Source organism: Penicillium cosmopolitanum (assembly GCF_028827165.1).
Source record: "Penicillium cosmopolitanum strain IBT 29677 chromosome Unknown utg000001l:1.0-706529.0:1.0-706990.0, whole genome shotgun sequence".
Lineage (NCBI taxonomy): Eukaryota > Fungi > Ascomycota > Eurotiomycetes > Eurotiales > Aspergillaceae > Penicillium > Penicillium cosmopolitanum.
The window spans coordinates 554,023-696,681 of record NW_026622671.1 but is presented as its reverse complement, the minus strand read 5'-3'; the positions used below and the strand labels follow the sequence as shown (position 1 = coordinate 696,681).

General features: G+C 47.6%; 21 protein-coding genes across 21 annotated transcripts; 10 read left to right on the top strand and 11 right to left on the bottom strand.

The window, feature by feature from the left end:
* Positions 1-3,910: 3,910 nt before the first annotated feature.
* Positions 3,911-5,107, top strand: N7509_000147 (SANT/Myb-like DNA-binding domain-containing protein; the record flags this gene model as incomplete). The annotated part of the gene is made up of 1 exon (XM_056624794.1): positions 3,911-5,107. The coding sequence occupies one exon, from the start codon at positions 3,911-3,913 to the stop codon at positions 5,105-5,107; it is 1,197 nt and encodes a 398-aa protein (XP_056494895.1).
* Positions 5,108-6,136: 1,029 nt separating this feature from the next.
* On the bottom strand, positions 6,137-7,900 carry N7509_000146 (ankyrin repeat domain-containing protein; the record flags this gene model as incomplete). The annotated part of the gene is made up of 1 exon (XM_056624793.1): positions 6,137-7,900. One exon carries the CDS (start codon positions 7,898-7,900, stop codon positions 6,137-6,139), a length of 1,764 nt encoding a protein of 587 aa, XP_056494894.1.
* A 1,766-nt stretch (positions 7,901-9,666) lies between these two features.
* On the bottom strand, positions 9,667-11,061 carry N7509_000145 (uncharacterized protein; the record flags this gene model as incomplete). Its single annotated transcript, XM_056624792.1, has 1 exon — positions 9,667-11,061. The coding sequence occupies one exon, from the start codon at positions 11,059-11,061 to the stop codon at positions 9,667-9,669; it is 1,395 nt and encodes a 464-aa protein (XP_056494893.1).
* A 1,431-nt stretch (positions 11,062-12,492) lies between these two features.
* N7509_000144 (uncharacterized protein) lies at positions 12,493-12,916 on the bottom strand (the record flags this gene model as incomplete). Its single annotated transcript, XM_056624791.1, has 2 exons — positions 12,493-12,663; positions 12,728-12,916. 2 exons carry the CDS (start codon positions 12,914-12,916, stop codon positions 12,493-12,495), a joined length of 360 nt encoding a protein of 119 aa, XP_056494892.1.
* Positions 12,917-39,356: 26,440 nt separating this feature from the next.
* Positions 39,357-41,039, bottom strand: N7509_000143 (uncharacterized protein; the record flags this gene model as incomplete). Its single annotated transcript, XM_056624790.1, has 1 exon — positions 39,357-41,039. The coding sequence occupies one exon, from the start codon at positions 41,037-41,039 to the stop codon at positions 39,357-39,359; it is 1,683 nt and encodes a 560-aa protein (XP_056494891.1).
* A 29-nt stretch (positions 41,040-41,068) lies between these two features.
* On the bottom strand, positions 41,069-41,392 carry N7509_000142 (uncharacterized protein; the record flags this gene model as incomplete). The annotated part of the gene is made up of 1 exon (XM_056624789.1): positions 41,069-41,392. One exon carries the CDS (start codon positions 41,390-41,392, stop codon positions 41,069-41,071), a length of 324 nt encoding a protein of 107 aa, XP_056494890.1.
* A 21,840-nt stretch (positions 41,393-63,232) lies between these two features.
* Positions 63,233-64,269, bottom strand: N7509_000141 (uncharacterized protein; the record flags this gene model as incomplete). The annotated part of the gene is made up of 2 exons (XM_056624788.1): positions 63,233-63,616; positions 63,655-64,269. The coding sequence occupies 2 exons, from the start codon at positions 64,267-64,269 to the stop codon at positions 63,233-63,235; spliced, it is 999 nt and encodes a 332-aa protein (XP_056494889.1).
* A 68-nt stretch (positions 64,270-64,337) lies between these two features.
* N7509_000140 (uncharacterized protein) lies at positions 64,338-65,441 on the bottom strand (the record flags this gene model as incomplete). The annotated part of the gene is made up of 1 exon (XM_056624787.1): positions 64,338-65,441. The coding sequence occupies one exon, from the start codon at positions 65,439-65,441 to the stop codon at positions 64,338-64,340; it is 1,104 nt and encodes a 367-aa protein (XP_056494888.1).
* Positions 65,442-72,581: 7,140 nt separating this feature from the next.
* Positions 72,582-73,842, top strand: N7509_000139 (lipid droplet-associated hydrolase family protein; the record flags this gene model as incomplete). Its single annotated transcript, XM_056624786.1, has 4 exons — positions 72,582-73,184; positions 73,244-73,428; positions 73,492-73,727; positions 73,781-73,842. Coding segments are annotated over 4 exons (1,086 nt in total), but the record flags the coding sequence as incomplete, so codon positions are not given.
* Positions 73,843-83,449: 9,607 nt separating this feature from the next.
* N7509_000138 (alpha/beta hydrolase family protein) lies at positions 83,450-84,574 on the bottom strand (the record flags this gene model as incomplete). Its single annotated transcript, XM_056624785.1, has 1 exon — positions 83,450-84,574. The coding sequence occupies one exon, from the start codon at positions 84,572-84,574 to the stop codon at positions 83,450-83,452; it is 1,125 nt and encodes a 374-aa protein (XP_056494886.1).
* Positions 84,575-85,116: 542 nt separating this feature from the next.
* N7509_000137 (uncharacterized protein) lies at positions 85,117-85,339 on the top strand (the record flags this gene model as incomplete). Its single annotated transcript, XM_056624784.1, has 2 exons — positions 85,117-85,164; positions 85,187-85,339. The coding sequence occupies 2 exons, from the start codon at positions 85,117-85,119 to the stop codon at positions 85,337-85,339; spliced, it is 201 nt and encodes a 66-aa protein (XP_056494885.1).
* A 48-nt stretch (positions 85,340-85,387) lies between these two features.
* N7509_000136 (uncharacterized protein) lies at positions 85,388-86,820 on the top strand (the record flags this gene model as incomplete). The annotated part of the gene is given in 4 exon segments (XM_056624783.1): positions 85,388-85,687; positions 85,701-85,874; positions 85,949-86,238; positions 86,295-86,820. 4 exon segments carry the CDS (start codon positions 85,388-85,390, stop codon positions 86,818-86,820), a joined length of 1,290 nt encoding a protein of 429 aa, XP_056494884.1.
* A 902-nt stretch (positions 86,821-87,722) lies between these two features.
* On the bottom strand, positions 87,723-92,929 carry N7509_000135 (uncharacterized protein; the record flags this gene model as incomplete). The annotated part of the gene is made up of 3 exons (XM_056624782.1): positions 87,723-89,054; positions 89,107-91,693; positions 91,743-92,929. 3 exons carry the CDS (start codon positions 92,927-92,929, stop codon positions 87,723-87,725), a joined length of 5,106 nt encoding a protein of 1,701 aa, XP_056494883.1.
* A 1,174-nt stretch (positions 92,930-94,103) lies between these two features.
* N7509_000134 (uncharacterized protein) lies at positions 94,104-94,836 on the top strand (the record flags this gene model as incomplete). The annotated part of the gene is made up of 2 exons (XM_056624781.1): positions 94,104-94,256; positions 94,297-94,836. The coding sequence occupies 2 exons, from the start codon at positions 94,104-94,106 to the stop codon at positions 94,834-94,836; spliced, it is 693 nt and encodes a 230-aa protein (XP_056494882.1).
* Positions 94,837-96,257: 1,421 nt separating this feature from the next.
* N7509_000133 (uncharacterized protein) lies at positions 96,258-96,663 on the top strand (the record flags this gene model as incomplete). The annotated part of the gene is given in 3 exon segments (XM_056624780.1): positions 96,258-96,491; positions 96,506-96,568; positions 96,625-96,663. 3 exon segments carry the CDS (start codon positions 96,258-96,260, stop codon positions 96,661-96,663), a joined length of 336 nt encoding a protein of 111 aa, XP_056494881.1.
* A 923-nt stretch (positions 96,664-97,586) lies between these two features.
* Positions 97,587-98,990, top strand: N7509_000132 (TBCC domain-containing protein; the record flags this gene model as incomplete). Its single annotated transcript, XM_056624779.1, has 4 exons — positions 97,587-97,704; positions 97,792-97,952; positions 98,006-98,728; positions 98,784-98,990. 4 exons carry the CDS (start codon positions 97,587-97,589, stop codon positions 98,988-98,990), a joined length of 1,209 nt encoding a protein of 402 aa, XP_056494880.1.
* Positions 98,991-113,933: 14,943 nt separating this feature from the next.
* On the bottom strand, positions 113,934-115,649 carry N7509_000131 (transposase; the record flags this gene model as incomplete). Its single annotated transcript, XM_056624778.1, has 1 exon — positions 113,934-115,649. One exon carries the CDS (start codon positions 115,647-115,649, stop codon positions 113,934-113,936), a length of 1,716 nt encoding a protein of 571 aa, XP_056494879.1.
* Positions 115,650-116,630: 981 nt separating this feature from the next.
* On the top strand, positions 116,631-117,197 carry N7509_000130 (uncharacterized protein; the record flags this gene model as incomplete). Its single annotated transcript, XM_056624777.1, has 1 exon — positions 116,631-117,197. One exon carries the CDS (start codon positions 116,631-116,633, stop codon positions 117,195-117,197), a length of 567 nt encoding a protein of 188 aa, XP_056494878.1.
* Positions 117,198-117,399: 202 nt separating this feature from the next.
* On the bottom strand, positions 117,400-119,165 carry N7509_000129 (uncharacterized protein; the record flags this gene model as incomplete). The annotated part of the gene is made up of 3 exons (XM_056624776.1): positions 117,400-117,789; positions 117,870-118,812; positions 118,909-119,165. The coding sequence occupies 3 exons, from the start codon at positions 119,163-119,165 to the stop codon at positions 117,400-117,402; spliced, it is 1,590 nt and encodes a 529-aa protein (XP_056494877.1).
* Positions 119,166-125,884: 6,719 nt separating this feature from the next.
* On the top strand, positions 125,885-127,519 carry N7509_000128 (uncharacterized protein; the record flags this gene model as incomplete). Its single annotated transcript, XM_056624775.1, has 1 exon — positions 125,885-127,519. One exon carries the CDS (start codon positions 125,885-125,887, stop codon positions 127,517-127,519), a length of 1,635 nt encoding a protein of 544 aa, XP_056494876.1.
* A 5,401-nt stretch (positions 127,520-132,920) lies between these two features.
* Positions 132,921-133,514, top strand: N7509_000127 (uncharacterized protein; the record flags this gene model as incomplete). The annotated part of the gene is made up of 1 exon (XM_056624774.1): positions 132,921-133,514. The coding sequence occupies one exon, from the start codon at positions 132,921-132,923 to the stop codon at positions 133,512-133,514; it is 594 nt and encodes a 197-aa protein (XP_056494875.1).
* Between the last annotated feature and the right edge of the window lie 9,145 nt (positions 133,515-142,659).

Below are 142,659 nucleotides of genomic sequence, written 5' to 3'. Positions count from 1 at the left end.
CCATTGACTATAACATCAACTACAAACGGTGGTTCTTCGCTCTTATCCAGTTTCTCGATTCCCTTTCGCTCCTGCTCGCGGCTGAGAGTAGGAGCTATTTCTTTTCCCGACTCACTATCACTAGCAGATATGAATTCGTCGTTGCTAGTATCGCTTTCGATGACCGGCTTTGCTTTCTTAACGCGGGTATTTCGTTCTGTCTTCTTTTCAGATTCGATGGTGCTTCGACCTTCTTTCTTAGTCGATCCTGCTGCGATACGATGGTTTTCCGGCCGGAAAGCTGGGAGATAGGGACATTCGGCGACACGGCAACCGTGTCTTCCGCATCGGAAGCATCTTCCACTCTGTCGTCGGTCTTGTATTTCTTCCTCATTGACCCATCGGGCCCTTTTTGGCTGCTTTTCGGCACTGTTTCGTCGGCGCGTCGTACGTGTCTCAGTTCGGTTGACAGAGACAGTTGGGGTCCAATCCATTTCATCCGTATTACTTGCTCTGGCAGTTCGGTAGGGTTTTGTTTCATGGAGCCCTAAGGTATCCTTATCGGTGCTGATCTCGTGTAGGCGATTGATCAGGCCTAGGAAGTCATTTGGGATGCCACGACTGAACAATGCCGTCTTCATAGTCGTATTTAGCGAGCTTAGCAATATCTGTTGCTTCACCTGATCTGGCCATTCTATAGCACCAGCGTCTGCGAATTCCTTTTCTAGTCGTGGTAGAAACTTGGCGAATGATGTTCCTTCCCCTTGTTTCAACTGTTGTAATCGTCTTCCTGCTCTAGCCTGAGCGTTTGGGTCACCATACAGTGTCGCTAGGTGATTCAAAAGGTCCTCTGGACCTGCTGTCTCTCGTCGGTGTTCCATATAGGTAACAGTGTTCTTTGAAGCCATCTTTTCCAGCCGGGAAAATACATATAGAAACTGTTCTTTCCTTGATCCGATAGCTTCGCCATCAACTGTCAACTTATTTACCATTGCTGCCTTCCAGGTTGGCCATTCTGATGTACCTCCAGCGTACATTGGGGGGTCAGGAAATCGCGTACGTGGTCGGCGAGGGGGCTCAGCCTGGATCGGTAGTGCTGGCGGGGATGATCTCTCGGCTGAAAGATCGGGTCCTTTCTCCAGATCTTCAGGCTCTTTTCGTATATTCCCCTTAGTAGCTTTTGCCAAGGCTGCCTCAAGTCGTTCCATACGCTCTTCCTGCTGTGTAATGGCTTGGTGATGTGACGTTTGCATGTGTATTAGTTGCTGCATGATCGCATCCAGTGGGTTTTGTTGTTGCGGTTCCTCCCGAGGGGGATCCATGTCTATCCTGGTATTCATCATTGAATTGATAATATAGTCTGTACGGATAATTCTTTCGCTTATTGTGCCTAGGAATGTTCTCTTCTAGGACTTTCGCTTCGTGTTTGAATCGGTATCGAATAGATGGTGATTCAGGGGTACGTTCTTCGTATGCCTAAGACTTTTTAGGACTTTCGCTTTCGTGGTTGAATCGGTATCGAATAGAGAGTGATTCAGGGGTACGTTCTTCGTGTGCCTAAGACTTTTAGGGCTTTCGCTTTCGTGGTTGAATCGGTATCAAATAGATGGTGATTCAGGGGTACGTTCTTCGTGTGCTTCGTGTGCCTAGGACCTCTAGGACTTCGCGGGTGATTTTACGATTACCGATCGAATCGGAAGATTATTGTATGTGAAGGGCTGTAGCGACAACTGTTCAATTGGGGCTAGGCCTGCATGCTGTTTACAATAATCTTGAAGAAGAGTATCTATGTGAGCCTCTACCTGGTTTTCCTGCAGGAAAAGGTCACGTGACACAACGTGATATCTCCACGGGCCTGGGCCCGTTACAGTTATTATATGTTTTTGGTGTTATAGGACCACCTATATCACTATGTAGTCTTTCTCCTCTTCTATAGAGTGTAGTATTATTAGACCTTTTATTTATATATCTTTTTGCCTTAGATCTTAGGCATATATCACAGTTTTTAACTATTTTATATAAGTATTTGTCTGATATTTTTATATTTATAATATTACTTAGTATATATTTAAGAGCTTTAGGGCCAATATGGCCTAATCTTCTATGCCAGTTATTTATCTCTATATCTTTATCTTCTAGATATAGTAGCTTATTTTGATATTTTATATTATGTATCTTATTAGGATATAGTATATTAGTATTGGTTTTATAAGACTGCAAAGGTCTTACTAGGCTTAGGGGAATATAGATAAAGGAGGAATTATTATAGATAGTTGATTACTGAGTAATCAATAAGATTAAGGACTTAGTTGCTTGATTATAGAGGATTCTGATTGATGTATATTATTATTTCTAAAGGAAAGAAGGCCCTATTTAACCTTAGAATAGTTATACCGGATAGCTAGTATTCCAGCTATCCGGCCGGTTATCTAGCTATCCGGCCGGTTATCTAGTATACCGAATATCCGGTCGGATACTAAGTATACCGAAGATCTGGCCGGCTACCTAGTATACCGAAGATCCGGTGTTTTTTAGGGTTACTAAGCCTTTTAACTAAATCTTAGTTATATCTTTAACTAGATCTTAGTTATATCTTCAACTAGATCCTAGTTATATCTTTAACTGGATCTTAGTTATATCTGTATAATATTCATATCCCCCCTTAATCTTTATATATATATATATATATAAGGATTAGCTTTGAATATTAGTATTAGTTGACACGGTGAGCGGGGGGCCAGAAACGGCCGCCATTCGCTCCCCGTTCTGCCCTTAGTGACCGCCTGCCCTAACCCGCAGCGGCCCTGCCCTTTCCGGTATCGCGTCCATTGTTGTCGCCCTGTTTAGTTTAGCGTTGCAGTGGCCGCTTTTACCGACCCAACTCTGCACCCGTTTTCTATAAAAGGCCGCTCGTCCTCATCTGCACTTCTCCCACGCACCTTCATTTCTTCCAGCCCTCCCGACATGACTGAACCCCCTTCCTTCGCGCCCCACTAGGGTCAAACGAGTTGGGTCTGGTTGCCTGATCCCTTTAATTGATCGGAGATATCGCATAACCAGGAATCCAGCTCGTTTCGGCCAGCTTTCGCCGTGGCTCAAATTCACGCTTCACGCTTCACGATCTTTGCGGGATGGATATGAATTTTCAATCGGTGGATTTTTTGCTTTATTCTCCCTTGACCTTACTATGAAGTTTTGGCTTCAGAAAGAGCTTCATCTCTAGACTGCTGTCTCGCCCTTCGGGCTGCAGGCGTCGATGTCGCGATATCCTCGCCTCATCGGTGTACAATGGATTCGGAATCTTGTCGGACATGCCGCTGGACACTGCACCGCTCTCGCCACCTCGAGGTTGCATTGCACTGCCTCTCCCCACTGTCTTTCGTGAATGCCGTGAGACCCGGTGGGCCTACAATTTCCGCGGCCCTTCGTCCGGCTAATGTGCGCCGCCAATCATTTCATCTTGCTGGCCGTCTTCACATGAAATGATGGCAAAAATTGCCGCATTTGTATCCAGTGGTGAATTTCAGGGTTGAAGGGCGGGGCGGTTGCCTTGATTCAGGCAAGGCTACGACAAAAGCATGTTTTGGGAAACGGGGGCGGACATAGCGGACATCTGGCTGCAATGCTCATGCTTCTGAGTGGTATTTGAGCTGGCCTACGACATTTGGTGGATCAAATTTATCAAGACAATGACCTCTTGAGCTGGTGTATAAAAGGAGCGCAGCACCACCACTTTGGCACTCCAGGAAGCCCAAACCCTTCTGCCCAAATCCCCATCCCCCCCTCCCCCCTACGCCAGAATATCCTTTCCCACCCTCAGTCCCCATTCCAAAACCTCAGTGCAGTTTGCTTTCCTTTGCTCCCGCTCTTTTTCCGTTTGAGATATCCTTTGAGCCACCCACTTTGAATGCTCTTTTGTGCCTGACTGAAAATGTCTAATGAATTGTTTCGTTTGGAATCTTTCCGGCCTTGGAATCCCAATGAGAAGGCATTCTCTCGGCAAGGCCCTCTGGATGTTCCTCGCTACCCAAGTCCTGTCTCTCTCAACGTCACGCCATCTCCAAACAATCCAAAGGACTCGACACTCCATTCCCGGATCCCTTGCACCCCGCAGCCTGAGCGACATCCCCTTCCGGTCCGCCCACCCCTTGAGGCTTGCGTCAATGGGGCTTCACAATCTGTCGACCAGAATCACCAGAAGCCGGATTTGAGTAGCCAGATATCGCCTGGCAATCAAGAATCGGAAAACTTCGAATTTGAGGAAATTTTGCATTTAGAGAATCTACCAGGCCCCGAAGACATGGATGGTCTAATTTTTGATTCCGTCGATGAGCATATCGAACAGCAAGCCCGCATTGGATCATGTGAATTCGACCCTTTCTTCACGCCCGATCAGCTTTCTCGGTCTATGGCATTCCAAAAGTCAACCCCATCAGAGATGGAAGATTCCGCAAGTGATTTGACCATAGATCCGGCGATGTTGGAGGACCAACATTACCGAGCTGGAGAACATCAGAACACCATAGAATCTGCACCTACTTGCACAATCCGCCAGGCAGGCTTCACCGCGGACAATCATTCCTCGCATACAGATAATGGCAGTTCTCGTGGCAGACGGTGTCACTTGCCGAAGGTGACCGATCCTGGACGGCGGTCTTCCAAAATTCAGAAAGTCTCGGTCGTCATCAGCAATCGTCCAAAAGAAAAGCACGGAAAATCGACTCAACGCCCCGGTCATCAGGAAGCTTCATTGTCCACAATTCTTGCGCAATTTTCCGCACTTAAAGCGGAGGATCGACTACAATTCTTGTCTTGGCTGTTTGAGAGTGCATTGTCTCGCTGTGTGCCTCGCCCAGAGAAAGTCAACACGAATTCACGATCCATGCCAAGTGACAAGGTGACTTCATCCCGGAATCAAAATGCCTCAGCTAACTCATGCTCATCGCGAAAACGCCTGCGTTACTCTGCGGAGGAAGATTGCCTATTAGTAAAACTCAAAAAAGAGCAAGGCCTCCCATGGGAAGAAGTAATTCGGCATTTTGACGAAAAGTACCCTGGGAGGAGTCCGCAGTCTATCAAGGTGCATTGGAGTACAAAACTATCCAGGAAAAAGTCGTCTGGACTGTGACTTTGTGATTGAAGGCCTTTGACATGAACTTCAAGCTGGCCTTATTTCTCAGTCGCTAGAGAAAAGCTGAAAATGCTTCGTTCGGTGTCAAACTTTTTATGAAGCTGCATTTGCAGTATCATAATACATAGGTGAACTTACAAACCAGTGGGATTACCCAAATTTGCCCTTGAATGATGTATGATAACCTTGCGTTCGCGATAAAATTGACATTCCAGAAATAGTAAAGCCATGATTGATCTAGACCCTTCTTGAATGTGGATTCTGACGGCGAAGATCGATTCAATACTACAGTCCGGTATGCCACTACAATTTGGTGGATTTGGTGGATTTGGTTAGTTTTTGCATCTCAGTTAAAGGGAAGATCACGTAAACTGGGAGCAATTGTATGGCTATATCTCTGTGATTGTAAACTCATTTCTGTCCCTCATACTAAGATCGATAACAACCATATCAGCAAGTATTATAATATTTAATCAATATGAAAGCATCATGTATAACTCATATATCCCAAGCGGATTCAGGGCCTACTCAGGGGGTGCTTGGATCGTTGGCCAGGTTTCAGATCCTCAAGTCTCGAAGCCGCAAATCTCTGTCCCTTATATTTTGATTTCTATCGTCCACATTTTTTTCTCATCGGGCTGGGGTCACCCCATCTCGACTTCAGCCTAGGCGAAATCTGAGTAGATCCAGACCTAAATGACGGAATGTGTTCTAGTCAAGCGATTTCTACGAAAATATGGCATTAAATACGTATATGAGGCTAAATAGGTCCGTTCACTTGCATTATGCGACGTAATAGAGTCAATCGCATCGAGATAAACTCCAACAAACCTACCAGAATCTACCGTCAATTACAAAGGCTTTTCTACGGGCATGAGAATTGAAAGTAGCTTTCAATTGATAGAATCACAAAAACTAAAGCGGCAGCCCTCTGAATATTATTTGAGCCTGATATGGGATGTCATGCTCAAACGCATTACACTCACTACTAAAATATGAAAATCAACGGTAACACAGCAGCTCTTTTCATGTGCTGCTTTCTCGGACCCAAATTTCTTCCATTTCTTGAAGAAAGTATGTCAATCTGATGTTTGAAGAGTACCTGATCGCTTTCTTCAAGCTTGGAAGGTCTCTGGCACGTTTATCACGGCAAAGAGCTCGCACGATTGCTTCATTTCCTTCTTGTGCTGCCAGTTGAAGCGCTGTTTCTCCAAAACTGTTTTCGGCCTTGCAGTTCAGCCTTTCATCTTGGAGCAGAATTTCCACGATTTCTAGATTCCCGCTTGACGCTGCCACTGACAATGCAGTGCTTCCAAGCAATGTAGGCGAGTTGACATCGATACCACCACACCGGCCAATCAACAACTTCGCGATCTCAGTATGACCATTTTCGATTGCGATGAAAAGAGGAGATTTGTTCCAGACCGATTTGTCGAAATCGACATCATTGTGGTCAAGAAGCCGACGTACGATCTCCATATGGCCCTTCTCACAGGCATAGAAAATCGGCGAGGCATTTCGAACATTCAGCGCAATATCTTGTCTCGTGAGAAGTACCTCCAGCAATCGTAGACTGCCACTTAATGCAGCATAGGTGATGGGAGTCCAGCCGCATCCGTCCCGAATATTCGGATCTAGGCTCTCAATTTCGAGGAGAACACACACGAGCAGAATATTGCCATTTTGTACGGCATAATGAAGGGCCGTTTGCCCGTGTCGGCAGGTCGCGTTGATCTCAGCTGACTCCTCGGATAAAATTTGCATGGCCGCAGACTGTTGATCCTCACGAATAGCAATACAGAGAGGTGTGACTTCGTCCGCGTCACGGGAATTGATTTCGATGTTGGGAAAAGCTAATAAAATCTTCACGGTCGATTTGTGCCCATGCTTTGCGGCTAAATGAAGCGCTGTTGCTCCCCTTGTATCGGTAGCATTAATAGGTATCATGTTGTAATCGAGAAAAGTTTGCAAAATATCACTGTGTCCTTTTATGGCTGCTTGATGAAGCAAACTCTGACCCTTTCGGTTCCTGATGTTGAGATTTGCTCCGTAGGAAATCAACATTTGGACCATTTCCTTTGACCCTTTGCGCGTGGCAATAAATAGCGGATGCTCACGGCTGCTTGGGCCATCCAGGGTTGCCGCTGAAGGCTTCGTTTTGACGTGGTCAAGCAGTATGGTAAGAATGGTACTGTTCTGATTCAAGATAGCTAGGTTAATGGGGTCGATTCCTTTGCAGTCGGCTGTAAAAGTGTCAACCCCACTTTCCAGGAAGGCCCGAACCAAATCCTTATCCTGATGGGCCGTAGCATACCAGATCGCATTGCGGCCCTTGCTATCCCGAGCAGTCACGTCTGTACCAGAGCACCCCAAAAGATCTCTGACTACAGGCAAGAACTTCCTTTGGAGGGAGTACAGTAATGGCGTTTGCTGATGATCATCTCTCCAATTGAGATCTGCCCCGCTCTTGATCAAAGAACGAATCATTTGATACCTTTCTGTTCGAATACCTCGAATATAGAACAGCGGTGTCCGAAATCTATCATCCGTCGTGTTTGGGTTTGCTCGATACTCTTCGAGTAGGGTTTTCGCGAGTTTCGATTGGTTGTGCTGGATGGCCCAGATCAGAGCAGAGCTATCCTGGCAGCGGACATTGAAGGCGTAGAGAAGCGGTAGGAATAGAAGACTTGATCGTTTATTCAATTTTGCCATTGAAAGCAAATCCGGTGAGAAATCTAAAAAGTCTGCTAGACAGAAAAGTAGCTCTAGGGGAAGAGAAAGGAGCTTCATCTTGTTTGTTTAATGATAAAGCTTGTTGGATATGCGGAATACGCCACGTCGTTCGCTGGAAGCGGCGTAAGAATGAACATATAGTGAACAGTTTATCGAGTGTCGTAGCTAGGCCTGACAACTGCGACTCTGAATAAGTAGGGCGGTACGTGTATTTATTATATGTCATTGGAAATTGCAATGCAGTAGAAGCATCTAGACTTCCGTTACTCCTGGGAGCAGGGTTAGCTCCTAGGAACTATGCGTGCATTTTTGGGAAATTTAAATGAAAAATGAGACGTAGGTGGTGTTGAATTATAATATAAGTTGCTAGTAAGCTACCATTTTTTGGAACCCGCTATTGAAATCTAGTCTTGTTTATTTCATGCTGCCATTCGTACCTGGAAATATTCATGCTTATTTCAAAAAGTGGCGATTGTGATTCAAGAATTACCTCAATACTGATTCTTGTAGCCTAGGCCAAAGAAACAGAAGCCTCTTCAGCGCCGGCAATCACCCGATCATCATCTTCGATAAATAGCTCCAGCCAGAAAAAGGGCACAAAATGTTAGCCACATGGAGGCAGTGAAAGAGGGAGCAGAACCATTGGATATATTTGTAGGCAAAGCCGGGCCAATCGGTATGAATGTCCGTAAGCCAGGTGTGGTGATGACTGTCAGCGGCACGGTCGGGAGCGGGAATGTTGGAAGGATCAATGTTAAAGGAAGGTTTGTATTCTCCAGGTATTCGGTTTGCCCAGCATGAGATCCTTCGTGAGAAGAATCTGTTCGTGCATGATGAGCATTCGGAAGTTGTTCATGCTGGGCATCGTTTTGTACCAAACTTCTCACATCTCTACTTTTCGTCCATTAGTGACGTTTCAAATTTGTTTCCACATGCAACTTACTCGTCTTGCGTTGGTTCCTGCGTCTTGAAGCCTGACATGGAGAAGCAATATCGTAGCACAAATGGGAACTCAGGCGGGCGATAAATTTGTGTGAATCTATCAAATTAAGGAAGTTTGACCACGAAGAGGAGGACGGAGGATCCTGATGATACAAGAACTACTTATTTTTATAACTCAGTCAATTGAAATTGAAATTGAGTGCCTCTCAAAAAGAAGGGATCTCACCATATTCGGCTTTCGAAATCAAGTGTGACGAATTCACAAAGGTGCGGTCCCCTTTCCCATAACTCTGATCAACAATCTCCCTCTTAATAAACACGTTGAAAGAAATGTACAAATACCACCTACAGTCTCATTATACTGAAATGTATTCTTGATTAAAATGGTTACACACGCGATTTGATCTGAGACGGGATGATTTTGGCCTTGACTGCCAGGACGCTGTCTTGGACTTTTGGCTAAAAAGTGCAGATCAATCTTAGAGGACTTGACATAGTTGGAGAAGATATTCCAACATATTCTCCCAGGAGGTTATGTATATAGTTGAGTGGAGTAAATGCTTCGACTTTTTCCAAAAAATCAAAAAGAATATAAAACCAAATATTGATGATTCTTGGAAACCAAACACTAAGTCTAGTACGACAGCGCGACAAAGGTCAAAGACAGTGGGTGATGTGGTTACTCTACAATCAGGAAACTTAAATCAATTCATGTATGTATAGGTGGCTATGAGAGATCAATTGATACGGATTCTAATTTCAAGAAAGACTGCTATCTATCTAACTCACTAACTACTGTTGCCTCACTCATTCTTTGATGTTCAAACGACTTAACAAAACGACGCGGTAGATCAAAGTGTAAAACTACAATTACTTCGCAATTAACGGACAGGAATGGGGGTATTCTCTGACTTGTGGCTAGGGCCGTCTCCAGAGCTTCTCACGGTCTCCAGATAGACATCATAAAGCGCTTCAAGCTCTACTTTTCGCTTCTCTTTATCTAGATCGCTGAGCTTTTCCCATTCGTCACCCTTCATTTTCTGCTCCATGAATTCCTCTTTGGTTTTGATCGCACTTTTATCAGACTGCAGATTGTCTGCCTGCCGCCGGAAGCCGTTGGGAGTTTCGGTTTTGATTTTGGCAGCATCTCGGTCTTGCTTTTCTTTTCGATCTTGTCGGTATTGGTCTATCGTCATGTCGGGTGGACAGGGAGTCGGCGAACGTTCATAGACGCTACGTCCTTGAGAATCAAACTTCGGGGCAACTCCCTTCTGATAATCTGCAAAGCGTTTCTTTTGATTTTCCCAGATCTCGTTCGTCTTTTCCTCGCTTGCTTTCTTACCACCCCAGAAGCGGACAAGCTCGGTTTTCGGCTCCCAAGAGCACCCCCTCACCAAGTTCTCATCGTCGCCAGACCCGATATTCTTCCATTTAACTTTCATCCAGGTAGATTTTCTTTTCCCATTGCTACACACAATGCCATAAATTCCCACGAAATTCTCCCTTGTGTATCGAGGGATCGTTTTGCCTGAGGGTTCTTTGTCCTTCAGTCGAGAAATCCGCGCTGCTTTATCTGAAATGTAGACTTTGTCGGGATCGGAGTAGCCTCTTCTCCGTTCGAAGCGGTAAGAGGCGTATTTGAAAGGTCCATCTTGGATGATGACAAAAGACGAGCCATTCAGGGTTCCCCATCCATCTATAACGACATCTTCATCATACTCTTTGTCTCCGCTGCTCTTGCTACCCTTCGCTTTCTTTTCTTTTGGGGTGAGAACTGCCAAGCAGCCATCTTCCAATTGGTCTGGAGTAGATACCTCGTCCTGGAGAGCTTCTGTTTCGACAGATGAACCCTGATGAGCGGGGGTTTTTTGGAGTTGCTCTTCTGCCCCAGGAGAAATCCCATTTTTGACCGAGCGAGGATGATTTTGATCTGCAGTCTTAGGTTCCAAGTACTGCATGTCGACATCTTCTGTTTCATTTGGTTCCGATATAACAAAATGGGGTGGCTGATGGGGTGCGACTTCTTCTGTGGCATTGTTTTTGGATCGGGAAGACTGTTCACTGTTGATTGGTGCCTGGCCCGTATGATCTTTTATGACGGATTGTTGGAGGCCGGCGTTTATTTTTTCACGAGAGATAGTTCCATCGTTCATTCCTTGTTCCAATCTTTCTAAACTTTCGCCTTTGTCCTTCTTCCCGTCTTTTGCAGAAAAATATTTATTTATACCGTTATTTTTCTCTGCATCCTTAGGCTTTTTCTCCTTTTGCGGCGCCATTTTAGCTGATTGAATTGAACAATGGTGAACTTAAAATCGAAGATGGAATGAAGAGGAAAAACCAGGGCTATAAGTCAGACTATTTATCTTGTTCGCAGAATCTATTTATTCCAACTTGGGGGCATAATAACCCCTCAGATAAATTTTGAAGCTGCAGTTTGCTTTTAAATAACAGAAACATGACCCAAAATTTGACTTCATTCCATCTAATACTTGCGCATTTTACGACAATCTACTGCCGTGAATAGTTGACTGTTAAGCACGATATGACCCTAGTGTATTATTTGGAAAAGAATTCAAGAGCCATCAAGTTTTGTTTTGCAGCCAAGGATATTTTCAACATAGACATTCCTATTCAAATCTTGTTTGAAGAATCAAGTAATCAACAATGATAAATAAGAAGCGCACACTGGCAGCAAAAAGTTCACCTGGCCCGGAAAATTTAGTGATGCAAGATTTAAAATTTCTTCAGGTCTTAAATACCCATAGTCAATATCTTCTTGACATGGGAAATGACTTCCAACTTACATCACTCTTGAGGAAGTAAAAAGCTGAAATAATTCTTAGTTTCGAAAATGGAGAGGCTCACAATTACCAAGCGACCATCCGATCACGTTATATGGGAGGACTTTATTGAAGCAAATTTCAGATTTAGATAATGGTCACAAAGTCATACAATTAAACGGATTCTCGCTATACTGTATTAGATGTAAGATAACTGTGAATGATTGATTTTACTTTTTACAGGACATATTGATTTATGAAATTGTATCATGAAATTTTTCGACGGCGGAATCCCCTCGCGAGAGTTGAAATAGCCCTTTGGTATCATCTTAGTCACGAAAGTAAAAATTGTCTGGGGGAAGATTCATCGCACTTACTGCATTTCCTGAGCGGGCTATTTGGGTACTGAAGGTCTCCGCATAAATGGATAGCATACTATGTAACTTAAGAAATTTTATGGATATTATTTTCTTCTAACAATCCCAACCCCTGCAGCAAGAACTTTCAAAAGCACCTTCGCACCAAAGGGTCTTCAAAAATTCGCCACATGCTTTTCGGCTAACGAAGACCACTCCACGTGACAGTACAGACTACTTGCTGGCATCTGATTTTCTGTCCTTGATGCAGAAGCATTTGCCTTTTGTGGGATACTAGGAGTCAAGGATCGTAGAATAAATCGGGGGTACAAAATGATTTCCTTCCCAAGGTCTGTCTTAGCTATGAGAAGGGCCATACACGGCTTGATTACTTCATAGCTCGCACATGCTGCAAGCCATAGAAGTATTTAGATCGGGAATTCGTTCGACCATCTTTGATTTTAGATTATAGTAAATAATAATGGTCAATACCATTAGTTTCAGATAAGCTACATCCTTGGTAAACTGGTGACATCTTGAGGATCAAAAGAATAAGATTGATTCTGTTCAATCATGCGATTAGCCGACGATATTCGTCCAGGTAGTGAGCCAAATCCTCCCATATGCCGCTTTCTCGAGTTGGCTTATCGAAACAGCGGGCCATGCTATGTGTTGGCTGACCAAGATTTGTCGTTTCGTAATCGTGAGATGTTTTAACAATTGGGGGCTTGGAGCGGTTTCTCTTCTACGCATTAGCACTTCATGGAAAGTCATATTAAGATATTGAACTTTCTTTTCGCCCTTACCATGTCCTCCGCTGACGGTGGAGTGCTGTTTGGGTGAGAATGGTACGTAACGATTTGACCGTCTGGGAGCTCCATAACCAGCCAGCTTTTGATCCCATACAGAAGCCAAAATTCATTGTGACGGCGAAGCAGGTTGTTACGGCGTTTTCGTAGTTGCTCTTTCTTGACCCGAGTTAAAGCAGGAGCCATTTTTAGAATGTATAACTGAAAAAGTATCAAAAGTCCGGATAACAATTATATATATGTTTTCTGCACTAGTTCGACATCCGTCCTAGCACAGTTTTGAGCTATAATCACAAAACAGTTTTCAGAAGCAGTAAACGGTTATGAACTCCAAATTAGGCGCAGGCAGCTTTTCCAGAGCGAGCCAGAAACTGAGGATCAATGTTGCGGGCTCAGAATGTTTCTGCAGCCGCATAATTTAAAACAATTTTCACCTAGTCCAACAAAGTAGTCTGCGGAGATGGAATTTTGTAAATTTGGTTGCATCTTAACTTATAGAATGAAGTAAAGCCCACGAAGCTTGAAAGGATATTTGACGCTTTTTCCTTTAGACTTCAGCAATTCATATCATTACTGTCCTTTAGGTCAGGATGCCTCTAAATGGGCCATCCAAAACTTCTCTGGAGTAGGCGATCAATGAAAACTAGAATATGACAGAACGCTCACTGGGTTTGAAACTAGGAAATTCAAATATCCAGCATGTATTTCCTGTACATCGCTGTCCGCTCCCCAGGCCGTCTATACAAGTTGCGCAGCCTTGCTTCCAAACATACCCAGCAAGGAAATAACGCCTCCGTCGGAACATCGTCTCATGACAACTGTTCCTAGCCCAGCTGTTTCCGATATTTCTTTATCTGACTTTGATCCCACTTCTCAAGTTGACTCGGTATCCAATTTGACGCAACCGAGATACTCTACGACCGCCACTTCATCATATGAGAGTCAAGTACCCACAACTGCAGATCTACACGGTTTCACGCATTCAGCTCCTGGTCTCAAGCATTACGTACCTGAGACCGATGGGAAACATTTATTCTCGTTGACTCATTACGGCAACCAGGAGCAACAAGCTTTGGATACTGTTGAACCATCTACTTTGAAATCTTGGTCGGACCCTGAACCGGATTCGCTTCCTTTGCCGATACCCAAAACCTACAGTAAGATGACTGGAGATCCTATTGGCGTAGTGTTTTGGGGCAAAGAAGGCTCGAAAGGCAGCTTATCAGATACGGGGCTACCTCATACAGTTGGGTTGAATGACGGGGTCTGGGGGAGCGTATCTATAACCAAACAGCATGGAGGCCACTCCGCTCAGTCTTCAACATCGATTGATAAACCCACGCTAGTACAAACGAGCACGAAAGACGACACCTATACATCTGCCATCATGACATCAACCCGATGGATGCATGGTCCAGCGTCCAGTCGTATAAATTGGTCAATAAGAGTCTCCAAACAGGGTATGGAACTAATTCTCATAACTGTGGCTGGAGGGAGCCTTGCACTTGTAGGTATGGTGCTTCTACACCGTCTCGTCTCTCGCTCTTTCCAAAAGAAAAATGAGCGATCCAGATACCTTTCTCCCGTCTCGCTGGCGAATAGCTTTTCTAGAGAGGAGTCTAGCACACGTATTTCAGATTTAGCGGAAGTTTCGCATTTCTCAATTGAATCTTAAACGCATATTGATTGATTTTATGTCAAAGGTCATGTAAAATATACGTATGGGCATGATGGGTATCTCGCAACAAGGGCCTTACAATATATGTCGATACATTTTTTTTGGAAACACGAGTTGATGGCTTCGGGAAAACGGATATACAGTATCACAATTAAAAACAGCGCCCCGGAAATAAGTCGTAATGCAATTGAAATACCGGTAATGTATGTACCGTTACTGGGAAAGATACCGACAACGTCGGGAAGTTGCCTATTCCGGCGAATTGAAGTGGTGAGATATGAACCGGTGAGATGTGAACGGTGAAAAGTAGGTCATTTAAATCTGGATTATTAAGAAGCACTAGTGAAATTCGGACTGGTAAAGAGCGACTGGTGAAGAGTGACTGGTGAAGAGTGACTGGTGAAGAGTGACTGGTGAAGAGTGACTGGTGAAGAGTGACTGGTGAAGAGTAACTGGTGAAGAGTGACTGGCGAACTATAGGCTGGTGACAAGTAAACTGGTGAACCGTTGAAACTCTTAACTGTTGAGACCGAGGATCAACTGGTGAGGTTTGAACTGGTGAAAAGTCAAATGGTGAGGGGTAAACAGGTGAACAGTAATTGGTGAGGAGTAAACGGGGAAGATTAAACGGTGAATTGGAACTGATGAAGCTAAGATGTTCAAATGTAGGCGAGTGAAGTCGACTGTTGAAAAGTAAACCGGTGAGATGTGAACCGCCAAAGATTAAACCGATGGAGGATAGATGGTGAGAGAGGTGATCAAATAGATCAAAAGTTGGATTGAGAATGCGTTGATACAGAAAACAAGTAGATTTTTAGAGTAATTCCTGTAGCTGGTTTTACCGAAGGTGATCACCGACCTGAAAATCCGATGGTGAAGGCGGGAAGGGCATCGAAAGTGGTGAGAGTGGTGAGTCAACACCCTCATTTTGCCAGCCCGCCCCCCCAATTCCAAGAATCTGCCATTTTAGTCATGTGACTGATGACTCATCTCGATTCTCACCTCAATAAACTATCATGGCCGTTTCAAACGTGAGTCCCTTCCTAGAAGACACAAGCCAATATTATTTATAATATCTAGGCCCGACCCGTGAGAGAAAATACATCAAATTGAAATTCGGGCTACCAAATCTCATGGCATACTCATCAGCTACAACCAGCGCAGTTTCCAAGGAAAATAATGTGATTCAAAAGCCTTCCAGTGATAATTCATTCGATGCTACTCAAAGCCTCAACCCCGATTTGAGTGAATCATATGTCAGGTTTATTGTTATGTTTTTGTGGATGCTGTCGCACGTATCTACGCCACAACTCCAAGCCCTGGAGCGAAGAGAACGGCCCGTAATTTTACACCGCCTGCCTTCGCCCCGCCAGGAATCTTCACGAGTGGCCGACCCGGCGCTCTCGCATCATACTATATTGAAGAGTACTTCAAGACCTACAGACCCACCCGGGCCAAATGTTCCGCTCTGTATAGATATCCACTCAATCCTGATTGCGTGCCGCGGCCTCGGAATAAGGGGTGGGCCCAAAATGCAGCGACTGGGCCAGGCGATTACCCGTCGCTCACAACGCATCTCCCGGTCACTTCGCCTTTCATACCCCCGGAGATCACGGCCCGGGTCAGATAGCTGGTACCGTGTCCTAAAAGTCTTAGCCAGCGCAGTCAATTGTAGGCAAGACGTTTTACTATCGCAACCGCTACCAAGCCAGGTCTACTTCTTTGGATCTTTCATACTGAGATACCTTGCCGGGGGTTCTGCGAAGGACACGGTAGATGGAGAGACAGATTTCTTAGATTTACTTGCTCTAGCTATCAACAAATACGCTCCAGAATAGCATCTCTTATAATTTGTCATCTCAGGTTACCTGGTGTCTCCATGTGCTACTCTAGCTGCCAAATTTTCAAGGCGAGACTTGGACCGCAGACCAGTAGCTATATTTCAAACTTAGACTTGAATATGGCAACTAGAAGATAGTGTAATCAACTGAATTTGATAAAGTCATTCCTAAGACAGATACTGTTGCCAGGCTGCTGGAAAGCAATTGATTTCTCCGCTCAAAAATTTCTGTCATTCCAATATGCTTCACATTCAATTTCTCTTCGCTTGTGCATACGGCCTGATAGAGTAGACATGCCATGACCATTTAGTGAAGTGATCCAGGATTAAAGTTCCGGCCACCCAGAAAGCAATCTGCACATACTCATAACATAATGCCGTATAATATCAAATGGAGGGATCGGGATTTCGGAACGGAGCCGTGCTCATCAAAATTGAAAGAGGAAATGGAGTGGACTCATAGCTGCTCGGAAACGGGGCGGACTCGAAGCTGCTTTCAGAATCATCCGGTAAACCCATGTAGGGTATGCTATGATACACATGAGATTCCGACCCATGGACTCCAGAACTGGTATTGGTCCAGTTCGAACTATCCAATCCCGGTGTATAAAGAGTCGGCGTGTCCTCATCGTTATTCTCGCGAATATGCGGAGTGCTGTCTTCCAGAAGCTCGGGCCACAGCAGCTGGCCACTCATCGCATCATGGTCCATTAAATAACCGAAGAACTTCTTGAACACCGATATACGGAGAAATCTCGACGTGACACGGGTTTCTATCCTTCTTTCCTTCAGCGACATCACTGATAGAGCGTATCGGTCGGCTTCCACAGTATCCACCGAGGGTTTACCACACCTTTTCTTGACATCCACTTCTTCTGATGCATCTTCGGGGTAGTCGCAAGGCATCTCGGTTGGTAATACGGCTGGCGAGGCTAGAAGGTCGACAGTGTTGGGTGTTCGGAGACCCATGGTCATCATTTTCATGTGAAAATGGTTCCAGATATCTGTACGGTTGGGCAGATTCAAGTGCTGCTGGCTAGACGCTGTTCCGAATGCCGAACTACTTGATGATTTGAGCCGCCTCCAATCGGTCATTTCGAATCCGTACTGGAAGCTGAAGCGCCAGAGCTCCAGAATGTAACTTCGAAAGCTGGCCTTTCGGGCTGCTGGGTCGAGCACTGATCCAATTTCCCATAATCCATGAACACCATTGTCGATTGTCAGTTTATCATCAGTGCTATTTGGTTGGAGAAATAGCTGCTTCATGACACTCTGTGGTACTTCCAGATAGAGACGGTCTCTGAAAAATGTCTTTAACGATGGAACTGGAGAGTCAATCTCTTTCAATCGGTTCCAGATCTCCCGTCGATCATTTTCCGAAAAACTGGGGAAAAGCACGCCTTCGTCAAACTTCTTCTGCAAGAATTCTTTGTCCTTTTTGGAGACTTTAGGGACTCGGGACTCGATGAGGTTGACAGTAACACCGTCAATTAATTGTAAGCTCTGGATGTGGTCTCCAACAATCCCTAGGAATGTGGTCAAAATACTTCTCCAATAGCACGAAATTGCCTGGTATGCCAGTTGTATTAGCCTCTGGTCCACCGAAATCTGGCACCGGAAGTCTAACGTACCTCGTCACAGTGCATAGCGGTAACTTTGTGCAGGTTTCCAATCTGCATTCCATCCCAAAGCCCTGGAATGGCAAGTAGCGAGTTCAACTGACGGGTCAGGAACTGGTTCTTGAAGAATAATCTCAGATACTGTCCTTTCTTGCTTCCCGCGACTGACTCTAGGGCCGCCCACCAGCTTTCCGCTGCCCGTTGATTCTCGGGCCCGTCAAGACGGCCCTCGTAGTAATTGATGCGCTCATATATCAGCCCATCTGATGGCCGATGCTCGTTTGAGAATTGTTCTCGTAATGATTGGAGGAGCCTTGCCTGGAGCTCGTGGGCAGTTGCATTGAGGTTATCTGAAAAAGGTAGTTATTAGTCAGAGATCAAGCTTTGAGACAAGCAAAAGGCTTCATACCCGATTCTTCATCAGTCACATAGACATCCACTATCCACCACTGGTTGTTGAATGCGAGTGTATTTCTAGCAGCAACAATTAGATTCTCGTGATCTAGCGCTCGTAATCCGTAATCCCAATCCACATTTAGGCTAGGAAGAGTCCCGTTGTCCGACCGCAGATGCACTCGATGTTGCCAGTCTGCCTGGGGCACTATGATGGACACATGATTATCCTTCATCAAACGATGGCAACCTTGTATTTTCAAGATTCGTTCGAGACGGCGAACATTCCGACGCTGATCCATACGTCGCTTAAATCCCGTTTCAAAGACAAGATGGGACATATGCACCCTGGCCGATAGCTTGAAGCGACTCTTAGCATATGCATAGAGTCTACACTCCAGGTCCTCCGTTTCTGACTGACCAGGAGACGCCATGTAGAGTACTTTCAGAGAACAGAACTGTAAGAGAGACGGTTCGGGAAGGCCGAAGTTGTAGACCTACTTCTAGCTACTCGGCCGGAGTTCTCTTGATGTTTTATATCGTGTGATATATTGGGTATGTAGCAAAACTTTCGACCTCATAGATTTGGCACAAAGTTGGCACATACCTTCAAGTATAAAACTGACATTCTAACTTTCTGATGACGACCATCTCCTTATCGCTGGAAGTACAATATTGTGCTGTAAACAGTCAATACTGCGACACTAGACTCATAAAATGTCGACAAAGAGACATCCATAAACTTATCTCACATTAAATCCACCCATGATAGGAAATATGAGAGGCTTTGAGATCTCCAGAGTATAAATACATTCTCCATCAAATTGTCAGATACACGTCATCTCGATCGTCTCTAGTATATGAAATATATTCTAGATCAATGAAGCTCCGAAGGATACCAAGGCTAGATCGGCTCGTCTCAGTTGCTGCCTTGTCGCTTTCGATCGCGGTCTTCCCCTGTCTGATTTTGATATTTGTCAGCTGCTCCTCGCCCTCCACATCCCGCGAGCTTTATTTTCTCAAGGTAGGACGGTTTTCAAGCATTCTTCCGACCAAAGGTTAATTTATAGTATAGGTAGATCTAACGGACTTTCCCAAGGTCGACCATTTATTGCCCCGCGGGTCTATTGGGATTGAGGATGTGGGTTCCTCGGCTATTGTTCATGACGGAGCAAATGCGGTCAACAATGTACCCTCGACTGCCCGTGAGGGTGCAGATGAAGCATCTTCAAAAACATCGTCGGCGATTCATCATACCATTCATTCGGAAGCTGATAAGCTGAAATCCCACATTCCACAACACTATTCAGTGGGTCTTTGGAGCTATTGCACATCTGGACATAACTCTGAGTCCACCTGTTCGGACCCTAGCTTGACATTTGCTTTTAATCTGTCTTCCACGCTTAGCTCCACTGTAGCAAAAATGGAAAAGGTGCTCCAGCCGGTAGGCGAGTCGACAATATCGGGTTATCGCCAGATCTCTCACGCCATTATCTATCTATACATATCTAGCCTCGTTGGAAATACGCTAGTAGCCGCCCTTGGCATTCAAAAGACTTTCTTTGACAGAGGGGACAGGCTTTTGTCCATCCTCAGCCCGGTATGTGGGACTCCAAGTGAATCTGACGAATAGATGTGGCTGACCATGCTAGCTGTCTGCGCTTTTTATCACGACCGCGACGGTTGGGGTGACAGTGATGTACGGACTATTTGTCACCGAAGTAAAAGCTAAATTAAGTGATATAGGTGTCAAGGCAATCCTTGGCTCACGACTTTTTGGGGCCGCATGGCTGGCAGTTTTCCTATCTATCGGATCATCGATCATTTGGTTGATACAGCTCTTTTGTTGCTGTATTTGATGCCACACCCATGCGAAGATGACTAGGTCATTTGCGTTTGAAGTGGAAGATTCGAGAAAAATCGGCTTTTCAGTTGAATGGACATGGGTGGCAGAGCTTATCTGAATGTACTATGCACACCACAAGATTATAAATATTGTTTGATTTCAAGTATGCTAGATGAGGTGTCTCCCAATGTTTCGAACTGGGTCGATTTTTTTCTGTCTTGTCTGGCCCGTGTGTCCTCAAAGGTCTAACACTTCATGTAGTTTCTCGAAGGAGACTTGATTGAGTATTTCAGAAACCGCGAGAATTATCTCACGACCACTTGACATATTTCCATTATTCCCGGGATCGCCAAGGCCTGAGGCTGATATCCTTTGTTGATTGGTGTACCCCATAGGATGCCTCTGGATCAGCGTACATTGTCCTAATTGGATCCAAAGTAACTCGGGCTGAGTAGGATTGGTCGATGCGACAGAGAACATTCCATCTTTTTTCGGACTCGCATGCTTTGTCAATCATACTACATATCGTATTTTGCAGGGACCACAGGATTTCGTGGCCAGAACTGTGCTGGTCATTCGGTGAATCGGAGTTGTAAAGACGTTGCAGATCATGAGATGCGTTTTCTGCGAGATCTTGCAACAGCTTGAAAAGTGCGTAGCAGTCGCGGTAATAGGCATTCTCGACACGCTGCTGGCCTAACTCGCGCTCAAGTTGCGCAATTTCATCAATTGTCGCCATGACGTGACATACGAAGGGTTTGTGTCTCGGTCCATCGGTCCTATCTACTTATCTCGCAAAACCCTCTTCTAGCGTTGACGGTGAGGTGAAAACTGATCAGAAAACCTTCAAAATGATCAGACCGTTGATCTTCGATTTTCGTATAAAGTTGCGGTGACCACCGTTCCGCAGTCTACGGCCGCCACCATTTTTAGTTTTCTCTGAGAAAAAGCGGGATGCTTGCGTCAGCACCTCACTGGAATATAAAACTGCCAGCTCCCGCACGCTTTGTCCATTCATTACACAGAAAACATCTCCTCCACGAAAACATGTTTTCCAATGGCCAGAATGTCCGAGACTGTGCCTGGGGGGCCTCGATAGGGATCTTCGGCTTCTCATACTTTTTAATCTATGCGTTGCAGTTTTTCATTTTCCACTTCCCTTCGACCCCCGGGGAAATCATTGTCGCCTTGTCCGTGACGGGATTTGGGATTGGGACTGCCCTTTGGTATTTGAGTCTCATCTATCACCACGTGATTCGTGTGTTCGAGTATGAGGATACCAAAGATGAGCATGATTCACCCCAGCTCGGTCGTCTTTTCTTCTCTGGGTTGTCACACTTCCGACGATTCCATTCTTATTCTCAGGCCAGCCATTGCTACAAATTTGGTATATCTCGTCTTTGACGGGTATCACAGTGGGAAACTTACCTCGCTACCTGTTTCATGGGCAGACTGATGACGATGACGCCCCTTTGACTCATTGCTCACTCCATTTGGCATCTGTCAGCCTGGTTGCATTAATGCCGACTATCCATGCACTCGCGAAACCTATCTTCACACAAGACCAATTGCAACTGGCGAATTCTTTTGGCGAATTGATGATTGGGGGTCTTCTTGGAAGAATTTTGTATCTTCTTCGGCCTCTGGAAAGAATGGGAGTTGCCCAGAACTGGCACCCGAGCCTGCATGGAATGCATCTGATTTGGACTTATACTCTCGTGTCATTCTCCAACGCGGTGCTGCAAGCAGCGATCCGCCATTGACACTGATGCTTGTTGACAGTGGATATCTGGCTATCTTCTGGTCCGAGCTCACTCGAACACTGGAGCAACCTCCTGTGAGACTACTCTGGGGCCACCATAGGGGAGTGCAATGCAATTCGTTTGATATTCAAGTTAGGTAGTCTTTCTAGGGTTGCCTTTCCAACAGAGCAAGGTCTTTTCATATTCAAATATGAAATTAAACAGACATCCCAACATCGCTTTTCATCTTCGTTCTGAGTAATTTTATACATTTCATTGTCAGCAATTATCGAAGAGATACTGCCAAAAAACAATGAAACAAATTGATAGGTTGAGGCTCCTTTATTCAAGCCTACAAAGTTCATTTCTCTACCACTTCGGTGCCACAGGGCCAGGCATAATATTAGATGAAAGACTTGTTGGTGGCATGAAGACTTGAACCTAGTCTTGACCAGTGGACCCCATACGGAGACACATAAAATCTAACATGATTAGACAATGTAATCATTTTGGTTCCTTTTATTTGAAACGAATGAAAGGCAAGGCCAGAGGATGTCAATAAATTTCAACTTAGCCTAAGACAGGCTCGGCCAAATTCTTCTTGCCGGGCCGCTATAACCGTGCATGTATAGTAAGCAGCTCTCTAGCCCTTGACACGTGGCTTCTTATATTACCAAGGTGTTGAGTACTTATTCAGGCGAGCTCGCGAAATGGTTCTTTGAAAGCTCATTATCATTACCTCTCAACTTGGTCTCCACTTGTGTGTACATATTGGAAGTATACCTCAATTCAGCTGTTTGAGCAAGAGACAAGATCAAGTCGCCATTCTTATTATGCCTTCCCGCAAAAGGTTTCAATATGCAGTCTACTGAGAATCGTCTATGATAGACAATTTCTGATACGTACTTTTACATTGCGATTATGTGGTAAGAAAATTCAAGGAAACCCAAGTGCTAGATACAACAGCCAAGATTTTAGTGGTAGAAATTTCTGCCTGTGGGCTCTATCATCTAGCAGGTTCTGCACTGACGAAGGAACCATCGAGCCGTGCGCAAAGCTTCTCCTGTATTGTATGATCACACTTCAGTGGCTTTATTTTTTTTTCTCATTCTGACCCACAATTGATATAGCATCTCACAAAACAACTCCAATAAACAAGCCTGTCCTCTGATGCCACCCTCTACTTCTGGCACTAATTCTGAGACTTCAACAGTTCAGCTTTTCGGTGGGGGGTAGGGCGAAGTCGTTGCAACCAAATGAGCCGATCGGTGCGGCTCTCTACGGAGCCTCTTTTTCTCTTAGTCTTTTTACCCGGGCAGCTTGAGCTGTTGGGGTTGACTGAGCTGGTCGCTAGCGACACGCTTGGTTCATGCACACTCCTCCGGAGCCTGATCCGTAGAATTGTCTTCGGCTGCTCGACGAATTTGAAGCCGACGACGCTCCCATCACTTTTGCTGGCAGTAAAAGGTGATTTCTCCTTTGAATTAAATGTCCGCGGAGACATCAAATGAGCACGTCTTGAAAGAGCTGTGTCTGACTTGATTCTGCCTCCAGTGCGGCGAGACTGGCGAGTGTAAGGAGCCATTGTGGTGGAATAATGGAAATAATGGATGCGTAATGAGTCAAGTAAACCCCAAGGATTTCAAAACGTACTTATACTCCTTGGGTAGTATCATTAAGCTAATGGGGTGCCAAACAGCTGAAACATGAGGTAAAGATTTTCTCATATTGCGCTTCTTCTCTGCTTCATATCATAATTGCATCTAACCTCGGAAATCTTGAATTATAATGATCTTAATATATATGAGTCAATTCTTGCTTGGCCTGGGTTGGCCGTAGATTTCCGGATGTGTTATTTCTGATGGCGGCTCTTTCCAAGTTTCCATACCTTGCCTCTGTGAGTAAGCTCGTCACTTCTCACCTTCTGCCCCTCTCATTTTTCATCTACATATACGTCGAAACCACTACCACACAAGATGCAGACACTGCCTCCCTACAAGGGAGCACGAACGGGCTCTATCTGATGCCACGATCTACACCGCCGTAATAGGTGAGCCGTTACTATCATACCACGCTCATAAAGGCCTGAATATGAGACGCTTGCGTCGCTTTCTTGACTGAAAATCTAGGTTGGCGGCTGTAGCCGCTGGAATTTGAGAATGCTACTAAATCTATCTCCTTTAACAACTGAAGCTCTCTTTATTCCGACCCTTTCCCCTTACTCTCAATTTTGATTTGACCGCAGATTTGGACTGGCGGCTCGAAAAACTCATACATCATACTTTGCCGAAATTTGCGACCACGATAGCTCGGGCACGCTCGAAGATCCCGACCGGTCGCGGAGCGTTTGTTCTGAGTTGTCCTCTGAGAGACTTGGCCGGGGTGAAATGACATTCACTGACTGGTGGTCATCACTCCGTGTTTCATGCAGAGACCCTTCATACTCTAGCTGTGCCTGAGCCCCGCTCGATCTTCGAGACATTTGTCGAACCTCACCCGACCCGGCATTTGAACGGTTCAATCTCACAGTGGATGAACTTGTATCATCTTGGTGAGGCTTCTTGTCAATCTCTGAAGCGCCAAGGTAGATCGAATTGGAAAAAAAGGAGCGGACTTCATTCAACACAGAGAACTCCAGTTTCAGCTTGATACTGTAAGCCACCGTCTTGAAACTGACTTGGATGTAGTGGAGTTTGAATTCCGTGACGAGGAGCAAAATATTCATGAGCACAACCAAGATGTTGACACAGAGTAAATTGACGAGCACTTTGCGGCTCCCAGTTCTGTGCAAGTTACGACTGTCTTTCAACAACAAAACTGTGTGATAGATGTAGATACTGCAGATGACGAGATCTTGAATGCAGAAACCAATCAACTGGATTCGATCAAATATTGCAGCAGGACGAGCAAGCCCCGCCACTCCGCTGTTGAGGCCGAAGAACAACACTGTCATTGGGATATGGAGAATGAAAGCGTTCACGACAATCATCCACAACATCCATCGTGGTTTGCATTCGGCGGGGGCGAGCAGATGTACCCGTGAATACAACACAACAGCTTGGCCGGTCACCATGGCATACCATCCAAGTATGAATGGAATTGATGTCGGCAGATTGGATGATTGAGAAATGAATCGGGTCATGGCTGGAAGGGCATGTACAATGATTCCCCAGGAAGCGGCTTGCATACTCCAAAATAACAAACCACAATATTTTTTGAAGAAAAAGAAAGTGAAAAAGCCGGTTTCCAGTGCACTGTAAGCACTAATGGAATACATCGACACTATCTGTATGATGCCAATGTTCTTCATGAGCAGATCTCCCACTGCAGGGGGTAGGCTAGCAACGGTTGTGTCCATGGTGTAATAGGGTTTGGTGTAATAGGGATTGTAACTCTATGGGAAGAAGATGTTCATGATGAGGTGTGGCAGGACGCCGGCTCTAAATAAAAAGATATGCCAAACGCCAAGATAGGAGCGGATAGTTATATCGTGATATCATAGTGTCGGAAGTTCCAGCATCAAGACAGCTCTAGAACGATATGGACTCGCCTAGTCCCGAACAATGGGTTGGTTTCCTGGGAGACAATGGGTCGGCCGACATTTTTATAATATGTGAGTGAGCAAATACTGTAAATTCGCGATTTCTGCCCTATGATAGGTATCCAGGAGCCAAGAAAGAAAGTTTCCGATACCCACCTGAAGCATGTTTCATATTAAGTCAATTGGCTAAAGTAAACATTGCGGAGACAGAATGAGAGCAAGCGCAGATCTTCTATTGTTATCTGACATCTATGGCCTAAAATAATTTCCGTAGGTGTGATATACCCATTTCATATGTCTATTGATCATCCACAAGCGAGGGGCTTTTTCTATTAGTCTTTGAGAGCTGATTTCTATTAGCGAATGTTTTTGGATATGAAGACAGTATTTCTTAAGCCCCAGCATCCATCATACTTTTCTGAGAAAAATCAATTCCTTTGCACTCTTTCAAAAACCCCCTGTGCTACAATCTACGCTGTCAAAATACTGCAGAATAAAGCCTAGGATGAGCAAGGGTCCGGGAACCATGGTTCCAGCCGAAGGCAGAGCCCGGATATCAAATCTTGGCTTTCGTCAGGCTCCTCAAAGCTATACCTGAAAACAGCGAGTGACGAGGTACTTTTGCAAATATAGCCCATAGGTCTGACGATACTATATTTACCTTATTACGTAAAGAGAGCCAAACAGTGGTCTAAGGCGTTGACTCAGTTGCGTGTCGATTTCCATCCAGTCACTGAATCAGCCCTCCAGTTAGGCACTGGCAGTAGAATAGACTCAACTAGGGCGGCTAGTTAAAGGTCTACTGAATATACGGCAAAATTCTACGAAGCATGCCTACAGCATAGCCTACCCTGGAATATCGATCGGCGTATATTCACTTTCACCGAGAACTGGGTATTCCTTGAATCTTGTCAGACAGATCTACCCACTGTCAAGACTGATCATCTAGACTTCAGGTTCCATTTCCACACCTTACCAATATTTCACGTTGTATTGATCTGGATGTTACCCTGCGCATCAGCCTCTGTGAATGGATCGTACCAAGGCCATTATGGATCGTGCTCCATCCAGCTTAAAGTACCAACAAGAGCTTATTGGTTGTGTCAAACAAGCTAATCCTAGAATTCACACCGCGGTGTTTCAAAATTCAATGGGTGACCGCCCCTGTCGTTCCACTGTGCTCAGTGGCAAAGCCATTGTAGGGCTCTGGGCCTCTGTGGACTAGATCCCCATGGGCGGAGAACCCTTGTACGGTTGCTGAGGAAATCAGCCCTCTTTGTGCCCTCACTTCAACTTCTTCGGCCGGTCAATATGTCGGCGACGCTTCCATGGTAATTAGAGATATTCGGTCACGCTGTTTTGAATCTTCCTGATTTAATTTAACGACCGTCTCGAAACAGACTCTTCATTGGCAAAGGTTGCGAGTTGGATGTTAGAGGTAAATTCTCAATCTTTGAATGCGTTTCTTTGAGAAGAATAAAGACAGATAATTGAGTGGAAATTGGGTAGTCAATCACAGATCTAAGATGTGGGGGTCTGGCGATCATGTAGATACCCCACAGCTAAGGCAATCATTTCCCTTTCCTACGTCTCCACTTATGTACAGCCCGCAGATCCTGGTGTGTATTGAATACTCATGATACTGATTTGAGTGCCATCAAAATCATCTCGAGGGGCAAGATTCTGCGTTTCGCGCTATTTCGCACCTGCTTTTCTAGGCCCCACCCAGACCTTTATAACCTGGCATCCCACAGAACTACAATTATTGAGTTCTTCCTCCTTTCTATTCTCAATAAATTTCCAACGAACAAAGATATACTCGCAATGGCAAATGTCCCCAGACTTTCCCGAAGTCGCACTGAGCAGCATGCGAGTCGGCCGAAATCGCGCGGCTGCAGATCCGGAAATTCGTCGAATCGCTCGATCCAGTCGAAAGTCTCAGGATCTGACACTGACTCTGGCTCGTTAAGCCCAGCGACAAGCAATATGTCCGACGTAAGCTAAACTCTGTCATTTCAGTCCCCGCTCCTGCCATATACCATGGCAATCCCTATCATCATATGCTGTTTTGCTTCCATGATTGGCCTTAGACTAACACAATTTTAGACACATTCCTTGAAACATTCTGTGAAGCGACGTCGGAAGTCTTCCCATCGGGAGTGTTTTAAAGTTCTAGACGATTATGAGGAGCAGGTTGAAAGAATTCTCGCCGAGAGAGAGGATGACAGAACTGCTACTGCTCAGCTCATTCAAGAGCTCAACGCTGAAAAAGCTCGAGAGATTTCCAGCGTACACAAATTCATTGCCGAAAAGGACGCTGCAGTCGCCGAAGTTGGTCGGCTTAAGAAGGAGACTTCACAGCTGCGGCAGCAGCTGGAGTCTACAAACACCACGTTGCAGGACCAGGTGGCATGGGACGATATACAGCCAGTCTTACACCAGACACACGGAGAACTGATCTCCGCTGCGTCTCGTTTCGCGAATTTGATCGATAGTCTTCAGAACAAACGACTGGCATCCTTCTTGCCTAGCACCGAGGTGTTCCATGGCAATTGGGCCACCACCGGTGGTCCTTCGGAACCCACCGACCCTAGCGCGCTTCCCGGGTTTTCCGGATCAAGCAACCCGCCGCTGTTTGACCCACAAGCCCTAACCTCGACCAATGAATATGGGCCATTTGCTTATGCTCGATGAGACCGACGATCTCCCGGGGTAGGATATCGTATCTATACAACGAAGTCTCCCATGTCCTTTCAAATGATGCATTCATTTGCTCCGACCTCATCTCTACCATAGTTTGAACAATAAAATTAGGTTTCATTCTGTCAATAAATTCAAACTGCGCCTGTTGTCCACGGCCGAATAGCCCCGATTGGAGGGCACTCTGAGTGGTACTTCTGTCCTACCTCAGTTCCATGGCTCCAAACTTCATACCGTTCGGGCGTACCCTTTCGTTTCCCGGGTAACCGTCGTCGCTGCTTTCCCGCCTTAAGTTCTTTTTGCAAAACATTATGAAGCATTCACTTGAACCGCGGGAAAGTAGTAGTTAGACCGCAATTTGAGGATCCACTTCAGTGTTATGGGAACGATCTAATCGTGGAACCAACATTTTCTTCTCTTTGAATCTCGCGTTCCACCCCGAAAGTAAATAGTGTTCTGGAACAGGTCGCATTGTCAAGGATACAATTGTATGGGCTTGTGCGTGTTTTCGATTCTAGAACATTCCACTGCGAGACCTAGAAAAATTTTAATTCAACCAATGCTCCATAGCCAATCACGATGCTACTGGGGACGGATAATGATCGAAAGGATAGGAAATGACATCACGCCCGAGATCGGAGCAATTACACTTTATCGATTGCGAAAACATATCTAGACTCTGGCAAGCAGTAATTTGGGAATAGAGAGAACAATCACGCTCCATTTAAATTCGTCTAATAGACATCGGGAGTAAAAGAAGTCTTCCCCCTAGTATCCAGCCGAAAATGACGTCTTCCTCTTCGATGGCATGGTCGGCCACAGAAGATGAGTATCCCGAAATCAAAGCGCCACAACCATTATACACATTCTGAAGACTTGGGACTTGATGGTTGCTCAAAAGGTATTATCTTACTATTGGCTGATCTGTTCTCGACACTGCAGACTTTTTCTGGACCATCGTATCTTTCATTCGAGTCTCCATGGTGGCCAGCCGGCTCAGGGCATCTTCCAGATCATGCCGGATCGTCTCATTCCAAGCAACCTGTCGGTTAACAGAATCTGCTAAAGATCTGTAGAGTAAAAATCAGCATTGTTTCCACCCTCTTTATCGTATAATGTACTACTGACTTCATTCGGCTATCCAGACTTGATCAACATATTAGTAAAAGAATAACTATTTTCAGTCTCCGTACTCACTCGGATACACATTTCAGTGCAATAATGCTATGTTGTGTGGACTCTTCGGGCTCGCCCTCTGATGCAGTCTTGGGGCGACTCATCTCATTCTCAGATTTCATCTCCCACGGTCGCCAATGGTAACTCTCCCGATTGTCGGCCTCAATTCCAACTTTTCTGCGTCCGATAGCTCCATTATTTCGGAATACAACGCATGCCCGGTGGAATGATTCATTTTTGGTCTTTGGCTCCTGGCTTCGTTGCTCGATTCGGAAGATGACAGAGATAATGCACGTTTTAGTCTGCTTCGGAAGGTGTGCGGTCCATCGACAAGTGACAGTCATCGACGAGAAGGCATATTTGGAGTTTGGATATTCCAACTTATTCTTATCTTTTTCGTTTGGTCGGAGTTTTAAATAGAGGAAGGAAACTAAAAAGTTAGGGGCATGCTAAATACACGACCGAGCCCGGAGCGGACGGACGATCTGAGGTGGCGGAGAGATCCTGCCCCACTGGTCTCCATATCCGGAGATCTGATCAAATTAGCCTCCACCATTTTAGCCTCTCACTGGCAACCAGTTTCCAGTTATTGTATTGGAATTAACACATCTGCGACAATGGAGTCACGTAGGCTGGACCAGTCTACAATTCACTCGTATTGATGAACAGATACTATAGGGAAATTGGCAGACGCTGACCAAGAAAGGAGCTAATCGCCATAGCATGAAAGGTGAATCTCAATGCTTAGTCGTGACGCCAAGTGGCGTTATGAGCGAAGAATGGCTTTGTGTGATCCAAAGACATTTTTTCAAGCTCTCAACATGTTGCATTCGCTTTTTCGGCGAGCTTTTCGGGAAACAAATCATGCCTTTTAGTTGAGCATCGTTGGATAACATCAAAAATGCCGTAAATAAATGAGGATTCACGGTAGTAGAACAGAACCACGGATCACCTCAGTCTGACCATGTTTCTCAATGGTTACATTGGATTATCACATCACCGGCAATTTCCAGGCATAACCAGTAATTCCCAGGAATCAGTCAAGTATTTTGGGTAGGGTTGCCTCTAGAATCTGTCGCTTTGTGACAATCATTTCAGCTAAAAGTTCAAAGCTCACCACGCCCACTTTCTGTACTTTCTAAATTCCTGCAGAATTCTCACAAGTCAGCTTCTTATTCACCACCGCTTTTTTGGCCCTAGGATGTCTCAACACAGCTCGTTCCGCTGGTCAGAATGGGAGGAGGATAATCTTCTCCCTTGGCTAGATGCAAACCGAGCTCTGTCTTGGGAAGCTCGTGCTGCCGCTTATAATGAGCAATATGAGACTAACCGAACAGTCGAATCACTCCGGGGGAAAACATATCACATTCTTCGAAAACGCCGTCTCAATCGTGCCAAGGTGTTTAGGCAGCGCTCAGTTCCAAAACGTCAGAAACGTATTCGACGACTTGGGGGTACCAGGAAGAGATTCCCAGCGTTCACAGACACCAAGGATCAAAAGATCGACCACTGGCTTCAGAGAATTTCTTCACCAGAGTCCACCACTTCGGAGAACAGTTTCGCCATGGAAAAGTCACATTCCGGTAAGCAGGCATTTCTTCGTCGGCTACTCATGCTAATTTGTTCTGTCATTCAGTTTATACCACACCGGCTCCGCATGATCCTCAGCCGCAAGAATTTCAGTCCAGGTCTTGGCTTTGGGACTATGTACACCGTGTCTGTGGAACCAATGGGCTACGTCTTCACCGAGGGTAAGAATCGGGGGGGGATTGCGGCTGAATTTCGAAGTGACAGAATTACATGTACGCAAAGATGCCTATCAGAGCAGCTTTGATGTGCCAGTTACTTGAGGCACAGCATTTATTGGTGTGTTCCTGCAGAATCTACTTGGTATGCGAGTTTATGAAACTCCTGCAAAGTTTTCTGGTAGATATGTATTGTTGTTCAAATACACAATAGAGTACTATCCTAGCTCATTGTTTCTCTTCCATGCCTATGGGGGATTTGAATCCGGACCAGGTGATTTAGTACTTCAATATTCACATGAGGCTTTTTAAGAAGCTAGGAATAGCCCCTCGAAAGCGTGTCAATTCTGAGTGAAGCCCTAAAACCCTAAGAAAGGCGTGATACCTCGAGATTTTTTCATTCATTCAAGCCAGAATACCTATAAGGTAGGGGTTGAAAATGAGTAACCTTGTCAGAATTCAACGAGGCATTACCATTCGAAGACTGAAGAATTCCCCCAGGTCCATTTAGTAACAGAATGCCATTTTGACCCAGATAGCAACCGTGTTGGGATACCAACCCTGATGAAGTTCTTCATACGTAGAAGAAAATGTTTCTTAACAAGCAACAAAAAATCTTTGGCCTTGTGTTTGAATCCCTGGGTTAACCTCTGGGCTGTTTTAGAGATAGTGTTCTGTTTTTCTGGACATGTGTTGACTTCTTTGAGAGCCTAGACTATTCCCAGGGTTGTTACGTTACATGTACCTTAGAATGAAAACGGAATTCCTTCCCTAGCCATAGTCCATTGGGCTTTGTTCCATGGATCCTGAGGCCAAGAATACACACGGCAGATAATGCTGACACATAAAATCTGAGCTCCCTTTAAATGGCATGATCTTAGATATATTCAATGTTTCTCATTTCTGCATCTCTGATAACACTCTGCTGTTGCTTGCCAAGATCGTTCTTCTGCTTCCTTAAGTGTCTCCCACTGCTATTCTATTATGAGTGACCAAGCCAATCACGTATCTAGTTACTGGATGAACAAAGTGCACGCACATGTCGCTCGTGTGAACACGAATCACAACGAGGGCCGAGCAGAGAAGGGAGGAAATGGAGAGATTCCCTCTGGAAAAAGGCTGCAAAACACCTTTCGCGTTCGAGACAGCGACATGGAGAGAACTAAGGAGCGTCGTCCTGACGCAAAGCGCCACCGCAAGGTTCGATTCGAAGGGGTTCCGGAAAATGGATCTGTCGACGGCTCTTTGCCCTGTCAGTCTGATGATTTTCATTCTTCGACTAATAGGCAAGTCACTACGTCTCAGAATACTATGAAAATTTTGTGTTTAGTGTCCCATATAAGATCTAACCAGAGTCTCTACAGTCATGTGAGCAAAGCAACAAAGGAAGTACTCATGGCCAGCCTCAGCTCATATATCGTGAGAGTAGAAAGACGCTAATGGTTGACTCGAAATTTTGGATAGAAAATCTAACATGGGTTGTCCGGAAACCCTTGCTGGTGATGTGAGAATTCTAGGTCGACGGATTGGAACCCTAAAAAGGGATGTGGAGAAGATGAAGCAAATGCTGGAGAATATGCAGTGAACTCTACGTGGGAAGTCAAAAGGTCATACCTCTTTTCAAGTAATCTTATTCGGTGCATAGAAATTTTGATCGTTCCAAAGTTTCCGAAACATATACAACGCTTTTTGAACAAGTATTTTGATGGCGTTGCTGGGCTCCCTCGATGTCAGAATTACCAGCCTCTTGAGAGATGCAACGGTCTGGCAGATGTCAATGCACACGCGATTCTAATCGCAGTGGAAGAATGAATACGTATACATACTGTAGATACAGGTACGCCAGATGTTAAGAAAAGAACAGATCAGCTTAGTACATATGTAGCGAAAGCGCTCTGGTCTTTTATTTTGGCTTACCCTGGCTTTCATTCCCTGGGTGCAGTCCCTGATTTTGTTTTATGTTCCGACGACGGACTCGGCGTCGACATCTCTTCATCGATGGTACCTCGGCCGGCTTGTGGGTGTGGGTACACGAAGTACCCTGGTCATCCTGTGCTGGCAAGTGAAACAAAGATTTGGGCGGCATGACGCGTTGCAGTGACTGTGACTTGCGGAGGAAAATATGTCGGCTAGGCTGAAGGAAAGCATTTTTCTCTCACGGGCGAGAACAAAAACTTTGCAGGCGAAAAATTCTGCTCATGGGCAAGCGAGTTGCCAAGGCGAGTCTTCCATGAAACGACTTTACATATTGGCTGCGTGAAAACCGTTTCACATCGTTGAGCAATGTTGAGACCAATGATTTGCGAATTGATTGGCTACGGTGCGAGCGAATATTGGCAGACTTCTGGAGCCACAAGAAATTAAGCTGCCACGGCGAGTAGCCCATGGCATGCCACTTCGGTCTACACCTCATACAAAACGGCGCTAAAGGCCGTTTCACCATTGTCAACAACGTTGATGAGGCAAATGATTTGTCACGCATCGCATCATGCCAACCACGGCTCCAGGTGGATCCGGCCACTCCACCCGCTCTCCAACCCGAACTCTTGAAATTTCTTATTTCAACGTTGATAAACCCCTCAACACCCACGAAATTAGGGTCGCCCGGTGCAAATTTGAAGTCAAAATTTCTGGACTCGGCAAAATGTACGCAAGTGGTCGCTGCCGAAACCCCTACTCAGAATAGCATAAAAGACGCTCTTTTCCCGTCGAAAAGAAAAGCAGGACTTTCCTCCTCACACTCCGGGCCACGCAGCCTGGGGTGTCTTTTGCAGGTAAGATCTGCGTTACCAAGTACTCTTCGCAGGACGGGCTCTGCGTGATCAAGTGTGCCTCGCGGGACGGGCTCCGCGTCAACAAGTGTGCCTCGCAGGAGAGTGCTGCGTCACCAAGTTCTCCGCAGGAGACCGCTGCGTCAACAAGTTCTCCCTCGCAGTAATGAGCCCTGCGATTGTAAGAGTGTGCTCCCTCACAGACGATGAGCCCTGTGACTGTAAAAACGTGCTCCCTCGCAGCCAATGAGCCCTGTCGTTGTAAAAATGTGCTCCGCAGGGACATCTGCGATATCAAGAGCCTCCGCAGGGACATCTGCGACATCAAGAGCCTCCGCAGGGACATCTGCGAGATCAAGAGCCTCCGCAGGGACATCTGCGAGATCAAGAGCCTCCGCAGGGACATCTGCGACATCAAGAGCCTCCGCAGGGACATCTGCGAGATCAAGAGCCTCCGCAGGGACATCTGCGAGATCAAGAGTCTCCGCAGGGACATCTGCGAGATCAAGAGTCTCCGCAGGGACATCTGCGAGATCAAGAGTCTCCGCAGGGGACGCTGCGAAACCAAGGGAGACCCGCAGGAGACCGCTGCGTCAAAAAGTTCTCCCTCACAGCCCATGAGCCCTGTGACTGTAAAAATGTGCTCCCTCGCAGCAATGAGCCCTGCGTTGTAAACCTGTGCTCCGCAGGGACGCCTGCGTCACCAAGAACCTCCGCAGGAGACCGCTGCGACACCAAGTTCTCCCTCACAGCCCTGAGCCCTGTGATTGAATAATCTTGAGCTTCCATGCAGCCCTGAGCCCTGCGTTATCAAATTTGCGCTCATTAGGCGACCCGTGGCGCCGCGGTCCTCGTCCTAATCCTCTGGCGATTGCAGGCACCTCTTCGTGGTGTCAGAGACTAGTATTGGGGGAGCCCTCGAAGAAGCCAAGACCTGCTCCAAAGAATCAATAGAATCAAGAATCATCCAGTTTACTTTGTGTCCTGCCATTCAGCCTGTTTGTAGAGTTCAATAGCCATGTTCCTGGTTCGCCTAAAGTTGTATGGAGCCTTGAATCACGCCCTGGCTTTCGACAATGGGCATTTCTACAACGTAGTGCGAAGTAGGGCACTGAGTCATCGGGCCAGTGGGGATCTCAGTGAATGATAGCCTGATGGCCGATCTGGGCGACGCGTGCAATCCAAAGTAGTCGCCATTTGTGTGAATGCGTGTCTTTGCTGGCTACCAAGGGGGCAGAATTGGTCTCGACGTGGTGAATTGCGGGCTTTCGACAGTGAGTAGGTAGTATTGGCGTGCTGATGAAGGCGTGTTGAGGTTGGGGACACACTGATTGCGAGGGCTGGCGATGGGGGCCGGAGGTGAGTGACAGTTGAGAAATGGTGATGATCATGATCGATGGGAACCAGTGGTCAACATATTGATTTGCGGCGCGGCGTCACTGCCGAGCGGTGAAGTGGCGGCCAACGGTAACACTCATGCGTCATAGTGGGGATCTTATTCCCTCACGAATGCAAAAGTTAATAAACAATGCGAAATGATGATTTCTACATATTAGATTTGATATGGTAGTACATACTCCGGTCGGTCTTCTGTGTGACATTCTCTCGGCTCGAGCTTCGTCGCGTGCTCTTTGGCGATTTTCTGTACAATATCTGAGGTAGTGTCGCTGTATGCTGATTCGATACCTGCAATATATATATCCCCAGACCAGTGCTATTATATACATTACCGGCGGTCAAACCGGCAACGAACCAGCAGAGTAGCAGCGATAGAAAGCCTAATTCTTCTAAACATATTTTAAATATCATTTTGTGTCGGCTTGATCAAATGAAACACACTTGTGGCGCTCAAAACGCTGATCTGGCTGGGTGCGTGCCCGGAAGAACGGCGGGTATGATTATTTAGAAAATGGTGGTTATGGTTAAGCAAAATTCGCGCGCCAGCACCTCTCCCAATCTGGTCTAATAGAACTTGCTGCATTTACTTTCTAATAACGGCCCAGGTTCGATTCCTGCAGGATACATTCAGATGACCTTTCATCAGAAAGACGGGTCAAAACCCGCTTGATTTTTCCGGGTGATTTCGTGTCTTCTACGGTTGATTTTACCTCTTGGCCACTTCGTGATTATAATGAACCCACTTTCTATAGCCACTTGAGCATGCCGACCCATGGCAGCATCCGGGGGTATTCAGACGTCTGCCACAGGCGACGAGGCCGTGCACTGACGCGTCGCAGCATCTCGCGTCGGGCAAATGTGACATGCCGCACTGACAGAAACATGACGGCTACTTTCGAAGACAACAATTAATTCTATCCACGAGTTATCACAAACTGACCTGGCATCTTTCGAGTAATAATTGAGCAGTTGTAATCGTCGCGGCAACCGACTGGTCGTACTTTGCGAGGCTACTTCTGCTGATGAGTTCGTGGCGTTCGGTGATGACATCGAGGAGGGAGCATTCGATCTAGCACCTATTATCAGCAGCTGTGCGCAAGGTGGTCGTTCGCCACTCACCGTGCTCATGCCCCAGATGAGATCCCCTGCTACCAGCTGCGAACAGCACCCCGGCCGGACTCGTGGGAAAGGCCGAACCAGGGTTGTGTTTCACTGCCATCCGAGGTCAGCATGGTGTCTGGTGGCTGAGGAGTGGTAGAAACTTGCCGTAAATATAGTCTGGTATCAGTATAGGCAAGCCGGAGATGAGCTAGCGGACGTCGGCTCGATCCCACGTGCACGAGGGTCCGGGAACACTCTGTACTAGGGGGAATGGATGTAGCTATACCTGCCAATGCACGACTCTGGGCAGATCTTCAACTGTGTCAGGGCAAATTACTACTGGACGAGAGTTTCATGTTATTTTGTTTGCGACAAACTTCGCCCCGATCTGACAATGACTGCTCTCGCAGCGAGGGGTCTAGGGTAGATCTAAGCCACGGCCTGTCTTATCGCTTGCTCAGCTGCAATCAGGGGTTGAATATCTGGCCTTAAGACTATTGCCAATAGCTCGTTTCAATTTGCTGATTGATGCTCCTCGGGGAAATAGTTGTCTTTTTCTGTGGCTGTCGATTCTCGGCTCCTCTTCGTTGTCGCGGATGCTCTGATGGCTCGCTCGGTCAACAGTGAGGCCGGCTCATGGCCACCGACAAGCCTTCGGATCGGATGTGGGGCAGGGGGTTCATAGCCGTCAGAATATTGCGAGTTACTAATCCATTGACTGTCAACCTTTGCCTGGATAGGGTAATGCCGGAGAGACGAATGAAGACACTTTGGAATTTTACCATATGGCTAATCAGAGGGCATCAGGCCTTCCTGAATTGGGCTTGCTTACTGCGCCAGGCGAAGTGGCCGTGTCAACCACGTCTTCAGAAACAACAAAGACGCAAGCGTAGTGAGATTCAGTAGCTTGGCCCATCAGGTTGTTGCAGCTGGTTTAGTTTCGAGGACGAGGGGGGAACATAGCTCGGTCAGGTCGAGTGTAAAATTGAAGCTCGCCCTATGACGAAAAAGAATCATAAGCGATATTTTCTAAGGAACGGAGAGCTACGAACGGAAAGCGTTCGTTTTGAGATTGAAAGTGCAGTACCGGGCGTTGGGAATGGGCAGGGGCAAAGCACCAGCGTGACTTACAAGACATTGAGCGACTCGCGATAGAAAGTTTGCCATCCTATATAGAGGGTCGTCAGCACATGATGTCTGCCTTGAAAATTGCTGCAGTCATTGAACTTACATTGTCGGTTCTTGCTGTCCACTGCAGGGGACTGTATAAAGGATGGCACCTCATTATCTTCAATCATTAGCAGGTAGCTTATGAAGGCAACTTGTAACTCACTGTGCTCGCAGCTTGGACCGTTCCAGATCCTGATCCTGAAGGTTCGTTCAATGGCTTCTCAGAGGAATAGCGGAGGCGGGGCTGACATCGAGCATTTTCCATGTTAGCATGATACTGTATCAAATGACTGGGCAGCTACACTCACTTGCTGTTCGAAGACCTCTTGTGTCGAGAAAAGCCAGGCTAGTGCGATGCAGCAAGTCAGTCAATTTCGTTGCACGATTTCGAAGTCAACATTCCAAATAGTAGCCACGGAAACAAAAATTGATCGATATTCTTTTACCCGGAGTGACAAAGGAATGCTTGCGACCGACGGTTCTGCTGGTGACGAACCGGGCATTTATAGCAATTCAGCCAGGCATTCAGCCTGCGTCAATGAGATCATCATTATGAATTGTGAGGGCTCAAACAAAAACTACTCTTCAATGATAACTGGCTCAACATCTCATCATTGATTCAAAGCAGCTCTCAGAGACATTGCATTTTGTTCCTGGTGATGAAGAACATGAAAAATATTTCCTAGCTGTTAGCATTGTTTCAACAGTCATGAGGATGCCGCAGAAAAGAACCGACGACGGTTATCACCATTCACCACCGTGATTCTGCCCTTTAATGCGACGGGTGAGGCGACGAGGTCATGTCATTTCATTTCACTCACCAGTGATGAGCCCCTTAGTCCACGCAATAGCAACTCACCAAAGGCAGGCAGACCGCAGGGTTCTTCGTTGCCTACCTCGCATATCGTAGAAAACCCATTACACCTACACAATATCAAGCAGACACAAACTATGGTGCAGCGTGGGACTGATTCGCACAGCCCACATCTCGCGAAAGAGCTCCTTGTATAGTTAGTGAGTCACTAGATCGATTATGTTTTCGCAGAACAATTTTTTCTGCTATCGACCTCGTCTTTGCGTATAGCAATACTTACATCGATCTCCTGAGAACTAAGTGGACATGGAATGTGGATAATACAACAGGGAAATATGAGCCAATCAGTGCCAATCAGTGCTCTCAAGCCTTGTGGAGTGATTGGGTGATATCGGGTCGTCGCTCCCAGGAGCCTGTGGGTCGTAAATATTGATGCGATTATTGGATACCACTAATATAATATTGTTTACGGAGGAATAATGAGCCAATCGGTACCATGAATGATCCACATGTGCCACAAAGCCTCAGTAGAAATGATTGGTCCAAATTTAGCTCTGAGCTCCTGGGAGCCTGAGCCTACCATGTGAGGGTCTCACGTATCTGCTGATGAGTAGCGTGTCTTTCGGATGAAATAATCAATATTAAAGAAAGCTATAGTCGACTCTAGATACAAGACGTAGCGCGAGGAAGCAAGATAAAGATAGCTTCCTCGCGTTCAGTGGAACCCAGATGCGCCATGTGGGTCCGTGTCCTCCGCTTAGCGTGTATGCCTCATGTATATCCCTGACATACGTAGTTGGGACCTTGCGCAGCTCCTGGGGCCTAGACAATCTCTATGCTTGAGCAGGAATCGCCAAAACGAGGGTTGGTCGGGTTTTCAAAGATGCGCCGAAATTGTTCTTTTCGGAGCATTTGTTCTCACGACATTATTCTGTCACCCTGATATGCAATGTCGACGCTTATGCTCTGCCTACCTATGTTTACAGAAGATTAAGAATGTAATGTAAAACGCGACTCACAACACCACTGTGCAATCCTCAATTCTGTACAAGTCTCAATCATTCCCCACAAGAGGAATCCAAGATTTCATGCTCAAGAGCTCCCATCGACGCGAAAACGCTTTCGTGGGGGGGGCCTGCACGGATTTGCTGTCTGTTTTCGGATTGAAAGGGAGTCTTGGACCTGTTGCAGATAAGCAACAAAGGCAAGAAAATCGTCAAAGTCCTCCCAGTTTGTATTGGCCTTTGAACGGATTTCCGGGAGCACCCGGTCCCACAGATGCCGCAGACGGTTATGCGTCGCGCCGAAGTTGGGTGGAGCCCAACGGAGTAGCTCGAGCGCGAAGGTGCACACAGATTGGTTGACCCTTTGGTAGGTATTAGTGTACTTGAAGTTTCCTGCGCCTTCGGAAGGAATTTGGTCAACGAGGAAAACGCAGAATGCGAACCAGGTTGCTGTTCTAAGATGGGCGGCATGCTCGTCCCATTTTCCAAGCAATACACGCGAGAGGTTGTCCCTGCCAATCTCGATTTTGCGAGCTTCGTTGAAGTGGCTTCCGTACTGGTCGAAGTAATCCTGCAATTTAGACATGAAATTTTTGCATTCCCGCCAGCTGCGTGCCGAGTAGAGCCGCAGGTCCCCAGGAGCCGGCATTTCTGATGATAGTCGGCATTCGAATTGACTACGCAGCTGTGTAAGCGGTTCTGATGACAAGATTCCTTTGGGTTTCCGTTCAGTTTCATTCATATTCAGTGAGACCAAAAGCTCGTCAGTCGAGGCGGTACTATTATTTCGTTTTGCGAGAAATTTCGCTCGGGACGGAGTGGAGTTTTCGACTTCCTGCAGATACATAGCAAAGGAATTGTAATCCGAAAACTGCACGTATGACTTTTGCGCACGAGCACGAATATCGGGGAGAACTCCTCTCAGCAAATATGCCATAAATTCATTGCTGCTGATGTCCGGAGTGACGGGCGCCCATTGGATTAGCCAGAGAGCAAAATGAGTGACAGGCTGGGCAATTTTCTGGGAGGCGCTTGCAATTCCCTCAAGGGCTTGCCTGTGGTTTGCGTATCGTGAGAGCTGCTGAGCTAGGAATGTACAGTATAACATCCATGATGTGTTTCCAGACGCTATTATGTGATTGTGCCACTTATCCATCAGTACGGGCGAGATGTATTTTGCACCTAGCTCCACTTTGCGAGCCTCGGTGTAGTAGTTGGGGTAACGGGCGAAGTGGGCTTCCATGGTATTAATATAGTGTACGCACTCAGCCCATCTTCTTCCTCGGTAGCTTCCAAATTCAAGAGCTGGCGGAATTGGCGGAGTAGCTATTCGACGCACAGTTGTAGATTGGATGAATGGCCACGGCGCATCGGGTTGGATGCTTGTCCGATGTTGAGGAGGGACTGCGTCTGTTGCTTCCTCGGGTTCGTACCCGCTTTCAGAGAGAAGCGTCATCTTTTTTTCATTGTTCTCCTTTTCATAAGGCCCTATGTAGAGAGGGTGTTCCAGGGAAGCAGATCCAGGGGCTACGTTGTTGCCCCAGATCGCCGGAGCTGGTGACTCCCGTTTCACTTCCCCGTTGACCATCCGTGCTTGGGTAGGGGCAGAAGTTGCAGCCGCGTGCTCTGATATATGGAGCTGGTGAGCTGCCGGAAGATAATCCTCTAGTTGAACCCGCTCATTATTTGCAGGCGTGTGACCATTGGCAGGTGTGTCGTTATCGGCAAACGTTTGATTATTTTCAAGTGCATTGTTATTTCTCGGTGCCATATTCTCGCCGGAAGGGTTCAGGACAGATTTCATGAACGCATCCACAGCGCTGCTGGTGTCTTGGCCGGGGCAACGGAGAACGCTGTCGATTCCGAGATGACAGGTGGATTTGGAACGACAGACGATCTAGGAACCACCGACGATTGGTGACTAACCGAAGCAAAAGCGTCGGGGCCCACAGTTCGTCGAGCGTTGTCGAGGCGTTCTTGCGCTTCTTGCAGCCATTTCCTCTCCTCCGCGATTTGTGCCTGCAGCTCTATGAGCCGTCTGCGCTTCCGCATCCTTTCCAGATTTTTGGAAAACTGGTGGATTTCCTCATCGAGTTCAGAATCCCCATTGTCGTCGTCGCTCATCGTGTAGGTTATTTGGTTCCCGTGGTGGTGTGCTAAATGAGAGTGTCAGGGGTAGAATGACGCAACATGAGTTTTTTACCGCCTATCACACCGCACCGCCTACCGCTGCACTCAAAACACCGCTGTTCTTGGGGTCTCGACTCTCAACAGACGCACGCTCCTATCCGTGCCAGTGCCTCCACCGCTAAGTACAATTCACACCGATAATGCAATATTCTCCATTCCCCATCTTCTTGACGTTGGTCTCATCCACCCAGTATTCCTGGATCGAGCGGAGAATGTAATCGATTACGTCAATAAGCAGGCCATCTCCGTCTTGCATTAAAAACTAGCCATATACCTCTTGAATCGTTAATGGGAAATTGTGATAGCTGAAGCAAACCATCTGCCAGGTGCTTTGCGAGGCTGCTTCGGCTGGCGATTCTGTGGCGTTCGGTGGTAACATCGATGAGGGAGCATCCGATCGGCTCGTGGCCGCATTTGGGAGGAAACAGTCATCTTCATCATATTGACCTGACAACATGGTTAGTTGGCCTCCAAACTATCTTAGTGATGACAGCGTACTTGCCAGCTTCTTTATCAAGTAGGCCACGGTGGCAGTTATGAATCGCCCTCTGCATTGGACACGGCCAAAGCAATTTGCCGTAGGATACACTCGATCTAGTACCAATTATCAGCCGCTGGCGCAAGATGGGTGTTCGCAACTTACCTTGCTCGCGGCCTAGATGAGATTCCCAATAACAGCCACAATACACTATTCCGATCGAACTTGTGGGAACGACCGAACCAGGGCTGTGTGTCATTGCATATGTCAGCATGATTTCCGGTGAATGAGGGTGGTGCAGACTTGCCGTCAATATAGTCTGGCATCAGCATGGACAAATCAAAGACGAGGTAGCAGGCGTCAGCTCGATTATACGTTCACTAAGGCCCGGGATCACTCCGTACCGCGGGAATGGATGTGGGCCGTATCTGCCAATGCATAGCTGTTTCGTATTTACTGTTCGTACGCCAGGCAAATCTTCAACCGTGTCAGGACAAAGTATCACTGTAGGAGAGGTTAATGGTATTTGGTCTAGGGCAAACTTGGAACTGACCTGAAAACGACTGCTCTCACGGTGAGAGATCTGGGGTAGATCCAGTGCTGCAGCCTGGATTGTCGCTTGCTCAGCTACAACCAGGCTTGACAGCGCTGGCCCTCAGCTCGTGGTCGGTAATTTGTTGCATCATTGGCTGATTCTGCTTTTATAAAAATCGAGATCTCTCTCGGTGGTCGTTGATGCTAGACTTCTCTTCGTTGTCGTCGGATGCTGCGATGGCTCACTCAGTCTAGTATGGGACCGGGCCATGCCGTCCTCGAGGCTTCGAATCAGACATGGGACAAGAGGTGCAAGGCCGTTGGGATACGGAAGCTAATATGGTCACAGTTAACGTTTGGTCAAATAGGATGAAGCTGGGAGAGATAAAAGCATATTGGAATTCTACCATATGACAATCAAAGGGCATTGGGCCTTTCTAGATTTCACCAGCCAAACACGAGTAAAAGGATGCTTCAAGCAGGTGTCCTGGAACAGCGATAGAGAAACGCTCTGGGATTCATTGGTCCGGCCCAACGTGCACTGCATCCTTAGTTTTGAGGACAATGGGGAAGTACGGCTCGGTCGTGGCGAGTGCCATCTCGAAATTTGTCCGATGACTAGAAAGTAGCATCAGCGATCTTTTCTGATGGGCACAGAGCACGACAAGATAAAACCCCAAGTAAATAACGTCTGCACTGAGATCCAAAATGCAGCCCCGGCTATGGGAATAGGCAGAGGCAACGCACCAGGGTGACTTAAAGGAGATCGAGCGGCTCGTGGTCGAATGTTGCCTTCTTATACGGGGAGTCGTTAGCACAGGACGAATACTCTCCATATTGCCGCTCATAAAAAACTTACGTTGTTGGCTATGTTGTTCGCTGCATTCTGGCAAGGTCGAAGCGGCTGTGTAAGGGACGACTTCGATCTATCATTAATCATCAGTAGGCAGCTTATGAAGGCAATTCATAACTCACTGTGCGTGCAGCTTCGATCATTTTGAGGTCATCCAAGGTACGCCAAATGGTTTCCTAGAGGGATAGTAGAGGAGGACTGATCTTGAACATATTCCATGTCAGCATGATTTCAAATGACGGGGCAGCTACACTCACTTGCTGTTTGAAGACTTCAGCATCGAACAATGAGAGGCTAGTGCGATGCAAAAGGCCAGTTTAATTATAAGTGCGTGACTTTGAGGTCAGTCCATACCGAAGTGTTGCTGGCCAAGACGAAAAGCGATCGATATTTCTGACCCAGAGTGACAAAGGAATGCTTGCGAATGACTGTTCTGCTGTTCTGCTCGCAAGAGATCGGGTATTTATAGCATTGCAGCGAGTCATTCTGCTTGTGTCGACGCAACGATCGCTGTGAATTGTGAGGGCACAAACACAGACGACCCTTCAATTGCAGCTGGTTCAACATTTCATCATTGATTTAATGCAGCACTCGGAGGCATTGTATTTTTCTTTCTGGTGATCCAGTTTATAAAAAGCCTTTTCTCACTGTTGGCACTGTTTACACAGTCGTGGGGATGCCACAGAAAAGCATCGATGACGTGTTTAATCATTAACCATTGTGAACCAGTACCTTATTGCGACTGACAGGGTGGCAACAGATCATGCCATTTGATTCCACTCACCGATGATGAGCGCATTATTTTACTCAAAGAATACCCCATCAAAATTAGAGAAACATCAAGCCATGTTGCGCTGCCTGATCCTATTTTATGCACAAGAAACGATAGACGTTGTACAACTTACAGTGCGGCGGGCTCCTGATCTGTGCGGCCCCCGTATGTATCACAACAGAGTCCCTTGTTCTCCCGTCTGCTCTTGCCAGCTCTCCTTTCTTACATTTTCAGAAGACCTGGATGTTTGAAAATGACACCAGCACAGCGCCTATGGAATTGCAGCTTGAATCGGTCGTGGCATTGTAATAATCTGAAGTCACATCCCATGGCTCCGTGTCAGGCTTTCGACGGAGATCGAAGTAGGCGGGCTGATCTTATATGATCGCAGATCTCCACGGTCTGTCTTCGGATTGCCCCCCCTGAATATACAATTATCATTTGGTAAATGCAAATTTCGCTCACACGGGAGAGTTATAACCAAGATTTAAAGCCAATTCACCCTCCTTCTCCACTTCCAGGCCCTCGCCATTAGGACCAACGGTATGATTAATTCAGCGATGACAATTCGGATTGGCTGATATTTTGGAATTATAACCCAGCTTGATTCAAAGGGTGTATATAGAACCCTTCATTGCACATCACGAAACGGACTGATTGTACACTGCCCACATGGTGCAAACGATAAGCTGGACTTTGATATCGTTAGCTCTCCCATCACGTAGGTTCAAAGTTTCGAAAAAATACCTCAAGGGCAATCACCCATAGCCTCGAAATTGCGTCAAGAATAGCAGCCCCTAGCAATAGAAGGCTCACGCTTGATAGATGATGCAGCCTTTTCCGGCCCTGTGTGGCGCCTTTGGTTAACCACAAGTACCATGCGATCTCACAAAGGTAATACAAAAAAAGCAGGAAGAGAGTGATGCAGTGAATTATCTGTAGCATAAATGCCCCCAAAATGTCACTAATATCTTTGAGACCGCAGAGGCCAAAGCATAAACTCGGAGTGCGATACGTGTTGATCGTTTTGTGAATGGATTTTTGAGCTGCTGAAAACCGATGCGGAGAAACTGAGTCAGTATTAGCTTAGAACTAGCCTTTTTATTAATCTGAGGCGCACAGTTTCTGTGTACGGAACTATTGAAAGAATCCCAATAAAGATTTGGATCCACATCGATGGCTTCTTGCTCCTGAAAAGCCCTGTCAAAACGGCGGGCAAAAAAAGATAAGACGTACATTACCAAGTCCATCTTAGGAAATGGCCAATCACCTTGGACGACCCACAGAAAGAATAACCTGGTAATCAAAGCAAAGAAGAGTAATGTGAAAAGCATTGGCAGTTCGAAAGCAACGACAAAAGCCATAGATGTGCTACGGTGGTAAAAAGTCGCAGATGGCAAAATTTAGGTTATTAAATACGGTGGCGCTACATTTAATGCAGGAAGGTTTGTATCACTTGAAAAAAATGATAATAGACGCGCAGCCAGCGCCGTCATCTTCATGATATCCCTGGCTACTGTAGATATGATTCTGATGTATGCAATTGTTCCAGAGACTCAAGGCTGCCGGAACTCGCGGTCCAGGATGCATTAGAGCCCGCCATGGACATCAGCAAATCGTCGATGCTGGTATCGGAGTTTGAGATGAGCTCCGACATATCTGTGTCAGCGTCGAGCACTGCTGAGGTACTTGGTATTATACTCAGAGAAGACGGAGTTTCTTCTGAATCCTGAGTTCGTGTGTCGTCGTGTATATTGCCATACCTAGACAAATTGGGTGAATCCATCCACTTGCAAAACTCCCGATCATTCAAGGCTTGCACGTCTTGCTGAGGCGCCATTGCATTCTCTTCGGGAGAGTCTCGAAGCCATGGAAAGTTCGGATCGCGGGAGGTTTGAAATGATCCAAACGTCGCAGGGATGCCGCTCAGGTCGAGGTCATTAGCTGGAGCTATGCGACCAATACAGCTGCTGAAGAACTGAAATGCCCGTCGAGCGGCCTCTGAAGTCCTTCCCAGACAATGCAGCCAAGAAAGACCTTTCTTCGTCCTCGTCCAAACCAGGTCTGAAGATTCAACAGAAACTGTCCTTTCACCTGACCTCGTCGGTATTGGACCAATTGAAATATCGAGAAGTAATATTACAGTCGCCTGAGTAAGAACATGTAATAGATCCCACCACTGCAGGACTTCATAACACCAAACCAGGTCTGGCTGATCTGGTAGAAGTGCCATGATAGCCAGGGACGCACGGAGACAGTTGAGAGCAGCTGTATTGGAAAACTGGGAACGAGAAGGCTGTGAGCCGCTTTTCTTTCCAAATGCATGGCTGTTGAGGCAGGGTCGATTAAGCACGATGCGGGCGCTGTAGTAATTCAAGGCGAGGGAAATTTGAAAGGGGGAGCTGATTCTCAGTTGTGGATTACCTTGATTGTCTTGGAAACTGAACGAAGGATGTAAAGTTGATTTCCAGTAATCCACCTTTTTGCTATAAAATTCTATACGGCCTTCGACTCGCGCTCGGCCTGCCCGGGAAACTGTCGATCGCATATACTTCACTAGCGATGGTATGGGCGATCAAAGACAGGTCTACCATATAGAAAAAATAGAGGGATGTGCTGGGAGTTAGCGACTGCAAAAGATCTCTCTGAGAATCCATCTGCTTCTTTCCCAACTCTATGGTCCATCGGTGTGCGTTGGGTGGTGGGTGGATGTCCGGTCCTGCAGATCCCAGACCTGGCCCGAGAAGTGGCGGAGGTGTGGAGCAGAAAGCACTTCCGAGGCAGGAAACTCTCCCGGTCATTACAAAAAGAACATTCTCCAGGCGAAAAATCGACCACCACAGTAGCTTGCGAGCTTCGTCTGATTTCAAATCGTGCTCGCTTGGCTTTTGCTGAAGATTGATCCCTAGCGCGATAGCCGAGCGTACCGCAATGCCAATTATTTTCCATGATCTGAGATAGTGTTAAAAGCCAGAGCAATATAGAAGGGATCCGTCAATTGGAAGGGCACTCTTGAGGAACCCACATCATACCTGTTTATCTGCGATACTACCAGGAAGTAGAACGCGAGCAGGGCTTCGGCCTGTACTTGCTGTAGATCATCATGATCATAGAGAACGCTCTCTGAAAGGCTCAGAGATTTAGCCCTTGCCAAAAAGAGATTCTCATCTGCCTCCTGCTGTAGGTTCTGTTCAGAAAGTCGACCAATAGCGCACCCGATGGCGAAGATCATATTGAAAATGGCCAACCATTTTCTGCCAGGATTTATAAGGCCCCCGGAGTAGCAGCGGTCGTACTGAGCAATAAAGAGGTCTCGTCGAATGAATGGGAAAGAAATGTCAACCTTTGTCAGATAAATTTGGAATAATTGATCCGCTAGCGATTTTGGTGGCAAGATGAAAGCATTGATTACATTCAAATTTGAGATATTTTGATAATCGAGGTTGTAGTTCATTGATGCAATTGAATCGTCAATTGGAAGCTGGTGCCGTGGGATCATATTTGGAGGGGCTTCTCTGTCACTCTGCTTCGTAGCTTCTGAGTCCAGGCGCTGCATCCACGTAACTTCAGAATTCTTCCCCATATGCCCAGTCGCCCTGCTTTTTTCGCTCCGATTAAGGTCCTCCTTCACAACATCAATTGCGTCCAAATAGCCGATCGAGGATGAGGACGAGGCACTAGACGGCCTGTTCTGATGCCCTTCCGAGTTTGCACCACACGGGCTCTGTAGATGCTTTCGTTAGTTTCTTCAAGATTCCAACATCGCCGATTCAAGGAAAATACATACTTTGAGCGCCTTCGCAACTTGGTCAGCGGTAGATACCTCGAGTTCTCCTAAAATATTTCGAAACATCTCCTCGTAGTTCTCAATCTTTCTTTTCATCAATTCTAAGTCTTTTTGCTGTCGAACAGCTTTGGCATCCGAATAAAAACAGTTTTTTAAGCCATGGGCATGACAAAAAGAGCAGGTAGGCCGGTTGCCATCACATTTGATTTTTCGTTGTCGACAAGAGTCGCAAGCCTGGCTGGTTCGTCGCCCACTGCTTTCCCGTCTTTCGCGTCGTAACCGTGGAATAGGAAGCTTATACGGCATCTCCACACGGTAATTCATATTTAAAGTCGTCAATCTCAGATACAGAAGTAGATTTGGTCGAGAACATGAAACCACAGGTACTGCAAAAGACAATGAAAGCATGACTTGCGCCGCTGTATTTGAAGGTGCGGTTACTCTTGCCCCCATTACGTCATGGTACCTAATACAGTACGATTACATCAGCAGATCTATCCACCGAGCCAATGAGGGCCACCATTTATCAGGATCTCTCAGTATGTGTGTCATCATATGCCCGCAGAGTGAGGGGTGACTCTACAGGTTGCGACAATGCGAAGCCTGGGTGTATCAACAGTGCTGTTCACTGATGATAATATACCTCACTAACACTGGGAGCGAATTGATGAGATACGAGTGCAGATCAGGAACAAAGCCGCACCCCGGAAATAATTCCTAAAGCGCCTTTACGAAGAAATAGTTGTTACTCTGAGTACAGTATGGATAAAATGGTTTCATTTACGCTGACCCCTTGCTTTGAGTTGAAACCCTGGATTGAGGTACTGTACAAATGTGATAATTATTCAAGCTATGAAGGTACCAGCGATTTGTACCTGCAGTAGCTCACCATGCTACTGCCTAGTGAAGTGGCTGCCTAACACAGGCAGCCACTTCTACAGGCCGATATACACCACGTGACCTAAGATACAACTCAAAGCGAGGGGTCAGCGTAAATGAAACCCATTTATCCATCCATCCAACTGTATACCTCATGAGTAGTTCCCCCACTATAATACGTATAAAGGGAGGTTCTCTTTGGGGTGGATACAAAGCGGAAGTCATCCTTCTCTAACGTTCTGGATCTAGCAAAATGTGTTCGAGGATGAAACCTATCGAATTGAAGCAAGAAGTTCGGACGTTAACCGCGCCTCGTCAAACGGCCGATGCAGTGCAGCATAAATAATGCTTCTCCTACAAATTTCGAGCCAGTTTAAACTGCCTACATGGATATTGCAAGTCCGAACGAACAACTATTATAATGACTCCGTCGCGATTACAAACTCGGATCATGGAGCATCATCAAACAAATTGCCACAGCGACTGACCTAGTAAAAGCTTGAGAACCAAATTGACCCAAAAAAGACTAGTGTGTTTGCTTACAGATGGGAGCATGTACGTTTGAATGGAGTAATTGGTTAATTCTGTCTGAAACAATCAACAATCGCGCAAACAGGAAAACCATTAAGATGGAAAGGGGCTGCTCTAGAGTTGGAAAGGTGCTCTGAAAGTGCTTTAGTCTCAGGCCCCTTTAATTGTACCCTGGTGTCTGGGATATTAATTGAGAATTCAAATGAGCATATTACATATGATGCTGCCGGGAGCAGTACAATAAAACGGTGTTATTACTTTCTACCTTGTGACCAGTATCATATTTAGTATAGCAAATATACTTAATATCCAATAGATACTTAACCTTATTTTGAATATCTAATGTTCTCCCTCTATTCCACCCAAATACCATGTCTCCAAGAAGGAAAGTATCTTTAATCATACCAAGTGGTAGTCTTTCTTTCATTATTCGGAGCGGTTTCCGAATAACTTTAAACAAAGGACCATCATCAAAAATAAAATACTTCAGCTTCTGAGCCATTCCAATTTGCAACATTTGTGACAGGTACTGTTCCTGGCCGACAAGGATCCACTCTGTGGAACCTCTGCTTAAGGTGATATAGAGCAGTTGGATATTGGGAAATTTCAGTACTGTTTGGATAGCATGCACCTAAGGAGCGATCAGCAAAGTCTGAAAAGGGGTTTATCATAAACAGTTTCTTACTGAAATAGATTCAAATATTCCAAATCGCAATTCCTCCATTTTAGGAAAGTGTTTCGAAAGTTGATTCAGCGATGCATCATCCAACAGGTGATTGACAAGTGCTCCCTTTGGATCGATTGAGAGGACTTTGAGCGTCGCCGAATGTAGTTTCACTAAAGCATCTAGGAGAAGATCTAGACGCTCTGGCACACATGCAGTATTCGGTGATGTGATACTGAAGGCTTCTAAACCACTAAATGATTGTATGAAGCCCTCTAGCCCATTCATGACGAGGTTCGTAGATAATGTTTTTGGTCGAAGCTCAGCGGCAACTGAAGTCTCCCAGAATGATGAAAAGTCGAGAGAATCGACATTCAAACTGGTATTCAAGGACAAAGTTTTCAAATCAACCGGCGAAAGCAGGCTCCAGAGCGCACATGACGGCCGTCCCAAGTCCACAAATCCCCTGAGGTCCAGAGATGTTAGCTTGAATGGTACTTGGCCACACCAAGAGCTAGAGACTTGACTGAAACGTAGCATGTAATCTCCATCAGCCCACATGGTCAATTCTCTCAGGCGAGTGGCAGTTCGAAGAACCGACCCTATGGATCGCAGGACCGACTCATCGTCGATCTGGATGAGGACCAATGCCCTGACATTGATCGGAGGCCAAAACTTTATCGGTGGGTGGAAGTAAGGTGAGGGCGTGCTGTCAGTACCTAGCCGCAGCTGCAAGCTCTGGAGCGTCGACGTGAAAATCAGGATGGTGACGAGATGTTGAGTCGGGGAAACTGCTAGGTCCCAGCTGTTCAATATAGTTAGTAGTATTCACGCTGTAACATAATTATGGATCGTGCGATGGGTACAAAATTATAATGAAGGGTCTTGTACATAAATTCCTTTATATTCGTCATTCGTATAACGCATGAAGCGATGATATTGCTTAACATTCTCGCGGCTGGTGAAAGTAGACTTTGGGAGCCCAGATTCGAGTCGATCTCATGGTAGATATCGTACCAGGACCCTGTGACTAATACCCGCTGAGTATACTGAAGGTTGGTACAGCGTGGATCTCCGAAGGTATCCAGTTTCAGCTGAAGTCGGTCATTTTCCCCAAAGCATCCTGGGCTATGAAACTGGATAGTGTCATATAGATGTGGGATGACTAAATTTTTCCATTCACGGCACGTCCGAGCCAGTACGGTAAGGTCATTAAGGTCCAGCTATTGATATAGTTAGCCCTGCAAAATAACATCCTGAGATCAAAAGTGGAGAGCTGACATAGTCTCTGAGAAGCTCGAAGAATAGAGGGAGATTGTGCAGCATCTCCGCCATTATGGTGGTATTCTGAGGCAGATGCGGTCCGTTATGTAATTAATCGAATAATGCCTACAACTCCCGACCGGCAACAACATCCTTTATATAGGAAAAGGGTTTTTTAATCCCAAATATAGTTGCATTACCGCATCAAAATCTCGTTTCGTGGAACCATGATCAATTGACGAAGAAGTTGGGAAAGCTAGAAATTCAATCTAGACATACAATAAGCTTAAATTTCATAAAGGTACAATGGCTTCTGAGGCATCCCAAAACGCTGAGACCATCGGGTGCAAACAATACGTAGCCTAGGTCAGAAAGTGTTTTAGTATGATTTTGCATTCTCCCGCAAAAGTAAGGGACATTTACAGAGGCTTTAACTGGTTGGGATATGCGGGCAAATGATAGCCTTTTGTATGCTTAGCAGATCAGGGTAGCCTATGTGGATCCATCTAGGATTGGTTGGGGCCAGATCCGAACCTATCAGTCGAGGTTGACGGTACCAGTTAGGTGCGGACCCCGGGTTTAGGCTCCATCACACAACGGATGAAAAAGAGGCCGGTAGGGATGCGAATCAGGTATCCACATCTTGGTGGCACATCGTTACCGATGAGAATTGAAAGAAATGACGTAGTCGGGCTTGGCAGGGTCAATGTAGCTTCTTCAAAGAATCAGCGGCAGGTTAAGCGTTCCTGTTCAGGTATCTCCAGCAGAAGAAAGAAAGCACGTTGCATTAAAACAACCGAGAAAATTCTCAAATCACGGGCTTCGTGAAAGATTTTGCTTCGTATTAGAGGAAATCATTGGATGTTAGATTGTGCCTCAAGAAGATGACATGGACTTTACCTGTCCAGCCGGCTACAACTATCTAATAGCTTCTTAGTTCGGGCTTAAACGAATCAATTCTAATTGATCCTTCCTCGTAAATAGCTGAGGGCTTCGCATTCTCCCAGCCCAATTGGCCGTGGCTTAGCTTCGCTGCTGCTGGCATAGTGCCACTTTCTGAGTTCGGCGTACTCCCAGCTTATTGTGCAGACAGAATAGCCATACCCTTCAAACGTCACCCAGGCAGATGTTTTCTTCAAATAGGGACAAGCTATGAGGTAAACTATAAAAAGGCTAACCGGAAGGACCTTCTATCAGTACTCAAAGCCGTAACATTGCGACTATACCACTAGCAAAGTTGTTTCTTGGTAATCCTTGCTATTTCATTGAATAATTGAGCAATCTTTATTAGTATTGTCCTCATCATATGACCGCAGTTTGCTTTCATTGGACAAATCCGAACATAGCAATTGGGATAGATTCAACGGGCTCCGAACAGGCCATAACATTTGACTCCGGTTCAAACTTCAAGGGGTTTAGGTGTTTAGGTCCATCCTGTTGGAGGAAAAAGGCTTGTGCCAGGCTCTGTAGCATATTGTTATGAGCAACTAGGATGAGAAGGTCGCAATCCCGTTTAGAAGATGTTATCTCGAGCTTTCTTTCGCATTTGCAGTACAATTCGGACAGATGATGTTCCATGTGTGTCATAAAATGTTGGGCTATGGTTCATCCAGCAAATCCCGGAGAAGAGATAAAATTAAGTGGTATTTATTGTTGTAAAATGTATTCCTAACCAGTGAGGATGAACAAAAATTCGGGATAGACAGCCACCACTGATGTTAATAAGATCTGCACTTGCTGTGAGACCGGGAGTTCAAAAGGCAAATGACCTCCTGGGGTATTTTATTTGAAGGTAAACGCGGTTACCATAGATCTTGAATGACAAATTTAAGCAATATGGTAACATTAACTGTGTTTTGAAAGTATTTCAAGCGATTTGTCCTCAAGAAGCTGAGTATTGGTGGAAGTAAAGGCCGAGAGCCTATGGAGTTGTTTGTCCCGAGATATGAAATTCACGGCTCTTTTATCCGACCAATCACATGAACTATGAGATCCCAATGGTCTAAAATACTGACGCCACATTCTATTGGCCCAAATAGCATTTTTCGTTAAGACATGTTGACGGGTATCATACCCAACCACAGAGGATTGCTTGCCTTCATATATGATCTTCGTTACGGCGTCACTAGGAATCCGCAAAAAGGACGATCTATTGTTTGATTGATAAAGGTAGAACATGGCCGAGAGCAGAATAAGCGCTCTGGTAAAATAAACCTCAGCATAATCCCAGAAAACTATAACATTTCAGAGGGAAGTATCTATCGAATAAGCACTTATTTCGAAGCTCACAATAAATACCACCCTATTTACGTCATCATCTGTTATTTCGGCCTTCCCTCCCAAAGTTAAGGATGCGGTGGCCGACAATGATAAGGATGTCTCCCGCGGCTCCAAAGGCTTAAACACGATTGTTACGGACCGTCTAAGCCTTCTAAGATAAATCAACGACCGAATCAGTATACAGTAGACCTTGACACTCATGCCTTCTTTTCGAGCGCCCCACTCACTTAGCGCTAAACCATATATGGACAAAGAAATCCAACCTTTTTTCTTGATGAATTTCTGGTAGATCATTAGAATTACCGTAAACACAGTTTCCAGAACAGAGTAAATTATGTCCTCGTGGCGATACGTAGCCTAGCTTGATTTCAGCTTTACTTCGATCGCACGAGTCTTGTGGACCCCCCCCCCCCACCCAAACCCCCAAGACTACTTTCCTTTTCTGTGGTTTCCTTCCAAAGCTTACGAGATTTCTGCACTGTGAGTACTATATTATAGCATTCTATAGCACAGAGCTACAAAGGCAAGTCTACCCATTCATCTGGCGTTTAACTTATCATCTAATAATCTCTCAAAAGATCATGGAAAAAAATGAACTCCACATCAAGCTGAAGGCAGTACTTGATATGACAGCCTTCTCCCAGCTGTTGGAGATGGATGAGGAAGAAGATCGAAAGAGTAGCTCGACAGCGCTCTATGGTTTCATTGAAAGAGGCAAGGAGAAAGTGGACTATATGGAGATGGCCCTGTAAGCGCTGATGCCCTACGCAGACCTGCCTTGGTCGAAGTGCACAACTTGGCAATTAAAAGAGGTGAACTGGCATTCTGACGAGATATACTAATGGGTAGTTCGAAAAGAGACTTCGTTTCTTTGATCTTCAATAGTGATTCCCTGCAAAAATGTGCAGTGGCGTTGGGCTTCCGCAAATTTCAGGAAAGCTGTGAAAATATTCGACAAGTCGGTGCGACGATGAGTATACATGGCGAGGTCACAGAAGCAATTGAGATGTTCCGTCTTACCCTCATTAAGGAAGAAATCGGCAACCTGAATGACAGTCTTCTATCTGCTCGCACAGCAATCAATTCTTTCTATAAGGATACTAGCTAGAATGCAAGATCGAATGTGTCTGATGTGAGCTTGTGCCGGTTATCGTTCACTTTTATAGCCATTTCCCTTGAACAGAAGACTAACCCTGACCCGAAATATGCCACCATTGTCAAATGTATTTAAAATCCATATTTATCGAGTAAGATATGAGGCATATTTAGAATATCATATTCACAGTGCAGCAGTTTCATGGGTTTCGGAAGTAAAAAGGAAAAGGAAAAGGAGGAAAAAAAAAAGGAAAAGGAGGAAAAAAAAAAAAAAAAAAAAAAGAAAAAGGGGGAAAATCTGGGGTGGGGAGAAGGGGGAGCAGTTGGGTTCCACAAAACTGGGGCGATCTAGGTTCAGCTAAAAACTAGGTAGGCTACGCATGGCCGGATTGCCGAGATGCCGATCTTGGTTCGATCCGAAGCGGGAATCTTGGTGTGGAAGGATCCACGCACGAACATTTCAGCTTTCCATTGAGTGTCGATCACTTCCGGTTTCAACTTTGGTAACTGCTACAATTAAGTCAGGCTATACCTCATTTCATTTAATCTGAAACTTTAAAATGGCGCCGTGATGACTGAGACAGGTGGGGTGCGAGGGTCTAAGGAAACACGTGATCTGAAGGTGTTGTCAGAATGCATTGTGCAGCGTGCTACTCTGGTACCTCCAGCTAATGTCTGATTTGGCTGGACCATCGTTTGCAGGTATGGAACACAGGCTTCCTTCAATACTGGAAGATTTTCCTACCAATCAAGCAAAATCCCCTTGACCCAGCCTGGCATTACGGTTCCGACAGACTACGAATAGGGATCCAAAAGGAATATGATTATTCATGAATATTCATGAATATTTGCGAATATGAATAATATGAATTGAATAATATGAATATGAGTAAGCCCTTTTGTTGAGTATCACGGTGGTCAAAGCATGTAGTGGGGATCATCAAGAGACAGATAAATAGATGAGGAGCCCCACTTCCAACAAGATAGACAACTTAACCAATACAACATACCTATCTCAACAGGTTATGAGCCCGGGTGGCCTAACCTTAGGCTTGCAGAAATTTAAACAGACAATTTATTACCTGCCATTTACAGCTAAGCCTCCCTATCAAGTGATAACTTTATCAATCCAAGGATCTGACCACATTGCATCAGTAACTTGGTGAAAATATCGAGCTCCAGTGTACAAACCATCTGGATGGAATGAAGCGGATGGACTTTATCACCGCGACTTTCACTGTCACACTATCACACTATCACTGTCACACTGTCACTGTCCCACTATCACTATCACACTGTCACACTGTCACACTACCACCTTGTCGCCATTGCAGATATCACATTGGCACAGGATAACACAAAATTGAATCCATAGCTGAGAGATGTCCCCTTCGACAGCGAACTCAGAAATTACCTTCTCAGGGCCACCATCTCGATCTCAGAGAAGGCCAGCTCAACTTCCGAAGAAGAATGCAAAACAGCAAAATAGACACTCTTGGACAGATGAAGAGCTAAATCTTCTTTCGCATTTTCGATGCATTCATCGCTGGCCCTTCAAACAAATCCAGAAGTCATATTTTCCAACACTTTCACCGAATGCACTCTTGGGAGCCTACTGGCGCTTATCCACTGAAGACCGCATACGCCGAGCATCAAGGGTCACTGTCCCAATTACGACCCCTCACAGCACTATACAAGACTCTCGAAGCACCCCCAAAGCTCAATCCACACGTCCCGGCCTTGAGAAAGGACCAAGTCACTATAATACTCCTACTCCTGGCACTTTCTCCCAGACAAGAAACGGCGTTGGGGCCTCGATTTTGACCTCGCCAAATCCTGCGGCTGGAGACGAATCATTAATATCCAGTAACAATAATACGAATCGCTACACGCTTCGGCCTAACAGACCATCAACTTTCTCGCAAAAGGAGCCGCGATATCTAGTTGACTGGCGTCGTTTCCCTCACTTCTCCAAATCGTATAGACGATCCCTGAACCTGCGCCGGTTTCCAGACAGAGACTATACTCCACCGTCTCGAACACCTACGCCAAACTCATCAGACCGTAGCCTTTCCATCGTCTCGAGCCTTCCCAGTGTCGCATCAAGCCTTGAACTCTTTGGCTTAGAGGCGCGTTCTCTCCACTCATCAGATCGTGACTCGGTTGCTTCCACTCTACAGGACGACATATCCAGCCCAGAATTCTTCAGCTCGGAGGAGCATCCGTCTACAACATGACTGACATCGCGAAGTTTGAGCAGTTTGGATTGAATACATTCTACAATGGCATCCCGACACTGGATAATGCCAGCGACTGGTTTAAGTGGAACCAGAAGGTTAATGAGTTCATTCGGATATCTGCCGTTGCCGACGATGGAGCAACGCCACCGATAGAAGAAGAAGACGCACGGCAGTGGACTCGTCGCCAAAAATTCTACTCTGCGATGATCACAGCGAAGCTGACGCACAATGCGGCACAGAGAATCAACGCTTTTGAGATCTCCCAAGTTCAGCCACTCCTCAAAGCAGTAAAGGACAACTTCAAACCAGAAGGCACTGGGACATACGTGAATCTCCAGAGACGGTATATTTCACTTACAAGAGAAAAATGTGGAAGTGCCCAGGCCCTCGGAGCCGAGATAAGGAAGATTCACGCTGAGAAACTCCTGCTTGACCCTGACTGCGTGACTTCCGAGATTGAGCGAACTTTCTTTTTCGTGCATGCATTAGGTCCTGAATATGAGAGCTTTCGTGATCATATTTTTCGGCAAATGGATCTTGTGAATGAAAGGGATCCAGACGGAAACATCACGAAAGCGGCACCCACGTTCGACTATATCGAGAACAAGGCAATTGAGGAAGAGCATAGGAAGGGTCAATTGAGCAAACAACCAACAGAGACCCAAGCGCTTCCTGCCCTGGCCCTTATCCGAGGACCAGGTGACAAGAAGCTGATACCATCATCAGACGGGACCAGGTGTCGAATCGAGATTGATAATGTTCCATATTGCTCGTTCTGCCGAAAACCTTACCACGTGGACTCCGAATGCTTCAGTAAGAATCCCGGAATGAGGGATCAGAGAACAGATGGAAAGAGACACAAATCAAAGCAAGGGACTCCACATACGGGCGCACGCAGGCCGCCGAAAAGGCAGCCCTCTACTGACGACGAAGACGATGGCACAGGCAGGCCGAAAGACCCCAAGAAGCCCACCTTCATGTCGGCCAAGGTCTCTGCACAAGATGTCAATGATACATTTGGAAAAGATGTCGAAGGCAACTTTGCTCTTTTCGACTATGTTCCCGCTCTGATGGCTACTAGAGCCCCCCTCGATCCGTGACGCTTGGATAGTTGACAGTGGATGTGCCCAGCACGTCTGTAATAACGCCTCAAGATTTGTAGAGATGAGCAAGTACCATGGGCCACCACTGCGAAGCATTGATACGTCGACGATTCCCTCCGGAGTTGGGACAGTAAATGTCCTATGCAATGTACGAGGCAGAAGGAAGTGGTTGGTGCTCGACAACGTCCTCTATGTCCCAACTGCACACGCAAACCTTGTCTCCGTACTCCAACTTCTCCAACGGGGAGCAAAGATCGAATTTTCAAGCCAAGGTGCCATTATTCGCAATAAGTCGACCGGAAAGAACCTTTACACCGCAAGCCAATATCATGGAGTCTACGCACTTAATTTGTGGACCAATATCAGCTTTGTCTCCTACCATGTTAGCCCGCAAATGATTCTATGGCATAGTCGGTTGGCTCATATGAGTGATGCAAATCTACAACGACTCAAAAGACAGGCCTACGGCATTCGGGATATGGAGCCACGTCAACCATGTAACCCATGCCTCCAGGGACGAATGATTGAAAAGCCCCACAGCCGGTCGCGAAAGGGCAGAAGAGGAGAATACGCAATGGAACTCCTCCACATTGACGTTGCAGGGCCATTTGAAGAGGGCCTCGATGGAAGTCGTTACTGGCTCACCATCGTTGACGATTTCACGGGATGGATAGAGATTATTCCGATACCCCGACGACAAGAATTTGTTATAGAATCACTACGTTTCTTTCTCGACCATAATGAACGTCCTGACCGAAAATGTAGAAGAATACGCCTTGACCGAATACCTGAGCAAGTGGGAGAAGAGATGAAATTCATGCTTTTCTCACGGGCAATCCAAGCTGAGGTTACAGGAGTTGACCAACACCAGCAGAATGGGGTTGCCGAAAGAGCCCATAAGACAATTTATGATAGGGCTGGGCCTACGCTAGCACATGCAAGGCTACCTTCTAAATTCTGGCCAGAGGTTGCTCGAACCGCAGCCTTCCTCTCTAATCGGTCGCCGTCATCAAAACTCAATATGACTCCGTACCAAGCATGGTACGGCGACAAGCCCGATCTATCCCGACTCAGAGTGATTGGGTCCAAAGGCGAATATATGATTCCGCCAAAACAGAGGAAGAAGCTCACGGAACCACGAACAAGACCGTGCATTCTGCTAGGCTATGAGGGAAATACCAACTACCGTATCCTACTGGAAGACGGAAGAATCGTTGGGACCCCAAATGCTGAATTTCACGAAGTCCTTACAGCTCCCTCCACACGGACTATAGAAGATGTGGGAGCCAGACGAGACGGCTTACCTGAGGTAACGGCTGCTGCCGCAGGGGAGTGGGACGGTGGGACTAATAAATCAACCGTCGGTAGGCATACGGCAATCATCCGTACCCGCCTCTGGACGCCAATTGTCGATGGCACCACCAGAGCGAGCGCCACCTAAGTCGAGAAACGATATCTCGCACACACTGCCTCGATCGAGTAACGATAACTCGCGAGTGCTAACTCAGTCGAGTGACGAGAACTCGCTGATATCTGCGTCGTCTGAAACGAGTGACGAGAACTCGCAGCCACCTGTTGCTGAACAGGGAGACCGGACCTTGTCGCCCACGCAGCGTGATGATGTATTCGGACCATTCTCAGATACTTTACAAGAGAATGCCCAAACAAGTGACTCACCAACTGACAGCGACCAGCAACAAGACGACGCTCAACAAGGACAAGTTTTGGGGGGATGGCAACGATATCCAGAACCCCAACGTGACCGTCCAATTCATGCAGTGCGACAGGAAACACTAGCACATCACCCTGAACTCAGGATTCGTGACTCTCAGGGCACACAAGAAACCTCTAATGATAGCGAAGGAGAGCTTGCGTTAATGAACATATCTAATGGGAACATCATCCCAACGTTCTTAACATTGGCCTCCGAGGAAACAGAACCCTTTGAGCCAAAGACTCTGCAGCAAGCGAAGAACGACGCCAGCTGGCTTGAATGGGAAAGCGCAATGCTTGAAGAAGTAAACTCGCTCAACCAAAACAAAACGTGGGAGCTCGTTGATCCTCCCAAGGATCGCAGAATCCTCAGCGGAAAATGGGTCTTCAAAGTCAAGCGAGGACCACATGGCGAAGTAATCCGTCACAAAAGCAGATGGGTAGTAAGAGGCTTCACACAAGAAGAAGGAATTGACTATGATGAAACCTTCGCCTCAGTTGTCAAACCAATGAGCTACAAGGCCCTTTTCGCAATCGGAGCGGCCCTAGACCTGGAGATCGAGCAAATGGATGTCAAAACGGCATTTCTGTATGGAAATATAGACCACGAGATCTATGTCGAGCAGCCTCACCATATGGCTGATGGCACGTCAAAGGTCTGTAAACTTCGCAAGGCTCTCTATGGCTTGAAGCAAGCCCCTCGTATCTGGTACCAGACCCTTACAAACTTTTTACGCAACCTCGGCTTCGAGCCAATCACAGCAGATCTTGGAATCTTCGTGCGGAGCAATATGTACATCGCGGTGTACGTCGATGACCTCCTCATTGTGGGACCAAGCATTGCAGAGATAAAGAGGATCAAGCGGAGCCTGAGAAATCGCTTTCAAATGACAGACCTGGGGCCGTGCAGCTACTACCTTGGGATGTCCATCCAGCGAGACCGTCAGAACAGGATACTGTACCTCAGTCAAGAAGCATATATTGACAAGGTCGCTCATCAGTTTGGAGTCAGCGATGGCGCCCCCGTCAGTACACCAATAGAGACTTCACCCCTCCCAGAGTGTAGTCCAGACTACCGATGCCCTCCAGATCAAAGAATCTCCTACCAACGCATTGTCGGGTCTTTGATGTACATTATGCTTGGAACCAGAGGAGACATTGCGTATGCAGTGTCTGTGGCGAGTAGATTCCTGGCAAATCCTGGGCCGCAGCATATGAAGCTCGCCCGACGCGTCCTGCGGTACCTCAAAGGAACAAGAGGCCTCAGGCTCACGTACAAAGGTCAGCCCCAGATGCTGAAAGGCTTTACAGACGCAGACTGGGGTGGATGTCGTGACACCAGACGATCAACAGCTGGATATCTCTTCAATGTCGGGAGTGGTGCAATCAGTTGGCAGTCGAAACGCCAAAGCGTCGTTGCCCTCTCAACCTGTGAAGCTGAGTTCCTGGGCCAGACACAAGCAAGCAAAGAAGCAATCTGGCTAAGAAGACTTCTAAATGAGTTAAACATGAGCCAAGGAAAAACCGCAACAATCATTTGTGGTGACAACCAAGGAGCCATCGCCCTTTTCGTCGAACCCACAATACCATTCCCGCACGAAGCATATGGAAATCCAACGCAAGTGGCAAGGAGAAGTTCAAGACCTTGGAACAGTGGAGCTGCAATACATCCAAACTACAGAACAAATTGCAGATGGGCTCACCAAGCCTCTTGCACGAGGACGATTTGAGTGGTTTCGGAGAGGGCTTGGCATTGAGTGACGCCTCTCTCGGCCCACGGGTTTCGAGCAGAGACTAATCGCAGGGGTACCCTTTCCTTCTTTTCCCTTTGAAGGTTTTTTGAAGGTTTTTTGAAGGTTTTAACGGGACCTTGCACCACCGTGTTGGATGGTCACTGGCATCCTTGATAGCGGTTGCCATCGAGTGGGAGTGTTGAGTATCACGGTGGTCAAAGCATGTAGTGGGGATCATCAAGAGACAGATAAATAGATGAGGAGCCCCACTTCCAACAAGATAGACAACTTAACCAATACAACATACTATATGCGTCAAAAGTCTGGCACCACTCACTAGCGCGCTTTTTCGTGTTACCCCCCCCCTCAACGCGTTTTTTTTCCTTCACCACCTCCCTATGGCTTTATATACGCAACAATCAGTTGCTAAACGTGGCAAAAACGCTGAATTACCACCTGCTACGCGCGCAGCTATATTATATGCCTTAGAAGCTGGTATATCGGTTACACAGATTGCGCTTGATTTCGGCTGCCAACGCTCTACAATTTACCGCACACGAATCTGCTTTCAACAACAGCAAACGCTATTATCACAAAAAAGGACTGGTAGGCCTCGATTATATAGTGACTCAGCTATCCGATATATCTATCGACAAGCCCGTCGGCGTCCGTGGTGGACCTATAGACAGCTTCGTGCTAATTGTCCTGGGTTCCCATCCCGGAGTACTTTATATCGAGTTTTGAAAAGAACAGCACTTCGAAGATATAAATCTCGCAAGAAGATACCAATTAAACCTGAAACTGCACGTATTCGAAAAAAATATGTGTTAAATTGGCAGCGTTGTGGTATGAATGAGCAACTTCAAAATGTTATCTTTTCAGATGAATGTTCTGTACAACGAAGATCCTATTCAGGCGATCGCTGGGTTTGGAGGTTATACTCAGAAGCCTATAGACGAGATCTTGTGAATTTAGTTCCTCATGTAAAGGATATTTCACAAATGGTTTGGGCCGGAATATGGCTTGGTGGCCGTACAAAGTTGGTTATCATGAATCGAGACTATTCTAAAAGTGAGCGAGGTAGTTTTACTACCAACTCATATTTAGAAGCACTAGAAGAAGGTCTTATTCAACATTATAGTCCTGAAACTATCTTCCAGCAAGATAACGCACGAATTCATAAATCAGCAAATGCACAAGAGTGGTTTGAAACTCATGGTATACACGTGATGGATTGGCCCGCGCACTCGCCTGATTTGAACCCAATTGAACCGGTATGGAGGCTACTAAAACTTAAGCTTTTCGAGTTATATCCAGAGCTTGGTGATATGGGAAGATCTCAGGAAGATTGGAAGCAGTTTAAACGTGCAATTGCGCATGCATGGGATGTTTTAGATCAGAGTGTTATAGATGGGCTTATTCGCTCAGTGCCAAAGCGGATTGAGGCTGTACGTATTGCTAAGGGCTACTACACTAGATATTAAAATGGATTTATATATATGGTATATTAACCTATATTTTGTCAAAACTTTAAGCAATTTGAACAACATTCGTTGTGGTTATATATAATTGCAAATGTTGGTTGAAATACATGGGGGATTACCTAATTACCGAGTGGTGCCAGACTTTTGGCACAGACTGTACCTATCTCAACACCTTTATTCATATTCGCAATATTCATGAATATATGAATAATTCATATTTATTCATATAATAAAATACCATACATAACCATTCATTTCATTACATCCCAATACATTAACCAAGCTCCTATACTCTGGTCCATAAAAAATGCATACGAAACCTTACTTCTAAACCACTTAATTTACATGCATGCGCCACTGAAAATCTATGCCTGAGACTTTCCTCTCAATAGCATCAGCCATCGCATAGTCTCCGCGTTCAGACGGTGCCTTCGGAGGCCCAAAACATCTCGAGCATTGCTGAACTCGCGTTCAATCCCGACCTCTGCTGAAGGGATGGGTAGATAATCGCGAGCGGCTTTTGCCATCAGTGGGAAATTAAACGCGTTAGCCTTCCACCACTTTAGGACCCATTCTGCGTCTGCATCGCCGATCATATGATGGGACCAGTTGACCGGCGGGGAATCCAAATATTTATCAATATCCGACAAAGAGACCTCTTTGGATGGCTGGACTTTGCGCAGAGTCTTCCACATTGTTTCTGACATCCCAGGTGGACGTAGATGGTCAACTTCACGCGACACGAATGGCTCTGGAGGGTATTCTTTTTTTTTAGAAATTCCCGCACTTGAGAGACAATAAGCCCCGAATCTTGCTCGCTCATTTGAGACACAATCAAAGACGACTTGATGCGCGGATCTAGCACGGAAGCCACATAGTAAAGAAGGTTGTCGTCCATTTTTCTAGCGAACTTGTTCATCTTCCGAATCCCTCTTTCCACCGCATTGCGAATTTCAATGTTCACATCTTCAAAATCTCCCTCCGCATTTCGAACGTCATTTAACAAGTCATCCAAGCTCCAGTAAATCGGTAGGCTTTCCACAATTGTTGGGCATGCCTTTGAAACGGAGTTTGTGTGGTCCCAGAACGGCTTCAGAATCTTGGCTACTTGCTGAAGTGTCGACCATTCGTCATCGATAAGCTGGAGGGCCTGAACTTCTGGATGTATCCGCACGAACTGTCCCAGCTCAGTTTGTAGCCGAAGGGCATCTTGAATCATGATATACGTCGAGTTCCATCGGGTATCAACGTCATAACTGACTTTTTTGTTCGGTGATACTTCTTTCCAATCTTGGCAGCGCTGTGGGCTACGGGCGATCCATAGCGTCAGCAATCGGATTTTCATGATTGCTCCTTTCGTGCTGTGAAGGGAGTTGAATGCTGGGCTAGTATGAATCGCCATGTCATCCAGTATCGCCTTCGCTTCTCGAGCTGAACCAGCCTTTAAAGAAGCTAATACATCTTTGCAAATCAGATTGAGGACATGGGCAAGGCAAGGAATCCACGGAACCGCATCAGAGGCCTGATGCGAAAGCGGTCATCGTCATTATCATACTTCTTGAGGATCTGGTCATGCAGGCTATCGCAGAGTGTCCCGTTATTGCCTGCATTGTCCCCCGTGATGGTCAGGAGCTTAGGCGCGATGTCTAGCTCGTCGAGCATCTTCAGTACAACTTCCGCTAGGTTCTCTCCAGAATGAGGTCCATTAATTTCGGTGAACTCAAGAAGCTCTTCTCGCTTTTCGAAATCAGGGGATATCCAATGACCAATAATACCCATTATCGCAATCTGATTTTCTGACGTCCACACGTCAAGAGATAATGCGAGTGTCCGGCTACTCCTGGCAAGTTCATTTTTCACGTAAGCCCTACCCGAGTGGAATTCCTCCTTAATTCGGTTAAAGAGAGTATCAGCGGTTTTGATGGGCAAAGTAGTCCCCGTTGCTTCGATAAGTGCCCTGAAAGCCGGCTGCTCCACCACTGTGAAAGGCTGTCTTGTTTGAATGACCCATTGGACTAGCATTTCTTCAACGCTAGCCTTCTTTCTCGGTGACTCCAAGAACCGGTCGAGGCTTCCTTCGACCGCGGGTAAGAAGATGGAGTCCGGCCCAGACTTGATACGATGCTTGGTCTCGAGATGCACCAATAAATTCGAAGTGGAACCGTAGCGTGCTGAATCTCTGGAGGACCAGCTGCAATGCTTGCAAATAAGCAGTCGGTCTTTTTTCGGTGGGCCACCCTGCCGACACCAAGTGTTATCCAGATCTGTGGTCCAAAAGTGCTCAATGGTCCAACTAGAATACGACTTGGGTTTTCGTCTTTTATACGGGTGCGGACTACTCGTATTGCTCCTGCTCTCCGAAAACGCAGGATCAAGCGGGGAGGGCGAGGAGCTAAGCAAAGAGTAAGATCGCTTCGAGTGAGGTGTGTCTTCTGGGTCCCTAGATGGGGAGAGCTCAGGAGAGTAAGGGTGTCTTTCACAGGTAGATTCCTCAGATTGCTCTGAAGGCGAAGAAACCAAGCCATTGTGTAGAGCATTATAGTCCCGACGTGGAAGACCGCGCGTCCTCCGCATGGACGGATTGGGTGAAGATGCCATGCTACTATTTCCTGGTATCAGTATATCAAAGTGGTATCGACGGTGATGCATAACATACCTTGAGCTATCTGGGCTGGGGTTAGAAACTGACAGGGGGCTTGAGGATAGGATGATTGTTGACAAGCCCATCATGTTCGCGCTTTATATGCCCTTCTTGACGTGGAAAGTTGATAGGTCTCCTTTATGTTTTCTGCAACGCGATATCGATGATTTTGAACGTAAACAAAATGCAGCCAGGGTCATCTGAGGCTCTGGATCGTGAGGCAAACGCGTTTTCACGTGCCATTTCTCAGGACTACTTTATGGACGGAGTTTGAAATGGATTGAACTTGAACCGGGAGAATGAGCAGATCTATTCAATTCATTGCCCAAGTTGGTTCGCAATTGCACTGTTAGATATATATAATCTTCACGGATCTTTGTGGTCGTGTCAAGTTTCTATGAATAGACACTTATGAATGAGTATCATATCTCAAAAAGATCAACTATGGCACATCATACCGGTCAAATCCTATATGAGCGGGTTGTACCTTCCAACATATATTCGCAACGGAGATTCACAGTCCAGCGTTGCTGATGAAGTGATGGCATTGTGAAATCGACATCTAAGCGCATTTCGGTAATACGATAACCGCTGTACCGGACAAAGTATTAGTGCGGAGAAATTTCACGATATGAATAATATGAATGCGAATATGAATACGGCGTTTATTCGCGCGAATAAAAAATTCATATATTCATATTCGCGGAGTGCGAATATGAATATGTCGTATATTCGCATTCCTTTATTCCTTTCGGAACCCTAACTACGATAATTATGGGTATTTGCAAGTCCCCTGGAGGATATTCTTCTGATGGTGAAGGCCGCGGTTTGGCAGGACCGTGCGGTTTTCTTGGATCGTCGCGACCATTATCTTTTCTGGATACGATAAGTTAATCGATCTTCGTTTCTTATACCTAGCTTATCGCACACTCTGGCTCGGTGATTTGGATGTAATAGCTATTCTGTTAACGCGTCATACTAAGTACCATTTGCATTCATGCATCCACATTCAGTATTTCGCGTCAATCTATGGGTATCCGCAAGGAACCGATGGGCAAGCCCCAAACCTAGATTCATCCGGCCGTTTGGCGTAGTTTAGATAAAATAGGAAGAAGCTTGATTTCAATAAAATGCATATCCGAAATTGTCAGGTGCTTGAGTAATAGCTACGCACGCATTTTCCCTTCCAGAGGAAAGGGTGAATGTTCGAAATTCGTGATGATGCTTTGAACAAAAAATCCTGGATCAAGCATAGATACAAGTATGACCGGTTGGATGGGCTGTACTGGTATAGCGTTTTCCTTGAACGCATCTGGCGGTATTTCGCTTCGTGGCCGTATAATTGGTCTAAATCGAAGATGTACGGAATCCTTTATGCGATAATACTCTGAGACGATACCATGTACATGCTCATGAAGTCATGATACATTTCCCTTCACCAATTCGACCCAACGGAGAAACAAGGGATATTCCGCCACAAGTTCTTCCATAGACTTGTGTAGCAGCTCTACAATCTGGGATAGAGACCCGAGGGCTTTCCCTTTCGCGGGCAAGGTATACATCAGACTCTGTAGCATGGCTGAATGACCAACTAAGATAGGAAGGTCGCAGTCCCGTTTGGAAGAAATCATCTCGAGCTTTTTCTCGCATTTGTTGTACAATTCCGCTTGACCAGTGTTCATATAATTGGTTAGATTAGTCCAGGTTTTGAATATATGGATTCTTAGACTTATACCAGCAAATGATTTTGCGCCTCTTTTCGGGGGATCCAATAAGCTTGCAATTAGGTGGTAAGTAGAAAACTTGCCCAAGAATCAGCAGGCAAGTATACCCTTCAAAGATAATATTTAAAGCTCAGTTAAAAGGGGTGCCTGGGACCTCCGAAAGCTGGCGCCGGTCATATGGTCACATACAATAATAATAACCAATATGTACTGATGGCCATGCGACTGGGCTGAAAAATTCTAAATCCTTCGAGAATGTGATCGTGGTTTAACCGGGGGGTTTGACCTAGACCTTAGCGAAAACCGCACCAAGAAGGTTACATATCAGTAATATATGCAGTATCAAACGCCTGCTCATAGATTCTATGCGGTATTACTTTGGTTATTCAGTAATCTATTTGCCTGGAGTTCTCACTGGTCGTTGGTAAGCTCACAGGGTACCCAAAAAGTAATAAGGCGAGGCCTTGATCGAACCCAGCTCACATCAGGTGACGTATATTCTTGCTCTGGTGGACAAAGATACGAACGATTCCGTTTGCAGAAGACCGAAAATAACCGGAACTTGGGACCGAGAACCAATATAAATTAGTCCCAGCTACTGAATGCGCGGCTTGTTTACCCAGCCAATCACATGACTTCTAATGACTTCTAATGACCCAAACTCTCTGCAAAACTTCTGCCACATTCTCTCAGCCAGCCAATAGCATTTCCGCTAGTTATCAGGAATCTTCAACCACCTACTGTAGAGGGCTCATGTGGACTTCTCATATATTCATCCTGGTCGTAATCTACTGGAATTCATTTCCGACCAATGAAATTTAATGGTTAGTACCTAGCACACAGAGACCAAGCGTCGTCCGTCATGATCCCATCCACAGATTCATTATCTTTCAGGAAGTCCCAGAGACTCATAAAATAAAAATCATACATTGACCCCGCCCTAGAATAATGCATGATGCAGTAATCAAGGCAGACAATAAAATCTCTTCTACAACAGCTACTGTGCTGGAAAATCTTGAGCATTTCTATTTCCATCAATATTCTCTCCATAAATGCCCTTGGGGCATGAGATATGCTTGGCCTGCGACAGGAAAATATCGCAAGGACCTTTCTGCTCTGATATATGCCGTTATTTCTTGATGCACCCATCACTGTCTACGTCAGCGCCCGACACTGCCAATGGGTTCAGCATCTCTTGGGATCAAGTCTCATCCAATAGTTTCATGAATTCGATATTTCTAAAAGAATCCTCGTCAAATACAATGAAATGGTGCAAAATAGGTCGAGAGATCTCACCGTCCAATGATATCTCAGGAGAACAGCGAATTATCTTGAAGGCTTATGAGCATTCTTTTGATCAAGTTCGACTAATGAAAAGACAAATGCTTCTTTGATTTCTCTGGACTATTTAATTCCTGGTTGGGAGTGGTAAGCGAGGGAATTCCAGAAGGTCCTTGTCGATCGAGCATCTAAAATCGTAGCCGTCCAGGGTGGGGCTAATTTGGGAAGAGGTGGATCCGGCGGCTTGGTGGAGGATTTGGCTGGCTTACGGGAATCCACGGTTTGGTAATCAACAATCTAGTGAGCGTTAAGGTTCTTGTTGTGATATCAGGCAGGTGCAGATCAGGAACCAAGCCGAACCATCGGAATTAATCCCGAGATATCTATACGAAGAACCAAGTTGATTGGAAATCAACTTGTTCTTCTCGTTGTATATATATAGCCTAATGTTTCCCTCCGAACAATAAGATAATTCATACCTCTGTAACTACAACATACATAGCTGACCTTATCCCAGTGTAATCGAGGAACTTTGGAAGTAGAGGACACTGGTTCACCTGCCATTCTATCGGGCCCTACACTGTCAACGATGAACGCACTGGTGGATCCAGTTGGGCCGCCCTTGGTCAGTAATGACAACCTTCTCCAGGCTCTATGGCGATCATGTCCTTTCAAGTGGTGGGAGCCGGCACATCTCGCAGGTTGGGTTGGAAGATAGGTAGTTGATTACGGGCTTCAGCACTCCCAGACGCTTTCATCGGAACACCCCTAGTGTGGTCGCCTATCCTCTTGCTTGAGACGAAAGCCACGGTTACGAACCATATTGGCTACATCAGTTGGTTTTAAATAGATCCCGACCAATCGGCGTCTTAGGGAAGCGGGAGTCCTTGCGCTCTGCATTGGTCGTTCTTCCTCGGGACAAGAATATTATTCGTTCCTGACATATGAGCCAGGGACAGTGTAATCTGTAATCCTGATTTCCCGAGAACAAGGATCATGTTTGGTCTTTATCGCACTGGGCGGTAGCCCAAGTTGATAAACTTGGTGATTATGTGCGTGATTATGTTTCGTCATTTTCACATTAGGCTTGGCTTGGAATAGCTCTTGTGAGGAACCGTAGTTCCCTTCGGCCTTTCCAAAGATTGCACAAATTTGATTTCGGATCGTAGGATATCCGTACGTGTTAGTGCTGAGGGAACTGATTGAGGGTGCCGAGGAAACTGATTGAGGCCATTGATTGAACAACTATTTTGGATATCGCTGCTGGGAGCGTCTCATAGCCTCGGGAGCTTATCTTGGCACTTTACGTCATGGGTGGTGGGGGGGCTCTTTACGGTAGTAAGGTTCGAGTTGGTCAACTTTTCCACGGCACGTTCAAGTGCCCAAGGAACTGACCGTAGGGCACACGGTTCAAGCTACATTGCCATCAAATTAATTTTCTTCGTAGGGAATTCGTGCTTTGCAGTGAGAGGGTAAAATTAGGAGCCGAAAACACCTTCCTGGTACACTAAAATGTCAGCCACCAACAACCGACCAAACCACTGTATGTACTGCTGCAAACGGAAGTGTTCTGGGGGCTCGTACCAGTGTATGATCGCCAGAAGAGGCTCCTCCATCAAGCTTTATTCGGAATATGATTATAAAACTCACTAATAGCTCTTTGCCGCTTCAACTTATCGAATGATCGGGACTCACGAAATGACTTTGATCGCGACGCCTGCGGAAGAGCAAATGACGGATTGTCTTTGGCCGACTCATCCCTCCGGGACTAAAGATCCTCTCTACCCAGAACCTTGTTCCTGGGGCTGCCAGGATTTCACATTCTCGGGGAATGGGATTTACACCGATAATGCTGCATTAAGAAATCCTTCGCAAGGGACCTGGATTAAACCTTCAACTTTCTTCGTTGACGGGTACAGTTTTCTTGATCCTAACTGCGTATGTACTGACTACCCCAATCACGCAACTGAACATTGAATACTTCCGCTAAGAACTTTTGCTATAATCAGCTTCCACACGAATCTCAAGGGCACTTTTACCCAGTTGGCATGCCCAGTTCCGAAGTCATCAACAGCTGCCACAAATGTATAGATGAGGATAATTATGAAGGGACCACACCTTCGATTACACCAGACAACATAACACAACCGAATTACCAACCATTCCTGTCTGACCCCCTTAGCGGAACTGGAAAGACCACTTTGCAATCAGAATGTTTTCCGAATTGGACACTTAGTTCAGTGAATGAACCCATTAGTGAGCAAATGTGCCGAAAAAGAACCCACAACTTAGTAGAAAAGCGGTATCGTGAAAGCATCAATCTCAATTTCCTACACCTGGAGCACGTCCTAAGTCGTCGCTGTGGTCCACAAAATAATATGCGCATCAAGCCTGGCAAACTTCCCCAACGAGTGAAACGAGCTGCCATTCTCGAACACGCCCATGATGATATTTTGGAGCTCCGAGCGGAGGTGAAATTAATGAAAGAAAAGCTGGCAGCCTTGCGGCAGATTACCTTTCCTGACACATGCAAATTCACCCTGTGTGATGACTGAAGCCTTTCGGATATGTCAGTACAAAATATTGTTGTGTATCCCGCCTAGGTTAGCCCATTCTGTTAGCGTTGGAATGAAATGCGTAACGATTTTAACCAGACCTAACAAAGTATTTGCTTTTGTGAGGCCGAAGATTGGACCGGTCAATAAGAAAACAACTGGTTATATTCAGCGGTGGAAAAGTTCACCCACCGTTGCCAGTTCCCTGAAGTAGGTGGTGAGAGGAAAGTGTGATGGTTTCGAGTTGAACTATTATAAAAAGTGTATTGGAGACAATGGTGAAGCAGAGTTGCCCATTAGTTTACTTTACCACTGAGCTCAAGAACAACGTCTAGAAAAGTCACCATTAGCTGAGTTACCTAGGGATATTGCATGGATTATGGCCCCGTATCTTCCTCCTCCTCCTCCCCCTCCTCCCCCTCGAGTGACCATATTTTGCAAACTTGTTTTGTGGCAGATTGTATATAGACGCATTTGGCAGTCATAACCATAGCAAGAGGAAAAGTGACACTAAGGCATTTATTATCTCAGCAACTGGGATATTTCAACACCCACGTTGGGTTGCCCGCGGGAGGGTAAAGAAATTGAACCCCCAACCCAAAGCTGCGTTTGGCGAGGTCTAGTAATAACTATCCAAATTCAACTTATTCACCCCAACCAGTGGACTTGGAAAAGAAATACGTAATCAACGTAGCAAAGATTTGGTTAACTGTACTCAGTTATATTTCAACGATTGTCACAGCTAATAGCGGTAAAATTGGCGCCAAATACAGCATCTGAACGAGAATATAAGGCGAGAAGTCTATGATACCCTTGTCTCCCCGGCCACTTTGCTTTTCTGGCTCATTGCGTGGATCTTTCTGGCCTGAGTGAGTCTTATTCTCATTCAAGAAACCAGGAATTCTTTGCCTTGGCCAAATATAGGTGGCGCGGGATTTATTTCCTATGATAAGGTTTGTTCCTTGGGAGATTTGGGTTGCGAGAGCGGTCTGCTCAGAATACGTCACCGGTTGGCCATGAAGTGCCAATTCTCCATACCCTGCTTCTGAATCGAACGACGACACACTGCACATTCTGCCAGGTGCAGGCAATAATTTGGATACTGAAAAATCACCTGTCGCCTTTCTCTCAATAACCAAGGTCTGGTTTCACGAGACAGATGACGCTCAATACCATATTATCACTCTCGCGTCAAGCATTCTCCCCCCTCTCCCCCTTCAGATACATAATCTCCGACCGATCCATATTTCTAACAGCATGCTGTATGAAGCCTCCGATCTCCACTTGGCTCCGTAACCTCCAACTTAAACCCAGCCATCCTCAAATATGGCGTCAATGGTGTTTCCTATGCTGCAATAGGTGTTGCAAACAGCTGAATCTCTTTCTGTGGTGGACATGACTAACCATACCCCATAGATATTACGAGCAGTCAAGCACACTTGAAGGACCCACACAGCCTAAACTAAATACACAGGGACTTGGTCCACATCATCAAAATACTCCAGTCATAGAATGCCAGGCTGATCAAAACACCTTTCGCTGCTATACAGGGTCCCCAGTTGAAACCAATACTACCGTATTCTTCATCTCCGGGAACCCGGGTCTGATCGGGTACTACCACTCATTCCTATCCTTGCTAGTGCGGTATCTCACTGATTCCGACGAGCCGACGCGGAAAAAGTCATACTTGTACCACATCTACGGATGTAGTCTTGGCGGCTTCGAAGTGCATGATGATGAATACTCACCTTCAAAATCTGCATATGGGTCTCATAATTGCGACAATCAGGACGATTCGAACCAAAGGACCAGGCTCTATGGCCTGGAGGATCAGATATGCTTCGTCCAGGAGAAGCTCGCGGCTTTGATGGATGATGATACTGGTACCTCTGATCAAGGTTTATGTACTGCTCAAAGACGGAAGGTCATTTTAATTGGACACTCTGCGGGGGCGTATATCGCGATGGAAATAGTGAGAAGGCACCGTGAAGCTGGGTTAAATTTGAATCCGTCTCAACCAATCAGGCCAAGGCCAGCCTTCGATATTGTTGGTGGTATTATGCTATTTCCGACGGTGCTAGATATTGCGGTTTCGCCCTCGGGAAGAAAATTGACGGTACTGTAGCACTCCACTCTTCCCTTCAAACTCGCTGATGATCACCTTGGGATATTTAGACCCTCTTATATTTTATCCCGCGACTCGCTGTTATCGCCAGTTCCCTCGCTCGATTCCTCATTCTTGTCCTTCCCACGACTACTCTATACTCTTTAGTTCGTTTCGTCATGAACGATCCCCCTACACACGCTCTAGACACGACAGTCACATTCCTTAGAAGCACAGACCGCGTGAGACAAGCCCTGTATGTTTCGATTTTTCTCCCCAGATGAGTAACTTGCTTGGGCCTAACTGTAAAATTGGTTAGACACATGGCCGCCGATGAGATGCGGACTATCACCTCGGACAAATGGACGGACGATGTATGGGGCCTTGCTACTGCGTGTGAGCCCATCACGAAACTATTCTTCTATTTCGGACGCAATGATCATTGGGTTGCGGAGCAGACGAGGGACGAGATTATTGCATCAAGAGGGCAGCATGATGGGCTGGGGCCGAGGATGTTTATTTGCGAGGAGGGATTGCCGCATGCTTTCTGTTTGAGTAAGTCTTTCATTCTCTGGAAGTGCATGAGCCGCTGCTGATATCTTGTGTAGAAGATAATGACATTATGGCTCGTAAGGTTGCCGGGATGATACGGGAGATTGGAAACAGTTGATCTGGAGCCCTTTGTACAGCTACCTGTATCTATCACACGGCATATCATTCTTGCAACGGATATCTCAAGCAATCGTAACCTCTATTCACACCAGAGGTTTAGATAAACAGTAATCTGTCATTACAGCAGATCGCGATGTCATTTTCTGCGGATAGACTTTTCTTCAAAACCCCGACTATGGACTTGGAGTTGCGTGGTGCAATCAACATTGCTTACCAGTTCAAAAATGTTAACTAAAGGGTATGTACACCATGTACATCTATTGGCGATAGAGTGATTCATCATTTCACTCGGGTCGCTCTTCTAAGTGGCTTGAGCTTCGTCGCATATTCTTTGGTGATACACAGCTCTTAGGTAATGTCGATAAATGATCATCATGTGCGTAATATATATCCTCAGGCGCGCACGTTCATGGTAGCAGGAGAATGAGAAACAACCATCAGAATGTCAGCAATTCAAGCCTTGTATTCTGGTCCCCTTTTTCGAATATCATATTCCACTGGCATGGCCAAATGAGAGACTCTTATGGAGCTCAAAAGGGTAATGTAGCTGAGTACTGGTCGAGAGTCGAGACTACGGTGGCTATGATATTCTAAGAAGTTGTCGGATATAGTGAGGCAGATTTCGCGCGTTCAGCGCATCAGCTGCCGTGGTCTAGTCGAATATGCCACGTTGGCTTCCTTAACGAACCGGGTTCGATTCCCGCAGGCGCATTTGGATGAATGACCATTCATCAGAAAGACGGTTCTCGCTCATGCATCGTGTTCACAACCCGCTTGTCTCCGGTTCGTCTCGCGTGTTTTTTCTCATGGGCCTCGTGTTTTCTGTCGTCCCTTGATACCGACCTAAGGCAGCACCCGGCAGTATACTACAGGCGACAAGGCCGTGCACTGACGCGTCGCAGCGTCTCGCGTCGGGCACAAGTGACAGGCCCACAATGGCAGAACATCACAGCTACGTCCGAGGTCAATAAGTACGACTTTTCTACCAATTATCACAAACGCACCTGGCATCCTTCGAGTAATAATTGAGCAATTGCAACCGCTGCGGCAATCGAACGGCCGTAATTTGCGAGGCTTCGTCCGCTGGTGGATTCGTGCGGTTCGGTGGTGACCCGGGGCACAAGAATGCGAAAATTGCGATTTATTGCCAGGAACGAAGCAACCTCGAGTATGGCAGAGTGACTCCCTTGGCTCGCACCCGTCGGCCCTACAATGCATTCCCGCCCAGCTCCAGGTCGATTCCTGTTTTCGGCCATGCAACAACCTTCTACTGGCAGCAACTTTCCAGCGAATTCGGTCATGATGCGTGATATAAGGATTGCCAGACTTCATCTGTGGAGCATTCGATTGGCTTGCGGCCACGTTTGGAAGGGGAAGTTATCTTCATACAAGCGGTTTGGCAAAAAAAGGTCAGTTGTCACAAACCTCCAGCCGTGAGAACGTAGTTCTAGATATAAGCCACGGGGGATGCTTTGAATCGCCGTCTGCATTGGCCACAGGCAAAACAGTTTGCCGTGGTGATACTCGATCTAGCACCAATTGTCAGCAACTGGCGCAAGATGGGTGCTCGCAACTGACCGTGCTCGCGGCTTATATGAGAATCCTAATACCAGCTGCAATACACTATCCCGATCGGACTTGTAGGAACAGCTGAAGCAGTGCTACGTTTCACTACTTCTCCATATCAGCAAGTCTTCTGGTGGCTAAGGATGGTACAGACTTGCCGTTGATGTAGTTTGGGATCAGCGAAAGCCAACCAGAGATGTAGCGGGCTCAGCTCGATTACGCGTGGACCAGGGCCCAGTGTCGTTTCGTATCGCTGCAAATGAATGTTGGCACTATCTGCGAATGCATAGCTACTTCGTCTCTGCTTTTCGTGTGAGAGGTCAATCTTCGAACGTGTTAGTACAAAGTTCCACTGAAAGAGAGGTTCATGGTATTTGGTCTGGGGCGAAGTAGAAGCTCACCTGGAAGCGACTGTTCTCATGGTGAGATATCTTGTATAGATCCAGTGCTTCGGCCTGGCCTGTCGCTTGCTGAGCTGCAATCTGGGCTTGGTAGAGCTGGCCTCAGGTTCGATTCATTGCTGGCTGATTTTACACCCGGAGAAAAGAAATCATGGCCTTTCTTGGTGCCCGTCGATGCTAGATTTCTCGTTGATGCCGTCGGATGCTGCAATGGCTCACTCGGCCCAGTATGGGACCGGGTCATGGCTGCTCACGAGACTTTAGGTCGGAGGTCGGCAAGATATTCATAGCTGTCGGAATATGGCAAGTTCTTGATAAAACGGTTAATGGCCTTCGATCGGAAAGGGTAATACTGAAGAGACGAAAACACCTTGGAGACTTACTGTATGGCTTAGCAGATAGCATCAAGCCTTCCTGGGTTAGGCTCGCTAAATGCGCCAGGTGAATTGGCCATTTCAACCACGTGCTCAGAAACAATAAAGGCGCGAGCGTAGTAATATTCATGGCTTGGCCCATCAGGTTGTTAAAGCTGGTTTGGTTTCGAAGACGGGGGAGGGGGCCATATCTCTGTCAGGTTGAGGGCATTTTGACGCGCGCCCTATGACGAAAAAAAATCATCAGCGACATTTGCTGAGAAACAGAGAGCCACGAACGGATAGCAATTGTAAGGAGATTGAAATGTAGTACGGGGTGTTGGGGATGGACTAGGGGCAAAGCACTAGCATGACTTACAAGACATTGAGTGATTCGCGATACAAAGATTGCCATCCTATATAGAGGGTCGTCTTGAAATTGCGGAATGTTTTGAAATGTACGTTCTCAGATCTTGCTGTCCGCCGCAGGAGACTGTATAAAGGATGACAGCTATTTATCATCAGTCATCAGCAGGCAGTTCATGAAGGCAACTTGTAAGTCACTGTGCTCGCAGCTTGGGCTATTCGGGATCCAGAAAGGTTCGCTCAATGGGTTATTCGAGGAGAAGCGGAAACGGGGCTGGTATCAAGCATCTTCCAAGTTAGCATGATTCTAAATGTTTGGGAAGCGACACTCACTTGCCGTCTGAAGACTCTATTTTTGAGAAAGACTAGGCCGTTGCGAAATTAAAGGTCAGCTTATTTCATTGCATGATTTGGAGGTCAATCCATACCAGAGTAGCCGCGAAGACGAATCACGATCGAAATTCTTTGATCCAAAATCACAAAGGAATGCTTGCGAACGACTCTTCAGCGGGCGAAGGATCAGGTATTTATATTCATCCAGCCAGGCATTCAGTCTGCTTCAATGAGATCACCATTGTGAATTGTGAGGGCTTAAACACAAATCACTCTTAAATTGCAGTCATTCAACACTTGATCATTTATCTGACGCAACATTTGAACATAACATTCGAAGACATCGCATTTTCCCTGGCGACTCGAAATTATGCAATTCCTTTTCTCACTGTTGGCACCGTTTCAACAGTGGTGAGCATGCCGCAGGAAAGCATCGATGACCCGTTTCAACATCCACCACCATGGGCTCGTACGTTATTGCGACAGCTGAGACGGCAACAGATCATGCCATTTCATTTCACCCACCAATGATGACCACAATACCCTACCCAATGAACACCTCATCAAAGACAGGCAAACACTATGCCAGATTGCGGCCCTGGATCGCCAGCCAAACTGCATAGTTATTTATTGCCTACCTCGTATATCGGTGATAAGAAAGCACACCTACACAATAGCAGGAGATACAAGCTATAGTACGGCGCGGATTGATTCACACAGCCCCATCTCCCAACAGAGTCCCTTGTATAGTTGTCCAGACATTAGGTCGATTACGTTTTCGTAGATCAAACCTCTGCGATCAGCCGCGCCTTTGTAAAGACATTACCACTCCAATCCCCTGAGAACAAAGTGAATGCGAGAGGGTGGGTATTGAAGTGGCATGCCATGGGCCACTCGCCGCGGCAGCTTGATTTCACGTAGCTTCAGAAGTCTGCCAATATTCGCTCGCACCGTGGCCAATTGATTTGCGAATCATTGGCCTCAACGTTGCTCAACAAGGTGAAACGGCTTCCACGCAGCCAATATGTAGAAGCGTTCCATGGAAGACTCGCCTTGGCAAATCGCTTGCCTGCCCACGGAAATTTTTGTCTGCAAACTTTTCGCCCTTGCCCCCGTGAGAAAAAATGCTTTCCCCCATTCATTCATTCCGATAGCCTGGCCGTCATATATTCCACCGCAAGTCGCGGTTACTGCAAGGCCTCATGCCGCCCAAGTCTCCATTTCACCCGCCAGCACATGATAACCAGGGTTTCTTATTTGCCTACAGCCACAAACCGGCCGAAAAGGTACCGTCGATGAAGAGATGTCGACGCCCTCGCGATATATTCCTTGTATTCAAGCCTCAGGATCTTGCCTTGTTATGGGGTTCAACGCTTTGTCCCTTGATGGTAAACAGTTGCCATTCCAACTTGTAGGCGTTGGGGGCGAAATGTATTAGTTTTATGATGAATTGAGGGAATGGTTAAATACCACTAGGACCCTTCGGGATTGGCTTATTCATCGTTCACCCAATTCCCGTAGTAACTGTTCGTATGGGATTCAGAACTATGGTGTCATTACACGCCATAGTAAGATTATATAGATCCCCTGGGATCGCTCAACCAATCTCAGTACAATCAGTCAATTATCTGATTCTATTGGACATGTTCAGTACTAGCCAGTACCTCAATTTCTCATCCTGCCAGTTTATACCAAAAGCTATAAAAACAAAGTAGGCAGTACTAACGATCTAACTATCTACCCCAGTTCGAAATACCCAGAGAGACCTTTAGATGCTTTGGTAAATTTTCAAGCACGGGTTCATCGTTCTCTGCGCAGTGTGGGTGAATATAAGTCGAACGGTATTCCCAGATCGGCAGAGGGACGATTATGGCCGAATATGTGCTTAAATTTCATACCATATTCAACTCCATGATTTTCCTAGAAGCTCCTTTGTATCGGGCTCGAGAGAATTCCATTGGCCAATTTTGCTTCCTGACCGAATCGTGATTAAGACACAGATCCTTAAGTAGGGTGATACTTTAAGACGTTCAGGCAGAGCCATGCGTATTTTTCAATCACTTATTCCAGTATTACTCCTTCTTTCGCAGTCTCCATCCCTCTTTCAAGCAAATAGCACATAGAGAAGCTGTAACGCGTATGGTGTGAAAGTCTAAGCAGTCACACCCAGACGATAGCTCGACAAAATTGGTTTCTCGAGAGTTTGTAGTAATCAAGCAAACCTCATGGCATCCGATGAAACCGATCGAGTTCCTGTTATTTATTATAAACTCAAGGAAGACCGCTTCAGATACTGTAATTTGGCACAGCTCTAGATGCTGAAGATCCAATTCAGTGCTGGCGAGCACTTTCAATGGTGATCCAGATCCACTCAAACGAAGATTTGAGGCGTATTTGAGCAAATCATACAGATGCGACGAGAAATGCAGTTTTGGATCTCGCCAAAATGAAGGAACAAAGGGCAATTCAAGATTTGATAAATGAATTGTGTGTATGAAAATACCACAGTCCCTCCCAGCCTTCAAGGCATCTGAAACAACCTGGAGATGATGCCGAATGGTGCGCTCTAATAAAGTCTGATCCATATGAGATGCTACCCAGTCGTCCTTTTTTAGAGTTGGGCAGAAGTCCAAGCATAGCTCGCTTAATCGAGGAAGCTTCGTGAAAGCATTCGACAAGGAAATGGAGTCCTCGCAACTTTCCACAATTGTATGCTGCTCCTGGCATATGCACTTGAAAGTATCATACACCAGCAAATATGGATCGTGCACCTCAGACAGATGATTAAAGTTGGTCTCTTCCTTGGAGATTTCAACATAGTCGTCTGGTTTCAACATTTATTTTCCTTGAAAAACTCAAGGTTCTGGGTTTCTAGGAAGACATTAGTGAAGTCACACATACATATTTCGAGGTCCCTACCAGGATGCAGTAGCTCTGGGACCTTGTATGTAAGAGACACTACATAACGGCGCAGGTCAGAGAGCAAGAACTCTCGCAATGCGTTAAATCCGGAATGAGAAAACTGGAACCGGACGTTTCGGAAGATGCGGGGCAAAGAAACTTCTCTCAGTTTTCTGCAAACTAGTGACAGATTTTTCACGTGCTTATTGCGGAGATAATTCGTGACATATATCTTAATTTCCGTGGGAAGAAGTTCGATAGTGACGGCAGGTAGGTTTGATCTTTTCATAAATGCGTTTACAATTGACACATAAGACACCACTGAAATTTGTGTTAACATATCGAAACTTTTCACAACCCCGATGTTGATGGAATATCCGTTTATCAGCTTACCGACTGAATTTCAGCTGATGAATCAAATACTATTCTGGTGAAAATTTTATAGAAATCTTAGGGCATCTAGCGAATTGTAGAAGCAGTTGAGATTTGGCGGAAGGGTATGTTGGCGTAGGAATACCAATCGATCCTAGATGATATCATAATTCGCCAAAACCCGCTGATGCATATGCTGACTAAGATCGGCCGCGATCAGGATCCCATCACCCGTTTCACAACAAACATCACCCAACGTAACAACAAACGCGGGACGTATGGCGCTTAATACTTCCTTTGATCGAAAAGCCAAGGGCTGTTGCCAACTTGGTATCCCGTAACAAAAACATTTACTCTGTTATTCCACAAGAACTAAACCTTTAATGATAGATGTTGTGATATGAGGCTTGCGCAGGGTCAGGAACAAAGCCGCAACATCGGAAATACTCCCAGGTTGCCTATATAAAGAATCAAGGTGATTTACAATCAACTTGGTCTTCTTGTTGTATATATAGCCTCGTGCATCACCTCAAGAATAAACAACATAATTCATACTTCTGAACTACGACAATCAGCAGCTGGCGCAAGATGAGTATTTGCAACTTACCTTGTTCGCTGCCTAGATAAGAATCCAAATGCCAGTCACAATACAGTATTCTCGATCGAACTCGAGGGAACGACTGAGCAACGGCTGCTTTTCACTGCCCCTTCATGTCAGCAAGATTCCTGGTAACTGAGAGTGATGAAGACTTGCCGCAATGTAGTCCGTCATCAGCACAGCCAAAAAAGAGACGAAGTAGCAGGCATCAGCTTGAGCACATGTGCACTAGGGCCTGGGATCACTTAGTAATGCGGGGAATAGACATGGGCCTTATCCTTTAATGCATAGCAGTTTCGTCTTTGCTGTTCGTGCGACAGGCATATCTTCAACAATGTCAGGATAAAGTATTACTGGAGGAGAGGTTATGATATCTGGTATAGATTAAACTAGGAACTGACCTGAAGCGACTGCTCTCGCGGTAAGAGAGACCTGGTAGACCAATGCTGCAGCCAGGCTTGTCGCTTGCTCATCTACAACCAAGGCTTGACAGCGCTGGCTCTCAGCCTGTCGCCAAAAGCTCGATTCATTGTTGATTGATATATATTATTCCGGGGCAAACTGTGGTCTTTCTCGGTGTTCGTCGATGCCACTCTTCTCTTTGTTGTCGCTGGATGCTGCGATAGCTCTCTCGGCCTAGCATGGGACCGGATGATGCCGTCGTCGAGGCTTCGAATCGGATACGGGACTAGAGGTGCATGGCCGTCGGGATACGGAAGCTAATATAATGACAGTCAATCTTTGGTCGGACAGCGTGAACCTGGGAGAGATGAAAACATGTTGGAAGCCTACCATATGGCTAATCGAAGCGCAGTGAACCTTCCTAGATTTGTTCCGTCAACGTGAGCGAAATGGACGTTTCAAGCAGGTGTCTTGGAACAGCGAAATAGAAACGCACTGGGATATATTGATCCGGCCCGACGTTTATCCTTAGCTTTGAGGACAATGGGGAAGTACGGCTCGGTCTGGCGAGTGCCACCATGAAACTTGTCCTATGACTAGAAAGAAGCACCAGCGATCTTTTCTGATGGACAGAGAGCACGACAGGATAAAATCTCAAGTAAATAACATCTACACTGAGATCCAAAATGCAGCCCCGGCCATGGAAGTGGCAGAGGTAACGCACCATGGTGACTTAGAGGAGATCGAGCGGCTCGTGATCGAACGTTTGCCTTCTTACACAGGGAGTCGTTAGCACAGGATGAATACTCTCCAAATTGCTGCTGATAATAACTTAGGTAGTTAGCTATTGGTGTTCGCTGCATTCTGGCATGATCGAAGCGACTGCGTAAGGGATGACTTCGATCTATCATTAATCATCAGTTGGCAGCTTATGAAGGCACTTCATAACTCACCGTGCTCGCAGTTTCGATCATTTTCGAGATCATCCAAAGTGCGTCAAATGGTTTCCTAGAGGGATAGTAGAGGAGGACTGATGTTGAGCATTTTCCATGTCAGCATGATTTCCAATGACGGGACAGCTACACTCACTTGCTGTTCGAAGACGTCAGTATCGAGAAGACAACCAGTATAGTACCAGAGGTCAGTTTAATTAATTACAAGTGCAAGACTTCAAGGTCAGTTCATACCAAAGAATAGCCGGCAGAGATGAAAGGTGTTCGAAATTCTTTGAATCAGAATGATAAAGGAATGATTGAGAACCACTGTTTTCTGGTGAGGGATCGGGTATTTATAGCATTGTAGCCCGTCATTCTGCTTGCGTCGACGCAATGATCGCTGTGAATTGTGAGGGCACAAACACTGACGAACCTTCAATTGCAGCTGGTTCAACATTACATCATTGATTTAACGCTGCGTTCGGAGGCATTGCAATTTATTTTTTGGTGATACAGTTTATAAAAACCCTTTCTCACTGTTGGAACCGTTAAAATAGTCGTGGGGACGCCGCAGAAAAGTATCGATAACGCGTTTCATCATTCACCATCATGAAGCCGTACCTTATTGCGACGGGCAGGGCGGCAACAGATCATGCCATTTCATTTCACCCACCGATGACGAGTGCTTTCTTTCACTCAAAAAACGCCTCATAAATATTATGTACAACTAGCTCCTTGCATATTTGGCACACATACTTCTTTATCGGGAGTCGTCGTCATTGGGGTCTACAGTATAAGTCAGTCGGGATTGACTATTTAATATTGTCATCTAACCAGATTCCTAGGATGTACTGTACATGTAACTCTTCATCGCACATTACGCAATAGACTTTGATTGGGAACCCTTGGAGATACACGAAGGGGAATGTGATCAACTGATTTTCCCACTGAATTATCATGTCGATTATGTTTCCGTAAAACCATTCTTTCTGCCATCGGCCACCTCTTTGCATTGTGCAATACCCACATCGATCTCCTAGGAACTAAGAGGACACTGGAAGGCGGGTACTTGTCAGGGATATACATGAGGCATACACGCTAAGCGGAGGACACGGACCCACTTGGCGCATCTGGGTTCCCCTGAACACGAGGAAGCTAGTTATCTTTCTCTTGCTTCCTCGCGCTACGTCTTGTATCTAGAGTCGACTATAGCTTCTTTAATATTGATTATTCATCCGAAAGACACGCTACTCATCAACAGATACGTGAGACCCTCAGATTAGATATTAACCAATCATTCAACCGAATGCCTGTGTGCATGTGGGCCACTCACGGCACTAATTGGTCATATATCCAATCTGTTCTCCCAAGTATTTTCTCATTTACTGGGCGCAAAGACCGAAATCTCCGAATACTCCGAGATTGTCTCTTGAAGCGGACACTGCGAGGTTTGGCCAAGCCCAAAGCCTAAGAAGGCAGCGACGTTTCGGTGAACAATTTCAAATCCCTTGGCTCCATCTAAAGTTCCAACCATCAATTGAATGGCCGGTATCTTCTCAACAGGCAGACGCAGGAGCTTCAATAGGAACGGCAAGTCGGAGAATGCGTAGTGTTGAATCTTGGCGACTTCCAGCTCTAATTTCCACCCCTGCAGATTTGACCAAAACTCTTTCCACGTTGAGTCTGTCCTCTGGGTCTTGTTTTCATGTCCGAATAGGAGGAATGGACCCTGAAGGCCTTTTTGAACCACCGGTCCAAAGATTGACCCGTCCAGGTTTGCACCTGCAACAATCCGACGGTCCAGATGCATGGCTGCGGCGGTAGCTGCACCCCCGACTGAGTGACCGTACATCGCAACGTGCCGAGTTCTCAATCCCGCAGCCCCTGTTCCAGGGAGTAGGGCTGCGACGCCAGCCTTTGTGCCCAGCTGATCCAGCACGAACCTCACATCCTGAGCTCTGGTTTCGACATCTAGTGGAACCTGCGCGTCACTGATGTTTGCTGCAGTCACGATGCTTCCGTCTGGGAATTCCAGAAATTCGGTATCATAGGGATGGTCAAGAGACACCACGATGTACCCGGCGCTGGCCACAGCCTGCGCAATGGCATTGTAGAACAGGCGTGTCGTGCCGAGAGCAGGCGAGAATATCACCACCGGAAAATGGAGGTGATCGCCTCGTGGCGGCTCTGGGCATGCCTGGAAAGAGATGGATTGAAGCGAACCGTTGGGAAGTCCGTATGCGCCGTATAGTTCGGAGTAGTATTCGGCTGTTGCCTGGGGCAGGTAATCTTTCTTCTTGAGAGCGACTTTGCAGTGGGTGGGAGCAAATATTGAAGTCATAACTGCACGCGGACCGTGCTTGGGATCAAAGGGATCGGCTCTGGCCTTTTCGACCATTTTGGCCGTGTGGTAAAACACATCGTATTGTCCGAGTGGGTTGGGTATCACCACTGCAGAGACAGACATGGCCACAATAGGCAGAAGACGAAGAATTTGAAGCATTCTCAATCACCAAAAGACACAGTCCAGGAGAAAAGCAGGGTAAGAGTAAAGTCTTTGAAATCTTGCTGATGTAGATAATGAGATTCCAACCACAATAGCCAGAGGACCGCCCTGACCTTTATACATCAGCAAAATGCCCGTAGCAACTCACGAATACAGATTTCCCTCTGCCAACGTAAATGAGGTTCCCAAAATGGAAGGGATAGAGCGTTAGTTGATCAGCTCCAAGTCAGTCACCAAGAACTATCCAGAATTGTTGAAGTCATGTGCTTCGGTGCGTCGCGATATTACTTTCTAATTGGGGTTGGCGCCATCTCCCAAATTGCAGCCTGATGCTGGAGTAGGGCTCGCTGGAATATATCCATTTTCATGGTAGCGGTCATCGGGGGACAAACAAGTAATGTTCAAGTAATGTCGATCCTTGTCTCGCGACATTAGTTCCCAATTGGGTTAGCGCCATCGGTGTGGCGACATTGATTCTTGATCGGGCTAGGGCCATCAGCCACGCCGCAGGCTGCTGCCGGACCAGGTCTCGCTCGAATATGTCCATTTTCATCGTAGCGGCCATCGGGAATACGCACGCTTCAAGTGTATGTTAGAGAATTCTCCAAGGTCATGTCCACATCTGCAACGCTGCAGGGGAGAATGGTCGGCCCGCTGGACAAGCGAAGGCGGATGACGCGCTGCCTCAGCTGTGCGAAACGACGCATCAAGGTCTGGATTGTGAAGCTTAAATTATATGGGATCCGAGCAGCTAATATTTAGTAGTGTGAAGGGGGATTTCCATGTGCTCGTTGCGTTCGACAAAACACGATGTGCATTGCCCAGCAGCAATCGGGCCACGGTATGACTGTGTTTGTCAACCAAACCCAGCAAGATCATTTTGGTGGCGCCCACCGAAGTTCTGATCAGAAGCGCATGACTGTTAAAAATGAACATATGTCAGGGATTCACCCACTCGATTTTATCGGGAAGGATAAGCGTACTCGCCTTCTTGATTATTTTGTTTCTTTTATTCAGCAGAACATGTTCACGATGGGCTTCTCATCAATAGTTCCGGACTTGCTTCCTCTAATTTCGACTTCCCCGCTCCTCTACCATGCAGTGATTGCGGTTGGTGCTCTAGATGCGAACCGACATACCGGTGGACGAGCATTACAGGGAGAGAAACCCCCCCTATGTGGATGCCATGACCTCTTACCATAAGTCAATTAGTATTTTGCGGTTCTGTGTGGGAAAAAGTAATGTGATGCAAAGAGAGGACGTCCTCTGGGCCACCTTTTTCCTAGGGCTGTTTGAGGTATGCTTTTTATCAGAAAGGGTATCCTCTATCGGATGCATTAAATCAGGTTTGACTGACATTGATACACCTAGTTGCTTTCAGACGATTCGGGCCAGGGCTGGGTTAAGCACATGCTCTATGGAACATCAAAAATGCTCCAGCTTGCAGGACCAAGTGATTGCATGTCAACGGCCAGAAGGATATTCTACGACCTGTTTCGTATTCTCGAAGCCAGTCGAGCATTACTCTTCGATGAAGAAACAATCCTTTCTCAGGAATGCTGGCTTCGACTCCAAAACAGCTTGTCGAGAAATGCCACTCGCTGGGAGCCCTTGGAAGAGATTATAACGCTCATGATTCAGGCATCCGCCTTCACCCTACGGTAAGTCAGCAATAACAAATGAGCAACTTCTTCTATTTTAACAATTCGAACGACAGAGCCGGTGCTATAATTGATAAGATTCCTGAGGAAGAACGTTTCACGGATCCATCAGTTGCTCTGATTGCGGCTGAGGGACTCGATGTACAAGGAAATATCTATAACTGGCACACGAAGGCGTTGCTGCAGCTGGTCCAGGATGGTCCTAATGAATATTCAAAATTAGCTATGCTATATTATCACGCGCTACTAATCTTTCTTTCTGGCAACTATGACTATTTCACCTACTGGGATAATATCCCAGCCCCGGTGTTATCCCCTGCTGAAGTTTCTGAACACCTGAGTTCGATCCTGTATCTCTCGGGAGAGGTGTTGCACCACTCCAAGATCCCAGGAGTGATGCTATTTTTCCCAGTAACTGTTGCAGGAGCTCGAGCCCGGACGGTCGATCAACAATCCGAAATTCTGAATCTGCTCAGCCTGGTCTTCTGCAAAGGGTTTGTGGTCGCAAACAAGATACGGGATGGTCTGCTGAAACGGTGGACCGAGAAGGATCGAGAAGAGACGATACACCTTGCTACATGAAATAATTCGCCTCAATCTGATACCACACGAGCAATACGACCCTTGAAGGCCTTATATGTACCTACATAGTTAGGCACAAGTTGCTTGTTCATTTACGGGAAAGCTTCCATCTAATAATCTATAACAATGTTGAGGTGCAACGTACCACATTACAAACTGGGCTGCATATGCAGCTTCCATGTCGAATACTATGCAGTGCAGACGTCATAGCATCTGTTGCTCATTATGATCCATTTCCCCTGGATTTACTTGTATCCCCTATCCTATCTGTCAGATATACCTAGTTCCCTCTGATTCTATAGTTCCAATTAATTGGGGGTCTTGCACTGCCCTTTCGGTTACACCTCGTTTGTCACTTCGTCAAGGAACACTTTGGCACCCATGTGGTGGTGCATAGATTATGCGGCGATCCTATAGTTGTTTCTGGGAGTGGGCTTCCACCTCTTCCTCCGTATCTGTTTCCTGGGTGAATGCATGGAGTATTACTCAAGATTTCCGCCCCGTTCTTATAGAGAGGTTATCGGCCCTTTGCTCTACTTATGAGCACCCTTTCTGCACTTCAATTTCATGAAATTTAATGGTTGGATGGTATTGACGGAAAACCTGTCCCACTGGCTACGCCTCCACGAGTTCCCTTTAGCTGGTTTATTCGGTGGACACAATTTAGAGAATAAAGCAAAGTAAATTGTAATAGAACAAAAGAATTGCCCGGAGCTTCAGTTTATCAACACACACACAATTCATTAACGCCCGACAGCTGAGCCGAAAGGGCAACTATCACAGATCTAAATGTACATGCCTGAGCTAATGCTGTGCCTCCTTGGAGCCCATACAAAATTCCTTATAGTGTATGTCATCTCAGATGTTAATATCTTAGCGGGACCTTGTGAGTCAGTGTTTAGTTAGTAGTCATGCTTGAAGGCGTTTCTCCAAGTGTTCAACATCCTATTCTCGGCAATTGAAGCACGTCTACCGTCTCTAGCACAAGATAGTTGGTGGGGTAAGATTAATCTTGGTTGGTCGACACGGTTAAGCGGCGTCGAGTCTGCCCGTGGCGATTGCAAACGTATTTTGGCTCGCACTGCTTCCAAATTCGGCTTCCACTTTTGATCATCGGAGGGTGACTTCCCTCCCAAGAAGAAGGACATGTTACTTCGGTGAGTATGGGTACATTGCAGCATTTCCGTCCGGTGCGCGGTCCACTTCCGACATCGAAGGAGAAAGTGGTCCACCGTCTCTCTTGCTTGTCCACATGCACATTGATCTGTCTCGGCGGCATTGATTCGAAAGAGATATCCAGTGAGTCTTGCCATCCCCGTGCGGAGCTGGGCCAGCACGCTTGCTTCTTTCCACGATAATCGGTCATACAGCAGTCGCGTGTGTTTTCCTGGGAGGGCTTTATCCACTCGTCTCGAATGTTTCCCGATGCTCTCGGGTAGCTTACTGCTGGGGATTGCTTGGGTACGCGCGATCTTCAGAGTCGTCGATTTCATTTTGGGGACCTGTCCTTGCAGGATGGTATCTTCTTTCGTCGCGGCTCTCGCCTGCTCTTTCGCCAGCCCTAGTAGTTTGTTATCTTCGCTAGTGGGGATCCACCGGACGCTGATCTGATTTCCATGCTTCTGCAGTCTTCTCATCAGCTTGTAGATTTGACAGACAAATTCCTGGCCCGACTGTTGTCGCGGATTCTTCAGCGTGAGAGCTGCCCCTTTGTTGCTCGTGATCAACGTGATCCTAAAGTCTTTCAATCCCACGAGTGTCTTGAGTCTATGCGCCATTGCCGCCAGCTCCGCGGAAAATGGATTTTGCTCTGTTCTCACACTCAACGTGACGGACAAAGTCTTCAGTCTCACTTTCCGATAGCGTGGTGGTTGTTTCTCGATCGCCACACCAAACCCAACCAGCTCATTCCGCGCCGAGCTGCTGAACGCGATCTGCATTGATCCGCCTGGTACAGTTGACCCCTCTGAGATGGGCTCATCAGTCTGCACGCGTGCTTCCCATGGTGCCAGTGTAAACGGGTTGATGGTTTCCAGTGATTCTATGTCGATGTTTTTCAGCGCGTCCGCTACTCGATATAGTGGTGAGCGGTGGTATCTCCTGAACTTCCGGATCCGATCTGTGTTTCTGCGAAGAGGATTGGTCTCTGGTAGTGTGTGGATGTCTGCCCACATCTTCACGGCTCGTCTCCAGAATCGGTGTCGTGCCGTGGCAATGTGGGCCTCGGCTCTCCGCTATGCTGGTCGCAACTGTGAGGAATGTCCCCACAATTGCTTGTGCACCTACCCTTTGCACTCGGTTGATCGGTCCGATGTTCTTGTTCTTGAATGCGTGCATCCAGACATTAGAAGCGTAGTCCACTACCGGAGCCACGGTCGCTGTGAAGAGCTGCCGTGCTGTGGCTGGGGAGAGGCCTCGGAGCCGTCGAAGCTCCATCGCGGCCCCCAGGCCCTTAGATGCTGCCCTTGCGATATGCTCTCTGTACTTCAGTCGCGTGTCCATCAGGACCCCCAGGATTTTGACCTTGTTTTTAGGCTCAACCGTCTGTCCCTTGACAGTGAACGGTTCTTGGTCGACTTTGCGAGCCTTGGGTGCGAAATGTATAATGGCTGTTTTGTCTGCTTCAAAGGTTGCGCCGCTCCTCTTTTCCCAATCGAGCGCGTCATTGATGATTGTTGCAATACCTTCCCGATTATTCTGTACGGTTGGCCCTGTTACCCACGCGGTAAAGTCATCCACGAAGGCAATTGCTCCTCCTTGGCCGTCGATCGGTCTCTGCACGAGGTCGGCGTTAAAGAAGAGGAATAGAATCGGAGACAGGGGCGAGCCCTGAGGTAGTCCAGCTTGTGGTAGGTTCTGGATCTCAGATATTTGCCCATTGATCTGGATGGTCGCCGTTCGTCCCGAGCAGAACGCCTCAACCCACCGAAGCAGAACTTCCGGTATACCTCGCGCCTTCATCCTCTGGATCAATCGTTCCTTACAGACCCCCTTGTAGGCCCCCTTGACATCGAAGCTGATCAGGCTCAGCACCCGTCTTCCTCGCCACGCTGCGTAGATTTGCTCCTGTAGGATTAGGAGTGCTTGCTCCGCGGACCGCTGCTTTCGGGCTCCGAAGTGGCTGGTCGGGAGCAGGCCGTGGGTCTCTACCGCGTGGGAGATCCTCTCTGCCACCACCGATTCCAGGATCTTGCCTAATGTGGCGAGCAGTGAGATCGGCCGCCATGCCTTGGCAATGGTGTAGTCTTCCTTGTTCGGTTTTCTCAGCGGGATGATCTTGGCGTGTCGCCACTGTTTCGGCAGCGTGCTTTCTTCCAATGACGCCTGGAAAAGATCGAGGACCCGGTGTTTGACCGTGGGCCAGGTCATCTTCCACACTATGGCCGGTAGGCCATCCTCACCTGGCGCCTTCCATGACTTCGTTGCCAGCAACTGCCGCTCCACCTCTTCCATGGTAATGGTCGGCATCTCCACCGGTGCTCTTTGTGGTCTAGTTCCCTCGTCGCCAATGCTGTCCGGCAGCGGTGGGAAGAATTTAGTCAGTAGTTCTTCCGCCTGCTCCCCATGATCGGTGGTGACCGTTCCATCTGCTCTGACGAGCTGCGGCACCTTTCCGAAGGCTGCGTCTTCCCCTGATTTCAGATACTTGGCAGCTTTCCAGATATTGTCGTTGTCAGCCAGAAACTCGTTCCAGTGTTTCTTCTTTTGTTTCCGAATCGCGTCGTGGTATTGCTTTGCGGCGCTTGCAGCCATGTCCTCCAGCTGTGGCACCTTTCGTCCTGCTCGTCGTTCCGAGCGGGCGTGGTTTCTCCAATGTGTGTATATCTGACGAAGTTGTGTCAGGTCCGCCGTCCACCACCGCTTTGCGTGCGGTGATGGTTTGGCCTTCGGCGTCAACGCACGAACCGCTTCCGACACCGCGTACATCAGCCGATCGGTCTTCTGCTGCACGGAACCTTCCACCGGAGTGGCAGTTAGCGTGCTCGCGATTCTGGCATTGATCTCTTTCCACGGTGCATTCTTGAGCAGCAGTCTGTCTGTCTGCGTTGGAGCTATCCAAGGCGCATCAAAAACAGTCTCAATGGTAACATGATCTGAACCGTGCCCCGTTCCGTGGACCGCACATTTGGTCATCGAGTCCGTCAAGTTTTCCGAGGCGAGAACGAGGTCGATTGTCGACTCGCAGTCCCCCGAATATCCTCCGCCGTGCCATGTCTTGGTGCCTCGTTTAAGCAGGCTGCTGAGTCCAAACTCATTCATGAGATCGATGATCGAATCCGCTTCGCCTTGTCTGACCAAGGACACCTCGTCTCCTCCCCACAGTTGATCATGGCGGTTAAAGTCCCCCATGATCATGATCTCTACCACCGTCCCCGAGCCTCGCCGTACCTTTGCGATTGCTTTTCGGAGGTGATCGCATGCGTCGATCAACGCAAAGGCATCCCCTCCCTCTACATACACTGATGCGATAAAAATCCGTCGCTCGGGAAGCCGAATGACGGCCGCCGTTAGGTCCGGCGAATTAATCCGCACTTGCTCCGCTTCCACATCCTTGTTGACCCACAGCATGCTTCGGATCGCCCATCTCCCTTCCCTCCACGTGGAGGGAACCATCTTGGTCCACTTGTGGTGCCCCATCGGGGTGGTCAAGAGCCGGCCTTGAATCCTCCTCGCCTGGGGCTCCTGGATCGCTAGTGCCACTGCGTTTGCGGTATCTTGGTCGTTCATGAGGCTTTCATGCACCTCACCCTGTTTCCTCACATTCAGTTGCATCACTCGGAGCGTTTTATTCATTGCGTGGCGGATAGAGCTTCCGACAGTTTCTGCTGAACGATTCGTGAGGGCCCCCGCATGGAACGCACTTCGGAACTGTCTGGTCGCAGCTACTGTGGCGATGGCCTTCTACGGCGCATTTTGCACACCTCTGGACATTCTTGCACTGGAAAGCCTTGTGGCCAATCTCCTGGCAGTTATAACACTGCATTGGTCGTGGTCGATACTCAAAGACGCCAGTCGTCCCAGATTCTCCTCCGACGTGGAAGTATCCATCCGCCAGGAGTCTCCGCGCGTCAGTTGATCTGGTTAGGTACACGACCATCGATCCATAAGGCTTCGCGGCCTCTTTGCTGCTGAGCCATGAGATCTTAGCGACCGTGGTTTCATTCTCTTCGCCGAGGGCTACCGCCGCTCCTGCTAAAACATTGTAGTTCTCATCCAGTACTGCCGCTCTCTTGACGCTGCCGATCTTGACCGGGTACAGCTCGTCCCGAAGCACCCGGGCTCCTGCCCCGATCTTTGTTTCCGCCACTTGTTTCACTAGCTGATGTTCGTCTTCATCGCGGCAGGCGATTCGGATTCGGTTAGTGTTTCTTGGATCCACCGTGACCGCGCGACAGCGCCAGTGAGAGTGTTCTTCCATTGCCCGGATGTTTGTCTCGATTGTCGTCCTAATCAAACCTGCGGATATTCTCTCATTGTTCTCTTCAATCATGTTCGAGGTGTCTATCGTACAGTACAGCGTGTCGGTGAGAGCAGTTGGTCTTGTGTTCACCGCTGGGGGAGTCCGTATGTTGTTTGGGTGGCTGAGCGGGGGAGCACGGGCAATCGCTGCGTAGGACGGGAAACTCGTGGGAGCAGGGACGCTGATCTCCTCGCGTAGACTCTGGATCTCACGAAGAATCTCGTCATGGTTGTCTCGAGGGCATGCCTCAAGGTGGGGTTGCGGTGTGTCGTATGTGTCTGTCAGTGTCTGTAGCTCGTGCCGAACTTCTGCAAGGGCGGCACTAAACTCCTCTCTGACCTTCCGAAGCTCTTCTTTGTGCGATTCATCTCGTTGTTTGATCTCTCTCCTGAGTTTGACCAGCTCCTTTACGATACCGGCGACGCTCAGGCTCTCATCCTCGGCCGAACAGTCGCCCGAAGTTGCCGAAATACATTCTTCTTGCTCGGTTGGTGTCTTCTTCTGTTGGGAACGCGTCTTTCTCCGTTCGATATCGATTTCCTGCTCGCGAGCGTAGCTGTTCGGTGGTCGGGTAGTGCGTTTCGGTCTTGTCAGTCGCGGTGGCGAATCTTCATGTTCGTCGCGGTCGGGCGGTTCAGGGGTTCGCATCGCGGCCCGTCCCGCCATTACTCGCAGTACAAGAAATCGGTGTTACCCCCACGTGGCTCTCCACAAAGTGTCGCGACAGAGTTACTATTACTAGTCGGATACATTGCCTATTACTTGGCAATTAGTAATTAGCCTGCTTACCAAAGCAGTAACCTTTGTTAAATAGCTTTTTGCCCCTATTATGGAATAAACCAGACTTTCATGCACGCTGCAATACCGTTACGAAATGACAACTAGCGGCCTATCGTGGTCGTGAAACAAAGCCTCTTCCGCAGGATCTATCCAAACCGATTCTCAAGGCCTTCTACAGTCTTGAACGTGTACAGGGCCGCTCGAAATCAGCTTCCTCCACCTTTACTGGGTACAGTCCCCGCGAAATACAGTAGTTTTCAAAATCAGTTATACCTTCACACTCTTGCGACTTCATTCCTGGAAAATAAATCCGACATATATGAGCTCTAATTGGATCACGTCTTTTGGCCTCATTCCTGACCGCTTTTTATAAATAGTCTGCGTATTTTACGATACGATTATCGAGCCTCGAAGCTTGTATTTTACACGAAACTGCCATACACTCGCTATGACTGTCCCCTTCATCGCGCAATAAACTTTCCCTCCTGTACTGTACTCCTGGTCCAGTGTCTTGACGAGGGAGGAATGATTGGATGCTTCGATCGATAGTGGCTGCACTATTCTTGACGCTAGCCCAATTCTCAGGGTCTATCCCCCACTTTACTCTTTGCCAGGCTATCCTAGGGTCCACTAAAACATAATTAGTTAACTAGTGGTTACATACACCACCTCTGACACTGTGATTGTATAGCCACAGGCTCGGTCTCTACGTGGCTAGTGTGTGGCTTTAACCTTACTCGATAGGTCCGTGCCTTGATCCACTCCTCCCGTAAGGGCCGAACTAGTCCGCCCTTGATCTTCAGATCTGATCGCTTTCGGTATCACACCCCTTGGGTCTTGGACGTCCCGGCGGGGGGGATCGCTTGAGCTAAAAGATATAAGGGTACCCTCCCACCCATGGTTCATTCATATCATATCGTAAGTACTCTCATACTCAATACTACCTTCATCTCCAATCCACTAAGTATAAACTACTGTATCCATGACTGAACATGTCACTGAGCATGCAGAGTTCCGGAAGAGAGTACTGGAAAAACACAGTATGTACGGATACCGACCTGCACGATCCTTTTCCAAACGAGCAACCCGCTCCAAGTACGTCTATTCCTCCCTCTTCCCTACACCACACTTCAACTACCGCTTCCTCATTGCACCCATTCTGAGACTCACCCTCCAGGATATCCCGAGCGAGAAGGTGAGCGTTCCGCACCTAAGCGCGAGCTCTCCCCGAACAGGGCATACTTTATCCCGAAGCTCGATCCATCCTGCAAGACGGCGAGTTTGGTCGCATCGACCCCACCGGCTGGTACACACACTATAAGACCTGTTTGCAACATTTTGTCAAATCCAGCCAGTTCAATTCGAATCTTCGGTCCATTGCAGCCTTTATCAACATCCGTCTACCAGCTCAACATTCCGTCCACCCGAACAGTCCACAAGCTGCCGCCTCCTTTATCTCTCTCCGTCCTTACGTGCGGCGATTAATTTTCACCGCTCAGGACACGCCTATCCATATGCGTACGTTCTTTGGTCCAGACTGGGAAGCGGGAGTTGGCTGTATTTACAAACAAGAGCGCATTAATTACCTTTTCGCGGCAAAGAGTGGTGGTTGGGCGAAGACTAAGGCTTCTTACGATATCCTGCCCGACGAACAGACCCCATTCTTGCGCCCTCTGCGTGATCCCTCTGAGGATGAAATCCGCGCCGCGGAGGCCCGGTGGAGTGAGTGGCTAGCAATGGAAGATTGGATGGTGGGGGTACGCAGTCCCTGGTAAAGGGGGTGGTGGATAGGTGGGTGGTGAGGGTCTGACCCCTTTTGATGAGCATTGACGAGTTTTCTTGATTCTTTTCCTTTGCCTTGGGTCATTTTTTTCCTCCTTAATTATAGCTAAGGTTCGTGAGAGGGGTATATTCTGCCATTGCAGATAAATCTTTGAGCCTGTCGGATTCGATCCGCACTAAGCTTGACAGCCTGTGCAAATACCACTATTGTGTATCATTCTGTCCATGTTTACTTCAGCTTCTAGCTTTCCTTCTACTCAGTAATCTATGATTCGTCATTCGTACCGAGTTCATGGGGCTTAAGTGTGACAGTCTTGGGCTATCAAGAGATAGGCCGAATGATCGAATGATCGCCCCCTAACCCTATCCCGCACATGCCAATACGTCATTGACAGTGGCTCGTGTAAGACGAGCTTGTACTGTACCGACACTCACAACACCGCCTCTAGCTTGTCTATTCTCGATATAGAAGTACGTTCCTGGCAGATATGTACTTCAACCCTAGCACTCGATACCATGCCGACGGGAATATTCCTTGGTAACTATCCCTGCATCTGGTGTTCCCACGAATAAAGTCACTTCTCCACCTACCCTGGATTTGGCAGTCTAACTCGCGTTGTGAGAATAGTGAGTGAAGCAAAATCTCCAAGCAATCTCTACTGACCATTTATGATAGATCGCGCTGAAAGCAGCCCTGCACTTTGATTGAATACTGACATAATAAACCCAATGCTCTCCGAGTGCTGGTTGGTAGGATCTTATCAATGGGGCTTTGTGGTTGGTCATCCCAGGCTGACGATTCGCTAGGTTTGGAGGCAATACTATGTTAAGTATCGCGGCGGTCAAAGCTTATGGCGTGACTAGCGATGGACATTTAAATAAATGGGGTTCCCACTTTTAATACACAACTCAACAAGAATATAATGCAATCACTTTTATTGCATTTGCCCACTTGAAATTATATGATATGCGCTAGTATGGAGTTCTGCACCATTGAAGTGGACGGCATCTCTGATGAACTGTCTAAACTCGCAATTAGTTTAGGCAAAAACAGTGGGCCATCCATGAGCGGTTATGCCTCGTCCATCAGGCAAGAAATTAAATGACTGATCCCGATCGGGACAGGCGGTAACCTAATTTTGACATATTGCGTCATTGACACGTTTTGTCTATCTGGAGATGCGGATTATATCGTGTGCTTGTTCTCATTTTAACAAAATCTCAGAATGGAGCCATGAGACAAGAAATCGTGTTCCGTGGTAAGACTTTTCTGTGTCTGATATTCAGCAGAAGTACTATCCACATTTTCCCAGCCACTCTGAATGTGGAAAGAAACACAAGCTCCGCACATATGAAAAGCGGCCTCATGGCGATCTACTTGGGGGGCAATCCAAGGTATTTTCAATACAACACAATGGAAGGAGTTCTAACTGATAACCAGAAGAGTCGCAGTTACTTTGATTCCGGTGATTTGGCTCTTTCTGCGGCGCATCAAGTAAGCAACGAAGGTGCTATTCGAACTGGAAGAGTCCGGCCCGATTGCGAGAGCATTTCCCACCCTTACTCCACGGTCCCTCACACCAGCAATGCTGGTAAGGATGTCAACGAGCACTTGTACAGGAATAAGAGCTTGAGCCCCGAAGACGAAGTCCGCTCTACCAGGGCGCGAATATCAAGCATAAGAGCCTCATGAACAAGGAAGATAAGGGCGAGTTGGATAATATCGTACGTCAAGCCTGGTTATCTCACACGTTGAAGTCACTTGCACTTTTCTGATTCAGCTTCTGATTGAGACTGTTGCGTTGAAGTTGAACAAGTAAAGCAGTATCAATTTAGACACGAAGCAGCCGAAAAAGTCCTGCCAGTGAAGGTAGCAGAAAATCGCGAAGCGATTGAAGCGACCGAGGAGAGATCGGATGGGACTATGAACGGGTTGGAACAGCCTCGTATGCGAGCGGGGATTCAGGGCGATGGGAGAATAATATAATGGAGGTGTTCTTCTCTATGGTCGAATAATTTCCACCGAGCGTGAGAGTAAAGGAAAAGCGTTCGAAAAGTTGGAGGAGAACTAGGAGAGAGTCAGTTGGTGACACGGGCAACCAAATCTGTTCAAGGGCACAGAATGCCAACTACGACGTGACATCCGAACTGCAACTAGCTCCCTCTCGAGCCTCGGCAGTCCCTTTTTGAAATCTACTGAGTACCATCTTTAATATACTTTATTTCACACCTCGTCAAGTTAAAATTTCTGCATATGCCTGCATGTTTAGCCCGGTTTTACGAACCTTGTTGTCATTTCAGAGGCACTAAACGAGGCTATATATACGATGAGAGGATCAAGCTGATTTCCAATCAACTGGGATCTTAGTATAGACACATCGGGATTATGTTTGGTGGTGCGGCTCCGTTCCGGATCTGCATCAGCCTCATATCACAAGAGACACAACGGCGCGTGTGTGGGGTTGCGTATATTGATAGCTCTTGGCTGGAGCACATCTGCTGTAGCTTCACTTATATCCCATTACTACGTATCTGCCCGATTCTCTCATCCTGTCTTGACTCTCCATCCCGGGTATTTATTCCCTCGGGATTCCCTGCACTGTGGGTGGCATGGCCTATTTGAGAACCGACCGACGTCATTCCTATTCCATCCCCCGCTGCCAGCTTTCCAAGTTCCGATTTCCCCAAAGCTACAGCTTCCCATCTCCACCTTTAGAACATCTACCTACTCGTATCTCTCATGATGGCTGAACCGGAAATGCAACATGCTCACCGATTGTCGGCTGACAACCAAATCGTCTCGAAGGCTGAGATTCCTTTGAAAGAACGTTTCTTCCGTTACTTTCAACGTGAAATCACTGGTATAGTCCGATCCCCATTAATCCAGAAGCATATCCAAGAGCACGTCCCATAAGTAAAAAGGGATAATACTGATACTCTTCTTTTAGCTTTGCAGGAGAAGATCGATGGTGTCGCTGATACAACGCTAGTCGGTGGTGAGCGCGCTGATGTCACAGATCAATGTCGAGCCGGAATCGTGCGGCTGTCCAATGAAGTCAGTGATGCAGCGAGCTACATTCCTACATATGACCAGAGAGTCTATGCAGAGGTGCGCAGAGTCAAGAATCTCACTGCATGGAAAGTTGTGCTTACCTAGTAAAGGCAATCAAAGCCCTGAAGAACAAACTGAATGAGACATGTGCCGTATCCGAACCTCGGTCGCAGTTCAGCTTCAAGACCAAGCAGAATGACTCCTCCATCTCTCTCTCTGACGCCGCTGCTTTGGCCACTGAAGGTCGTCGCAGTACCCCGGGCTACCGCTTCCCAGGTACATCGTCCATCGGGTCTTCTGGCAACCAAACTCCGAGTGACCCATCTACCCCCTTCAATGAACCAGACAAACAGCGGCAGGAGTGGCCAGAAGTTGAGCCAACTTCATTCCCGGTAATCTCGCCCACGGAGGTGCTGGCTAAATCTCAACTAGAGACGGAGCCTGTCCCGGCATTCGCAGCTAGTGGAGTATCCTCTGTGTCTGTTGACAATCATCACAACCTCCACATCATGCTCCCGGCTTCGGGTTCAACGTCTACAGTTCCTGTATCCATTACCTCTCTACGGCATTGTATCATTGACATGACGATTCCCACCGCAGACGGGAAGCCTTATGCTAGTCTGACCGTCAAGGGCGTCCGAGAAAGCTTGCTGATTTGCGGCCAAGTTGGACCAGCGTATATGACCGGGGTAGAACACAGTATAATTGTGGTTTCATGCCGCCAGTTCCACATGCACCACTGTACCGACGTCGACGTCTACATCAGCTGCTCGAGCAATCCCATCATCGAAGACTGCTCGAATGTCAGATTTGGCCGAATACCAAAGGCATACGTAAGCTTCGCATTCTACTCTCTTCCTGAACATCCATTCTAATGCTCCTATCTAGGCCCTGAACCATGACCACCTTGATCATCAAGACCACTGGAATGAGATCGAGGATTTCAAGTGGGCTAAGCCTGAGCCCAGCCGGAACTGGAGCCTTCTGGGCCCTGGCGACGTGGTTCCGGAGGAAGTCTGGGCCGAGATCGTTCCAGGTGGGCCGGGATGGTCCCTGGAAGATATCCTTCATGCCATCAGATTGGTGAAGACATGAAGTATCTCCCGAGTGTATGGTACAGCCGGCTGGAAAGGTTCTATTCGAATTAGCAGTTCCTTTATCTTTGATTTTCACATCTTCGGCATCTTTCATTTTTCGTTACTCTTAATACACACTTGATGCGTCACAAAGAGTTTACGTTCTTTACCATGTTTATTTCCAAGACATCGGGCGTTGCGTCTAGGTCATTTTATGATTCAGGCCCACGCCTCGTTCATTCTTCTTAATTATTTTATGGAGCAACTGAAGTGATGATTCAAATCTAGGTCGTCTATGTACTAGGTGGGTATGGAATAAAAAGTCCAGCTGCTTTCACATCTAAGTAGCAACCAAGTCGGGCCCTGTCTAAGTCTTGACATGTACAACGGGGACTCGATTATCCAAATTGGAACCAGAATCATCGATCTCATCGATCTAGCGGAACAAAGTTAGTAACCAGCTTCTTGAAAACTTGAACCGGATCACACTACCAATTACCATCCTATGTAAGTGAATCATTACAGTATCACTGAAGTTGATGAGAATATACTCATTCCATTCTTTCCGTTTAACAGGCACAAGGACCAAACTGTTCCACTTCTCGTTCCACGGGAAATTATACTGCGGGCTAGCAATATGCACTCCAAACTTAGACAGCCCCTTATCAACATTATAGTGCAAAAAGGTGTCTGGGATATACATGAGGCATAGACGCTAAGTGGAGGAACGGACCCACATGGTGCATCTGGGTTCCCCTGAACGCGAGGAAGCTGTCTTTCTTTTGCTTCCTCGCGCTGCGTCTTGTATCTAGAGTCGACTTTAGCTTTCATTAATATTGATCATTCATTGGAAAGACAATCTCCTCATCAACAGATACCTGAGACCCTCACAGGGTATTGCTGATAGGCTATTTGATTATGGTAAATGCAATGGTAGGCTCAGGCTCCCAGGAGCTCATAGCCACATTTGGACCAATCATTTCTAATGAGGCTTTGTGGCACTTGTGGACCAACCATGGCACCGATTGGTTCATTATTCCTCCGTATCAATATTTACAACCCACAGGCTCCTGGGAGCCAGGCCAATTATCAACCAATCATTTCACTGGAGACTTACGCGCAAGTGAGTCTTTGGTGACACTAACTGGCTGATGTTTCCTTGTAGTAGTAAACGTCTTCCCGTGTCCACTTAGCACCCAGGAGACCAATGTAAGTATTGCTATACGCAAAGACGAGGTCGATAGCAGAAACAATTGTTCTGCGAAAACATAATCAATCTAGTGACCCGCTAACTGTACAAGGAGCTCTTTCGCGAGATGTGGGCTGTGCGAATCAGTCCCACGCTGCACAATAGCTTGTATCTACTTGATATTGTGTAGGCGTAGGGGATTTTCTCCGATATACGAGTTAGGCAATGAAGAATCCTGCGGTTTGGCTGGTAGGAATCTAGGGTCGCAATATGGCATGGTGTTTGCCCTTTCTTTGATGAGGTGTTCGTTGCGTGGAGTAACGGGCTCATCACTGGTGAGTGAAATGAAATGACATGACCTCGTCGCCTCACCCGTCGCATTAAAGGGCGGGCTCACGGTGGTGAACGGTAATGACCGTCGTCGGTTCTTTTCTGCGGCATCTCCATGACTGTTGAAACAATACCCACAGCCAGAAAATATTTTTCATGCTCTTGATCACCAGGAACAAAATGCAATGTCTCTGAGAGCTGCTTTGCATCAATGATGAAACGTTGAGCCAGTTATCATTGAAGAGTAGTTTTTGTTTGAGCCCTCACAATTCACAATGGGGATATCATTGACGCAGACCGAATGCCTGGCTGAATTGCTATAAATACCCAGTCCCTCGCCAGCAGAACAGTCGTTCGCAAGCATTCCTTTGTCACTCCGGGTAAAATAATATCGATCAATTCTCGTTTCCGTGGCTACTATTTGGCATGTTGACTTCGAAATCGTGCAACGAAATTGACTGACTTGTTGCATCACACTAGCCTGGCTTTTCTCGACACAAGAGGCCTTCGAACAGCAAGTGAGTGTAGCTGCCCAGTCATTTGGAATCATGCTAACATGGAAAATTCTCAATATCAGCCGCGCCTCCGCTATTCCTCTGAGAAGCCATTGAACGAACCTTCAGGATCTGGATCTGGAACGGTCCAAGCTGCGAGCACAGTGAGTTACAAGTTGCCTTCATAAGCTACCTGCTAATGATTGAAGATAATGAGGTGCCATCCTGTATACAGTCCCCTGCAGTGGACAGCAAGAACCGACAATGTAAGTTCAAAGACTGCAGCAATTTTCAAGGCAGACATCATGTGCTGACGACCCTCTATATAGGATGGCGAACTTTCTATCGCGAGTCGCTCAATGTCTTGTAAGTCACGCTAGTGCTTTGCCCCTGCCCATTCCCAACGCCCGGTACTGCATTTTCAATCTCAAAACGAACGCTTTCCGTTCGTAGCTCTCCGTTCCTTAGAATATATCGCTTATGATTCTTTTTCGTCATAGGGCGAGCTTCAATTTTACACTCAACCTGACCGAGCTATGTTCCCCCCTCGTCCTCGAAACTAAACCAGCTGCAACAACCTGATGGGCCAAGCCACTGAATCTCACTACGCTTGTCTTTGTTGTTTCTGAAGACGTGGTTGACACGGCCACTTCGCCTGGCGCAGTAAGCAAGCCCAATTCAGGAAGGCCTGATGCCCTCTGATTAGCCATATGGTAAAATTCCAAAGTGTCTTCATTCGTTTCTCCGGCATTACCCTATCCAGGCAAAGGTTGACAGTCAATGGATTAGTAACTCGCAATATTCTGACGGCTATGAACCCCCTGCCCCACATCCGATCCGATGGCTTGTCGGTGGCCATGAGCCGGCCTCACTGTTGACCGAGCGAGCCATCAGAGCATCCGCGACAACGAAGAGAAGCCGAGAATCGACGGCCACAGAAAAAGACAACTATTTCCCCGAGGAGCATCAATCAGCAAATTGAAACGAGCTATTGGCAATAGTCTAAAGGCCAGATATTTCAACCACTGAATCAGCTGAGCAAGTGATAAGACAGGCCGTGGCTTAGATCTACCCTAGATCCCTCGCCGCGAGAGCAGTCATTTTCAGGTCAGGTCGAAGTTTGTCGTAAAAAAAATACCATGAATCTCTTGTCTAGTGGTGCTTTGCCCTGACACGGTTGAAGATTTGCCCAGAGCCGTGCATTGGCAGGTATGGCTACATCCATTCCCCGTGGTGCAAAGTGATCCCAGGCCCTCGTGCACGTGGGATCGAGCTGACGCCTGTTACCTCGTCTCTAGCTTGCCTATGCTGATGCCCGACTATATCTACGGCAAGTTTCTACCACTCCTCAGCCACCAGACACCATGCTGACCTCGGATGGCAGTGAAACACAACCCTGGTTCGGCCTTTCCCACGAGTCCGGTCGGGGTGCTGTTCGCGACTGGTAACAAGGGATCTCATCTGGGGCATGAGCACGGTGAGTGGCGAACGACCACCTTGCGCCAGCTGCTGATAATCGGTGCTAGATCGAATGCTCCTTCCTCGATGTCATCACCGAACGCCATGAACTCATCAGCAGAAGCAGCCTCGTAAAGTAGGGCCACTCGATTACCGCAACGGTTACAATTGCTCAATTATGACTCGAAAGATGCCAGGTCAGTTTGTGATAACTCGTGGATAAGACGTAATTGTTGACTTCGAAAGTAGCAGTCATATTTCTGTCAGTGGGAATGTCACGTGTGCCCGACGCGAGACGCTGCGACGCGTCAGTGCACGGCCTCGTCGCCTGTGGCAGACGTCTGAATACCTCCGGATGCTGCCATGGGTCGGCATGCTCAAGTGGCTATAGAAAATGGGTTCATCATAATCACGAAGTGGCCAAGAGGTAAAATCAACCGTAGAAAACACGAAATCACCCGGAAAAATCAAGCGGGTTTTGACCCGTCTTTCTGATGAAAAGGTCATCTGAACGTATCCTGCAGGAATCGAACCCGAGCCGTTATTAGAAAGTATATGCAGCAAGTTCCATTAGGCCACGCAAGGAGAGGTGCTGGCGCGCGAATTTTGCGCGATTATAGCCGTGATTTCCAAATAATCATACCCGCCGTTCTTCCGGGCACACATCCGGCAAGATCAGCGTTTCGAGCTCCAGAAGTGTCTTTCATTCGATCAGGCCGACACAAAATGATAACTGAAATATGTTTAGAAGAATTAGGCTTTCTATCGCTAGTGCCCTACTGGTTCTTTGCCGCTTTTGCTGCCGGTAATGTATACATATAATAGCACTGGTCTGGGGATATATATATTGCAGGTTTTAATTCAGCATACGGCGACACTACCTCAGAAACAGGATACCGCCAAAGAGCACGCGACGAAGCTCGAGCCGAGAGAATGTCATACAGAAGAGCGAGCGGAGTATATACTACACTATGGATGGATGGATGGATGATTTCATTTACCCCGACCCCTCGCGAACGATATGCAGGATTCAACAACTATATACATGTGTCTCTTCGTAATTGCCGTGTCTAATTTCCTAAGCGACCTTAATGCCTCGCCGAAGCCTTTCGTGGCTCCCTAGCCCTTCGTTCTCATGTTGTCTTCATGGTACTCGGCTTTGAAACCGTTGTGATGCTTCAGCGAAGTCCAAGACGGCTTCCACCGTCTTCGCCTTCGAAGCATGGCTAACCTTACCTCTCTCCTCTCCTCCAGACCCTCCTAGTAGGGTTGAAATGCTGTTGAACGCCTCGCCGACCTTTTCTCGGAGCTCTCGCCGAAGTGCTCTCAGCTCTGGACAGTCTAGCAGAACATGGCTTACACTCTCGCGTTCGCCACAGACACATAGGTCATTGTCGCGGAAGCGAAACGTCTTTGCATATGTTGATAGCCAGCAGTGGCCAGTTCGCAATTGGGTGAGTAGATAAGCCCGGTTCCTCGGGAGGGAACCGTAGAGGCCACGTGTGTACTTGGCTGGCAAGGTGTTGTCAATCCGGCGCAGGTGGCTGCCAGTCTTCGACCCTTTCCATTCCTCTGCCCATTGGTCCTGAATAACTTGCCTGATATGTGCTCTCTCGCGTGATATCAAGGGACTGAACGGGTGTGTCTTGCCCGGGATGGCGGCTTCTTTAGCAAGCTGATCGGCGATCTCGTTCCCCGGTATTTCGCAGTGACCGGGGATCCATTGTAGTCGAATCATTGTACCATGGTTCTTGGTGGTTTCGGCTGCTCGTAGGATGGCGTGGATGATCTGCTGTCCCGACTTGTTCCCCGGTCTTCGAATAGCTTGCAGTGCCGACATACTGTCGCTGAAGATCGTGGCGGATCTCACCCGCGCGTGCGATGCTGTCCAACGTCGAACCGCGACTTGATTGATGATATTGATAGCGTATAGAATCCCAATGAGCTCTGCCGCATGGACCGACCAGCGGTCCATACTGCCCACCTGTATTTGTATCCTGTCAGTTGTCTGCTGCCTCTCGTCGATCGCGACGGCTGCAGCTCCCAGATGACCTTGTCGCCCCGAGGCGTCTGAGTAGATCATCACGTCCGAGATGGATCGTACCGTTTCCGCTTTCTCTATTGCGACCTCTCGATCAGGTTCTATTTCGATTCTGGCGAACCCCTCCGGTCTCCATGGAGGGAGCGGGGTCGGGTCAATCATCTCGATTTCTCTCAGTCTCTCCAAGTTCATTGTTTTCAACGCCTCTGCTAGAGGGAACCTGGCGTATGATCCAATATTGTCCCGCCTTCTCTGGGCCCGAAGAAGGGTGCTCCAGATAGGATGTTTTTGGGGCAGGGTGTGGAGTCTTGTAATGGTATTCTGTGCACGGAAGCGTAGTCGAAGATGGATTGGCCGGACGTGTGCTTCTACATCCAGCGCAGCTGTGGCCACCGTTCGAAATGCCGATAGAACGCGGATGAGCGCAGTCCGCTGTACGGTGCGTAAGTGCCGAAGATGCGTCTTATCTCGGAGTGGGTCATGCCAGACGGTAGACGCATAGTCAATGACCGGTGCGACACACGCTTCGTAGAGCTGACGCATCTGCTCTGGGCGTAAATGCCGTAGTCCACCAAGAGCGAGGTTGACCTTTGTAGCTCGTTTGACCGCCTGCTGTACGTGTGGTTTCCATCGTAGCTCATGGTCGAAGATAATTCCCAGTAGTTTGGCCGTTGTGGATGGTTTGACTGCTTTGCCATTCATGATCAGTTCCCCTTGGCACTGTTCCTTTCTCTTGCGAGTGATGTGGATAAGTTCAGTTTTCTCGGCCGCGAAGCAGGATCCGGTCCTCCGGGCCCATGCTTCGATGCGTGGTATGTCTTCAAACTGGATTCTGGCTAGGTTCTCCTCTGCACTCCAGCCAACTCGCCAGCGAAAATAGTCGTCGATGAAGGCCGAAGCTCCGCCTTTGGAATCTACGGGCTGGTCCACCAGATCATTATTGAAGAGCGTGAACAGAATGGGCGAGAGTGGAGAGCCCTGCGCCAGCCCGGCATTGTCTAGCGGTGCTACCTCGGTCTGGTAGTCATCGAACCGGATACTGGCTTGGCGTCCGCTCATAAAGCTCGCGATCCATCGTCGGGCAACCAAAGGGATGCCCTTGGATTGGAGACGAGCGTCCAGGCTTGTCTGGTTGACTCCGTTGAACGCCCCTTTTAGGTCGAAGGCGACTAGCGTCACCACTTTTTGTTTGTACCACGCTTTGTCGATTGCGTTGGCAAGTACTAGAAGGGCTTGCTCGGTGGTGCGTCCTGGTCGGCCTCCAAACTGAGTGTCCGGTAGTAGCCCGTACTGCTCCGCGTAGAAGGACAACCGTCGGGCGACCACTGCTTCCAATAACTTTCCAAGCGTGTTGAGGAGCGAGATGGGGCGGTAGGCTCCTGGTTGCGAGTAGTCTGGCTTTCCTGGTTTCCGCAGAACTACGATCTGGGCGCATCTCCACCCCTGGGGGTGATATCCTAGTTCGATCGACACCGTGAAAATCTTGGTAATGATGCTCCCGAGGTAATCCCAGAGACGTTTCCAGACTAACATGGGAAGACCGTCTTCACCTGGCGCTGTTGATGGTTTTGCAGTACTGAGCGATCGGTAGATCTCGATCTCTGAGATCGGTTGCCATGGGATTTCGGCTGGGGGTCTCAGGCAGCTGTTCGTCTTCGGCGGGCGCCATCGACGGGAAGAATGCGTCCATGAAAGCTTGCGCCTTTTCTGGATTATCAGCCACCTCCCTGTCGCCGACCCGGAGCGTTGGGACGCAACCCCACGCCTCCCGTGGTTTCATGTACGACGCGGCCTTCCATAACTTCCCTTCGCCGGCCTCATCAAGGAATTGTTTCCAGTGTGATGCTTTTGCTTCTTCGATCGTCCGGGTCCACGCCCGCCGCGACTGGCGCATGTCCTGGAAAAGTGCCATGCTGTGGGGATCGTTTCGTCCTGCTTCCGCACATCTCGCCTGCCATCTGCGTCGCAAGCGGTTTACTTTGTTCTGTTGCTCCTTGAGATCGGCCGTGAACCATCGTTTAGCGTAAGGGGAGGGTCGCTGATCGGGCGTGTGTCTGTCGACAGCGATCGCAGTGGTCTTAGTGAGGTTTTCCACGGCCATATCGAGTGCGTGGGTTGAGTGCATCTCGGTCTGTTTCCCCATGAGACTTATGACCTCGTTCCCAATTTTCCCCCAGTCTGCGCGGTCGTAGGCCTTTCTTGGAGGTTTATTGTTGTTGCGATGTATCTGGAGGCTCCACTCTGAGTATGTGGCCCGGTGGTCCGAGCCGTAGTTATCGTGGTAAAGATGACACTTGAGCAGTAACTCAGATTTATCCGTCACTGTCTGGTCAATCGTGGACCTTCTTCCCGGGTGGCTCAGCGACCAGTAGGTTGAGACTCCTCGAGGGAGACATCCCTGCAGACCATGTTCGTGGAAGAAATTGATCAGTTCGCCGGCTTCCTCAACGAAGCGGGGTTGGATGTTGTTGTTCCCCCATGCCGGATGATGGCGGTTGAAATCTCCAGATAGGATAAGACAGGTGGGCCTTCTGTTGTTTTGAGTATTTTCCTGAATCGTGTGGTGGATCGCGGATAGAGTCGTCTCTGCCGATGTTCCGTCGGGATTGTGCATCGGTACGGGTGGGATATAGACCGAAAAGACCAGGATCTGGAGTTCGGCCGTCCAGATCTTAATTGCTGTTAGGTCTGGGTGGTCGCATTGCACTTGTTGGTGAGAGGCCGTTGAGAGCCTACGGTTCACATAGATGAGGCTTCGCAGTCGAGCTGAGCCGTCTTCGATTGTTGGTTTGTATAGTCGCCATGCGCTGTGGTTCACATGTGTTCGATATGCAGTGATTGGTGGTTCCTGAATTAGGAGGATGTCTAGATTTTCGCTCTGGTGGTCGTTTATGAGGGCCTCCATGCCCGCTCTCGATTTCATGATGTTCAATTGTAGGATTCGGAGAGGTTTCCCTAACATTGCGGGCGCGAGAGGGCCGGTTGGCGTTGGGCACAGGGAATCCCCGGTTGGGTGTTCACCACTACATTCTAAGCACCGTGCTCTGACTCCGGGTGGGCATCTTGATCGTTCGTGAGGGCCACCGCAGTGTCCGCACCGCGCTGCTTTTTCTTTGCAGGACCACGCCTGGTGGCCAAACCGTTGGCATCGGAAGCATCGTCCTTCTTTAGCCTTGTATCTCTCTATGCGCCCAATGTACCGCCGGTCAATCAGCAGTCCATTGTCAACCATCCATTCCGCGGCCTCTGCCGAATCAAACCAAATGCCTATGGAGGCGAACGTCCCCAGGTTCTTGTCCCGTTTCTTGAGCCACGCGATATCTTCGATTCGGAAGTCGCGAGCAGCGAGATCGTTCTCGTTTGTGAGTTTCTTGATAGCACCTGCTTTATCCTTCTCGAGGTCCAATCCGTGGGTAGGGAGGTGATGCACAACTACTCCGTGCCGTGGTCTCACCAGCCTGGTCTCGTTTCCTAGGTCCCTTAGCCATTCAGTGTTGCAGCGGGCCGCCTCTGCCGACTCCGAGTCCTTAAATCGAATGATGTATCCCGTTCGAGTGGTGCCGACTGTAGAACATGACAACGAAGATCCGTTCGGTACACAGAGACAGGTTCAGAGGTGATTTGTTGAAGCCGAACGTATATAAAATCATTGTTGTGTGTGCCGAGCGGGCGCTAGCGGTGAACGGATGGCGGACCCACCCACGGGGCCTCCCGAGCCCCTTCCAACCAGGAACACGCGACGGTCGGCGGCGATCGACGCAGGAGAAAACTCTGAACCAAGGGACGCCCCTCGTACCAGGAGGCAAACACGCCTAGAAGAAGACAACAGCCATGTGACTTGGACTACTACAGAGCCGGAAAGCGCAGTGACCAGCAGTGGACGTGTGACAACCAAAGAGATTCGACAAATTATTGAACAACTGCAACACACCATTGACAAGCAAAGCGTGCTGATCCAGGCTACCAGAAACGAGCTTCGCGAAGTGAAACACAGCCAGAGCGAGCTACAGACCCAGAATGAGACGCTACGGGAAGAGATCCAAGCGCTGCGAACACAGGTCGAAAGCCTAAAGACACCGCCTTCGGGCCGATCGTGGGCGGCGGTTGCTGCAGACGTCAACAATTCGGACCCTCATGAGAACAGTCGACACAGAAAGAAAGAAAAGAACTGCGTCCGAATCAGCACTCGCCAGACATCAACCGACGCACTTGAATCAGAAGACAACGAAAACACCTTTGGACGATACCTACCTACCACGGAAGCGAACACCCACATCCGGAACGCACTATCAAACGACCCATCCACGCAAGATGTACAAGTCGCGGGAGTCGGCACCACTCGAACGGGATACATCATTCGATTTAAGGACTCGGAGTCGGCAGAGGCGGCCCGCTGCAACACTGAATGGCTAAGGGACCTAGGAAACGAGACCAGGCTGGTGAGACCACGGCACGGAGTAGTTGTGCATCACCTCCCTACCCACGGATTGGACCTCGAGAAGGATAAAGCAGGTGCTATCAAGAAACTCACAAACGAGAACGATCTCGCTGCTCGCGACTTCCGAATCGAAGATATCGCGTGGCTCAAGAAACGGGACAAGAACCTGGGGACGTTCGCCTCCATAGGCATTTGGTTTGATTCGGCAGAGGCCGCGGAATGGATGGTTGACAATGGACTGCTGATTGACCGGCGGTACATTGGGCGCATAGAGAGATACAAGGCTAAAGAAGGACGATGCTTCCGATGCCAACGGTTTGGCCACCAGGCGTGGTCCTGCAAAGAAAAAGCAGCGCGGTGCGGACACTGCGGTGGCCCTCACGAACGATCAAGATGCCCACCCGGAGTCAGAGCACGGTGCTTAGAATGTAGTGGTGAACACCCAACCGGGGATTCCCTGTGCCCAACGCCAACCGGCCCTCTCGCCCCGCAATGTTAGGGAAACCTCTCCGAATCCTACAATTGAACATCATGAAATCGAGAGCGGGCATGGAGGCCCTCATAAACGACCACCAGAGCGAAAATCTAGACATCCTCCTAATTCAGGAACCACCAATCACTGCATATCGAACACATGTGAACCACAGCGCATGGCGACTATACAAACCAACAATCGAAGACGGCTCAGCTCGACTGCGAAGCCTCATCTATGTGAACCGTAGGCTCTCAACGGCCTCTCACCAACAAGTGCAATGCGACCACCCAGACCTAACAGCAATTAAGATCTGGACGGCCGAACTCCAGATCCTGGTCTTTTCGGTCTATATCCCACCCGTACCGATGCACAATCCCGACGGAACATCGGCAGAGACGACTCTATCCGCGATCCACCACACGATTCAGGAAAATACTCAAAACAACAGAAGGCCCACCTGTCTTATCCTATCTGGAGATTTCAACCGCCATCATCCGGCATGGGGGAACAACAACATCCAACCCCGCTTCGTTGAGGAAGCCGGCGAACTGATCAATTTCTTCCACGAACATGGTCTGCAGGGATGTCTCCCTCGAGGAGTCTCAACCTACTGGTCGCTGAGCCACCCGGGAAGAAGGTCCACGATTGACCAGACAGTGACGGATAAATCTGAGTTACTGCTCAAGTGTCATCTTTACCACGATAACTACGGCTCGGACCACCGGGCCACATACTCAGAGTGGAGCCTCCAGATACATCGCAACAACAATAAACCTCCAAGAAAGGCCTACGACCGCGCAGACTGGGGGAAAATTGGGAACGAGGTCATAAGTCTCATGGGGAAACAGACCGAGATGCACTCAACCCACGCACTCGATATGGCCGTGGAAAACCTCACTAAGACCACTGCGATCGCTGTCGACAGACACACGCCCGATCAGCGACCCTCCCCTTACGCTAAACGATGGTTCACGGCCGATCTCAAGGAGCAACAGAACAAAGTAAACCGCTTGCGACGCAGATGGCAGGCGAGATGTGCGGAAGCAGGACGAAACGATCCCCACAGCATGGCACTTTTCCAGGACATGCGCCAGTCGCGGCGGGCGTGGACCCGGACGATCGAAGAAGCAAAAGCATCACACTGGAAACAATTCCTTGATGAGGCCGGCGAAGGGAAGTTATGGAAGGCCGCGTCGTACATGAAACCACGGGAGGCGTGGGGTTGCGTCCCAACGCTCCGGGTCGGCGACAGGGAGGTGGCTGATAATCCAGAAAAGGCGCAAGCTTTCATGGACGCATTCTTCCCGTCGATGGCGCCCGCCGAAGACGAACAGCTGCCTGAACCCCCAGCCGAAATCCCATGGCAACCGATCTCAGAGATCGAGATCTACCGATCGCTCAGTACTGCAAAACCATCAACAGCGCCAGGTGAAGACGGTCTTCCCATGTTAGTCTGGAAACGTCTCTGGGATTACCTCGGGAGCATCATTACCAAGATTTTCACGGTGTCGATCGAACTAGGATATCACCCCCAGGGGTGGAGATGCGCCCAGATCGTAGTTCTGCGGAAACCAGGAAAGCCAGACTACTCGCAACCAGGAGCCTACCGCCCCATCTCGCTCCTCAACACGCTTGGAAAGTTATTGGAAGCAGTGGTCGCCCGACGGTTGTCCTTCTACGCGGAGCAGTACGGGCTACTACCGGACACTCAGTTTGGAGGCCGACCAGGACGCACCACCGAGCAAGCCCTTCTAGTACTTGCCAACGCAATCGACAAAGCGTGGTACAAACAAAAAGTGGTGACGCTAGTCGCCTTCGACCTAAAAGGGGCGTTCAACGGAGTCAACCAGACAAGCCTGGACGCTCGTCTCCAATCCAAGGGCATCCCTTTGGTTGCCCGACGATGGATCGCGAGCTTTATGAGCGGACGCCAAGCCAGTATCCGGTTCGATGACTACCAGACCGAGGTAGCACCGCTAGACAATGCCGGGCTGGCGCAGGGCTCTCCACTCTCGCCCATTCTGTTCACGCTCTTCAATAATGATCTGGTGGACCAGCCCGTAGATTCCAAAGGCGGAGCTTCGGCCTTCATCGACGACTATTTTCGCTGGCGAGTTGGCTGGAGTGCAGAGGAGAACCTAGCCAGAATCCAGTTTGAAGACATACCACGCATCGAAGCATGGGCCCGGAGGACCGGATCCTGCTTCGCGGCCGAGAAAACTGAACTTATCCACATCACTCGCAAGAGAAAGGAACAATGCCAAGGGGAACTGATCATGAATGGCAAAGCAGTCAAACCATCCACAACGGCCAAACTACTGGGAATTATCTTCGACCATGAGCTACGATGGAAACCACACGTACAGCAGGCGGTCAAACGAGCTACAAAGGTCAACCTCGCTCTTGGTGGACTACGGCATTTACGCCCAGAGCAGATGCGTCAGCTCTACGAAGCGTGTGTCGCACCGGTCATTGACTATGCGTCTACCGTCTGGCATGACCCACTCCGAGATAAGACGCATCTTCGGCACTTACGCACCGTACAGCGGACTGCGCTCATCCGCGTTCTATCGGCATTTCGAACGGTGGCCACAGCTGCGCTGGATGTAGAAGCACACGTCCGGCCAATCCATCTTCGACTACGCTTCCGTGCACAGAATACCATTACAAGACTCCACACCCTGCCCCAAAAACATCCTATCTGGAGCACCCTTCTTCGGGCCCAGAGAAGGCGGGACAATATTGGATCATACGCCAGGTTCCCTCTAGCAGAGGCGTTGAAAACAATGAACTTGGAGAGACTGAGAGAAATCGAGATGATTGACCCGACCCCGCTCCCTCCATGGAGACCGGAGGGGTTCGCCAGAATCGAAATAGAACCTGATCGAGAGGTCGCAATAGAGAAAGCGGAAACGGTACGATCCATCTCGGACGTGATGATCTACTCAGACGCCTCGGGGCGACAAGGTCATCTGGGAGCTGCAGCCGTCGCGATCGACGAGAGGCAGCAGACAACTGACAGGATACAAATACAGGTGGGCAGTATGGACCGCTGGTCGGTCCATGCGGCAGAGCTCATTGGGATTCTATACGCTATCAATATCATCAATCAAGTCGCGGTTCGACGTTGGACAGCATCGCACGCGCGGGTGAGATCCGCCACGATCTTCAGCGACAGTATGTCGGCACTGCAAGCTATTCGAAGACCGGGGAACAAGTCGGGACAGCAGATCATCCACGCCATCCTACGAGCAGCCGAAACCACCAAGAACCATGGTACAATGATTCGACTACAATGGATCCCCGGTCACTGCGAAATACCGGGGAACGAGATCGCCGATCAGCTTGCTAAAGAAGCCGCCATCCCGGGCAAGACACACCCGTTCAGTCCCTTGATATCACGCGAGAGAGCACATATCAGGCAAGTTATTCAGGACCAATGGGCAGAGGAATGGAAAGGGTCGAAGACTGGCAGCCACCTGCGCCGGATTGACAACACCTTGCCAGCCAAGTACACACGTGGCCTCTACGGTTCCCTCCCGAGGAACCGGGCTTATCTACTCACCCAATTGCGAACTGGCCACTGCTGGCTATCAACATATGCAAAGACGTTTCGCTTCCGCGACAATGACCTATGTGTCTGTGGCGAACGCGAGAGTGTAAGCCATGTTCTGCTAGACTGTCCAGAGCTGAGAGCACTTCGGCGAGAGCTCCGAGAAAAGGTCGGCGAGGCGTTCAACAGCATTTCAACCCTACTAGGAGGGTCTGGAGGAGAGGAGAGAGGTAAGGTTAGCCATGCTTCGAAGGCGAAGACGGTGGAAGCCGTCTTGGACTTCGCTGAAGCATCACAACGGTTTCAAAGCCGAGCACCATGAAGACAACATGAGAACGAAGGGCTAGGGAGCCACGAAAGGCTTCGGCGAGGCATTAAGGTCGCTTAGGAAATTAGACACGGCAATTACGAAGAGACACATGTATATAGTTGTTGAATCCTGCATATCGTTCGCGAGGGGTCGGGGTAAATGAAATCATCCATCCATCCATCCATCCATCCGTGTGTATCGCTACGGAGAAGAACTGTGCTATCTGTATTGCTTTTTGATTTCGCTATTTTTTTCTTAAACACCCGCAAAGTACCTGCTTCGCTCAGTTTCATTCCTGAGCGAGTGACGAGGTTTCAAATTTTATTTATTGTCCGGATATGATGTTCTAGTGCGGTCAAACCATTGTCGGATGAAATATCCCACGATCCGGGAACTGTTTTCGGGGCTACTATGGACGCGAAGACGTGTTCGTATCCCGCGAGATAATCATACGGGGATCTCGGCTCCAGTTTGGAGTATTGACTAATGATGACTGGTGCTCAATCGAAACATTGAGTCCAATAGTTGAGACAAGATCTATTGCAAAGTGCTAACCGATAGTCGTGGCATTCCGAGCGTACTGGCCACCCATACCGCCTTCAGCGGTATGGTTGGCCCACGTCCACATAGAATTAACGTCCAAATCGAATTTTATTGCAATTCTACCTATAATATCAACGCAACGGCGTAGTATCTATACTAAATAGGGCACTATCTGGTAAATTTGCCAATTCTGCATCATTTGACGGCAAAATTAATGGTTTTGGAGATGGTGGTGGCGATCGGCCGTACTGCTTTTTGTATGCGTTGCGGAGCTTCGTTTTAGCAGTTCTCTCGCGTTTTAACGCGCTCGTAGCAATACTGCGATTGGCATCTTTAATACTGAGTATCCCATTCTGCGATAGTGGCTTAATCTGACGCTTACTTTTTCGACGTTGTAATGGCGTGCGTATAGCTGCCATTTTGGCAACAGTATCAGAAGCAATTGTAGCGCGTTCGGCGTCAATCTCAGCATATTGAAATATTCGATCAATATTGCGCTGGTGTTTTGGTTGAATCCCTGGGATATTTGCGCATTTGGCGTAATTTTTCAAGCGTTTTTCCATGCTTTTAGGAGGCGTAGCTTCAACACTAGAGGATGAGGGAAACTCTGGTGGTGGTGTTTTTTCCCCATGTATAGCATAATCAGGTATAACCAGATCATCAAATATAGGCATCTCCTTCTCTAGAGCCTTAACAATTGCAGTACCATCGGTCGGATATATCCCACGTTCCTTGAAGCCATCACGAAGGATACGCCGACTTCCCCAGGCATCTCGCCGAACATTCGTAATAACACGTAAGAATTCAGATTTGCCTGCAGGCTCACGTCCCCAGAAGGATAACTCATTATTTTCCTTCTTGAAATGTTGCTTCAGTGCAAGAAAAGGCTTCCCATCAAGCGGTTGACAGATATGAGTCGAATGAGCTAAGAAACAAAAGGGTATGATATCCCAATTGAGGCATCGTGTGATAAATTCCTCAGTTTTATGTGACCCATGACCATCAAACAATAATAACCTCTTCTCACCTGGGCGGACTCGATCAATTGTATGCTTCTGAAAATGATTTAACCATTCAAGAGCAAGATCATCATTAATCCATCCATTTTTAGAGACACTGGTTATCGTACCCTCAGGTAATTGTTCAGATGCATGAAACCAATCTTCCTGGAAAGTTGATCCTTTGAAAATATAGAGTGGAGGAATTGAAGAGCCATCTGCAGCAATACATTCAAGTGCTGTAATATTTTCTGAATGCTCTGCCTCGGGCAGATCTGAACGGTATTCTGTACCACTTATGACATTCTGAGGCTTTCCCTTACCAGGTTGAAAGCCACATTCATCAAAGTTGAATACTAAGTGCGGCGGAAGGGTTTTGGTAACCCTTGCGAGATTGTTATACCACAGTTCAAGAGCTCCAGCTTCTTCAGCACCAATACGCTTGACATCCTTAACTTTTTGTCGTACTGGGGCAAGTTTTTTATGTGGTGGTAACCGTTCTATAAAACGATATGCCCACATATGTGAAACTGGTGATCGAGGTTTTTTAGCACACGTAATCAAGCGATTAGCGTATGCTTCCACCATTGCAGGCGTCAATGGCATATAATGACGCTGCATATAGTCAGCCCAGTCCTGCAATGCACGATCCTGAGCCTTCGTCAACGCCATATTGGTAGGATTGCGGCCACAAAGTGACGTTCTTCCGTATTTGATGCGCCCGTGGAGCACCCCATAAGGCACGTCAAATTCGCGTGCAATACGCTTGATATTGGGTTTTTTGACAGCACGAGCAGCAGCGCAAGCTTTAATTACGCGAGATTCGCGAATTTCATCAAATTTAGGCATAGTGGTGGATGGTAAGCGTGCAAAATAGGTGGAATTGCAAAAAAAATTCGATATGGACGTTAATTCTATGTGGACGTGGGCCACCATCACCGCGAAGGCGGTGATGGTGGCCAGTACGCTCGGAACGCCACGACTACTACTCTAGACAAAGCGCCTCTCCGTTGTCGAAGAAAATATGGGTAATCTGTCATGGTATTATGTGGCCCTTATTAGTACCAGGGCTTCTTAAGACTAAGAGCATCTCAAAGACGTTCATCTCAGAACGAGAACTCTCTTAAAACAGGTCTCTCATTCAAGTCCTTCTCCCAGGTACGAATCATTCATATGAAGACTCATAAGTTCCACACCCACAACTGCCAGGGTTGCTTCATCTTGTCACTGACACAGCTACAACTCGAGAAGCCATTGCAATCAGCTGCTTCTCCTTGCCAAGTATTCCGTCGGCTGCAAGCTAGTTCTCTTCGTGCGCGAAAATCAAGAAATGGCACTGGGCTGCACGGTAACAGTGGCCTGTACGGAGGCTGAGTAGGTTCACATTATAGAGTGCATAGCAATTGCATGAGTACTTTCGTGCGACCCGCTCTACGGGTGAGGTATCCGATCGGTTTATGAGACAGTCTGATTGATTCCACTGGCCTCGTTGAGATTGATGTCTTGGTATGATTCGCCTAAGATGAAGGCCACGGGGGTCTCCTTGATCTCGCCGGATGCGCATATCTGACAGTACTTCTCTGAGGGGTAAATTTCGCCGCACACGGACGGGCATTGGTGACCGCATGTCAAAACATTTTTGCAGCGTAAAGAGCATGGGATGTGATCGCAGGGCGCCGCACAAGGCATCGAGCAAGTACTATGAGGACATGATGATAAACATTGTGAGACAGCGCAAGGTGCACATCGCTCAGAGCATTGCTGTGGGCATTTAGAGTGGCCACACTCTACACCACAAGGTGATGCACATGCAGGGCATGCGTCTTGTCCATGGCATTCGAAGCTACAGGCATGAGAACAGGTGGAGAATGGTCTTCCGCACTTTTGTGTACAGGCTCCATGTTCAATTTCCTGACCTTTGGGTACTCTCATGGCACAGCAGGAGCGCCTGCAGTTATGTCCACATGCCAACACGACCTAGCAAGTTTCTTCGCATATATACGCGTCACTATTAACATCTGTATGGCAGGCGACAATAACAGTATGATTACAGCGCGGAACCTGCTTTTTTTACAAGTATGGGGCACTGGACGAGATCGGGATTTTGAGCTTGCCAACATGGAAGAGTGGCCATCGAGTGTCCGCATGGAAGAATTCGTTTTGTATCATGAACGGGGATATTACACCTTTTTGGGCAAGGGTCACCACAGTGTTTTGGGCAAGAATGTGTGCAGCCATTTAGTGGTCGAGGACAAGTTTCCGAGCAATAGACAACCTTGTAAAGTACCTCCGAATGACCATTTTGCCTGCAGGGATGACCGCATTGAAGGCGCCTGTCGCATTGGAGACTGCATCCCCCTTCAGGTGAGAGTTGCAGGAAGTGCTCTGGCTCTATGATGGAAATTGAAGTCTCGGGATGGCGAGGACAATTCAGTTCCAATTGGAAACCCAAAAGCCCATCTTGTTCCAAGATACCGAGGACCTTCCCCCCCATGTCAACGAATGTGGGAGAGCGACCTTCGATCGGGAAACGCCGAAAGGCCTTGACGAAGTTGACTGACCTACTCTGATATTGCCCGGTCGCTGTTCATGGTGCTACTCATTGGAAAATATATTGAAAGCTCCATTTACTTATATGGGCTTGTGCAGGCGGCTTAATATCGCTGGAGCTGCTCTCGAAGCTGACTGGCCTTGTTAAATTGTCTAGAAAGATTTGCTCAACAGACTTGGCTTCAGTCTCTGGCACTTCGGCTTTGTGCTTTGGTGCAATAATTTCCGTAAAGTCATTGCCAACACAGTCGCATTCCAAATTTTGAAATGACATTGCTTTTGTATCGGGTTCAACTGCATATGGCGGAACGTAGATGTTGGACGGAGTCGCCTTGCAGGATAGAACAGTGATGGGTGTTTCGATGATTAGGAGCTGGAAAGCGTTCTGCTTTTTAGCTGCTGTCCCATCCCTATCTTCATTGGAAAGACAGAGGACGATCTGTACGAGAGTTAGCCATATTGTATAGATTGCTCAGTCTCCAAGGCAAAGGGTAGTGAGCAGGTTTCGGGGATCCTTACCTGGATCCAGTGGTTCACATCAGGTTTACCTGCTTTGGTGCTTGTATGAAGTCGTTGCCACTGCGGTATTTCTTTCAATTCAGGGCATCTGGGCAATTGTACCTGTAATTCAATTTCATGTGTTTCCAGTACTTCCCCGAGCAGATTCCAAGTTTGCGTATCTGTCGGTCGTATTTTGTCCCGGTCTGAAGTGATCCGGATTTTGCTGCCAGGATAGGTGCTTCTATATTCATTCCCCGCCTGCTTTTCAAACAGAAGCACTTTTCTTTTACCCAGCTGTAATACGCGAGTTTCCCGTCCCGTTTTCCAGTACTGCATGTGCTGAGACACATATACTTTCAGCCAGCAACATTTTAGGTCGATGAAAGGAGTCAGTTTCAACCTTATTGGTATCCGGGAGCCTAAAGGGAAGCTTCTGCCGAGGAAACAAATATCATAGTGAAGCTGCTCACGCCAGTCCTTAGAGATAATAATTGACTCAGTTAGTTCCAGTGAGTTTTCTGAAGGCAATCGAAGGAGCGGGATATCCAGTTGTGAACGCATTTGTGAACGGGAAATTCCAGGGAATTCGATTTTAGCTTCGAGGTAGTAACGAACAGATACAAGCCCAGTGCTGATAGTTTCAGGAAGTGAGTCGTGCACGAGAAACTCGAAAGGGTAGATATAACCGCCAGCAGGAAACATCGTATAATGGCCTTTCGGGCGACTGTTGTTGGTATGTTGGGGGCTTTCGCTACAAGGGCGCGGAAGCCCAGACCGATCTAAGCTGCCTGAATAATACTCGGGAGGTAAAAGTTGCTCAACCTGCAATGCTAGAGCGTTGATTTTGACAATCTGACCAATCTCTGCAGCCGATATAGACAAGTTGCGATAGCCGCTGTCTTGTAATGTCGCATGCCCGTTCTCAAAGTAGGTAATACCACATGTGATCAGATCCTGTCTTCTAGTACTTCCTAGTGAATGCATAGAATGATGAGTTAGCCACATAAAAAAACATTGGTGGTGCCACAATAGCGCTCAAGACAGGTAAAAGACGTACCCCCCCAACGGCTGGAACCTAGCAAGACCATGGAAGGAGACGCATATGCTCTTAATTTTGGTCGGCTTGGTGACCTCAAGATGGAGATAACCCCGAGAGACTGCCGGCTGATTCTTGGAATGGCGATCGGGCTTTCCGTCTCCTTGCAAGTATATGACAGGCTCGAGCAGTATGAAGCTCAGTTTCAGGCCCCCTCGAATACCCACAACATGGCTCGAGGAATGGCAGCGACCGATTGGAGCTTCCAATGACTGCATCACGCACTTCTCTCGAGTAGCAAATCCTGCGACCGAATCAGACCCATTTCTACAATATCAGATATAGGCACGTTACTTCGGTTCGATGTACAGCCACCGCTGAAGTTGGTTCTAGCAGAACAGGCGACTGATAGTTCTGGACCGATCGCAGTTGGCGATGAATTAAGAGCAAAAGGTGATGTGAGAAAGCTAACTATCACAGTGGCTAATGATCCCGCTATTTATGATGTTACAAGACTTGATAGTAGGTGCGCTTGACAGCTGATGATAAGTACTAAACGGCTCTAAATCACTTCGGCCGTCGGCGCGGGATAGAAGAATGCTCATTCTAATTCACGGATCGATGACCCTCATTGGAATTGGACTATCTCTCGGTGGCAATATGTTCGAGCTCCGAGCAATGTGTTTCCCGTCCTATCTACCGGGGTTTCGAAAGGCCTGGGCCAGAATTACCCTATGGCGCAGCATAATGTGACCGGGGGCGGATCGCGCCAAGTTTAGGTACTGTGTGGTTCGTACCACTAGCTCATGATTATCTCCAAGTGTAATTATTTCAACGTAAGGGTAGATGGAGAAGTTCCCATAGCTAGCGTCATGGTAAGATAGAACCATGGGTAGAGAGCTGTCCCCTACCAGATATTCCCCGCCGGCCGGGCAATAGTATCCAGACTATTGGACGGTAAGTCGTCAGTCAATCGGGCGAATCTAACTCTCGGATATCCTTCGTAATCCGATTCATCCCAATATTAGAAAACTAGACCATAGATTAGATGATTCGAAGAGAGTAGCCTAGAGCTATCGCACCTAATTTATAGCGTTCAGCACAGGTATGGATATGAGAATGTCACTGTCTGCTCGCCAATTGAAGAGCAGACCGCACACCATGAAACATGAGGAACGGATGGGTTTCGTATTCGAATGGCCAGGCCGGGAATGGCATGGAGGCGCGGTCTCCCAAGCTATCAAACTGCACGCCCTCTGCCCTCTCAATTCGCTCAACTGGCTCTTCAAGCGCCGAATTATTTAGCACCGAGGAGCCCTAAATACCACCAAGATGGATTCATTTACGCACTGCGCGCTATGTCCAATCTGCTAGAGAGAAGAGGGAAAGAAAAGGTATAACAGACAGCAAGGTATCACGTACAGCACTGGCAGATGTCAAGCTTAAGCTTATGATAACTTGATGGGGTGGAGCACCGGAACATACTTGCAATCTTTCACTCACATCCTGCTGCCATTCAGGATGTAGTCGATTTTGGGGCAGTCTATACTATGCTCAGTACTCCAATGCCGAAGTCTAAACACATTACCTAGTGTACAAGGATGCTAAAAGGCGCTGGACGGCACCAATGTATACCTCAACCATGGTCGATCGAGCCGCTCGGGGCCTCTGGACCTCCCAATTTCGATCGTGGGCATAGATAAGGGCTAGGGATCGTGAATTAGCACCAATACAGACAAATTCGCACGAGATTCCACAAATCCTCCATACCAGTGGGCAGCGCATAGTCGGATCCTCTGTAGGGTCGTCAATGAACAGACTGATGGTGCCATTCTGTACTTATCCATTGTCAGTAGTTCGAGTGGTAGTTGCCCATCCCGGACCCTGCATTATGGTGTGGCATCATTCACTACTTCTATCTCTATTTCTAATTCCACTACGTCCGTCTGATCTGTGAATCCCACGAATTAACTCAATTATTCTTGCTCTGCTGTACCCACGAGAATCATGACCTTCACACATCTTCTATTTCGCAGATAGTCGCGAGAAGCTTAGCAGAGAAGGCTTGCAAACCCTATCACAACCTACGTGTGGTGGTCGGTCATGCCAATTGCTCCATTCACTGATAATCAACTTTCCGAACACGGCGGAGGAACAATAGTGCTGGTATACTAGGACCTTTACTAGTGTTATCGAAAATTACAGCACGCATCCAATAAAGAGAGGTATTAGCTGAGTGTAACCTGGAGTACCAGCCGAGGAATTTGAGCAAAGAGCAAGAATGCGTCTATCAAAACCTAGCAATTGATCAGGTGCTTTTGGAAAATACAAAGGAAGCCGATTATCTCTTCCTCAAAGAAGTTTTAAATCTCTACGGCGCCATGTTAGCTTTCAACGTTCGCTCCGTATCCCTCTTCAATCAAAAGGGAGTGAGATCACTACCTCTCAATCCCACTGGTGATTTTGGCATATGAAGTAAAATGCGAAAACTAGTCCTTGGTCAAGAGTTGGTCAAGAGTTGTGATATCAAACAACCATCTCTTTGTTTATCACGCTCAGCTACTACAGGGTCTGTGTCGGATGTGTTCTTGTATTCTTCACACCAAACTTAGAATATAGTCAGTGTTAGGGCAAAGGGCCCGCTGACAGAGGGGACAGGTGTTGTGACCATCGAGGAACCATCTTTCTATACACTGGCAGTGAAAGACATGACAGCACTGAAGGCAGTGTACCCTTTGTGTCTTCCTTACCATATCTAGACATATAGCGCTGGAACACTTAAAGCCTTAGCCAATTGAATCATCCTTGACAATATGGAATCCTTACCAGTCCACTGGATCAGGTTTTGCCAACAAAGGAGATTGTGCCGTTTGCCGTGATGCCCACCACACTCCGAGTTGTGTTACTGGGGCAGCATCCGTGAGATATCTTAGGCTCTTTCGCTGTGAGGAAGGGAATGAGAAGCCCTGTTGACTGCTAAGTGAGTTCCTATGCTGCATACCGCTAGCAAGGATTCTGGTTCTAAGTATAATCCTGAAGAAACCAAGGTCAGCACTCGTTAAGAGTACAATATAGCCATGGATGATATTCAGAATAAGAAAAAGACGAAACGAGGTAGATCTGGCGTACATAACCGTCATGAAAATACATGCGAGACAGTAGAGGATGATATCCAGCGGTGGTGATTGAGTTGGATTCGCCTCACCCAGCTTTGCTTCCTGGGTGAGTCCCATGGTAGATATTGTCCAGGAGAAGTCCCGCCCAGTCCAACTCTTGTCATCTCAGGTGCTGTCCGCCTTTTCAATGAAACGTGGTTTTTCAACCTGCAATCATGACGTTCAGTCGAATCCGTCGGGAAAATGCGCGTTAGAAGCGTCGCTGCATTGAAAGTTGCTACTGGAAGTTGCAAAACGGGTTTATCCTTCCGAAACTTGTTAGCGACCAACGCTGAATTGCCGGTTTACCCCGCACATCACGCCACTTTAAATCATAACCGCCCGACAACACTTAGCAACCATGGAAAACTAAATTTCGGTTCTGGCCAGCTGATCGGTATAATATGGGCCCCTGACATAAATCGTCAGGCCTGATTGCTCTTGGGTGTTTCGTAATCGCGTTTAAGGAGTCTCATGTGACAGACAGTATCACCAGAACGTAGTGTTTAAGCAGTACATCAGGTTACTTTAAGCGATGTTTGAGCAACTCTTAAGCTTTCGGAAGGTCTATGTTAATTCGACATTGGTTCAACCTACAGATCATGAGTTCAATACATGCTGCTCGCCTAGAATGTTGAGACTCAAATCAAGTCTGAGCGTTTGGAAACCCGCTGCCAAGGGCCTGCAGCAATGATTTGCAGGAGTTAGGAATTTGAAACACATAAACTAATATCTCAGTTTCGGGCCCTTCAGATGCCAACGATGTCTCAAGGTCCGCCAAGGCCGCAAAATCTAGCTTGCACATAGGAAAGCAACCCACGTACATCTTGGAATTGGTCGGCACTCTAACTGATTCCAAGATCAGTATATGTCTCGTTGAAAATCCGGAGCTCCTTCTATCAAAAAGAAATTCATCATTCTTGCAAAACCTTTCAGTCAGTATATTCTATTACTTCCTTCTCATCCTGCAGGAGTACCGCCGATAATCAGCTTTGCGAAACGGACTAGGATAATAACGGTCTCAATCTAATACTTGTAGTGCAATAATGCGAGATGCGAAAATCAGGATTTCGAGGATTCACTGAAGATATTAAAGCGATGACACCATGATTCAAATATTAAATATCAGTATATGGCCCATTGGCTTCCTACTTGGACTGCCCTTCTTGCTTACATATACCCATTATCTGGTCTTTAGGTACTTTGCAGCTCTGTGACGACGATCTTCTCACAGGTGGATCATCCTGCGTGCTGGAACGTCTGGTACGAGGTGTTCTTCATCAAGGACCGGGGATATCTTACGCTTTTAGTCCCACCGTAACTCTAGAGGGATCTTTATCCCTCTCATCCTGATGCTATAGCTGCCGGGCCTCTTCATTGCCCGCAACGTCTTCTATGCATGTTCTTTCCCTCTTCCGAGATGAGTATATGGAATTGAGCACACCAATATTCGATGAATTATGAAAGTTAACGAGAAGAATGAACTCAGCCCTTTTCCTCAGGGATTCTTTCAGATGATATGATGTCATTTCGTACTCATCCTGAATACATAATAGTGCTGTCATCAGGTTCAGGTTGGCGCTTAATAAACTAGGTGGTGTTGTTATCCTGAGCAGACTCTGGTATATTATAATTTGTCAGTCTGGCACTGTGAAGACTCTTGAGGTGTAATTCTCAACTGATTTCCCTCTTTTGAGCAATATCTGTTTGCCGACCTGTTGTTTTCTTCTTTTCCATTCCTTCGATCATTTTCCCGCGACAAGATTCAATGTCTTCGGCATGACATCTTTGCTCTATTTGGAGGTATAAATCGACTTTTTGGAGACTGTCTGCATCGAACGGCTTTTTAAACACTGCTTCTCCACATGGAGGCGTTGGATCGGTGGAAGATTGATCTGGCGTAGTTGTGTAGGAAGATTGCTCGATTATTTGTCGAGAGGCCTGGGCGCTCGCAGGCATGTAAGAGAACCGACAGTTCTCCGACATTCTTATCAAGGCTTTCTCTGACTGTTAAGCTTCAATATCCTAAAGTGGACTTCTTCAAAGTTTGCTGACTTTTCTGAAGTATTTAACGAAGGAGATTTCTTTACTGAAAAATTCGGCCTTTTTTCCCGATCCACATGCCCCACTCGACAATGCGTGGATCATCGGACAAACAAAGCATTTTCGTGGTTGACATGTGATGCTGTAAAGTCTAAAACTGTTTCCAACGGGTCTAGCCCCGCTGGGGTAGATAGTGCGGTCTAGCCCATATAAGAATTCCTTATCAAGTAGGGCCGGAGCCGACAGCAAGGGCAGTTAGTCCGTCTGGTGATGAAAAATTCGCTTTGCGATTCTGAAGTGATGTGATGAATAGGGTGGCAAAAAGAACCATGGTTCATTACGTAACGTGATGGCCGAACCATGAAAATCCAAGACATTGACATATATATCCAAAAAGTCGGCGACCGTAATGGCTCATATGAACGACAATTAACAATGGCGCCCACTCAAGACCACAAGGACGTACAAGCATGGCTGGTCGGAAGCGGTGTCGCATTGCTTGCAGCCGCGGTACATCTGATCTGTTGTAGTTCAGAGGTATTACTTTGTTTTTTTTATTGTTCAGAGGGAAACATTAGGCTATATATATACAACGAGTTGGTTCTTCGTATAGAAATCTCGGGATTAATTCCGATGGTTCGGCTTGGTTCCTGATCTGCACCAGCCCCATATCACAACATGATCTTCCCCTATTCTCGCACCCACCGCCTTTGCGTACCGCGGCCCGTCTTGAGCTGTCATTGGGCCAATAGGGTCTCATCTTTTATTCAAGCCGTCCTCGCCCAGGTTCGGGTAGCCCTTCATGCATTAGCCTCAAGCCTCTTCTCTATTCCTCCACCCTGTTTTTCTCTGTCTTCAAGGGATTTCCATTTGACACTGCCCAACATGATCCAATCATCACAGCCTAGCTGGAGGGATAAGACCCTCTACAAAATTTACTTAGCCGAGGTAAGGAATACGCTGTATTTGCTCAAACGGGAACGGGGAAGGGGCAGGATTTGCCCATCAAGCTTCAAAGTATCATTTCGACTGTCATCTGCTAAATTCACCTAGTAGCTAGGAATTACTTTAGTAGTCAGGAATCGCCTAGTAGCTAGGAATTTGCCTAATACCTTAGATATCCCTATCATTCTCTACGCCTAGTCGTGTCGTCGCTCACCGGTCTCATACCTCTGAGTTCACCTCTCCTAAAGTCTGCCTAACCCGTGAGTGGCAAATGATCTTTGATGCCGAACGAGCTGCGTAGGATGCGTGATCATCCGTCTGTGATGTAACCTAAACAGGCCAGAAAGTTCAGTCGGCATTGCAATGGTATGCTGACTTGAGGAAGAATTCTATGCATTGCCGACTTGGCACATTCTCGCCAGACAGCACCATCGTTCATGCCCGAAAAGCTACAAGGCAGGGATGGAAAATGGAGATTGACCTCAGATGGTCAGAGGGGTCAGTACGAGACTTCATTGCCAATTACTCTGCTTTGTTTGTCTTCCTTGTGTATCTGCACCTTATCCATGCCCTTTGGGCTGTCGCCATGCCATAAGCCCATTCCGCCGACGCCACGAAGCCCTTAATGGAATGGATGGTCCCTGGACTCGCGAGCTAACTAGGATCGCGGACCTCTCGTGGAATGGAGTTTGTATGCGCGGCATGGGTCTACGCGTGGATTTCGTGGAGTGATTTGCTACTGTGCTTGGTGTCCACGCTGTCTATATATAGAAAATTCCCAACACTGAGGACACACTAATTACGCGACACTTTTGACTTACAAGTCCAAGCCTTGGCAAAAATTGTCCGCCAACATGGCATCCTCGATATTTTGGCCACGCACTCGAAAAGTCTTTCTCGCCCTCGTCATTTCGACATTCTGTCGCAATGCTCATTCGAACCCAGAACACTACCGCGCTTCCTGGCCTGCCGCGGTTCATGACCGCTGGGCAATGTTACGGGACGAGCGCGTGTCGCAAAGTTACTCAGTGGACACCATCCAGGGATGGGACGACGGCAGCGTCCAATGCGGAACGCCGGATGACAGCCAGCCAATGTGGTTCACTCAGGGCGGTTGCAGCCTTGCAAGCCAAGACATCACCTACGCCGACACGAGCGGCGATGTCACTGTCATCCGTACGGCCGCAAAGGGGGATCTTATCAAATTGACTTGCGACGACGTGTATTGTCCGATCCCAGCTCGAGTCGACTGTTATGAACAGCCGGGTATCTGCTCGTCCGATGAGTGGTGCATGATCGACATCCACGAGAGATGGGGTCCGTGGGCCATGGCCCGTGATGGATCTACTCCCCAATGGGAATACTGCTTCACTGCCGCCGATATCGTCGCGAACTCCACTGACGAGGCGTTGATCGCCAGCTATAATGCCGATTGCGTTGCCAGCACTGTCGGCGACTACGGCATCAAACTTGGACCCAAGACGGAAGCCTGGAAACCTGCGAGGGGCAGGTGCGTTTCATTCCGAAAGGAGGAGGAGAGCTGCATTGGCAACCCGCTCGAGTTTGGCCCTTTTGAACCCGACTTTGGTCTGAACTACGCCCGGGAAGAAAATGGTTGGCCGTTCCCTCGCCCGCTCGTTTGTGGACCTGGACTTACCTGCACGGGTGCTGAGTTTGAGGTCCGCCCATCGACCTGCGTGGTCCAACGGCCCGTCAATATATGCTTTGCTGGTCCGTGGTGGGATTCTACACAGTGTCCGAGAACGGAATCCGATGCCCCAAAAGGTGGCCTTACCATGAACCAGGCGGTGGAAGCTATTCGCAGGGCTATCCTGTTGTATCCGGGCGAGATTGCCTCTCCCGGAGAATGCGCCTACTGGAATCGCACCAGCAACGTCGGCGTGAGTGTGCTCGCTACGCAGCATAGGATCTACAACATAGTCGCTGCTCTGTGGCCGACCCAACTCTTCGATACAATACCTAGTTTCAACCAAGTTATGCAACTGATTCCGGATCCCAATCTTTACGGAAGTCCTTCGGATTGCGTCGCCCAAGCCGACGTTCCTGACTCGGACATCAACAAAGCTCTCGCTGGCGCGGCCACGCTTTCATCGCAACCTAACCAAGTGTGGTCGCTCGTTCACTTTTTGATGCACAACCAACAAGCTCCTCTGAGTCCTAAGCGCGTTGCTGCCTCTCGAGCACTCGCCGCTCACCTCTCGGAAAGCTTTTGGTGTGACGACTGTCGGGGCTTCTTCTCAGTTGGCATTATCGAGGTATACGGACTCCCACCTATGAGCTCAAATCCTGAAGACCATGCCCGGTGGTGGTGGTACGGCCACAACGTCGCTTCAGAACATGTTGCCACGACCCGTGGCGGCCACCCCTGGATCCATGAATTGGGGGAGCAAGGCGTTGCCTCGTTTCAAAACCCCTTCTTCATGACCTGGAGAGATGCTGTGGACATGTGGACATACAACGATTCTTAAACCAACCACTATCAGGGCGGTGTTTCCATCGGTGGTATTCATTTCTTAGTCTCAGTTAACTTGCCATACAACTCACAAAACTGTGCTATCATGAACGTGCCAGACGGGGTGGTCATCATGGGCAGAGGCGGCCAATCTGTACAAGAAGGCCGTGTGGTTAAGCGTTGTCGGAAGTGAGATATAATAAATACTTGGGCTTCCTAAGCAGCCGTACCTTTTAACTAGTAGCTCGAATTAATTACAACCGGAAAAGTAATGAATCAAGGCCCCTATCTATAGATATAATGTGTGATGCAGGAATACGATCATGCAATTCGAAAATCGGGATTGTTCGCCCTGGGGTTCAAGATGACAGCTTCAAATTCCCTATGTGCCGCCACACACAGACCTTTCATGTGCTACTATTGGATTAGTCGACGGAATAAAAGACTTCACGAAGCGTTTTTGAGTAGAAGTTTTTCACACCTGCTAAGAACTCAAGTATCGCGACATATAACTTGACCAAGTTATCAGTCAGCTGGGATTTGAACACCGATGTTCCTGAGAGCTGCTTTTTCTCGACTTCTTCATATCGGGCAATAAACTCAGACACAATCTCAACCCCGTTAAAGATAGAACTGAACTTTTCAATCTAAACGACTCCAGCATGCAAAAGATACCGAATAGCGGCCTATGAAACTCCAGCATGCGACGGGTCAAATGCCACCAAAGCAATACCGATTTCCTTGAATTTGAGTACCAATTTTGCGATTCTTTTAAATAGGTCTCGGACCAGATATTCCTTCCCATTTCGCGTGTGAATCTTCCAAACCGCGAGATTGAGTGCCGTTCGTCCTCGTCTGTGTCGCAGGTCGACGCGGAGGCTCGGGATCTGCAGCAAGTTTTGTAGCACAGAACAAGTTCCGAACGTGACAGCATACCATAGCGCGCTTTCTTGCGCCTGGTTTTGGATGTTGGTATCCAGTACGGGGCTTTTTAGAAGAAGCCGCAAACATCAATAGATGAGTACTTGAGAGCCCTCATTACAGGGGTTTTTTCTCGAAAGAGCGCATTGACATCTGCCTTGCGTTGCAGAAGATTTTCGGCGAGGTCAGCATCGTTATTCATGGCAGCAAGGCCCAGCAAATTGTTGTTTGACAGTCTATGTTGATTGCAAGTATGGCCGGCCGTAGCCTGGCGTGGAGGTTCCGACATGTTCTCGCGAACCCAGATGCACCATGTGGGTCCGTTCCTCCACTTAGCGTGTATGCCTCATGTATATCCCTGACAAAGTATTGCTATAAGCAAAGACGAGGTCGATAGCAGAAAAAGTTGTTCTGCGAAAGCATAATCGATCTAGTGACTCACTAACTATATATGGAGCTCTTTCGCGAGATGTGGGCTGTGCGAATCAGTCACACGCTGCACCATAGCCTGTGTCTGCTTGATATTGTGTAGGCGTAATAGGTTTTCTCCGATATACGAGGTAGGCAATGAAAAATACCGCGGCTTGGCTGGTAGAGATCTAGGGTCGCAATATAGCATGGTGTTTGCCTGTCTTTGATGAGGTGTTCGTTGCGTGGAGTAATGGGCTCATCACCGGTGAATGAAATGAAATGACATGACCTCGTCGCCTCACCCGTCGCATTAAAGGGCGGACTCACGGTGGTGAATGGTGATAACCGTCGTCGGTTCTTTTCTGCGGCATCCTCATGACTGTTGAAACCATGCCAACAGCCAGAAAATATTTTTCATGTTCTTGATCACCAGGAACAAAAGGCAATGTCTCTGAGAGCTGCTTTGAATCAATGATGAAATGTTGAGCCAGTTATCATTGAAGAGTAGTTTTTGTTTGAGCCCTCACGATTCATAATGATGATCTCATTGACGCAGGCTGAATGCCTGGCTGAATTGCTATAAATACCCGGCCCGTCACCAGCAGAACCGTCGTTCGCAAGCATTCCTTTGTCACTCCGGGTAAGAGAATATCGATCAATTCTCGTTTCCGTGGCTACTAATTGGTATGTTGACTTCAAAATCGTGTAACGAAATTGACTGACTTGTAGCATCGCACTAGCCTGGCTTTTCTCGACACAAGAGGTCTTCGAACAGCAAGTGAGTGTAGCTGCCCAGTCATTCGGAATCATGCTAACATGGAAATTGTTCGATATCAGCCCCGCCTCCGCTATTCCTCTGAGAAGCCATTGAACGATCCTTTCAGGATCTGGATCTGGAATGGTCCAAGCTGCGAGCACGGTGAGTTACAAGTTGCGTTCATAAGCTACCTGCTAATGATTGAAGATAATTAGGTGCCATCCTTTATACAGTCCCCTGCAGTGGACAGCAATAAGCGACAATGTAAGTTCAAAAACTACGGCAAAATTACGAGCGGATATTATGTGCTGACGGCCCCTTCATAGGATGGCGAACTTTCTACTACGAGGCGCTCGTTGTCTTGTAAGTCCCCCTAGTGCTTTCTCCTTGCCCATTCCCAACGCCCAGTACTGCATTTTCAATCTCAAAATGATCGCTATCCGCTCGTGGCTCTTCGTTCTTCAGAAAGGATCGCTGATGATTCTTTTTCGTCATAGGGCGAGCTTCAATTTTACACTCGACCTGACCGAGCTATGTTCCCCCCTCGTCCTCGAAACTAAACCAGCTGCACCAGCCTGATGGGCCAAGCCACTGAATCTCACTACGCTTGCGCCTTTGCTGTCTCTGAAGACGTGGTTTACACGGCCACTTCACCTGGCTTATTATCGGGCCCAATTCAGAAAGGTTTGATGCCCTCTGCTTAGCCATACGGTAAAATTCCAAAGTGTTTTCATTCGTCTCTCCGGCATTACCCTGTCCAGGCAAAGGTTGACAGTCAATGTATTAGTATCTCGCAATATTCTGACGGCTATGAACCTCCTGCCCACGTCCGATCCGAGGGCTTGTCGGTGGCCATGAGCCAGCCTCACTGTTGACCGAGCGAGCCATCGGAGCATCCGCGACAACGAAGGGAAGCCGAGAATCGACGACCACAGAAAAGGACAAATATTTTCCCGAGGAGCATCAATCAGCAAATTGGAACTAGTTATTGGCAATAGTCTAAAGGCCAGTTATTTCAACCCCTGATTGCAGCTGAGCAAGCGATTAGACAGGCCGTGGATTAGATCTACCCTAGACCCCTCGCCGCGAGGCCAGTCATTTTCAGGTCAGGTCGAAGTTTGTCGTATGCAAAATACCATGAATCTCTCGTCCAGTGGTAATTTGCCCTGACACAGTTGAAGATCTGCCCAGAGTCGTGCATTGGCAGGTATGGCTACATCCATTCCCCGTAGTACAGACTGATCCCGGGCCCTCGTGTACGTGGGATCGAGCTGAAGCCTGCTAACTCGTCTCTGGCTTGCCTATGCTGATTCCAGACTATATTGACGGCAAGTCTGTACCACCTCCAGCTACCAGAAATCATGCTGACATAGAAGGGCAGTGAAACACAGCCCTGGTTCGGCCAGTCCCAAGAGCCCGGCCGGGGTGCTGTTCGCAGCTGGTAGCAGGGGATCTCATCTGGGGCATGAGCATGGTGTGTGGCGAACACCACCTTGCGCCAGCTGCTGATAATCGGTGCTAGATCGAATGCTCCCTCCTCGATGTCATCACCGAACGCCACGAACTCATCAGCAAACTTTCGGATGAAAGGTCATCTGAATTTATCCTGCAGGAATCGAACCCGAGCCGTTATTAGAAAGTAAATGCAGCAAATTCCATTAGACCACATTGGGAGAGGTGCTGGCAGCGCGAATTTTGCTTAATCATAACCATCATTTTCCAAATAATCATACCCGCCGTTCTTCCGGGCACGCACCCAGCCAGATCAGCATTTTGAGCGCCACAAGTGTGTTTCATTTGATCAGGCCGACACACAATGATATTTGAAATATGTTTAGAAGAATTAGGCTTTCTATCGCTGCTACTCTGCTGGTTCGTTGCCGGTAATGTATATAATAGCACTGGTCTGGGGATATATATATTGCAGGTATCGAATCAGCATACAGCGACACTACCTCAGATATTGTACAGAATATCGCCAAAGAGCACGCGACGAAGCTCGAGCCGAGAGAATGTCACACAGAAGACCGACCGGAGTATGTACTACCATATCGAATCTAATACAGTCAACTCTCACTTATTGCACACCCGCTCTTAGCACACTCCCGCTTATAGCACACAATTCGCTTGGATGGGCCCACTTTTTCTTGATTTTACATACAAAACTCCCACTTTTAGCACACTCACCCTTTGCACACAATTTTCATCCTATATTTGCTGAGTCATCCGCTTAGTCAGTCACATCGACCAATCAGAATGCCTGAAATCTCCGATCTTCCACCTCTTCCAACTGTCAGACCAGCTACACAAGCTGCTCTACCACCAGCAAAGCGTGCTCGATTAGGCATATCAGATGCCCAAAAGCAGGCATTACGTGCCTTCTGGTCTAATTCGAGCCCTAGACCAACCCAATCCGCGTGTGTAGATTGGTTTTTGTCCCAATTTAAACATAAGATTAATCGTACAACGGTCTCAAGAATTCTATCATCTCAATATGATTATCTTGATATAGGGCTTACTAAGGCAAATTCACGATTTTCTTCATCTTTCTGGCCTATTCTAGACCAGAAGCTTTCGAATTGGGTGAATAAGCATATTGAATCAGGGTTTCCAATCACTGGTCCTTTGATCCAGATCAAAGCAAACGAGCTTTGGTCTCAGATCCCTGAATATCGAGATCAACAAAAACCTGCTTTCTCAGAGGGTTGGCTTACGCGCTTCAAAAACCGGCATAATCTTCGATATCATACTTTCCATGGAGAAGCTGCTTCAGTCCCATCTTCTGTACACAATCATATGGAAGAAATTCGTACGATATGCGATCAATATGAACCATCTGAGATATATAATATGGATGAAACTGGCCTATTCTGGAGGCAGATGCCAAATGGGGGTCTTTCCCATGGAAAAATTGCTGGAAAGAAGAAAGATAAGACTAGAATATCTCTTGTCGTTACAACAAATGCAGATGGATCAGACCGATTACCTTTATGGTTAATTGGAACTGCACAAAACACCACGTGCGCTCCGGGGAGTTAATTTCCAAGCTCTAGGATGTGTCTGGCGTTGGAACAAGAAGGCGTGGATGCGTCAAGACATTATGAGGGAATGGTTATATGCTTTTTATAGGCGTATTCCTATACATAAGAAAGCATTATTGCTTTTGGATAATGCCTCTCCACATATTGCTGGTCTGAAGTCTATCTCACCACCTGCTCATATTAGGGTTCTTTTTTTCCCAGCAAACGCAACTTCTATATATCAACCTCTAGATCAAGGGATTATTCAAAATTTGAAGCACTATTATCGGAAGAAATGGATGCGCTGGATGATTGCTATCCTTGATCGAGGTCTTGATCCACAAGATCGTATGAATATATCTTATACACTCTTTTGGTTAACCCAGGTTTGGAAGAGCTCAATATCAGATCAAACGATTAAGAATTGCTTCAAAAAAAGTACTTTAATACGTTCTGAAGATGAGACCAAAGCTATCCCAGATGAGATAGAAGCTGGTTTTCAACTAATTCCTGAGCCAGGGTTAACTAGTGAGGTTCAAGCTCTATATAATGAAGCAGTTGAGAAGCTTGGTCATGATGATATTATACCATTTGATCAATTTTTGAACCCTATAGAGGAAGATATTATATATGAAGATGAGACTGATGGGCAAGATATATATTGTGATATAGAGAGCTCGGAAGCACAAGATATTGAAGAAAATGGGCCTCCACCAGAGGTTCTGTCCAATTCTGATATAATGGGTCATCTACAGGATATATTACTATGGGTTGGAAGCAAGGAAAAGAGCACATCAGACCATATACGTCAGGTTGAGAGCTTAATCAGCGAGTTTGGCAGGATTCAGGTCGAGGAGAAGCGTCAGGTGACCCTAGAGGATATGGGATGGAAGCCTAAATAGGCAATGGGGCTAAGGGCTAGCTAATTTATTGATTATGTCATCCTCTCACTTATTGCACCTCCCGCTTATTGCACATGATTTTCCTTGGATAGGAGGGTGTGCAATAAGTGAGAGTTGACTGTATGTAGAAATCATCATTTCGCATTGTTTATTAACTTTTGCATTCGTGAGGGAATAAAGATCCCCACTATGACGGCGATGAGTGTTACCGTTGGCCGTCACTTCACCGCTCGGGAGTCACACCGCACTGCACATCAACATGTTGATTCACAATTCACTGGTCCGGTCCCCATCACCATCATCACCAATTCTCAACCTTCACTCATTGCCAATTCTTACCATCAACACGCCAATGCCATCAACAAATCAACACCATCACACACCGACACACTAACCACTCACCGTCGAAACTCCGCATCTCCCTACATCTGGACAAACCCTGCTGCCACTGCCAGCCAGCAGGGACAAGCATTCACACCAAGGGAAACTACTTTGGATTTCAGCCGCCACCCAGATTGGCCACCCCGCTATCAGCCATGACTCGATGCTATAATTCACACTACGTGGAAGAGACTGTCCATTCTTGAAGCTCAGGGCGCGGTTGAGTGCTACAAAGTGCATTGTTCGAAGCAGAGCCATGTACGCTGACATTTACATACAATACTGAAGCCATTTTAAACCATGTCTTATTGGATTCTTGATTTCTATTGGTTGTTTGGAGCAGGTCTTGGCTTCTTCGAGGTCTCAGACGGACCCGAATACTAGTCTCTGACACCACGAAGAGGTGCCTGCAATCGCCAGAGGATCAGGACGAGGACCGTCGCGTCACGGGTCGCCTAAACAAGCACAAATTTGATAACGCAGGGCTCAAGGCTGCATGGAAGCTCAAAATTATACAATCACAGGGCTCATTGCTGCGAGGGAGCACGTTTCTACAACACAGGGCTCATCGTCTGTGAGGGAGCACACCCTTACAACGCAGAGCTCATTGCTGCGAGGGAGCGCGTTTCTACAGCACAGGGCTCATCGTCTGTGAGGGAGCACACCCTTACAATCGCAGGGCCCATTGCTGCGAGGGAGCACGTTTCTACAAAACAGGGCTCATCGTCTGTGAGGGAGAACTTGTTGACGCAGCACACTCCTGCGGAGGCTCTTGATGTCGCAGATGTCCCCGCGGAGCACACTCATACAACACAGGGCTCAGGGCTGTGAGGGAGAACTTGGTGTCGCAGTGGTCTCCTGCGGAGAACTTGGTATCGCAGCGGTCTCCTGCGGGTCTCCCTTGGTTTCGCAACGTCCCCCTGCGGAGGCTCTTGATGTCGCGAAGGTCCCCCGCGGAGCACATTTATACAACACAGGGCTCATTGCTGTGAGGGAGCGCATTTATACAACACAGGGCTCATGGGCTGTGAAGGAGCGCATTTGTACAACACAGGGCTCATTGGCTGTGAGGGAGAACTTGTTGACGCAGCACTCTCCTGCGGGTCTCCCTTGGTAACGCAGCGTCCCCCTGCGAGGCAAGCTTGATTACGCGGGGCCTTTCCCGCGAAGACTTTTTGGTAACGCAGATCTTACCTGCAAAAGACACCCCAAGGCTGCGTGGCCCGGAGTGTGAGGAGGAAAATCCTGCTTTTCTTTTCGACGGGAAAAGAGCGTCTTTTATTCCATTTCGGGTACGTTTTGCGATAGAGACCACTTGCGTATTTTTGCCTGACCCAGAGATTCCCACTCGACACTCGCACCGGGCGACCGCCTTTTTGCTGGGTGTTGAGGCGGTTGATTCAACGTTGAAATAAGAAATTTCAAGAGTTCGGGGTGGAGAGCGGGTGGAGTGGATGGATCCACCTGGACCCTTGGCTCTCCTGGGTCTAGGCCTGACAAATAAAATGCCTCAACGTTGTTGACAATGGTGAAACAACTTCAACTTGGCCGATAAGTTCGAAAGAATGGGCTGGCTCTGGAAAATCGACTGCCCGTAGCCTCGAACTTGTGTTTGTAAACTTTGCCATCCTAGCTGCCTCGATGCGTGCTCCCAATTTTGGACGTGCAACTACCCTTCCTCACTACATTTATCTGATATAGGCACTGAATGAACGGATCTCCAATTAAATCGTCAGCTCGATTACCCCTGCTAGATTGGCCCAAGATTAGCCAGCCCGATGTGCACGCAGATGAATCTTTTTCTAGCAGAATACATTGAAAGTAACAGCTTCGTTGCACCGATCGCTAGGCGCTGACTTGCCACTCCAACCGCGAAGCCAACTTTCTGTGATCCGAGGATTGGAAAGTTCAATTCGTGCAGATAGCTTGTTAGTCAACGTTTGTCCCATTGAAAATCGTTGAAGTGTTGCCAAACGCTTATTGCGCCCCGCTTCTTTCAATTTTCACAATGTGAGACTAGATATGGCTGGTCTAGGCTCAGGGCGATGGCCTCTTCCACTGCGGCCATTTGCTCGCCGGATCTATTTTCACATATATAGAGTGTCACCCGTCACGAATCATATAAGAGCCACTCCCGTAATAATTTTCAAACAGGTCTATTTGTCGGCAACACCCCGCTTGATTCGATACGCGACTATGGGAGCCATTCGAAAAATTCCACGCACCCGGCAGATGCCAGACTTCCGACGTCGATTGCAGCGCGCACTGTCCTTGTCATCCTCGGAGTCCGAATACAGCCGAAGCCCATCCCGATCTCTGTCTGGAGACACTACCGAGGAAGAGCCATCGACCCCCTCGAACAAGAACGACAAAGCTGTTCCGCAACAGGGCGATCCTCCCAGTACCCACGATCACGGGGTGCTACCGAGTCCTCAATACGGCGGACACTTATCTCAGCCCAGAGATAGCAACATGCTTACCCTCACATGCCTCGCAGAGTTAGTCCGAGTCATCTCTTATCGTGAAAGCAAAGTGCTTACTAACAGATGTTACTTCAAGACTAGACGTGCGGGTGAAGTGAGTTTTACATTCCCTCCAAGCAATGGACAAAGGGCTAACCTAAGGCCAGATCCCTAGATTGTAAATTGACGGACCAAAGCAAGTGTATCGAGGATCTCCGCAATGACCTGGCAGACCTTCTCCACCGGCTGAAGGCTGTCGAGGCGGAAGTAGAGGAGCGGATGAAGAGCGATATGACTGATACGCCAGATGGGCCGGAGCAGAAGACGGTGCGGACCCGGCAGTCGCAGCGGGGATGAAATCGACAGGCTCGGGGGCCTCTGAAGACATTATCTATGCAAAAGTTCATCGAGTATTCGCCATATGAGCTCTCTTATGCTGAGTACCCTCTTGCCTTTCTTACGATTAGCAGCTGTTGAATGTTCGGACTAGGATTACTCTTGTGCTTTCTATACGTGGTACACAATAAGTCCGTCTTCTGCGAATACAGCAAAGGCTTTTTAAATGTACCTTTGATGAATATACCTAACCGCCGAGTCATGTTTCGTGTTGCACAGAGGTAAATCATTACTCAGTGGCCGAGTCTATATACCAATTCGTCCCTTCAGTAGGCAACGCGACGCGAATGACGTAATTATTCTTTGATTTTACACGAAAGATTATGGAATTTGAAGAGATATTTTGACACAAATAGCATGGCCCAGGCGAAAAGCATGGCACCTTGCTTTGAAATACATCCTAATGATGAGTGATTGGTTTGAGTAGAAGTGACGCGAACTTGAGAAACGCCCAAAACCTGAACCGAGATAGCGGCTTTCACCCTGCTGGACCTCTCGAGCTTGATCGCTAGCTTTGCCTGAACCAACCACGACCTCTCTCTCATCTGTTGTAGCATGTAATCAACGCGATCGCAAGACGGATCGATAGAGGTGTCAAGCTCTATCTCGAAGTTCCTCCCATCTATCGACGCATGAATCCAAATGAACCCCATCGAATACTCAAAGCAGGCTGGGTCTGCATTCCCCGAGGTCACAAGCGTGTTGAAAAGAGGCCCTATCGTGGTTGATGGAAGGCCAGCGCAAAGGTACCTCAAATCTTGACTACTTGCCGTCCGTTTTCCCTTACTGATCATCTCAGTTTCATTGGTTGACCGTGGATCGAGAATGACCGAATCTGAGATCCAGTACTCGGTTGACCAATTGTAGAAGAGTGGAAAACTTTTCCCGGCCAGCAATTTCTCAAAACTAAGCATGCTTTCCCGGACTTTGGAAGGTCTTTTCCATTCGGGTAGCCCAAGGAGAATGATCTTCATATCTGTCAGGTTTTCTGTATGCAGAAATCCCACCTGATAATCCTCCGGCTTCAGATTCGTCAGGTAGGCCGGAGGCTTCACGACGATACTTCCATTCAGCATAGAAACGAATCTGTCTGCCCTGTCAGGTCTGTTGGAAGGGTGATCCTGTGGCATGATGGTGGATTGCAAGATAGTGTTGATGCTCTGGCCACAGAGCTTGGACTGCTCCCATTTCCAGACAATCTCCTCGGTTTTCGAATATAGAAAAGGGAGCCGGTTCACAAAGGCTTCAGAGGAGCGATGCATCGGAGATGGAGGCTTGTCTTGATCAGGATTAGCATTGATGTTTGCCATAGCCGGAATCAGATATCACATACCGACGGGCTTTTTACGGAAGCGATTGAAGTCGAGCTTTGAGTGTCTGTACAATGGTTTGCCATCGAGATCCATTTTTTCGTAGTCGTGAATACAGAACGGGCCTGAAAGCAATGCGGCGAAGCTGGGATGGACAAGTTGGCCATCCAAAGTCTTGTATAGGGGGGGTGATGTAGTGTAAAAAAAATCAACCAAGACATTTCTTTGTAAGATGATATCGAGAGAAAAGCAATCACGCCGAGCTATGCAGCTATGCGGTTCTCCAAACCAGATTTTGAAATGGGATGGTGATGGATCATAATTCAGATCATTCAGTGATGATTCACCTAGCACTATGTCGTTGATACTTGAACTGATTTCACCAGTGCAGCAACTAATGATACACAAACACACATCTCGGCCCCCTTCGGCCCCCACAGGGAGGCCAAAGTTGAAACGTGGTAATTGTGGAAAGAGGTTCTCAGTCTCGCCACAGAGAAGTCTTGTTGGGTACAGTACTGTCTCCGCTGCATAGGAAATAATAGCCATCGTGCTAGCTATGCCATCACACCGAGTTCGGTAACTTCAGTACTTTTTACCACGGCAGGGCATGCATGATTCTTTCCCATAACTTTTACCGCAGCCTACTCTCTCGGTTATGATACATACGATCAAAAGTCTTCAAAATGGACCTTTCTATTCGAACTTAGCAAATAGATTTCTTTCTCGTATCTGATCATCCAGTCAATCTACCAGCCCCTTCTAGGTCATCCGCTGTGCCATAGGTCCGACAGAAACATAAAAGACATTAATATACAATTCTTTTCGGCCGCCACCCCGATGGATTTCCTGCCACGCTTTGACATGAAACATTTCCGTGACCACGATGCGATCGGGCTTTGATTGCATAATTTCAGGGATCATTTTGATATCTTTTTCTAGATCTCGGATCAGACTTTTGCTGTAGAACAAAATTGCAGAGGCGGTGGCCAAATCACGAATGGTGCAGTTAGCAAATGGCTTAATCCCCCAAACCAGAGAGATTCTGGGAAGAAGAAGCGGATCTAACGATAAGAATGCGTGCATGTAATAGTCTATCACCTCCGCTCTGTTTCTCACATCAATTCTTTCGGGCAGTACCGCGGCAACTCTGACTTCTTCGTTCTGGAACGCCCTTTGAAGGCTTGTGAGGATGGACTGCAGCTGCCCCATCGAGAGGTCAGAGGAGAATATTGGTGACAATCTCAGATGCTCCAGCATGGCAGAACAGAATAGCTCGTCACGTAACCAGATCTCTTTCGATTCGTAGCCCCGTATAGGCAGAGCATCAATGCCCATGAAAGCGTAGCATATCAGAGCGATACTGGCTCCCACACCAAATGGTCTGTAAGGAAAACAGGGTTGTTCGAAACACTTTTGAACAAAGCTAGACTCTTGCGATGAATGTTGTCCGAGAAGGAATAGAATATACCGGATCTGCATTTCCAAGTCTTCGTAGGACATAGTAAGCAAGCCCTGAGATTCGCTTAAAGCGTCGCGGATATCAGTGAGCCAGGACTGCAACTGACTGTACTGCAAGACGAAACTCTTCTCCCAGTCATAGTCACTCCGGTATATTATGGCCCACAAGGAGCCTTCATTTCCAGGGAGCATTGCAGTAATGAATAAGTAATTTAGAACCAGTAAGAGCTGATGAAAGGTGTGGCGGCTCTCAGCTGGAGGAGTGCCAGGTGCTGGAATTTGGGGTTGGAGCCGAGGTGGCAAGGAAACCTGGAATAGTGTGAGCCGTGAATGCTAATGTACAAAGAGGCCGCCGAATTTACCGAAAGAGCCATATCAAAGTATGACTGCGTTGTACAAGGGCCGAAAGAGCCCGGGCGCTCCTCAGGATCGCCTGTACTGAGCGGAAAGCGGCCGACAAGACTGGGAGGTGGCTTCTGCGATGTCACCACTTCGCTGTCAATTTTCCAATTTTCCATCAGGTCGTTGCTGGCTTGGAAGTCTCTTGAAGATAAAATGTCGGATGGAGATTGGAATTCATACCCCGTTTGATTGGCAACTTGCCCGGTCTCACAGGTCTCTCTTTGCGCATCGATAGTCTTCTCATTTCGCCCATTATAATGCGTCTGCTCGGCCTCGAAGACAGCCTTTTGCCGCTTCGAGCTTTCTGGTTGAGCTGCCGGCATTGTGCTGTGTCCCAAGGCCAAAGGGACCCGTTCTTCATACAAACATAGATCCGGTTGCCTACGGTCACAGCAAGACTGACAGGCGGGTATATCTCTATCGCATCCTTTTTTGGCAACGCGACAGGGAATGCAGGGCCGTCGTAATCTGCTAGAGCATGGGGCTGCCAATCCATGAGATTTTGTCATGGCTTTGGAAATAAATAGTCAAAATTGGATCGATCGCAGATGTATTCTCTTGCTTCTATCAAAATGGCGAAGCAATTTGTAATAAGAAGAGCGGTCGAGATAGTTCGTGGCTTGGGGATATCTGATTTGGATGAAACTTTGATAAAAGTGAGATGCAATCGAAGCGACACTGAGTCTACTTTAAATACACCAACAACCGTGGCCATGGTATTCTTCAGATGGCGTTTTCTTTAACATTCTTCAAGGCTTTGGTGGCGAGCTGTACGGCTCCTAAAGTGGTAAGTAGTGAGCCCTTTCGGCATACTGGATCCGATGCTGCCTGAAAATACATAGTGTTATCTGGACCGTCGCGGCATTCAGCATACCTTGACACTTATACCCTTTATTCTCTGGACAGAAATAGCCTGTGGTCTGGAGTCACATCAATTGTGACATGCTGAGAGAATTGTAGTGACCCGGGGAATAGCTTCGGCGTTCCCAGGAGTAACAAAGCGCCTTGGGTCCTCAATGCTGATTTTGCCATCAGAAGGTAAACCCCTGGATCCACCGAAGAGATCCCAGGAGCATGATGCGACCTATAGCTGGACGCTCTAGTCGGATGGACTGGGCCAAGGATTGGAGCCCTTTATAAAGCTGCCCTCGTGTCTCTTGGCCTTCTGCCAGGTTTCTCCCAATTTCACACCATCTCACACTTCTTTTACATCATGGTTCGTTAAGTCTTCTCACGACATATTGCCCATGGGAAACTAAATAGATTAATAGTCTCAAATGGGAGACTTGCCTCCAGAACTAGTGTTGATGATTGCCGCATACCTACATGGTAGCGCTAAGTTCGCTCTTGCAAGATCCTGCAGGTCGCTGAACCACCTTCTACGAACGGGAATTCTCCAATTCAACATCGAACATCAGAACAACAATCTTCTTGGCCTAGCCGCCAAAGATGACAATGTTGATCTTACGCTCATGTTGCTTCATCAGGGACCAAACGTCAATGCCTTCTTTCGTAGGAGAACCCCGGTTATGAGGGCCCTTAACTATTCTTCATCCGCCGTGCTCAAGCTCCTCCTGAAAAGTAGTGGGCTAGATATCAATGTCCAAAACCGTGAGCACGAAAGCGCCTTGTGGTGTGCGGTCAAATATGGCTCATGCTCGACGCTGCGGCCCATATTGGAATTAACGGACTGTGCAGTCGATCTTCGGCATCAGAGAGGCCAAACCGCACTCCACCTCGCCGTCTGGTGGGGTAAATTGGATTGGCGGAGCTGTTGCTGTCCGAAGGCAGTGACCCCTACTTACCCGACGAAACTGGCAGTTCGCCCTGGGCATGGGCCGCCCGATATAACCCGCCGTCTATGAGGGCCCTATTTCTCAAGGGGCAAGACTATTTTCACCTAGTGCAAAATCATTTCGATGAGCCAGCGCTGCATCAGGCGATTCTTCATGGATCGGTGGATACTGTGAATGTGCTCTTGAGACAAAAACGTCCTGGTGTGGCGACGATCGATAGCCATGGTGCCACAGCACTCCATCTTGCTGTCCGCAGTCGACGCTTGGAAGTGGTTGACCTCCTTCTCCAGCATCCTCATTCTGACGTGAACTGTGTGGATAATGTTGGAAATACCCCGCTTTGGTGGTCGACGTTACTGTCATATGACGAGATAACGGCAAGGCTACTCGCTGTAAAGAACATTGATGCCAACTTGATCGGCGGCTCCGGTCGGCTAGACACACCCTCGGCACCACTACACCATGCCGCGACTCGGTTGGATACCACGATTTTGGAGCAGCTGCTGGCGGCTCCAGGTATCGATCTGAATATCTACGCTGCAAGACAGACCCCTTTTTCTGCCGCCGCTGCTGCCGGCCGAGTGAGCGCAATGAGAATCCTTATGAGTCAGAGGGGCGTCGAAATCAATACGGGTGGAATTTTAATGAATCCTCCTCTATGCCAAGCGGCGGAAGCAGGCCACTTGGAGGCGGTGAGACTGTTAGTGCAGCAAGGACAGCGACTCAGAATCAACCAAGGTACCTTGACGACGCATGACAAGGCTCTGGGGATTGCCGCCCGTGCGGGTGACCTGAAAATAGTCCAGACTCTGTTAAGACACAAAAGGATTGACCCCAACCTGGAGAACCGATGGCTGGAGTCTCCGTTGGTGTTGGCAGTCAAAGGCGCCCCTGTCCCTGTCGTCGACGCTCTGCTGGCAGATCCAAGGGTGGATAC